At 46.3% G+C, this 140,003-nt stretch overlaps 5 protein-coding genes, 1 long non-coding RNA gene and 9 other non-coding genes across 26 annotated transcripts; 11 read left to right on the forward strand and 4 right to left on the reverse strand.

Moving 5' to 3' along the window:
* The first annotated feature begins 4,462 nt into the window (after positions 1-4,462).
* On the forward strand, positions 4,463-20,488 carry LOC131832674 (H-2 class I histocompatibility antigen, Q10 alpha chain-like). 4 transcript variants are annotated; one of them, XM_059175985.1, is made up of 10 exons: positions 4,464-4,759; positions 5,312-5,432; positions 7,721-7,824; positions 13,841-14,101; positions 15,072-15,347; positions 16,298-16,489; positions 17,239-17,514; positions 17,635-17,739; positions 18,088-18,120; positions 18,362-20,488. In XM_059175985.1, exons 1-10 carry the CDS (start codon positions 4,711-4,713, stop codon positions 18,418-18,420), a joined length of 1,476 nt encoding a protein of 491 aa, XP_059031968.1. In that variant the 5' UTR covers positions 4,464-4,710; the 3' UTR covers positions 18,421-20,488. The 4 variants fall into 4 exon arrangements, with proteins under 4 accessions (XP_059031969.1, XP_059031968.1, XP_059031971.1 ...); XM_059175986.1 differs by lacking the exon at positions 18,088-18,120 and having other exon boundaries at positions 4,463-4,759; XM_059175988.1 differs by lacking the exon at positions 16,298-16,489 and having other exon boundaries at positions 4,465-4,759.
* A 15,334-nt stretch (positions 20,489-35,822) lies between these two features.
* TRIM52 (tripartite motif containing 52) lies at positions 35,823-37,807 on the forward strand. Its single transcript, XM_059175992.1, has one exon. It carries the CDS (start codon positions 36,450-36,452, stop codon positions 37,254-37,256), a length of 807 nt encoding a protein of 268 aa, XP_059031975.1. The 5' UTR covers positions 35,823-36,449; the 3' UTR covers positions 37,257-37,807.
* Positions 37,808-50,412: 12,605 nt separating this feature from the next.
* RACK1 (receptor for activated C kinase 1) lies at positions 50,413-54,910 on the forward strand. Its single transcript, XM_059175994.1, has 8 exons — positions 50,413-50,643; positions 51,664-51,835; positions 52,349-52,496; positions 52,720-52,815; positions 53,220-53,330; positions 53,746-53,886; positions 54,283-54,393; positions 54,794-54,910. The coding sequence occupies exons 1-8, from the start codon at positions 50,535-50,537 to the stop codon at positions 54,857-54,859; spliced, it is 954 nt and encodes a 317-aa protein (XP_059031977.1). The 5' UTR covers positions 50,413-50,534; the 3' UTR covers positions 54,860-54,910.
* Positions 50,928-50,995, forward strand: LOC131832905 (small nucleolar RNA SNORD95). The gene has a single exon (XR_009354248.1). It is a non-coding gene; the product is annotated as a small nucleolar RNA SNORD95 (small nucleolar RNA).
* LOC131832897 (small nucleolar RNA SNORD96 family) lies at positions 52,134-52,211 on the forward strand. Its single transcript, XR_009354241.1, has one exon. It is a non-coding gene; the product is annotated as a small nucleolar RNA SNORD96 family (small nucleolar RNA).
* Positions 54,911-55,789: 879 nt separating the features above from the next.
* On the reverse strand, positions 55,790-69,485 carry TRIM41 (tripartite motif containing 41). Of its 8 annotated transcripts, none has more exons than XM_059175977.1 (8): positions 65,499-69,482; positions 60,904-60,999; positions 58,746-59,009; positions 58,159-58,181; positions 57,832-57,959; positions 57,199-57,380; positions 56,566-56,629; positions 55,790-56,119 (listed from the first exon to the last, which is right to left on the reverse strand). In XM_059175977.1, the coding sequence occupies exons 1-8, from the start codon at positions 66,306-66,308 to the stop codon at positions 55,998-56,000; spliced, it is 1,689 nt and encodes a 562-aa protein (XP_059031960.1). In that variant the 5' UTR covers positions 66,309-69,482; the 3' UTR covers positions 55,790-55,997. The 8 variants fall into 8 exon arrangements, 6 of the variants coding, with proteins under 6 accessions (XP_059031960.1, XP_059031961.1, XP_059031962.1 ...); XM_059175978.1 differs by having other exon boundaries at positions 57,205-57,380; positions 65,499-69,481; XM_059175979.1 differs by having other exon boundaries at positions 57,205-57,380; positions 58,746-58,976; positions 65,499-69,478.
* On the forward strand, positions 68,182-68,254 carry TRNAV-CAC (transfer RNA valine (anticodon CAC)). The gene has a single exon. It is a non-coding gene; the product is annotated as a tRNA-Val (tRNA).
* Positions 68,623-68,695, forward strand: TRNAK-CUU (transfer RNA lysine (anticodon CUU)). Its single transcript has one exon. It is a non-coding gene; the product is annotated as a tRNA-Lys (tRNA).
* Positions 69,486-70,053: 568 nt separating the features above from the next.
* LOC131832680 (uncharacterized) lies at positions 70,054-81,517 on the reverse strand. Its single transcript, XR_009354136.1, has 4 exons — positions 81,458-81,517; positions 75,898-76,048; positions 73,865-74,036; positions 70,054-73,541 (listed from the first exon to the last, which is right to left on the reverse strand). It is a non-coding gene; the product is annotated as an uncharacterized LOC131832680 (long non-coding RNA).
* TRNAK-CUU (transfer RNA lysine (anticodon CUU)) lies at positions 77,556-77,628 on the reverse strand. Its single transcript has one exon. It is a non-coding gene; the product is annotated as a tRNA-Lys (tRNA).
* TRNAA-UGC (transfer RNA alanine (anticodon UGC)) lies at positions 78,100-78,171 on the reverse strand. Its single transcript has one exon. It is a non-coding gene; the product is annotated as a tRNA-Ala (tRNA).
* Positions 80,512-91,148, forward strand: TRIM7 (tripartite motif containing 7). 2 transcript variants are annotated; one of them, XM_059175983.1, is made up of 8 exons: positions 80,512-81,203; positions 82,130-82,225; positions 83,353-83,583; positions 84,352-84,374; positions 84,671-84,786; positions 85,292-85,327; positions 86,780-87,318; positions 87,797-91,148. In XM_059175983.1, the coding sequence occupies exons 1-7, from the start codon at positions 80,697-80,699 to the stop codon at positions 87,289-87,291; spliced, it is 1,521 nt and encodes a 506-aa protein (XP_059031966.1). In that variant the 5' UTR covers positions 80,512-80,696; the 3' UTR covers positions 87,292-87,318; positions 87,797-91,148. The 2 variants fall into 2 exon arrangements, with proteins under 2 accessions (XP_059031966.1, XP_059031967.1); XM_059175984.1 differs by lacking the exon at positions 80,512-81,203 and adding an exon at positions 81,825-81,844 and having other exon boundaries at positions 87,797-91,145.
* Positions 91,149-91,315: 167 nt separating this feature from the next.
* On the forward strand, positions 91,316-91,388 carry TRNAT-UGU (transfer RNA threonine (anticodon UGU)). The gene has a single exon. It is a non-coding gene; the product is annotated as a tRNA-Thr (tRNA).
* A 2,449-nt stretch (positions 91,389-93,837) lies between these two features.
* TRNAP-UGG (transfer RNA proline (anticodon UGG)) lies at positions 93,838-93,909 on the forward strand. The gene has a single exon. It is a non-coding gene; the product is annotated as a tRNA-Pro (tRNA).
* Positions 93,910-94,205: 296 nt separating this feature from the next.
* Positions 94,206-94,278, forward strand: TRNAV-AAC (transfer RNA valine (anticodon AAC)). The gene has a single exon. It is a non-coding gene; the product is annotated as a tRNA-Val (tRNA).
* Positions 94,279-140,003: the final 45,725 nt, after the last annotated feature.

Consider the following 140,003-nt stretch of genomic DNA (forward strand, 5'->3'; position numbering starts at 1 on the left):
CTGTCTTTGTCTTGTCTTCTTGTTGCTTGTTGTGTTGTTTGTTGTGTTGCTTGTTGTGTTTAAAGAAATGGGGCAAGCAGAGAGTAAGGGAACTCTTTCATCTCTCCATTCCTCCTAATAGGTGTGGGGCTTCTCCCTTACTCATTTCTTGTGTTAATGGCTGGCTATAACTGGAGCCAACTGGGGTTGGTCTAACTCGAGACAGAGACTTTAAGGAATATTCCCAAGCAGCTGCTGAAACTTCCTTTGTTTCGGGGAAGTTCCTTGCCCTCTCTGGCCCGATGTGGACTGCCTAGCCCCCTCCCCCTTGCTGGCGGGAAAGCATGATGTCTGCTCCTCTGTTGGAGTTGATAAGCTATAAAACTGGGAATCTTTTCTTTGCCTCCTGGCAGCACTTTGTTTCCTCTGTTTCCCCCTTCTCCTGTTTCTGCACCAACGTGCGTCCAGCCTGCCTGACTAGCCTCTAGATCATGCACCACGGCTCCTTCTCTCTTCACTGTCAAGGAGCAAGAAGAGCAGCCCCTGGACCTAACACCCCCCACTCCAAATCCTCCCACCCATGTCTCGGGTAAATATTCAAAGTGGAGTGGGCCCAGGTGGAACGTAAATCAGTATTTGAACTAAGTTAAGTTTGTTGGTTTAACTAAGATATACATGTCTTTTAAGTTATCAGCAGTAAACGTAAAACTTCAGAGTTTACTTAAGATCAAATAAGCTCATTATTTCTGTTAAAATCAGTTGAAATCTATTAGCAAAGAAATGACTAAACTGATGGTTAATTGTCTCAAAGTTTAGTGGGTAATTGCTAAAGTAGCTTTCAAAGTTGTTGGTAACCTGAAACTTTAAAGTTTTGGTTGGATGACAAATGGTTTTAAGTTATGGACATCTAGGTCTTAACCAAACAGGATAAAATGCTAAGTCATTAATTACTGGATGTAGGTTTGTGCTTTTGAAATCTGTTGGTAAACATGTTTTGCACTTAACTGATTCATAAATTTACCATCTAAAGAATTCTGTTGTAACAGTTCACAATTGGTTAATAACTGACTAGAGGTTAAGGTGTTTCTTTTTTTTTTAAATTAAATTTATTTATTTTCAGCATAACAGTATTCATTATTTTTTCACCACACCCAGTGCTCCATGCAATCCATGCCCTCTGGTACCCCAACCTCCCACCCCACCCCCGCCACTTCAAACCCCTCAGATTGTTTTTCAGAGTCCATAGTCTCTCATGATTCACCTCCCCTTCCAATTTACCCCAACTCCCTTCTCCTCTCTAACTCCCCATGTCCTCCATGCTATTTGTTATGCTCCACAAATAAGTGAAACCATATGATAATTGACTCTCTCTGCTTGACTGATTTCACTCAGCATAATCTCTTCCAGTCCCGTCCATGTTGCTACAAAAGTTGGGTATTCATCCTTTCTGATGGAGTCATAATACTCCATAGTGTATATGGACCACATCTTCCTTATCCATTCGTCTGTTGAAGGACATCTTGGTTCCTTCCACAGTTTGGCGACCATGGCCATTGCTGCTATAAACATTGGGATACAGATGGCCCTTATTTTCACTACATCTGTATCTTTGGGGTAAATACCCAGTAGTGCAATTTCAGGGTCATAGGGAACTCTATTTTTAATTTCTTGAGGAATCTCCACACTGTTCTCCAAAGTGGCTGCACCAACTTACATTCCCACCAACAGTGTAAGAGGGTTCCCCTTTCTCCACATCCTCTCCAACACATGTTGTTTCCTGTCTTGCTAATTTTGGCCATTCTAACTGATGTAAGGTGATATCTCAATGTGGTTTTAATTTGACTCTCCCTGAGGGCTAGTGATGATGAACATTTTTTCATGTGTCTGAAAGCCATTTGTATGTCTTCATTGGAGAAGTGTCTGTTCATATCTTCTGCCCATTTTTAAGGTGTTTCTAAGAGTACAAAATACTTAGTGTAACTAAGACTGATGGAAATAAGGGAAACAACTTTGTGAAAAAGTAGAGGATATGTAAGAAATATTTAAGGAATGGAAATGCATTTTATTGAAGATAAAAGAAGGTAATTTTTTCCTAAATGAGATGGTTGTTTGGAAGGAAATGGCTTGGGATAAAACCTGAATGCAAAGGAAAGTTGTAAAAGATTTGTGAAGGGAAATCTTCAGAAAAGGAATTTTAGGTATGGTCAGGACAGACTAAGAAAAAAGGGAGAAAAAGACCAGATGCTTGGGCACCTGGGTGGCTCAGTGGGTTAAGCTGCTGCCTTCGGTTCAGGTCATGATCTCAGGGTCCTGGGATCGAGGCCCACATCGGGCTCTCTACTCAGCAGGGAGCCTGCTTCCTCCTCTCTCTCTGCCTGCCTCTCTGCCTGCTTGTGATCTCTCTCCGTCAAATAAATAAATAAAATCTTAAAAAAAAAAAAAAAACAGATGCCTGATACTGTTTAAATAAGAAAGAAAGAAAAACAGCCTCCAAGGAGATTTAGCACTATCCTGACCTGACTCCACATAGATTATACTTCCAAGTGAAAGGGCCATTTGGCCTTGAGAGATTAAGGAAGCAGCCCAACCTTGAGCCCAACCCTGCAAAAACACCCTGTTACCATCCTCCATTGCCTGTAACCATAGAAACTCACTCTAATCTGTAAAGAGTGAAAGGGGAGACTGATCACCTCCCATTAGCCAGGGATACCCAAAAAGGGAGGGTGTCCAACCTGTTTGAATCTGAAGAGTGCCTGACTGTATGAATGTGTCTATATGACTCCACCGCTTCGGCTACGGAGTCTGAGTGGGCTGCACCCTGAGTCTCGCGGGGTGTCATATGGCATAATGGTCATCTACTCCAGGGAGTAGCCTGGTCTGGGGTTTATATGGACAGACCTTAGCTAAGACGCTCCTAAGTTCCTGCAAGGGACGTGAGCAGGACAGCATTGGAAAGATCCTCCTTCCTTTGTCTGCGACATCATTCACAATGGGAGGGAAACCCAGAAAACTCATATTTTAAGACTGCATGCTTAAAAATAAAAAAGGAAAAGACACTGGTATAGAAAAGCTGGTTTTCTCTCTGTTTAAAAGGGCAAAGTTTTCTTCGGTTAATTGAAATGTAAAGGGTTTTCTCTTTGCCTGCCCAGAAAACCCAGTTTCTATGTTTTGTTTTATCAGGTGTTTAACATCCCTAATTATATTTAGGCATATGTTTTAAAAACTTTCTAAGGTTTTAGCAATTGTTGACAAGATTTAAACCAATAATAAACCTTGGGTTACATTTGGGTAAATGCTGTAACTATTCTAGAGATTCTATGCATTTCCTGAAGTTTTAATGTTTTGATAAGGTCATCACCTGGTAATTTAGCCATATCTATTCTGAGTTGTTGTCATTTGTAATTGTTTTAATTCTCTTGTAAGATGAATTCTGCCTTAAAGGAAATTCATATGGGAGACTTTCAGGACAAATACAGGTCTTTGATATATTAAAATCCTGGAATGGAAACGGATAAGAATTTCCAGAAGTAAAAGCTGCATTCGGACTAAACCAGAATTAGCAACATGGAAAGTAATATGGGACTAAATCAACTAAAAGATTATAGTGTTGTATTGGTTATTTTAAACATTGCTGGTTCTCTAATGTTTGTTCTTCCAGACCAAGAAAACTTTTTTCCTTAAGATATCTGTGACTTACAGAAATGGAAACTTTTCTCTCTATCTAAACCCTCTGAAACCAAAAGGGCTCAGTAAGTATTCTGTTCTTTTTGCAACAGGACACCATTGGAAACATGGGTTATTTTACCAAGGCTTTGACTGGGATGTCATATTTGAAAAGACTCAGATATGACCAGTTTAAAGGAACTAAGGTTGACTTTATGAAACCTGGAGCTGTAAAGCCCTTTGTAACCGTTGGCCTGATACCTTGCTTACAGAGTTCCCAGCAGCCTCACCAGGTGAGTAAAGAATGCCACTCCTTGGTAGGTGCAGAGCCTCAGAAGAATTCACCCAAGTCGACTGGTATTGGCGTGAAATAAAGCTTTGCTTGACCTTCGCTTTGTATCAGTCTTGTCCTTTTGTCTACGGACCCTTTCGGTAACAGAAACCCCCCAGGTGAAAACTATTATCCAAAACATGAGGGTTCCTGGTGAGAATTCAGGGGTCTGTAATCCTGGATGGAAAAATAACCTTTATTTTCTCCAACCTTTAGCCGAGATTGAGCCAGTTCTTCCCACCGGGAACGGGGGTAGCAAAGCTCGGCAGTATTAGCAAGACCTGCGCTTCCCTCCCCAGTGGAAACCACAGGTGTTTCCGAATCTCATGATGCTTGTTGCAGACGCCTTCGTGACAGAGCAGGCCAGAGCTGAGGGGAGCCTGAGCCAAGCCGAGTGGGGCGGGGCAGAGCGGAACCGGAGCCCGGCGGAGCTGAGAGGGGCGGGGCGGAGCAGCCCAATCGCCATCGGAGCTGAGCCTGGGCCGAGCAGAGCGGGGCGGGGCAGAGCGGAGCGAGGACCCAGCGGGTCGGCTGAGGTCGCGCCAGCGCCCCATTACTGACCCGCGCCCCATTACGGACCCGTGCGCTAGCTCTCCGGGTTTAGCGCCAGCACACCCCACCCAGCACAGCTGAGGACCGACTCCGGGGAAATCGACGCCCGGGGGCTGCTCGCTAGGCTGGCTGACCCGGGCTCGCGGGTCCTCGGGGGCGCGCGCGCCTGGACGCCGCCGCGGACGATGCTGCTGCTCCTGCAGCTGTGGCGTCTAATGCTGGAGAGCGCGGCAGGTGATGGGGCGGAGAGGCGGGGGCCCTGTGGCAGAACCCCAGGGGACGCCCGGCAGCGCGTGGTTGGGGCGATCGGAGGCCATTCCCGGTTTGGAGAGCGGGGCGGGTGAGAACCGACCCAGGCCCGCAGGTGGCGTGGAGCCCTGGGTTAGAGCCCCCGTTTGGGGCTTCCCGCTGTGGCCCCCGCGTCTGGCTTAGAGCCCTGCGGGAAGCCGGCGGGACGCGGAGGGCTGGCGGTGACGCCGGCCAGGACTCGGCCGGTGTCGTAGCTTCTTGGGGGTCCCCGTAGGAACCCCCGTTGGACGCCGCTCGGTTCCTGGGGCTGGGCCCTCCCGGGAGGCCCTGGGGATGGGGGCAGGAATCAGAGAAGCAGGCACGTCCCCTTGCCAGCTAGCTCGGGCAGGCCCCCCCGCCCTCCACGGTGGGTGTCCCTGGAGGCTTGACGAGGCGGTCTCGGGTTACCAGGGCGTCCCCTGAGGTGGGGGGAGGGGGGCGGGAACAGGTGCAACGAGGGTTTCTCTGACCTGGCCCGGAATTTCCATTCTTTCCCAGTTTTAATTCTTCTGACATTGCTACCCGAGCCTGACCTCATCCTGGATTTCCCCACCGCTGCCCTGGGGCCTCGCCCTCCTGCCACACAGATGTTGGAACGCTTATCAGCACAGAAGGGGAAGTGTCCACTATCACAGTAATACCAAGAGGGGGTCACCCTCAGGCCCAACTCTTTGAAGTGCTTCACATACAAGAAGCCATTTCAACTTACAAAGCAGTCCTTAATTTAATATTTACAAGTTTAAACTAGGGCCCAGGGAGGACGCTTCTGGCAGGATCTAAAGTCGGAGTTCTGAGCCTTTTTTATGGCTTTGACCCGGTCTCAGAATGTTTTTAATGCATAAAATGAAATACATGGTGGTGGGGGGGGGGGTGCCTGAGTTGTTAAGTCATTTAAGCTTGGGAATCTTGATGTCCATTCTTGATTTCCGCTCAGGTCATGATCTCAGGGTCCTGAGATGGAGCCCCCATAAGACTCCCCAGGAGTGTAAGGTGCAGCCTGCTTCGATTCTCACTCTCCGACTCTCTCTGCCCCTTCCCTGCTAGCGTGCTGTCTAAATAAACAAACATGAATAAGTAAATAGAAATATATAGGCTTACAAAGGAATCTAATTATGTTTCTATAAAGCTATTAAAAAATTTTAATATAGTAGTTAATAGAATTTAACTAGAAATAGAAATGTGTGAGGTGTAGTATGTGTGCTACTAAGTTAACACCTTAAGTTATAGCCCCAAATAGCAACAATTCCCAGAACTGGGAACCAGTGAGAGCAGAGCATATGTCCAGGTGTCTGCAACAACTGTCATGTGATTCAGAAGCACCTGTGGCTTCTGTCCAAATCCAAAGCACGGGTCCTGCTAATCCCGCACAGCTTCGTTGCCTTCACCATAGGAGAAAGGCTAAGTTTCAGCCAGAGGTTAGTGAAAATCAAGAGGTTCTTTATTCCTTCCAAGCTGAGGCTCCTGAAGTCAACAGGACGGACACACAGGAGGATTCAGCCCTCAGCGACCCATGGAAAACATTTGAAAGAGAATCACCTTGGATGTCTGGAAAGATTGAGGGAGAGTTCAGTCCTTGGAACAGGACCCCAGGGGCATGGGCCACTGTGTCTCTGGGCCAAGACTGTGTTGGTTTTCAGGTTCACACAGTCCCCCCAACTCTCCCTGGGTGTAATATAGGGGCATATAGGTGATTCCAATATTGTGTGGCAGAGATGGTCATGGGTGTTTGCACATAGGCCCTGTCATTTTATGGAGGGATTGACCAGGGCTGACCTAAGGAGTCGGGACCCCAAGCCGAGGAGGAGGAGGGAAGGAGGGAAGAGATAACCCCAGGGTATACTAAACCTTAGGAGAGAGATGGCACATGGAGGGGAGGTAGCCAAAAGAAGGCCCCCTCACAACATTCCTGGGTGCCCGGCTTTCACTTCCAAAGCTAGGGATGAGGAAGTGGCTTTCATGGAGCAGGTATCATGAGTGCTCCAGCAGGGAAGTTTGAAGTGGCTCAACCTTTAGAATCACCCAGAGGGCTTATTGAACTACAGAAAGCTGGACCCCCCCCCCTCACCCCCAGCCAGAGTTTCGGATTCAGTAGGGCTAGGTTGGGTCCTGCAAATTTGCATTTTTAGCAAGTTCCCACGTGGCACTGAGGCAGGTGGTCCTGTAACCACACTAGATTGATTAGCCTAGAATGTTCTTCCCTCCTTACCCAGCCCCACAGCTGTTGAGGTCCCCTCTAGGTTTCAGCTTAGAAGGCCCCTGACCCCAGCACCTTCCCACCCCAAGGTATTCTGGTGCCTGGGACTTCCTGTGCCATGGCACTTATCAGCTCTGCTCAGCTTATTGGACCTACTTGTTTGTTGTGTCCTCCCTGTCAGACCTGAGCTTTTTCAGGCCCATGATGGTCTTGGTTTATCTCTGTCCTCACATCCACCCTCCACCTAGCTCAGTGCCTGGCTTGTAATAGGTGCTCACCAGCTGTTTGCCACATGGGTAATGCTAGGACACAGCTGAGCAAGTGGACAGAGCTGGGCAGGACCAAGCAGAACGTCCAGGAGGGGCAGGAATAGCTGGGTGGGGAAACCTCTGGCAGGAGTAGGGGCAACTCAGCCCTGCCTTCCAGGTAGACGCCATCAGGGCCTACCTCACAGGAATACAGTAAAAAAATGCCACAAATCAATATTTCTAAAGCTCTGGCACCAAGACCCAGAACTCAGCCCTGTTGGTTTTACACCTCCATGCTGAAGAAGCTCCTAGTCAATCCTGAGACAAGGCTTCCCTGTCCCTCTTCCCTTCCAGCGTGCCTCTCTTCATCATTTCATACCATCTCTCTAAGCAGAGACAAGGATGTGTAACATATTTATGCCTTGAGAATCATACTTCCCTTTTCCATTTCCCCCTTGCAGAGAGCCCCTGGGGGTTGCCTGTGGTGGCCGATGGCCCAGCTTCCTTAGCGAAGATGGTGATGGCAGAACTAGCCAACCTGAAGTTAGAAAACAAACCATGGCCTGGAGGTAAGGGACTGCCCACCTGCTGACAAGGGGGCAAGATGGCAGAGGCCAGGGGCCCCCAGCGATGCAGGAGGGCACCTCCACATCTGGGAATCTGGTAGGCTGTCTTTGCCCTGGTGGGGGACAGAGAGGCCAGACCCTCTGGAGGGTGCCCCAGGGGGCTTCTTCACTCCAGCTCTCTTTTTCCCATCCCCACCTCTCCTTTCCAGATAGGAAAGGATGAAGGCTAAGCACATGATGTCTGCAGAGCCCTTTCTCCCTGCCTGTACTTCTTCTTCTTTTTTTTTTTTTTTTTTTTAAAGATTTTTATTTATTTGTCAGAGAGAGAGAGGGAGAGAGAGTGAGCACAGGCAGACAGAATAGCAGGGCAGGCAGAGGCAGAGGGAGAAGCAGGCTCCCTGCCAAGCAAGGAGCCCGATGTGGGACTCAATCCCAGGATGCCAGGATCATGACCTGAGCCGAAGGCAGCTGCTCAACCAACTGAGCCACCCAGGCATCCCCCTGCCTGTACTTCTTTATATTTATTAGCTCACTGAACACTCCAGCACTGTGGAACAGGTCAAGTAATTGCCCTCACCTACAGATGAGGAAATCAAAGCCTGGAGCTGTGGAACAGAACCACACAGCTAGAGAGTGGCAATGCCACGTGGGTTGTAGGAAAGGGGTGGGGCACCTCCCTCCCCCACCAGTCAGAGAAAGAGGGAAGCTGTGTGAAAGAGGGCAGCACTGCCCCTTTCTTGTGGGGCTGGCGAACTGTCTCAGTGACCAGGACTCAGCAGTGACGGAAGAAGTGGGGGAGGGCTGATGACATAGGGCCTGAGGCAGCGACGGGCATGTCACAGCATGTCACAGCATAAGCAGATTCCTCTGGACACCTGCCATGTGGCCCCCACTTCCTCCTGCTGTGGTCTTACTGTGGCCGGCACTAACCCCAGGCTAGTAGGGGTGCTCCCCCCGAAAACTACAGAGGTAGCCTAATGATTCCTCAACTGCTTTTGCCGCACTCAGGGCTGGAGCACCAGGCATGAGGGTCTGTCTTGGATCCAGTTAGCTAGGAGGAACCTAGTTCCAGCTCATACTGTCCTCCCGGGTCAAAAAGATAGGTATGGGCAGCCTGGGAGCACCTCCCACCCAGAGAGCAGGCCAGGCTCCCAGGACCATCTAGTAGGCAGAGTAGACAGCAGTGGGATTTTCAGGGAAGAAGGAATGGGTAGCCCCCGATAGGGTCTGTGGAAGGCAATAGCTGCAAGCCAGCTGAATGAGGGGCCACAATCATGAACTTGTCCTTGAATTGTCCCCTGACTCCTGGTATGGGCCCCAGATGCCAGGGTGTGGACCATGGGTGAAGTAGTCCAAGGCAGAGCAGATGCCAGAAACCAGAACCTCCCTGGCAGGGAGAGGTAGACCAGAGGCTGTATCCAGGCCATTCCAGGAACAATCTGGACAAGCCTAGGAAGGATTTGGGAGTCAACCCATTCTTTCCCTGCTGCTGCTAACATCTATAGCTCCTGAGTCACACCACCATTTAATTCTTCTCCCATGTTACTGCAAAAGCCTCGGAATATCAGAAGAATACTGCTGCCCCCAGGACCTTTCCACTAGCTTTCCCTTCTGCAGACCCAGAAAGCTCTCTTCTAGACCTTTACATGGCTCCTTCAGGTCTTTATTCAGGAGTCTCCTTGGGGGTGGAGGGGGGCTTCCCTGTCCATTCTATCTAAAATTTTAAACCCACCCCTAACACGCTGTATGTCTCTGCTTTATTTATTTATTTTTTTTCTTTTTGGTCTCCTCAGAGCTTACTGCTGGCCAGTCTGTCATACATTTTATTCATTTATCTTGCTTATCCTGCTTTCATGGGAGCTTCCTAAGAGCATGCACTTGGGGCCATTGTGCTTTCCCAGCATCCCCAGGGCTTCTGAGAGGGCCAGATAAACAGCAGGTGCTCAGAAGGTACTTGCTGAGTGGGGCAAAAGGGAGGGCCCTGCCTGGCCATATGGGCAAGGCTGGGCAGAGCTGAGCCCATTGAAACCATGTCCAGGGAGGTGTCTGTGGAGGGCAAAGAGTGGGGAGATGTCGTGGGGAGAGGGCTGCTTGTGTGTGCCCCTACACAGTGTCAGCCCTTCGTGGGTTCACTAAAGGGCAGATGCAGCCCAGGGGGCATTGTGAGAACCTGGGTATGCCGTCTGGCCCTGCTTTTTGCTACTTGGCAGGCGACTTTGCATCTTTGGGGCTCAGTTTCCCCATTAGTCATAGATTGGCACAGCAGTACCTGCCCGATAAAATCGTTATGAGGGTTAATGGAGCCAAAATTTTGTAAAGTGCTTGGGACAGGGACCAGTACCTACGTGCTTTAGAACTATTTTGTAACTTTACAAAATAATACATGGGTAGACATCTTCTCATTTTTAACCAGAAGTCACTGGCTGTTAAAGCAAGTTAACAGTCATAAATAGTCACATGATCTAGCAAGGAAATTGTGTATCTGTCCCAGAAGAACAACCAGATGTATGTTGCTCCCTTCCCTGCAGGCCTGAACTTGGCTCACTTGTCCTTTCCCACCTCCTCACACTGAGGGAAGAGCATATCAGCACCTCTGTGGCCTCTTTGCTTCAGTAGTGGGGACCCAGGGTCCCTGCACCCGCTCTCAGCATCCACCAGGTCCCCATCTTGGAGGCAGCTTGAAAACTGGCACAGCTCTCAGAGGACGTCCTTCTTCCCAGATTGTGCATCCTTCTCTCTGTTCCAGGGTAGCAGGACTTCCAGGGTGCCTAGGTTTGAACTGTCCACCAAACTCAAAAGACACATCAGACATTGGTCTCATATTATGTGTATTTGTTTTCTATAGCTGCTATAACAAGGGTACCACAACTTTGTAGCTTAAGGACGACACACATTTATTTTCATAGAGTTATGGAAATCAAAAGTCCAAAATGGGCTTCTCTGGGCTGAGACTAAGGTGCCATGGGACAGCTCCCTACAGAGGCTCTAGGAAAGAACCCATTTCTTTGCCTTTTCCAGCTTCTAGAGCTGCATTCCTTGGCTCACTGCACCTTCCTGCCTCTTTCTCTGTTCCGTTCTCACATCCCCTTCTGTGGTAGTCACAGAGTGTCCTTCTGTCCCCTTTCATAAGGAAACATTCAGGGCCAGCCTAGACAATCCAGGATAATCTCTGCATCTTAGGATCCTTAATTTAATCACATCTACAGAATCCCTGTTACCCTGTAAGGTAACATTCATAGGTTCCAGGGATGTCTTAGGGGTCCAGAATTCAGCCTACCACACCGTGTGGCCTTAGCTAAGGAGGAGAGAGGACAGAAAGTACAATGTGCATGCTTCCCCATCACCCAGAAGGCAACTACCCAAAGACACAGTCTCTTTGCCCCACACTCAGGACAGGCAGCTACTGCAGATTGGAGCCAAGGACCAGGTGGGTCACCTTAGCATAGAGAAGCCAGTCTCTGTTCCTAGCAAAGCCTGTGTCCCTGCTCATAGCTCCCAGCCCAGGAACCACCCCACTAATCTTAACTCGGTGGTTTGTAAAGAAACAGCACCCTGAGAGTCCGTCATTTCCCAGGAGGCCTACACCAGCCCAGGCCTAATGTCAGCCCTTCACTCCCTTTCAACGTTGATCCCTCTTGCCTCACATGAAAAGTTTCACCAGTGCAAGAAGAGAGCTCCTCATCCTCTTCCTAAGCTTAGGAAAAAATGGGCTCTGGGGAGAGAATCCAGGCTTCTCTTATCTAGTGCATGGCTTTGGTACTGTACTCACCCTCCCCTGGGTCTCAGTTCCTTCCTCTATGAAATGGGGCCAATCACACCAACGTCTTAGGTTCATAATAAGGATCAACTGCGATAGTGAATGAAAGAAAAGCAGTCAGACTGGTGCAGGACATAGAGCAGTCACTCTCCAAAAGTGACAGCTGTGATCATCATCATCCTTGCCTTTCATGCTCTTGGGTTTTTTTCCCTCTCAATAAAGGCAGGCAGTATCCACTGTGTGCCAAGCATGATGTTCTCCCCAAGACCCATGGAAATAGTGGTGACACAGTTAGATGTATTGCCTGCCCCCTTGGAACCCACAGTTTCACAGGGAATGCAGAGGCTGCACTGAGGGTTGGCAGGTGGAAGCAGGAGGGCTTCCTGGAGGAAGGGGCACCTGAACTGCAAGCTGAGGGATGAGAGGCATTGGCCAAGAGAAGAGAAGGAGCATGGCTGGGACAGAAGGAACAGCAGGTACAAAGGGCCAGGGCCGAGTTTGCTGTGGCTTCAGTGGAGCTTAAAGAGAGCTATGAGGGAGGAGATGTGCTTGACTCCTCCTTTCACATTTGAATGTTCAAATATTGAGCATCTTTTATGTGCCAGAAGCTGTTCTAGGCTGGGAAAGAAGGATCCTTAGAGGAATCTCTGCCCCTGGGCAACTGACATTACAGGGAAGAGACTATTAACAAGAGAAACAGGTAGGGATGCTGGGGTGGTTCAGCGTCTGTCTTCGGCTCAGGTCGTGATCCCAGGGTCCTGGGATTGAATCCTGTATCGGGCTCCATGCTCAGTGAGGAGTCTGCTTCTCCCTCTGCCTGCCGCTCCTCCTGCTTGTGCTCTGTTTCTCTCTCTGGCAAATAAATAAATAAAATCGGCAAAAAGAGAGAGAAAAACCAAGTCAAGTGTACATCCTCTATGTGGTGGTAATGCTCCACAGAAAGTGGAGTGGGCAAGGAAGGCTTCACTGAGAAAAGTAGCATTTGAGCAAAACCTTTTTATTTTATTTATTTATTTGAGAGTGAGTGAGCACAAGCAGAGTGAGGGGCAGAAGCACACTCCCCAATGAGCAGGGAACCGGACATGGGGCTCAATCCCAAGACTCCTGGACTCTGGAATCAATACCTGCACTGAAGCTAAGACAGTTAACCAACTGAGCCACCAAAGGGTCCTGAGCAAAACCTTCCTTAATGAAGTAAGGGAGGGGCGCCTGGGTGGCTCAGTTGGTTAAGCATCTGCCTTTGGCTTGGGTCATGATCCTGGGATCGAGCCTCATGGCAAGCTCCCTGCTCAGCAGAGGACCTGCTTCTCCCTCTTCTCTGCCTGCTGCTCTACCTGTGCTATCTCCCTGTCAAATAAGTAAATAAATAAAGTCTTAAAAAAAAAAAAAAAGTGAAGTAAGGGAGGGGCCCCTGGGTGGCTCAGTTGGTAAGCATCAGACTCTTGATCTCAGTCCAGGTCTTGATCTCAGGGTCATGAGTTCAAACTCAATATTGCGGTGCACAGTTTAAAAAAAAAAGAAAAAGAAGATGTGAGCTATGGGTGAGTCTCTGGGAGTGAGCCCCTGAGAAAGGTGGGGTAAGTTTTTTAAAGATACAGCACTTGTTTTTATAGCTTGAGTCAGGGTGAGCTGCTAAATCTCATCTCCAGCACTAAGGTGAATGGATAAGCTGGTGCTTCTAGAGATGGTGGAGAACAAACCTTGAGGTTGCATTTGGACTTAAAGAGATGACTGGCAGTGTCTCCTGTGGGAACAGGAGGGAGTGGGGAATGCAGTCAAGATGCCACCAACTTGGCAGCAGTGGTTCAAGCTAGGAATAGTGGTCTCACTTTATCAGGTAGCTCTGGAGAATGAATAAATCCACAGAAATTAAGTTGCCAGACAACCAGGTTTTTTTTTATCATACCTTTGAAACTGTGAGATGGGAAACCAGATAATCACACTTACAGAGAAGAGTGTGAAGTCAGTAAGTAAAGAGTAAGTAAACCCTGAGTGAAGGCGGAGGGGCAGAAAACTTCCACAAGCCTAAAGTCCGCAAGACTTACCACATGAACGCTGGCCTCGATGTTTGACTGAATGACTGATTCTTTATTTAAACTATTTGGCTACCCTTACTTTTTAACCGAAATCCCCAGTTCTTGCTCTTACTGATGGCAAATACCCTGGTTAGGTTTGCATGGCCACCCCCACCAGTCACATAGGCCTGCAGTGTGGCACACTCATGGCAGAGCACATGAGTCTGACTGTCTTATGTCTTCACAGGGACACACTCTCTCCACTACCACTACCTGGCCTTGTCAGAGCCAGGCCCGGACCTTCCCCAGTTTCTGGCTGTAGGCTACGTGGACGACCAGCCCTTCATCCATTATGACAGTCGTGTGGACAGGGCCAAGCCCCAGGCCCCGTGGATGGCAACTGTGGATGCCCAGTACTGGGAGACAGAGACTCAGAAGCAGAGGGCCTGGGCAAAGGTGCAGCAGGTGGAGACATGGACCGTGATGGGCTACCACAACCAGAGCACTGGTGCGTCAGAGGCTCCCGCTGCCCCACCCCTTTCCTGCACACTCTTCAAGCTGACCCTCTGGGCAGCTATGCCTTTCCATTAGTGGATAGAGGCCGCCCCCCTGAGCCCATAAGAGGATTCAAGGCATGGCCCTGATGCATAACTCTATCCCCACAGCGAAGCGGGGCCTCCCGGGGCTTCAGAATCTGTTGTGGCTCCAGCAGCCAGCCCATGTGGTCAGCACAGCAAGCTTGTGCCCCACAATGCCTCCCCTTCAGCTACCTGGGGTTCCAGACTCCTGCAGACTGACAGAGGTTTCCCTCCCTCACACCCACTGCCAGGCTCTCAGACACCACCTCTGCCATGCAGGGTGGGAAGCCACATGAACTTGAAGCAGGCAGACAGCTCAGGGTGGGAGAGAGAACCTAACTGAGGACCCTGCTCTACCCAGTGCACGGGAGGAATTTAGGAGCGGTTCCCTCGGGCCACCCCCTCCTCTCAGCAGGGACAAGCTCCCATCCCCTGCTGGCTGCTGCCAGTGCTGCCCTCCTCCCATGCCTGGAAACCCAGTCTTAGGTATAAAAACCAGAGACTGGGAAGAGCTACACAGTAGCCCAGGGGCCCGAGGATAAGCACCCCAGCCACTTTGCTAGCAGCTAGTCTCACATCTGAACATGTCTTTCACATATCTGAATTTGGGGTGTGACCCAGTCTTACCATGAGTATTTCTTGAGGACCTCTTCCAACCATAAAGAGCTGAGTTCTTCTGATGGCTCTAGCTATGAACCCAAGGATTCTCCTGTAAGAGGCCCAAGAGGCCGCTCAGCCCTGGCTGCTCATGACAGTTCCCAGGGGAGCCTTCTTTTTTAAACACCGCCACCCTGCCCCTCACCCTTCAGAGGCACCCTCAGGCGCTGGGCTTCTCTCTGGCTCTCACGGATCCAACCCCATATCGCAAGCAAATGGCAGCCTTCTCACCCACATATGCAGGCATGCACAGTACCCAGCGGATGTTCGGCTGTGAGATCCGGGAGGACGGCCACACCCACAGCTTCTGGCAGTTCGGCTTCGATGGGCAGGACCACCTGTCACTGGACCTGGAGACTCTGAACTGGGTGTCGGCCAAACCTGCAGCCATGCGGACCAAGAGCTGGTGGGAGACAGAGCGCTGCTACGCTGAGTACGACAAGGCCTACCTGGAAGGCCTCTGCCTTGTTTCCCTGCGCAGGTACCTGGAGCTGGGTGGCCAGAGCCTCACCCGGAAAGGTAAGGTGCAGCCTGTCGCTGCAGGGCCCACACTCCTGTGCTTGAGAGTCTGGGGGTGGAGGTGAGGAGGCAGATTGTGTTCCCCTGTCTCAGCTAACCCCACTGAGCCCCAGAAAGAAGGCTGACTAGCCGAGGGCTTCCTCATGTAGAGCAGAACTCGATCTCGGGCCCTCATTCCAGACGAGGTGAACCATACTGTGGTCTTGGTAAGTGAGGCCTTCACTCTAGGCCTCATGTTAATCACCCATAGAGTGAGTATGTTAAATTAGGCGATTCATAAAGCCCTCCAGGGGCTTAACGTCCTGCGGTTCTCCTTCAGAAATGGACCTCAGGTCCCAGGGGATAGCATTCCTCACTAGGCCAGTCCCTGGACTACTGGGGACTGCCAGGGAAGCTGAGGCCCTTTGCCCCTCTGCCCTCACACACCCTTCATGCTAAACATGCTCCTCAGATCCTAGGTGTGTCCTGTACTTCTCCTGACTCCATCCATCAGGGCTGGCGGGACGGACTGGGATGAACACTAGGGAAGGTGGGTGCTTGGGGGTGCTGTGGCAGAGGCCTCATCGGCTGCTGGTGGGTGGGGCTGGTCAGAGCATCCAGCACACCATGGATGTCTGGTGACTGAGCAGCACCATGTGAATCAGCTGAGGCAACAGGAAGGATGGTCCTTGAAGGGAAGGCAGGGCAAATAACATCAAGAGAAGATGTGATTATGAGAGCAGAGTGTGGTGGGTCCCAGCTCAGGCATTGGACCCTAGCATCCAGAGCCACATTGTGACCCTGGGCGAGTCACTTGCCCTTTCTGTGCCTCAGTGTCCTTGTCAGTATTACAGGGATGGTGACAATAGCTTTGTCTCCCGGAAGCACCATACTGGTGTCTTACATGACTGTTGAGCGCTCTTCCAGCGCTCAGGGGATATCATCTACCTGTCACCTGTTGGACCAGGCAGAAATCTCCACAGACACAGAACCAAACAGGATGTGGAGAGAGAGAGTTAAGGAATCGGCTCACATGACCATGGAGGACCGGGAGTTCCGAGATCTGCAGCTGGCAAGCCAGAGACCCAGGAGAGCCAGTGTTTCAGTTTCAGTCCATAGACAGGAAAAGACTGATGTCCCAGCTGCAGGAGATCAGGCAGGAGGTTAGACTTTCTGCCTTGTTTGGATCCTCATGTGATTGGAAGGGGCCTCACTCACACTGGGGAGAACAGTCTGCTTTACTGCATCTACCAATTCAAATGGGCATCTCACCCAGAATAAGGATTGACCAAATGCTGAGGCACTGTGTGGCCCAGTAAATTTGACACATAAAATGAACCATCACACCTGCACAGTGTCGTTTGGAACAACGCTGAGAGAAAAAAACAAAAATTCAGGAATCCCCTTCAGGCCCTGAGAGCATGGGGGAGTGTGGACAGGAGTCAGGCTGGGCTTTAATTCTGGGCTGACTCTGGAGCTATACTCACAACCACTTCCTTCCAAAGTGAGGGAAGGACCATCCTTGCCTTCATTCAGCCTCTTGTTAGGCACCTACCATGTGAAGGAGTAATGGGGATGCATGTAGTCTCTGAGAAAACCATAGGGTTTCTGTGAGAAGAAGGGGGTTATCAACATAGGACCCAACAGCCCCACCCAGAACCTTCCCGGAGGTTGGGGGCAGGAAGTCACGTCCTCACTAAGGAATTCCCAGAATTGTGCCCCTTTGGGATGGCTGGCAGTAGGTCATCCCTTCCTCCAATACTGGTTGAATGCCTCCCCTGGGGAGAGACCTGGTCTCCAACTCCTTCCTGTCCTCCACCCTGGATGATGCCAGAGGAGCCCAGGATCAAACATGAGGAGTGGGCAGAGAGCAGCCTCTCATCAGCCTTTCTCTCTCAACCTCTCTCTGCAGAGCCGCCCACGGTGCAGGTGACAAGACACACAGCTCAGGATGGCGGCATCACGCTGAAATGCTGGGCCCGGGGCTTCTACCCACGGGACATCTCATTGAGCTGGTGGCTGGGTGAGGAGGAGCTGGTGCTAGAAACTGAGTATGTGGAGACACGCCCCAGTGGAGATGGCACCTACCAGACGTGGGCAGCTGTGCAGGTGCCAGCCAGGATGGAGGACCGGTACACTTGCCATGTGCAACACTCTGGCCTGAACCACACATTCACTGTGACCTGGGGTGAGGAGCTGGACCTGGTGGAGGGGATGTGGAGGAGCAGGGAAGGGTGCCAAGGTCCCTAGAGATAGCCCCATGGTCTGAGGCTGTTGACCCCTCTTCCCTCTTCTCTGCCTTCCTCAGAAGCACCCCCTCATCAGTGGATAACCAGTGCTGTGGTTATCCCCATGTTGATCTTTCTCTTGCTGACGGCTGGAGTGCTGATCTTCATCAAGCAGTACTCTCAAGGTAGGTGGGAAGAAAAAAGGGTGGAAGAAAAAAAGGTACCCTCACAGCTGGCCAAGCCCTGTAGGAAGAAAGGCTCTTCACCCATCCTTTCAGCAGAACGATTCCCTCTTGGGGAGCAGCAACTACAATTGAGCTGTTGTCCCCCGTCTGTGGAAAAGCCCAAGTACTCCCACCCCATTGCCATCCATCATCCTTGAGGACCCTGCGGATCCTGCAGCCAGGGAAAACCACTAGGCCTGACCTTGGAAGGGCCCTAGAGGGGGAGAAGGAATGGAAGGCAGGGAATGAAGACCGCCTCTGCCTACCACACACCTGATCACTGGTTTTGTGTTCTTTTTCTCCCCACAGCCAGGAATCAGGAATCTTGCAAACGAGCCCCAGGTGATTGTGGGTTGGGGAGGGGGAGAGAGGAAGTCCCAGGTGCTCCCAAGCATGGCTACAATGCCTGAGAACCAAAGATGGAGGAAGGGTGGTGGGTGAGAGCTTTCTGTCTCCAGCACGGCCTCATCCCTTGCTCCCTCCCGCTGTCCAGGAGCCAGGTGGAGGGGACAGGGAACCACCGCTGGCTTTGGGGGAGGGCTGGGGAGCAAGCCAGGTCACCTCCCCACTTCCTCCCCTGCAGGTGGAGAGGACCCTCCAGTGAGCCCAGTGAGAATGGAGGCTGCTCAGCTACTCTGTTGACACATGTTTACCGTCAGGTCAAGGAGGTGTTTTGTGGGGTGTGTGGGGGCCTCTAGGGCACTAGCTGGCTGGCCGCAGTGACCCCACTGTGAAGGGCCCACCCCACCCCAAAATGGAGCCCTCCATGGCTCCGTCAGCCTCACTCCAAGCAGTTTGTGCCACTAAGATCACTTTCTTCATCTTCCTGAAGTCCTTTTCCAAGTCTGTCTCCTGTCTGAGGAGGGCAGGAGTAATTCCTTGGATGGGCTCTCACTGGACGGTTAGCAAGCAGAATGCTTTCCTTTATTTTTTTGTATTGTTTTGTTTTTAAAGATTTTATTTATTTGACAGACAGACATCACAAGTAGGCAGAGAGGAAGGCAGGGAGACGGGGAAGCAGGCTCCCCACGGAGCAGAGAGCCTGATGCGGGGCTTGATCTCAGGACCCCGAGATCACGACCCGAGCCCAAGGCAGAGGCTCAACCCACTGAGCCACCCAGGTGCCCTAGAATGCTTTCCTGTTAAGTGTAAATCCCGCTTGAGTCTCTCTGGCTCTCTCTGAGTTGGGCAATGTGATTCTCACCGCCACTCCCCAGCATGAAAACTGAGGCTCTGGGCGGTTAGGGAAGAAGCAGAACACTGGTCCAGGAGTTAAGGGAGCAGCATCTTGACCCCACCTGCGGGCATCTGGATGCAATGGCCAAATGCCTGCCTCTCTGTGAAGTGTGTTCTTGTGTGAATGTGTATTTTCTTTTGTAAAGGTGATTAAAGTGTTAGGGTCTGTAAGGATGTGTGGTTCTGGGAGTGTGAGGGGGAGGGGGTCCATGATGTACGTGCAGGTGTGTAGGGGTGAGGGTGTGTTGCGGGGGGTCTTTGTGTAGCTGAGGACAAGTGCAGAGGGACAGACAGCCCAGGGGCCTGTTAGCCGAGGGCAGCTGGAGGATCAGAAACAATATGGTTAGTATTTTCCATCCTGTCCTTTTGAATGGTTTGAAGTTTTACAATAAGGGACAGAGGAGCTCCACCTTGTCCCATGGAAATGCTTGTTGAGATTCTTGCTAAGGGTGTGGCTGGGGAAGGTCCAGCTTCACCTCTAATGTTCGGTGGAGCAGAAACCCCATGTCTTCTTTGTGAACAAGAATCTCCTGGGGAGCACACATTCTTGTTTATTCTATTCGGGAAGCAGTTCTGGTCTGGGCCACCTGATGTGCATGGGGAGGGGATTCTAGAGCCACAGCACTGGGACCACTGCACTGTCATAAAGGACACAAGGTTGGGCCCCCTCCACCTCTCTGGAGGACCCCAAGGTATGACAGAAACTCCTCTGGGACTTCTGAAACCTTCATGTCTGCTGCCCTGGGAGGCCCCAGGCCCAAGGATATTGAAGATCTGTGATACTCAGAAAAGATCCATCTGCCCTGGTGGCCTGAAGGGCCTCAGCAGGGAACTCTGAACCACCCGAATGTACAGAAATTGTTGTCTTACATGTCTGTCTGTCTGCCTGCCTGTCTCCGTGATGCCATCCATGTGTACAAAGCAGGGTTCTGAGCACTTCACAAGTGCTAACCTGTGCAATCCTCATGGCACGCCTGTGAGGGAGAATTAATAAATCCATGCTACAGGAGAGGAAAGGGAAGCTCAGGGTCCTATGGCTGGTTCGTGCCAGAGCCAGGAGGGAAGCCTAGGAACTCTGGCAAGTCTGGGCACCTCACCATGGCACCACCACAGTGCCATTCTGGAAATGGGCATGTTTAAGTCCAGCTCTGCAATCCCTTATCTGCAGTTCTGAAATCCAAAACCCAAAGAAGTTTCTTCCTCGGCATCCAGACCCAACATGCAGTGAAATGAGGCAATCTGTGGGCCAGTGTGGCCTTTTCATAGTTTTCTACGGATGTACTGATGTCTGATTACTGCGTGTCACGCCAGACAACCTCTGGAGATGTTATGTGAGGCTCAGCATCTGTGCCTTGGCACTTTCTAAAACCCAAGGAATTCTGAATTCTTAAATATATCTGGCCCGAGGGGTTTCAGATAAGGGCTTGTGGATCTGTATTAATAAGGTTTTGTGATAATAAAGGTTTTATTTTTACAGGTGTCTGTATGGAAAAAAAAATTGGGGTACAAAGTGGCCCCCCACCTGTGGAAGGGCACACATGGTCTTTCCTGAAGCAGGATAAGGGCCCAGGGTATTAGTGGAGAAGCAGATGATGGAGAGGCTGTTCCCCCCCTTTTCCTGAGTCCAACTAACCCTTCCTCTGCTAGAGTAGTTCACATCCCGGATAGAATCTGGTCTTCCTGCTGCCAAGGGCACCGCTTCAGGCAGTAACTGCTCTGAAACTGGATTATGAGATCTTGGAAACTGAGCTTCGCTTTGGCTTTACTTTGTTCCCTAATTCCCTTACAGCCTAGTTCAGTGTTTTGCCCATGGAACCATAAAATATATTCTAGAGGGGTGCCTGGATGGCTCAGTGGGTTAAAGCCTCTGCCTTCGGCTCAGGTCATGATCCCAGGGTTCTGGGATCAAGCCCCTCGTTGGGCTCTCTGCTCTGCTTCTCTGCCTACTTGTGATCTCTCTCTCTCTCTCTCTGTCAAATAAATAAATAAAAATCTTAAAAAAAAAAATACATTCTAGACCTAAAGGGACCCTTACACATCTCTACAAGCCCCTGATAATTTGACACTCTCCCTCCCACATGCTGCACACCATCATGCCCCCTCCCTCGGCCTCTCATGTTAGAGTTCCTCTGGTTCAGGATGTCTGCTCTCTCTAGCGCGCATCTCTCTCCCCCTCTCTCTCCTACCTTCTACCCATACCCCAAGCATATATACTGGTTTCAGTTTGGTGCACCTGCAAAAATTGAGGCAAAGGAACACGATTCAGCCAGCACCCTCTGGCCAGGTAGGAGGTAAACCTGGGCATCCTGAGTCTAATTTCAAAGAGGGATGAACAGGCCCAGGAAGTATGGCAGTCTGCCATAACCCAGGCCTTGCTCCCACCCCCATTTTTGCTTCTCTGCTTAGCAATGGCTGGTCAGTGATCTCAACCAAAGACGGGGCCCCTGGACCCAGCTGGATCAGCCCAGGTGCCTGCCTGCCTCCCTGGTTCTTTCCTCAACACTCCAAGGAGAGAAGCTTGTGAGAGGGCAGAAGGCAGGCACAGAGGAACTTCATCTTAGCCTTAAGTGTCTCCCTAGGTGCCCCCTCAATAGTGACCACAGTCTTAGCAGTGGACAGAGGCAGAAGAGCAAGGTAGGAGGGCTCTGAGTGCCCTTGGAAGCACTAAAGGGGCCTATAAACCTGGCAGGGGCAGGACAGCAGCTTTGCAATCAACCAACCAACCAATCAATACATACATACATACATAAATGCAGATCTGCAGGAAAAGCAGCCTTTCCATCCATCAGAACATTACCTCCACTTGCTGCTCCTGGGAACTGCTTCCCTCTCTCAGCCCACACTACGCTGATCTTGGCTCATGACATGGGATCTCCAGCTACAGACCATGCCCTTGCTCACAGAGGCCAGGACATCTCCCCTGTGGGAGGAATGCTACTAGCCTTCTAGTCCTCAGGCTACCCCAATGTACCCCTACACTCTACACAAACCTTACCTGCTAACCCTCTGGAGTCTGGTCCCAGACCACAACCTTTTTTAGGTCACCAGATCTAGGGTAGAGTTCAGTGTGGCCTGGCAAGAGCTTAGCTGTGATGATGTATCAAATGAAGGAAAGCACTGATTAATAAGTAACATTCAGTGAAGAATATTAGATTCTATGCCCCCCAAATACAAGGCTTTTTTTTCCCCAAAGATTATTTTATTGAGAGAATGAGCAGGAGGGCCAGAGGAAGAAAGTATTCAAAGCAGACCACACTGAGCATGGAGCCCAACACAACCTCTGCTAAAACCAAGAGTCAGAACTGTGCTACCCAGGTATCCCCAAATACAAGGCTTTCTTACAAGCCATCTCCAATGTAGTCTCAGTCCCCCCAAGTAACTGCACTGCTCCAACCCTAGAATGCCACACCTGTGCTCCCCACAGCCTCCAGGAGTTCTCTGAGACATGCTCAAGCCACCTCCTGGAAGCCCTCCTAACTACCCCTGCTTTGAGGTTCCACGATGCCCACAGCACATGTCTCTGGGCTATCCCCAGGGCATGTCCAGGCAGTCAGGGTCTGGCTGGCAACAGAGCCCAGCAGGAAGGCCCAGGCCCTGACTAGTTTTTTGGTTTTGTTTTTGTTTTTTCCCCCTCTAACTTCCTGAAGAAGCTCACAGACCAATAGACACAGGAGAGTACTGAAGACACAGGCTGTCTCATTGGTGTCTTTTTAGCCTCATCCCTCTACCGCTGCCACATAACTGAAGAGTAAGTTCCAGTATGGAGTCACACAGCAACACCTCAAGGCAAACAGCAGGAGAGAAGGGAGTCAGCCTGCCAGCTCCCCACATCAAGGGGCTGACCCTCAGCCCAGGCTTCTCCAGGCCTGCTTGCTGGCTGTGCTGATGGAACCACCTGCTAGAGCAAGTCCAGGACAGGGAGAGACACAGAGAGCCAAAGCATTGCAGCAAGGATGGAGAGAAGTTGCGCCTGAGTTAAGAAAAGGAAGGCTGTACAGTAATCCACTTCCCACTCAGGGCATCAACTCAGAGGGAAGGCAGGGTAGGTCTTTGCAACCACCTCCTTCCAGGCATTTGCCTGGAAGTAACACAGCAGCCAGTGGGAGGGAGCTGGGGTGGGTCTGGGAAGGTTGGGAGGGAGAAGAACCCTGCCAGTTCCAGGGTGGGTCTTTCACCCAGGTTAGGCCCTTGCCTGACCAGGAATCAGATGGGCGTGGCTGGCGGGAGCGGCAGGTCCTTCTCAGGAGCTCTCTAGTGGATTCTGAAGCACACAGCCCCCCTGCTCTTCCCTGCCTGAGCACCAGGTGAGAAGACACGGGGGAACCGTTGTGGGTCCCCTGTCCGGCATCCAGCCTCTGTACCCACCAGGAGATGAGGGGCCCAGCACTCATCACCTTCAGTTCTAAAGGCTAGCTGGACAGAAGGGAAGAAGTCCCCTTGAGAGAAATGAGCTTGGGGACAGGCTGAGCTTAAGGTCTCCCCTAAAATCTCTGATGATGAGAACATGCTGTTCTTGAAATCCCTAAATTCATGTGCTACCTGAGGACTGGTATCTCATGCCAGCTGGCCCGGCCTACTCTGGGGAGATGCCCAGCAAGGACAGGCCTGGGGTAGCCCTCCAGGGGCCTGGTTACAGCCTCTCAATCAGCATCAGTGTCCCGCTCTGGTCCAGCCCAACCCACCCGCATGAAATGACCAATGTACAGGGGGCTCTTAATTCCAAGGTTTAAAGAATAGCTAAGTGATGTACCAAAAAGTAAAGATATGTATCCCTCTGGTTCAGCAACTGCACTCCGAAATCTTGTGCCTAGAGAAGAAAATGCATACTTTCGTTCACCCAGTGATGGACAGATTCAGGTGTTCAAAGCACTGTTCATTAATAGACCCACAGCGGAAACAACCCAAATGCCCAGCAAGAGAAGAACAGATAAACACATCTGCCCTACTCACACACTGGAATGTTTATACCAAACTGGAATGAAGAATGTATTACTACAAACAATAGCATGGATGAATCTCCTGGACGTTGAGTAAAATGAAAGAAGCCGAGCATAAAAGCTCACGCCATATTGTTCCTTTTCTGTGGCGTTCACAAAAAGACAAAACTAATCCATGGCTAACGGAGTGAGGACAGCACTTGCCTGCACAGAAGTGGATCTGCGATTTCTGGGGGTGCTCCATTTCTTGTCCTGGGTGTACAGTTTGAAATTTCTTTTGGAGCTATGCCTTTATGATTTGTGCATTTCTGTATGGTGGTCACATTTCAAGTGGGGCCGAGAGAGAACCAACAGCATTTCTGGAGTCGATAATGGTGAAACCACCCACAAACCCACAACCAGCCTCAAGGCAGACTGGCTGGCTACACTCGCCCTGTCCGGCGAGGACTTCTGGAATCTGACTCTGAAGTGCTAGGAGTGGGCAAGGGCCTGACTCTTGAACCCAGGAGAGAGAAACGCCAGAATTCCGACATCAAAAGGCACTCTGGAGGTCCCCTCTTGTATGCATCCTAGCCCAGGCATCAGCTTTCTCTCTGAAGTATTATATAGTAAATATTTTAGATTTTTCTGGCCAGTCTCCAACCACATACATAGTCTTATTATTTTATTTATTTACATACATAGAGTGATTGATTGATTGGCTTATACATGCATACAACTCCTTTAACATTTAAAATTGGGACTCAAAAAAAAAACCGGGGGCCAGTTTGTCAAGCCCCGTGCAACCCGGCCAAAGCGCGAGCTCCTCTGGAGCGCCTCCCCCAGATGCCCGAGCCCCTCTCTAGCGCCTCCCACAGATGCCCAAGCCTCTCTGGAGCGTCTCCCACAGGCGGTCCCCAGTGGGTGTGTGTGAGGAGGGCTCGCCTCCTCACCGAGAACTGGAGCGGAGATACCGGCGACCGGGAGGAGAGACGTAAGATGGCGGCGGAGCAGGGACCCTCGCGGCCGTCACGGGACGGAGAGTTGAGCTGGAGCTCTCCAGGCCGTCAGGAACACCCCGAAGTCCGCGTGAGATCTAGGGATACGTGTCTGGATCTCTACATGCAGGAGAAACCACGCGGGTGCGGCAGGAGGGGCGGCGTCGCGGGTCTGCGGGCAGAGTCTGAAGGTAAGCTGATGCGGGGGAGCCGCGGTACGCGCGCCCCGGGAAAGGTAGGTGGAAGATTCTGGGGCGCGGAAGCGTCCTGTGGGGACGGCGCAGAAGCACCCAGCACCGTAGCCGCGGGAAGCACTGCAGGGCCGGGGGCCCCACCGGGATCCGAGAGCTGCGGCGGGGAGGGAGCGCGGGGGCGCGCAGACCCGGGGCCCCTGCCCCTTCTGAGGCGTGAGGGCAGGGACAGACCCGGAGCCCCTGGACCGACCGGGGTGGAGGTCGCCGGGGGCGCGCGCGCGGGGCGGTGGCGGTGTTCAGCGGCACCTGCGGAAACGGAGACTGTGTTCTGGAGGGTTCAGAGAGGAGCGGACTGTGGTCTCTCCGCTCTGGGACGGGGGTTTGGGGGTGGCCATGTTTGCTTGGCCCCTCCGTACAGGCGGGAAGGCGCCCTGAGAGCCGCCGGAGAACAAAAGCGCCAAAACTCCAAACACGGGTTTCGAAGGAGACCATCCCCCCACCTCAGCAGGGTGGCCTGAGCAGGGGCGATGCTGGCCCCTGCCCCCCAAGACGGGCTGGAAGAACCAGAGGGGGCAACCCTAGGGTCCCCATAAAACTGTAACACCCCCACACAGGGGCTAAATACTGTATTGAACTCCAGGAGTTGACTGAACGGCTTGTGTCTTTTTCAGATACGGTTCTCTTTTCTTTCTCTTATGCTTCCTCTCTCTCTCTTTTTTTTTAACCTTTTTCTCATTTCAACTAGATGTTCAGTATATCAACTTATATTTCATAGTAGCTTTTTAACTTGGACTTTTGCATACTTTTTTTTTTTTTTGCAAATATATGCTTTAGCGTAGTCCTTCTTTACCCATTCAGTATTACCTTTGCATATACACCAGTTTTACTTTACCGGTATTTCTGGGAAGTAGTATCCTCTAACAAACACAACAAAATACCCCCAGGAAGAACCGAAACACCCTACACTTTGCCCACACTGAGAGATTATAGCCCCCTTCCCTTCATCCCCCCCTTTTTAAAATTTTAAATTAAAAATTTTTTTTTAAACTTTTTATTATGTTAGCCACCATACAGGACATCATTAGTTTTTGCTGTAGTCTTTCATGATTTATTGTGAATATTACCCAGTGCTCCTTGCAGTCCGTGCCCTCCTTAATACCCATCACTGGGCTCTCCCATCCCCTCTAAAACCCTCAGTTTGTCTCTCAGAGTACAGAGTCTCTGATGTTTCATCTACCCTTCTGATTCTCCCCCTTCATTTTTCCATTCCTTGTCCTAATGCCCTCCATGCTGTTCCTTATATTCCAAAAATAAGTGAAATACATGATAGTTGACTTTCTGTGCTTGACTTACTTCACTTAGCATAATCGCCTCCAGTTCCATCCATGTCAATGCAAAAGTTGGGTATTCGTCCTTCATGATAGCTGAGTAATACTCCATGGTATATATGGACCACATCTTCTTTATTCATTCGTCTGTTGAAGGGCCTCTCAGCTCCTTCCACAATTTGCCTATTGTGGACATTGCTGCTATTAACATTGAAGTGCATATGGCCCTTTTCACTACATCTGTATCTTTGGGGTAAATACCCAGTAGTGCAACTGCTACGTCATGGGGTAGCTCTATTTTTAATTTCTTAAGGAATCTCCACACTGTTTTCCAAAGTGGCTGCACCAGCTTGCATTCCCACCAACAGTGTAAAAGGGCTCCCCTTTCTCCACATCCTCTCCAACACATGTGTCTTGCCTTGTCAATATTTGCCATTCTAACTGGTGTAAGGTAGTATCTCAGTGTGGTTTTGATTTTAATTTCCCTGATGACTAATGATATAGATCATTTTTTCGTGTCTGCTAGCCATTTGTACATCTTCTTTGGAGAAGTGTCTATTCATGTCTTCTGCCCAGTTTTTGACTTGATTATTTTTTGGGTGTTGAGTTTGAGTTCTTTATAGATCTTGAATATCAGCCCTTTATCTGTAGTGTGACTTGCAAGTATCTTTTCTCATTCCATGGGTTGCCTCTTTGTTTTGTTGACTCTTTCCTTTGCTGTGCAGATTTTTATCTTGATGAAGTCCCAAAAGTTCCTTTTCACTTTTGTTTCCCTTCCCTTTGGAGACTGGTCTTGAAAGAAGCTGCTGTGGCCCATGTTACTGCCTATGTTCTCCTCTAGGACTTTGGTGGATTCCTATTCTATACTATCACATTGAGGTCTTTCATCCATTTTGAGTTTATCTTTGTGTATGGTGTAAGTGAACGGTTGAGTTTCATTCTTCTGTATATAACTGTCCAATTATCCCAGTGCTATTTATTGAAGAGACTGTCCTTTTTCCATTGATATTTTTTTCCTGCTTTGTCAAAGATTATTTGACCATAGAGTTGAGGGCCCATATGTGGGCTTTCAGTTCTGTTCCATTGATCTGTGTATCTGTTTTTGTGCTGATACCATGCTGTCTTGGTGATCACAGCTTTGTAATGTAGCTCGAAGTCCGGCAACATGATGCCCCCAGCTTTTTCTTTTACAACATTTCCTTTGGCAATTCAGGGTCTTTCCTGGTTCCATACAAATTTTAGGATTGTTTGTTCCAGCATTTTGAAAAATGCCCATGAAATTTGGATCGGGATGGCATGAAACTATAGACTGCTCTGGGCAGTATAGACATTTTAACAATGTTTATTTTTCTGATTCATGAGCATGGAATGTTTTTCCATCTTTTTGGGTCTTAAATTTCTTTCATAAGTGTTCTGTAGTTTCTAGAATATAAGTCCTTCACCTGTTGTGTGGGTTTATTCCGAGATATCGCCTGATTTTGGTGCTACTGAAAATGGAATTGATTCCCTAATTTCTCTTTCTACAGTTACATTGTTAGTGTATAGGAAAGCAACTGATTTCTGTACATTGATTTTGTATCCTGCCACATTACTGAACTGTTGTGTGAGTTCCAGTAGTTTGAGGGTGGAGTCTTTTGGGTTTTCCACATAAAGCATCATGTTATCTGCGAAGAGAGTGAGTTTGACTTCTTCTTTGCCAATTTGAATACCTTTTATTTCTTTTTGTTGTCTGATGTTGCTATACTACGTTGACCAATAATGGCGAGAGTGGGCATCCTTGTCATGTTCCTGATCTGAAGGAAATGCTCTCAACTTTTCCCCATTGAGGATGACATTCATTGTGGGCTTTTCATAGATGGTTTTTATGAAATTGAGGACTGTTCCCTCTATCCCTATATTCTGAAGAGTTTGAATGCTTTTTCTGCATCAATTGAGAGGACCATGTGGTTCTTCTCCCCTCTTTTAATGTGTTTTATCACACTGATTGAATTGAGAATGTTGAACCACCCTTGTATCCAAGGGTAAAATCCCATCTGGTTATGATGAAAATCCTTTTAATGTCCTGTTGGGTCCTATTAACTAGGATGTTGTTGAAAATTTTGGCATCCATATTCATCAGGGATATTGGTTTGAAATTCTTTTTGATGGGATCTTTGCCTAGTTTGGGGATCTGGGTAATGCTGGCCTCAGAATGAGTCTGGAGGTTTTCCTTCTGTTTCTATTTTTTTAAAAACATCTTCAGGAGGATAGATATTATTTCTTCTTTGAATGTTTGGTAGAATTCCCCAGGAATCCATCAGGTCCTGGACTCTTGTTTTTTGGGAGGTTTTGATTGACTGCTTCAGTTTTGATACTGGTTATCAGTCTATTCAGGTTGACAGTTTCTTCCTGTTTCAGTCTTGGTAGTTTATAAGTTTCTAGGAAGGCATCCATTTCTTTCATGTTGCATAATTTATTGGCATATATAATTTCTGATAATTGTGTCTATTTTCTTGGTGTTAGTAATGATCTCTCCACTTTTATTCATAATTTTATTAATTTGGGTCCTTTCTCTTTTCTTTTGGATAAGTCTGGCGAGTGGTTTATTAATCTTTTCTTTCAAAGAACCAGCTTCTAATCTCATTGACCTGCTCTACTGTATCTCTGGTTTCTAACTCATTGATCTCTGCTCTGATCTTATTTTTCTTCTTGTACATGGCTTAGGCTTCATTTGTTGGTTTTGTTTGTTTGTTTGTTTTCCCAGTTCTTTAAGGGGTGAAGTTAGTGAATTCGTGGTTTTTCTATTTTTTTGACTGAGGCTTGGATGGCTGTGTATTTCCCCCTTAGGACTGCCTTTGCCGTATCCCATAGGTTTTTGACCAGGGTGTTTTCATTCTCACTGGTTTCCATGAACTGTTTGAGTTCTTCCTTTACCACCCCCTTTTAATAAAAATTATTTAATTTTTTTTTTTTTTTTCAGTGGCAGCTTCTGACACTACAGATTTTCCTCAGATTCATCTTGCCTGAGTCGTAGTTGATATTTTGGACCCTCTACATTCCCTCAACCATCCCTCAAGAGAATGACTAGGAGGAGGAACTCCCAACGAAGGAAAGAACCAGAGGCAATGGCCTCTGCCACAGACTTAATAAATACAGATCTAAGGCAGATGTCAGAAAAAGACTTCAGAGTAACACTTATAAAGTCGCTATTTAGTCTTGAGAAAATTGTTAGCAACGGTTTAGAATCTATAATGGCAGAATGTAGAGCTCTTGTTGCTGACATTAAAAATGCTATGAAGGAGATGCCATCTCAACTGGATGCTCTGAATGCCAGGGTAAATAAGAAAGAAGATTGAATTACTGATCTAAAAGATCTCTGTTAGAAAGGAAGGAAGTCAAGAATGATAGAGAAAAATAACTACAAGCTCATGAGATCAGAAGTAGAGAGACCAGTGACACCATGAAACATTCCAAAGTCTGAATTACTGGGATCCCTGAGGGGGTGGAGAGAGAGAGAGATAGGACAAGCATGTATACTTGAGCAAACCATAGCTGAAAACTTACCTAATCTGGGGAAGAAAAGAAGGATCTGTGTCCGAGAGGCAGAGAGGACCCCTCCCATGATCAATAAAAACAGACCAATGCCCCGCTATAGACTAGTAAAACTTGCTAATCTTAGAGCCAAGGCAGCTAGGGGGAAGAGATATCTTACCTGTAGAGGGAGGAACATCAGAATAACATTAGACCTGTCCACAGAGACCTGACAAGACATAATCAGGGTACTAAATGAGATGAACATGCAACCAAGAATACTTCATCGAGCAAGGCTGTCATTCAGAATGGATGGAGAGACAAAGAGCTTCCAGGACAGGCAGAAAGTGAAAGGATGTGTGACCACCAAGGCAGCCGGGGCGGGGGGGGGGTGTTCTATAAAAGAAAAAAGACCCCAAGAGTAATACAGACCAGAAAGTAACAAAGATAACCTACAGGAACAGGGAGTTCAGTGCCATATGATGGTACTAAATTCATATCTTTCAATAGTTACTCTCAAACAGCCTGAAAAATGAAATGGCACAGGGTTTCAGATTGGATAAAAAGATGGGACTCATCCATATGCTGCCTACAAGAGACTCATTCTGAACCTAACGACACCTCCAGATTGAAAGTAAGGGGATGGAGAACCATTTATCATGCAAATGGACCTCAAAAGAAAGCTGGGTAGCTACTCTCATACAAGACAAATTGGAGTTTTAAACCAAAGACTGTAGTAAGAGATATAAAGGAATACTATTATCATACCTAAAGGGTCTATCCCACAGAAAAATCCAACAATTTTAAGTATCTCTGTCCCCAAGATGAGAGCAGGCAACTGTTAACCAAAATAAAGAATCATACTGATAATAATATATTAATAGTAGTAGACCTCTCAGCAATAAACAGGTCATCTAAGCAGGAGATTAACAAAGAAACAAGAGCTTTGAATGGCACAGTGCACTAGATGGACTGTGTAGATACATACAGAACATTCCACCCTAAAATAACATAATACTCATTCTTGAATGCACATGGAACTTCCTCCAGAATAGATAACATATTGGTCACAAATCAGGTTTCAACCAATACCTAAAGATTGAGATTATTCCCTGCATGTTATCGACCACAGTGCCTTGGAACTGGAACTCAAGAAAAAATTTGGAAGGAATTGAAATGTGGAAGTTAAAGAACATCCTACTAAAGAATGACTGATCAACCAGGAAATTAAGGAAGAACTTAAGTCATGGAAACTAATGAGAATGAAAACACATCAGTCCAGAACCTATGGGATACTGCAGAGGCTATCCTTTCAACAATGTGGCAGGATACTGTTGGGAACTGTTTGCATTGTTATGACTCTGGAAGCCTGGATAAGAAGTGAACTTAGACACACTTGGGGACGCCCTTGTGTGCCAAGGGAACCTGGAGCAAGTCCAGCGGGGACGCTCGCATGGCTTGACTCTGAAAGGCTTTTCAGGGTGAAAATAACATCTGCATAGTTTTATGTGATTCACTTATGACTTATCTTAAGAAAAAACACATTCTTGGAACCTTAAGATTATTACAAAAGTCTGGAGGTTAATAGCCTGTTAACATCCTGCCTGACTCATTTTTCACTGACATATATGATTGAGTATTGATACCAGCATTGTGCTGAAGCTGTATGAAAGTGATTACATGAAGAAATAAAGTTGCTACTTGCCTGAGATGGAGTAGTCCTCCTGAGCCCGCTGTCTCTCTCTCTCTCTTTTCCTTAAATCTCCCAGCCCTACTTTCAGGTGTCTTTCTCCAGCTGGACCGGCAGGATACAAATCAAAACCACAATGAGATATCACCTTACACTAATTAAAATAGCAAAAATTAACAAGACAGGAAACAAGTGTTGGCAAGGATGTGGGGAAAGGGGAGCCCTCTTACACTGTTGGTGGGAATGCAAGCTGGTACAGCCACTCTGGAAAACAGGACGGAGGTTCCTCAAGACATTAAAAAGAGAGCTACCTTATGACCCAGCAATTGCAGCACTAGGTATTTACCCCAAAGATACAGGTGTAGTGAGAAGGGGCACATGCAGTGTTCATAGCAGCAGTGTCCACAATAGCCAAACTGCGGAAGGAGCTGAGAGGCCCTTCAACAGATGAATGAATTAAAAAAGATGTGATTCATGCATACAATGGAATATTACTCAGCCATTAGAAAGAATGAATATCTACCATTTAAATCAACATGGTTGGAACTGGAGAGGATTATGCTAAGTCAAGCAGAGAAACAATTATATGGTTTCACTCATGTGGACTAGAAGGAATAGTGCAAAGAACCATAGGGGAAGGGATGGAAAACTGAAGGAGGAGAAATTGGGGAGAGAGATGAACCATGAGAGACTATGGACTCTGGGAAACAAACTGAAGGTTTCAGAGGGGAGGTGGGTGCGGGGATAAGGTCACTGGGTGACAGGCACTAAGGAGGGCACATTTTGTGATGAACACTGGGTGTTACATGCAACTGGTGAATCATTGTACACTACATCAAAAACTAATGATGTACTACTATACAGTGGCTAACCGAATATAATGTAAAAAAGTGAAAAAAAATTATCTGCCACTGAACTCTTAAGTGGGCTTCTCCAGCCTAATAAAGCTGATGTGAGTGGCACCTGGCTGGCTTGGTGGGAAGAACATGCAACTCTTGATCTTGGGGTTATGAATTCAAGCCCCACCTTGAGTACAGAGATTGCTTAAAAATAAAATCTTAGGGGTGCCTGGGTGGCTCAGTGGGTTAAGCCGCTGCCTTCGGTTCAGGTCATGATGCCAGGGTCCTGGGATCGAGTCCCGCATCAGGCTCTCTGCTCAGTAGGGAGCCTGCTTCCCCCTCTCTCTCTCTGCCTGCCTCTCTGCCTGCTTGTGATCTCTCTCTCTCTGTCAAATAAATAAATAAAATTTTTAAAAATAAAATAAAATCTTAAAAAACCAAAGAAGCTGAGGTGAGTTTCCATGATACATTTTCTGAACATCCTGTGAAAAATACACCGGCAGCTACCACCATTGCTAAGCTCCAGCCCCCGAGTACCCCCACTGCTGCCATTTTGCCAATGCCCTGAGAAAATGGCCTGATGCCATGGGTGTGCCAGGTCACCTGCTCTGATAACCCACAGCTCCAGGTTGGGTTCAGGAGATGGCAAGCAGCCCTCCTGCAGATAGAAGTATGCCTTGTTGCAAGGATGCCAGGGTTGCAAAGGGGCTTAAAACCAAGCCTCACTTCTCTTCTGGTAAAGATCAGATAAGCTTTACAACAATCTGAGGGAATATGAAAGAAGCCCCTTCCAGCTGGCACTTGAACTTCAGGAAGGGTAATTTAGAGAAGATAAAAGAAATAGGTATTAAAGATGGGGAGGGCAGGTGACAACGGCATATACAATTTTTTTTAAAATTTTTACTAACATATAATGTATTATTAGCCCCAGGGGTACAGGTCTGTGAATCGCCAGGTTTACATTTCACAGCACTGACACACATACCTTCCCCAATGTCCATAACCCAACCACCCTCTCCCTACGCCCCCTCCCCCGGTATTAAAGATTCTTATACATCTAGGTATTCTTTAGAATGGGTATCTGCTATATGCCTTTTAAGTTTTACCAGTTCCTCCAAGATGCTCCCTCTAGCCTCCCACCATCTTTTCCCTGTACATGTTACCCCTTGCTCTTTTCCTTCAGCCCTCCTTCCTGCCTGGGTTCAGTGCACCCCACCCCCCTCCAGGGCAGGCAAGAATTTGCTTTTGAGAAGCCTCCTCTTACCTTGTTCTCCCCAGCTGTTTCTGCCATTTCATGTGTAAGGTAAAACCTGCATTCAGAGAAGGGTAAATATTCCAACCCTGAAACACAGTTCCAGTTCTTATTGCTCAAGATTCTCCCTCCTGGCTCCTCAGGCTCATTTAAGACCTCTGGGAAGTCTCCCAGACTACACACCGGGAATTTGTTAGTTTCATAACAAACACTCCCAATAGATGCCCCACTGTAGGCAGGTCAGGCCTAGGTTTCAAATCCCTCCCTCTCCAAACATACAGTTCTGAGAACCACTAAATGAGAGATGGGCTACTTTTCATCACAAGGTCCCAATCTCTTGATCCTATTCAAAGAGGAAGAGGACAGGAAATGGGGTGAGTTTCTTCTATGGCTCATCTACTATAGGAAAGGAATATAACTGTAGGTAATGGGGATACAAAGAGAACACCAGTGGGCGCTGATCTAATTACAGATGTCAATAATAATTGGAATACCAACTTCACAACAACGCTCTTTACTTCCATATGGGGATATGGCAGCACAGTTATTAAGAAAACCCAAGATCACACAAAGTGACAGGTGGAGTGCTAACACAGCCTGGGAGAAGCCTTGTGGAAGAATCTTCACATTGTGCCTGGACAGAGACCTGAAGGATAATTAGGGAGCTATATCTGGGGGGAGCAGTGAGACAAAAGCCTTCTAGGTGGGAGAATATGCCCAAAGACAGAGGCAACAGCCTGGGATGAGTGTGTCGGATTTCCATTTCAGGCAGATGGTTCTGCTGGCTGCAGGATGGACTGAAATGTTAAGAAATTCCATCCATCCAGCCGGAAGCTGATGCGGTCAGGTCTAGGATGGCAGGAACAGAGAGAGAGAGAAGGCTGCCTAGATTTGAGGAGATAAAAATCAGCAGGGCTTGATGGTTGCAATTTGTTGGATTGGTTCATTATTTACCCAGCAGCTATGTAAGTACTTGCTGTATGTTTGGCACAATGATCGAGGAGCTGCATGTACAATGTTAACAGCCCATTTACCATCCTTGCTCTCTAGAACCTACTGTTCAAGTCTGGGCCCAGAGGGAGAGGAGGGATTCCAGTAGTGCAGGTGGTGCTCCTCAAACCAAACAGTGATGAATTAATGAGGGGTCCAATCATACCAGTGGTCTTGAACAACATTTTACTTAAGCAAAATTGAACATATCAGGGTGCATTAAATGCCGTAAGGGAAAGGACAATATCCAGAAATTCTGTTTCTGTTATACATGTGCAAGTCTGTATTGGATTAACGTGTGCAGTGCATTTCTTAGTGAGGGTCAAGTAAAAACAGAAAAAACAGACCTTGTGAAACCTTGAGTTACAGATAACCACATGCTTATACCTGAACTCCTTGAAGGGATTGATCATGCCCTGCTCACATTTTTGTTCCTATAAAGTATATGGTAAATGGATGGGTTATGCGTGTGTATGATGAACAGAATTAAAATGAATGGGCAGGGGCGCTTGGGTGGCTCAGTGGGTTAAGCCTGTTCTCCGGTCTTGATCTCAGGGTCCTGGGATCCATTCCCCACATTAGACTCTCTGCTCAGCAGGGAGCCTGCTTTCCCCTCTCCCTCTGCCTGCCTCTCTGCCTTCTTGTGATCTCTGTCAAATAAATAAATAGAATCTTTTTAAAAAATGAAATAAATGGGCAGCCGAGCGGATGGATGAACGGATTCACGCAAGCGTGGGTAGATGGCGAGTGGACGGGGAAGAGAAGCATTATCGATGAAGGTGAAACCGTCTACAGAGTCACTGCAGGGCATGCGGAGTCTGAGGTAACTGAGTGGTCAGAGTAAAAGTCGCGGGAGAAAACCGGCTAGGAGGCCGAGGCTCCTCAGGCAGCAGTAAAAGGGTTAACTAGTTTTGAGAAAAGGGAGGCACTCGAGCCCCCACACGAGTCCACCTGACCTCAGAGTAACCGCAGGCGGCAGCAAGCCTCACCCCGCGGCGATTCCACAGGCCACGCCCCCGAGCGCGACCTCCGAGAGGAGGGCGTTCTCACTACCACCAAGATCTTTGGCTAGAAGGGCGGGAAGTGCACAAGAGCGCGAGCTTGGCCGCCGCACTCTCCTTTCGGTCGGTTCTCGGGTACTGGCTCCGCTGAAAGAGTCAGGCCTTCCCAATCCTACCAATCGTAGCGGCGCTAACGCGACTCGGGGGCGTAAACAGATTCTCTTCTCACCTGTGCCTATTCTCGCCAGTCTTTTCTTCTTCGGTCCGGCTACATGGCCGGCCGCGCTCCCAGCTGTGGCGTCCCCTGTGGCATCATAGAGAATGTGGTCCTCCGTAGGCTCAGTCTACCCCTTTCCAAGTGGGGGTTAGAGCGCCTACGTCATTCTCTGTCGCCTCGGGCTGGGTGAGGAGTGTCGACACTTGAGGAGGACGCCGCTGGGTCGGGCAAACCCGGAGGGAAGCGAGAAACGTCAGGATTTGGGCGTATATTCTGAGCCTCAGAGAAGTGGAGGCTGCATCCTGGACCGAGGGCTTTCGTCCCTTGAGCTGGGAAAAGCCTGCGGGAGGGGAGCCAGGCATCTTTTCGGGCCTGAGGAGGAAAAGCGGAGTTGGTAACAGCCTGGGGTCACAAGCATAGCTTGGGGGCAGGCCCGCAAGCAGTCCGCCAGCTCCTCAGCTCCGAGCCGAGGCATCCACACCCACAGGCTGCACACTAAAATGGCTGGCTATGCCACTACTCCTAACCCCGTGCAGGATCTTCAGGAGGAAGCGGTGTGTGCCATCTGCCTGGATTACTTCAAGGATCCTGTATCCATAGGCTGCGGGCACAACTTCTGCCGCGGGTGTGTGACCCAGCTGTGGGGCAAGGATGATGAGGAAGACAGGGAAGTGAAGGTAGATGAATGGGAGGAGGACGAGGACGACGACGTGGAGGGGGCCATCGGTGGATGGGAGACCTCCATTCAAGAGGTTTTGTACCAGGGCAATGCCGATGAGGAGTTGTTCCAAGACCAAGATGATGATGAACTCTGGGTTGGTGACGGCGGCGTCAGGGACAACATGGACTATGTGTGGGACCAGGAGGAAGAGGAGGAGGACCAGAACTATTACCTGGGAGGCATGAGACATGACCTGAGAATTGATGTCTACCCAGAAGAGGAGATACTGGAAGAATACGACAAGAACGACCAAGAGCTGCATCCTGACACCCACCTGCATCCTCTGGCCTCTCCACGTCAGTTCACCTGCCCCCAGTGCCGAAAGAGCTTTACCCGTCGCAGCTTTCGTCCCAACCTGCAGCTAGCCAACATGGTCCAGATAATTCAACAGATGTGCCCCACTCCTTATCGAGGAAGCTGGGGGAATGATCAGGGTATCTGCTCCAAACACCAGGAAGCCCTGAAGCTCTTTCGCGAGGTGGGCAAAGAGGCCATCTGTGTGGTGTGCGGAGAATCCAGGAGCCACAAACAGCACAGCGTGGTGCCACTGGAGGAGGTGAGAGGCACAAGGAGGGAAAAGGGGTGAGGGCTTGAAGGGAGTGGAGAAAACAAGGGGAACTGGGAGAGATGGGTACTTGCTAGTTGAACCTTTCTGTGAGAGATGAGGGCACAGTAGTGAAGATTGGCATAGGTAGGCAAATTGGTTGAGGCTGATTGGCTTCCCCTGAGGAAGCTGAGCAAAGACAACAGTCACCAGAAACTTACTACTGTTATTCCCTTTCAATCTCAGTATAGGCCACATAGCCCTAGTTCTTGATTTCCCTCTGTTGAGTCTTGAGTCTGTACCTAAGTCTACAGGACCCTTAACACATAGGAACAGAAAGCTTGTAGATAGACATTTGGGACCTCAGAGCACAATGTCAAAACAGATGACTGGAGAAGAAACACACATACAAAAAAAACCATAACTGGTATTGGTAGACTGAAATGCCAGGTTTGAGTCCTGGTCTAATTAAGTGGAACTGGCCATACCCCTTCCCAAAGTCTGAGGTTGCTTCCTCATCCTCTATAACAATGGATATAGGGAAAACAGTTTCCCTACAGAGGAAGGCAGAGGATATAAAAATGTTTTTACATCTTTTTAATGGATCAGAAGAAGCTTCATGCCCTGATCACTCTCCTTTCCTGGTATTTTATCACAGTAAAAGGAGTGAGGGATTTAGAATTAGATGACCTGGCTCTGCCACTTACTGTCTAATCTTGGGCAGGTCTCTACCTCTTAGTTTATTTTTCCCTAGGCTTAAGATTAAGAGAGCATGTATGTGAAAGTATTTTATAAACCATAAAGCACTGAACAAATGTCTGCTTTTTTTTTTAATTTTCCTCTAGCTTGTCTTCTTTTCTTCGGGTTCTGATTTGATTAATACATTGCTTTCCTGATCTGAGTATTACAGGGTTGTCTCAATGACAGCTGGAATATTGTCTTTCTTACCAAAAGCCTAGGTGAATGTGACTCGTAGCAGTACCGAAGGAAGGAGAGGATGTCTCAGGCCCATAAAAGTTTTGTCCTGAATATTAGCAGCTGCTCACATCTTGGTGTGCTTTATAGTTTATAAAATATCTCCTCATGTTATCCTAGAGTAGTGGTTTTCAAAATATGGGGACTGACCAATTAGTGGGTCTTAAAGTAAATGGGTCATGACCAGCATTACTTTTAATATTAAACAGAGAATATCAGAGTGCATGGAACACACTAAGGAAAACACTGTCTTTTGAAACTTTTATATGTACACGTGTGTATACTTAGTCTGAGAGTAAAATGTATTGCTTACTCTGGATTGCAGTCAAAACATAATCAGAACACTGTCCTAAGACATCATATATTTGCTATTATCATTACCCTTCAACTTACAGTTACTGGTAAATGGACACATAAGACAGAAATCTTAACTACAAATCACTGCTAATTTCCTCATACGAACTTGACTTTACGGATAATTTCCCCAGGGTAACAGAAGTTGCCGCCAGGAGAAACTATGTCCTATACTTCTGGGTTTTAGCACACTGCCACTTATGTAAGGAGGTAACCTTTCAGTCCTCTGTTAGAATTTTCTGTAAGGATTCTGAAACCAAAATTTTAACTGAAAGCCAATTTAAACAGGAGAGATGGTCTTTTCAACCTGGGAAGCCAGAGAATACTTATTTGAAACTTGAGGAGTTACTTATAAAGCATACCAGTAAATATAAACACCAAAACCAAGTAAAACAAATTGGAGATAATCCCGTTCAAAAATACAGAGTATTTAAAAGGAAATTTAACTTTTATTTTCAAACACATACCAGAATTTAGGTAGGTGGTATTGCCACACATAGAATTACACCAAAGAGGTAAAAATTTTTTTATGTATGTATAAACTTTTAGTAATTGATGACATTGTTTTGTTACTGCCTTTCATTGGTCAACATATACATTACAGGAGCATAACTTAGAATTTTACCGAATAAACTCTCATAATAATACTTAACATAATAAACTCTTTTTGTATATGGTTTATTTAATATTATGCATTACCCTGTTCAAAGTTCTGGTTAGAGTGTATTCTTGACAGCTACCAATTCAACACATTTTTTATCTACTTTGGAGGTAAGCAAGCTTTTTAGTTTTAGGAACTGAGTAGGGTGTTGTCACTCATAGACTCAAGGACTAGTCCGTGACTTTTAGGAATAGGAGAGAAAGGCATTCTCTCCCTCCACAAATTTTATTAGCACTGCAGATACAGTTTATAAAATTGTATAGTTTATAATATTAGTGTTGTAATGTTAAAAAGAAAAAATATTTCTTAAGAAATAAAGTTGGAAAGAACTCCTTGGCTGGTGGGAGTACAAAGACAGAACAAGAAGCGTTCAGAGTAAGGCCTATAATTAATGAAGTTGGACAGATTGGGTAACTACATATGTCCACTGTGGGGATGGTGCTATGTATACTGCTATTTTTATAACATAAAAAGACAGTTATATTGTTTTGAGGTCAGTGTTCTTTTAAAGTTTAATTTGTATAAAAAGAGGCTTTTTAGCTCTGAACGCTTACTTATTTACATCTTCCATTTTGTCCATCCCTTAAGTTAGAGTTCATCTTGACTCTTCAAGCTAGAATCAGAGGATTATGAAAAGTAAGATCATTTAGATTTGACCAAGGGCACCATTAAATGGTGTCAGGTTTTAGGCGGCAGATGGGTGTATAAAAAGGAAATGAACAAAGATTTCACTTTTTGGGGTTTAGGCATAACTGGATGCCTATATTGCTCTGCCACCAAAGCTGCCGCCAATAAAATCACTCATGTTTCTCCAAGAGGGACCAGATGCTTTCATCATCAGTACTCCTTTTTCTGTTTTCTCCTTTGAGGTAGCTAAAGATGGCAGCCAAAAATGTTTTTGAGGCTTTTTTTTTTTTAATATTTTATTTATTTATTCGACAGAGAGATCACAAGTAGGCAGAGAGGCAGGCAGAGAGAGAGGAAGAGAAGCAGGCCCCCTGCCAAGCAGAGAGCCCGATTCGGGGCTTGATCTCAAGACCCTGGGATCATGACCTGAGCTGAAGGCAGAGGCTTTAACCCACTGAGCCACCCAGGCGCCCCTTTTTTGAGGCTTTTATGAAGTATATATTCACATTATGACACAGAAGATAGGGTCAACTTCTTCAGTTGAGTTACCTGAAAATGTTGGCCAGTGACACCATGCCAAACACTGTTAAATTTATGCTATAAAAACACTGGAGTATTCTGCAAAGCACAATTCTCTGCAGCTTTAAGATTGGACAGTATTGGAATATTAACATCAATCTTCAAAGGCTATGAAAGCATAATATTAAATAGCCCTTTTAATTGCAAAGGAGAAAAAAATGGAGAAACTCTTGAAGCCTTGCATTCCAAGTGCTGCCGCAACTTTAAGAGGAAATTGAGGAATTCCAGACTTTCTTCATCTATCTCCTGCAGGCTTAACTCTGGATTGATGACTGAATATATCAAACTTCAAGTTTTAAAAACTTCAGCTCATCCTTCTTCGCTTAGTTGAGAAGAATCTACTGATGAAAATGTGCTTTGCTTATGTTTAAAATAGGCTTTAAAAACTGTGAGTGTGCTGGTTTCACAAGCCTAATACTTGACCACTGAAGACAGTATTTTTGAAGCTGTACAAAATGAACTGAGTTGGAAGAAAATCTTAATATTATAAGGGTATATATTACAGTAGTGTTTTAGATCTGGGTTTTTGGCAAAACTGAAGAAAACCGTGTTTAGGATGTATTATAGCAATCACCACCAAGCATCAACTTCCATCAGCTGGCACATAATCTACTGGAAATCTTCACCTTGCTGTCAGTGTAACCTTTGTGAAAAATAGTAGATTTGGTCCCAGTTTGCCTTGATTTTTGAAGATCTGTTGAGAATCCTGTTGAAGAGTATTTTCTGTTACATACTGAGGTTCCTTGGTTGTCAAAGAACTGTATTCAGCTGAATTTTTGGACAGAATGATTTTGGAACACCAATGCAAAACACCACCTCTGATTTTGGAATACCACCTTAAGAGAATCTGTACTTTTAAAATTTCAAAAATTAAAACTTTCAGCAGAATTTAATGCACTGAAGCCTAAAATACACTGACTGTGAAATGTCGAAGGCGAGCACCAACAATCCCTGCTTGTTTTGAAATACCTGAAGCAAAACTTACCAAAAACTCAGCTACACATAGCAAACTCGTACTAAAAATGTCTAATTTGCTTGGCCATTTGAAGGACTAGATTCATGTTATTTCAAGAAAAAAGCATGAAATGTCCAGAACTATTTTGGGTGATTGTTCTTGACGTTTTTCTTAAAACCTACCTGTTGGACTTTTGGAAAGAATGTTTTCACTGATATTTGGTCCTCACTGACAGCACTGCAAGAGGATTATGTGGAACTCAAAGACTGATTGCTTTGACTAGAAACTTCCAGATAAATACTCTAGAGAAACTGAGATGTAAAATGTCTAAACAGATTAAAAGAATTTATTCCATTTTCTCTTTACATCTTAAAAGCTTTCTGGGGGGAGAGGGTATATCTAGCTCTGGAGAAAAAACAGCACCAGAGTACTGTTAAAACAGCCTGTGTTTTGTTACATCTTCTACACCACCCAGGAAAGAAAAGTTAAGGCTTAACAATGACAACGTTATCTCATCATCTGAATAAATCCTGGCTTCCAAAATTACCGTTGCTTTGATTTTTAGTCACGATACTTAATTGTGAAATTTTAAACAACACGGAAAGAGGGGGAGTATGAGATTTTTAGGTATATGAAAAGTAGAGCTATGGGTTACAAAAACGTTGAGAAAAACGGGTATATCCATATTTACCAAATACCCATCTGTTTATTGAATGTTTTCCCTACTAGGTTAGCTGTTGACTGCTGTATCACAAGTCAGACTGTTTAAACTTGCTCCTCGCTACTCCTGTGGCTGTACCTGGGACCTCATCTTTATACAGACTTGCTACACATCTGAAATCCTCATCTCCAGTTGCACTATGACCTTAGCTCTTAGCCTTCTAGTGCAGTCAAACACACTCCAGTTATACCTGCCCTTCAGTTTCATGGAGACCACAGTTCCACTGACTCCTTATTTTTTTCCTTCCCAATTTAATAGACACTTGCCAGCCTTAATTATTACCCACTGAGTCTGGACCTCATGAATAGTCATGACTTTAAGAACTGATCCACACTATAGTCTAGACCAGTGTTTCTCAACTTCAGCACTACTAACATTTTGAGTAAGATAATTATTTTGCGGGGAGAGAGGCTGTCCTGGGCACTGCAGGATGGCTGGCAGCATCCCTGGACTCTATCCACCAGATGTAAGTAGCACCCCTCCACCAGTTGTGAAAACCACAAATGTCTCCCAACATTTCCAAATGTCTTACGGAGAGGGGAGAGAAGCAGAATCATCCGTGGTTGAGAACTAATAGTCTCTACTCAGAGAAAGTGGTCAAATCACAGATGTGCCATTACCAGATTTACTTATGCCCTATAGCCTGTGACTGACCCAGGTGTTTAAGTGTTCAGTGGAAGAACAGCTCCACCTAGCTAGAACATTACTAAACATAGTCTTAGCAGATTAACTGCTATGACTCCTACTTCTTCCAGCTCTTGGCAAGCAGATGGCAGAGTCAGCAAACCTTTTTTTAAACCAGAGCTGCCTCTGTCACTGCCATTTGGGAGAACAAGGGCTATGACAGATAAAGCAGTATATGAAATGAAGATCTAGAAATGATTAATAAGGCAGTCACTTCAGCAAACATCAGTTGCAGCATGGCCATAGGACAGATTGTTGGTTTGGGGGGTTTTTGCCTTTTTTTTTTTTTTTTTAATTTATTTGACAGAGATCACAAGTAGGCAAGGAGGCAGGTAGAAAAAGAGAGGGGAAAGCAGGCTCCCCACTGAGTAGAGAGCCCGATGTGGGGCTCGATCCCAGGACTCTGAGATGACCTGAGCACAAGGCAGAGACTTAACCCACTGAGCAACCCAGGCGCCCCATTTTTGCGTTGGTTTTTAAGTACTATGCAGAACTTATAAAACCAGAACCTGTCTGCTCCTATTGGCTGTGTGTGGCCCTGGAGTAATACAATATAACATCAGCTCCTAAAGCACTTCCTTAAAACCTAGTCTCTTCTCTGCCACTGGCCATCAACCTCTGGCCCCTATGCCATGCCTCCAGAAATCTTTATAGGACCTGAAGATTCTATGCTATTCCCCAACCTCAATCCCTGACCCCCCAACCCAGAAAATTATCCTGTAACAATGAAGTTATTACAAATATTTATCAACTGATAAAACAGGGTAACAAAAAGGGGGACACGAGACCGCCTACTATATCAGGTCTAAAAGGACTTTGCAACAGTGGAAGTGTTCTGAATCTGTGCTGTTTGACCTAGTAGGTATCGACAGCTACCTTGAGCTTAAGCTCTTGAAATGTGTCTAGTCCAACTAAGGAACTGAATTTTTTTTTTAAAGATTTTTTTTTTTATTTATTTATTTGACAGAGAGAAATCACAAGTAGATGGAGAGGCAGCCAGAGAGAGAGAGATAGGGAAGCAGGCTCCCTGCTGAGCAGAGAGCCCGATGCGGGACTCGATCCCAGGACCCCGAGATCATGACCTGAACCGAAGGCAGCGGCTTAACCCACTGAGCCACCCAGGTGCCCCTGAATTTTTTTTTTTTTAAATTTTATTTATTTATTTGACAGAGAGAGATCACAAGTAGGCAGAGAGGCAGGCAGAGAGAGAGAGGAGAGGAGGAAGCAGGCTCCCTGCCAAACAGAGAGCCCGATGCGGGACTCGATCCCAGGACCCCGAGATCATGACCTGAACCGAAGGCAGCGGCTTAACCCACTGAGCCACCCAGGCGCTCCCTAAGGAACTGAATTTTTAATTCCATTTAGTTTTAATTAATTTGAAATAGCCATACATGGCTAGCAGCTGTCAAATCACAATGAATTGTATAGTTCCACAGAAAGAAGGCAGGTTGAATTCTGATCCTTTTAGGACTCTCAGGAGTAGAAGCAAGTCCAAAGGGATGATGAAAAAGAAGTGAGACAACTCTTTTCCCAATCAAGAGATGTAGGCTCAAAGGTATTTTGGGGCATGGAAGAAAATATTTAAAAGGCCTTCTTGTATTTTCTAAAAATCTGACTAAAACAGTTTTTTTTTTTTTTAAGATTTTATTTAATCTCTGTCAAGTAAGATCTCTGACAGAGAGAGATCACAAGCAAGCAAAGAGGGAGAGAGGGAGGGAGAAACAGGCTTCCAGCTGAGCAGACAGCTTGAGGAGGGTCTCGATCCCAGGCCCCTGGGATCATGACCTGAGCCAAAAGCAGACACTTAACCCACTGAGCCACCCAGGCGCCCCTAACTAAAACAGTCTTGAACAGTTCCACTTGTGATTCATGTGGATCACATGTGAGAAATGTGATAGGGGAGAACTCTAATAGGAAGTAGGTAAAATACAAACTGCATTACCCTCTTCCCAAAAAAAAAGCCAGGACTGGGGCCTCAAAATAGGAGGAATATGAGAATAAATAAGGTTTTATTTGGTGCCTGACTTTCTGACAATGGGATGTGGGGCAAAACCTAGCATTAAAGGAGGTAAGTGGGTTCTTCCCTTTCTCCTCTCACACCCAGATCCTGACAGAGGGTGGTAAAGAGATCAAGGAGTCCTAGAAGGAAAAGTAGTGTACTGGCAGTGATAATGAGAAAAAAGGAAGTGAGAGGTTTTAGGAATAACAGGGCTGAAAAGGAGGAGACTGTGAGAGCCAAAAGTGGTGACAAATTTAACTTTTAATCATAGTCTTTGCCTACAAACCAGAGTCCTTAGCACAGTGTGAGTATCCTGGGCAGGGGGAAATAGCTTATCTTGGCACGTGAGAAGTTGAAGATGTGACAGCAGACCAGCAAAGAAGGAAGGAAATGGCCCTCTAAGTTACTACTCTTCTCCCCACCTCTATCCCTCCAAAAGGAGGAAAATGGCCTTAAGTAGATTTGAGTTAAAAACAGCCTTAAAAAAACAGGGAGGGGCTTTTTCTTATTCTTCCATAACTTAGACCTTCCTAATATTTTACCCCATCCTAAAGGACTCAGATGCAGAGTTCATCAGAGACTTGATTGACAATTCCACTTGGTACCAAAGCAGGGCTCCACAAAAATGAAAGACCAAGGCCACCTACAAGAGGATCCCTGGAGGTCACACCCCCTTTTTGTCTGCCATTCCCTAAGCACAAAGATTTCTCTCTACCCGCCCCACCCGCAAAGGATGGAATTTCTCAGCAAGCTCTGGCGTTTTAACCCAAGTATGAGCATGAAGGACTATTTTCTCTTCAGCCCTTTTGTGGTAAGCTAGCCAGCCTCAAAGTTCCATTTCAACATATTCTCCCAACCCTACTTCTTACCAAATTCTCTTCCAGGTAAAAATCTGAAAAAAGACACCTTGGGTCACCTTCTATTTCTCCCTACCACCTAATGGTGTTTTAAATCCTTTAACAAGCCAGAGGCCTGCCTTCTCCTAGCTTGTTTATAATTCTGCATATCTGCTGAAGCACCTAGGGCCTGGGGAATGCCACAGTCCCATCTCCCAGGGAAAATACCAACAGAATGCCTTAGATGCTTTCTAGGGGACTGTTAGACCTCAGATTCCTGCCTAAAGTGGACACTAAATATTTATCAAGACACATAAAGAAATTATATGTGATTTTTTTTAATATCCGTTCCTGGCAGTGATTTATTGTCACATCCCTACCTCTCACCAGGTATGGAATAGAACCTACAATAAGAACAGAACCTCCCATGTTGCCTTCCAACCTTTTTGAGCTTAATTCTTTAGGCCTCAATCATGAAACAGTTTCTATAATCACAGCCCAATTCTAAATATTGGAGTGAAAAAGGTAGGAGAGGGAGGAGAGAGATGGATTAGAGATGTTGACTTGATCACTCATATGGCCAATGGAAAGTCCTCAGTGCCTCCTTTTATAGGACTCTCATGACCCTCCTTACAGACCCTCCTGTCCAGCTTCTAAATTCTTGTTTCTTGTCTCACTCTTCCAACCTACCCTCCATTCTGACAACAAATAACTGGCAGCAAAATCAAGTCTAGGCAGGAGAGGGATTAGACAATCCTAAAGAGACAATTAGAGGCTTCAGGACAAAATTCCTTTCTAGTCAACTCCTTCCTGATAGGGGCTCCCCGACCACCTTGGGTTTCACTCTCTCCTACCTTTCCATTTGAAACCATCTCCCAAACCTCTGCATGCAAACCACTCTAACACCTCTTCTCCATGGTGATCCCTCTGCCTGGAACACCTTTTAACTATCTACCCTTAACTACATAGCCTATGAGGCTAGTCACCAAGATTAGAATCTTCCACAACCAAGAGGTTGTAACAGCCCAAACAGACCATCAGTCCCTGACCTCAGGGCACCGAGGAAAAGCCCTGAGGAATTCAATTAAGGGCAAACTGAGCTAAGAGCTAGGAAGGCCCCAAACACCATCACTATGAGGGCAGGAAACAAGGAGCCTAACCTAGACTTGAAGGTCACAAAGGGTTTCCTTAAGGCAGCGATTTCAAGGAAGCTTAGATTAAGGAAGAAAAGTAAGGGTAGGATATGGTGGGCTTCCAGGCAGAACAATGTGTGCGTTCTGAGAGAACTGACAGATGCAGAAGTGGAGGGCCAGTGTACCCACAAAAGGAATATGGTGCAAGCCAATGCCAACCACACAATCTGTGGAGGAACAGCAAAATGAAGGGAAGCCACTTGCTTTAGCTGACAGAAGCCCTCTGGTCTTGGCCACACCCCTTTCCCAAGCCCCTCAACTATCTCCCACAATAGTCCTCACCACCTCATTGAAGGGAAGACCTGTTTCACCTCCTGAACGCTGGCAGGAGGGAATAGAGGCTTCTGTTCCTAGAAGAGAGGTCATAGGCCTCTAGCAGGGAAACCAGAGGGACTTCTTCCAGCTGTGTGATCTTAGGGATTGCCACCAGAAAAGAAATAGTGAGACAGACATCCTTACAAATTTCTCCTTTGTTTACCTTGTCTGGCGAATGAAGGTGGTGCCAATCGGGGCATGGGAGAAAACAGGCAGCCCAGGAGACGGAACCAGAAGTGCTTGGGGAACTTACCAGAGGGGTGGCCTCAGAAGCAGAACTAGGCAGAGTAACTTTCCCGAATTTCTCCCAAGGTCAGGTGGGGCCCTCCAGCAGGTTTCTACCTTTGAGAGGCCAGATCAAAGACACCCGGAAAGAAAAGGCCCTGAGGCCCCCACCGATGCCTACAGAGGCAGCAGACTGTTGTGGGAAGTGTGAAGCTTATTCCTAAGATGCATCCAGCAGCTGAGATTAGTCCTCCCTCTGGAAGGGACCAGGCTTGAGGAGAGAGTAGTCCAGGTGGGCCCATATGCCTAGCAGGAAGTCAGCGGGCTGAGAGGGAAGCAGGCATGTGTGGGGCTCAACTCCAACTTGGGCTGAGAGGGGAAGGCTGCCGCTGCACCCCATCTCTACACCTAGCTACACCGAAGTGTCCTGAGAGTCAGGGCCAGGCCTCCCTCCATTCAGGAGTGCCCCTCAGTGGTTTTATGGCTTGCCAACATCCTCTCCAAGAGAAAAGAAGCCAGGCAGTGACTGGAGAGAAACTTCGAGGTAGAAAGCCCAATCCTGTGGCCTGGTTGTTCAGGGAGTCTACTACATTCCATTTCTCCCTCTCCTCCGCTGGCATTGCCAGATCGGTGCTGGTGGGCTCCAAGGCAAAACCCTAATTCCTCCCTTGGCCCAGCAGGAGGGGGAGCTGCCAGAACTGTCTCAAAGAGTAAGGGGCCAGTGTAGGGAGGGGCCCGCGGAATTGCTGGAGGCCAAAGACAGCTACAGAAATCTTGGTCTGGTGTTGGTAGCCTGAGGGAGGACTTGGGGAAGGGCCTCCCCGACCCCCCACACCCGCAGAAGGGGCCTGGAGAGGGCAGGGCTAGCCTGGGAACCGACCAGTGCCGAGATGTGGTGTTTTTAAGCAAGCCTGAGAAACCTGGAAGCTCATGTTAAACCTGTACTCCAGCGGATGCCTGGGTGGCTCAGTTGGTTAAGCACTGGCTCAGGTCATGATCCCACATGAGCTCTTTCTCAGCACAGAGCCTGCTTCTCTCTCTGCCTGCCATCCCCCCTGCTTGTGCTCTCTCTGTGATAGGTAGACAGACAGACATACAAAAACAAAATAAACCTGTACTAGTGACCCTACCTCAGGGACGTTGACTCCACAGGGGCTCCCTCGCAAAATTCAAGAAAACAGAGAGCCAAAAAGATTTCTCCGGGGGGGGGGGGGGGGAGATATGATATGACTAAGCAATGATCTCTTTAGAGTGTGGGTAGGAGATGAACATGTATGTGTTCTTGAACTGAGAGCCAATCCTCTGCATATATAGGCCAACAGCCAGGGGAGTGTTTGCACTGTGCATCTGCACTGGAAGATGCATGAAATCTCTCACCCCTCCATTTGTCCCAACCGTCCAGAGTACTTGGCATGACCTGAGCTATGAACAGCAAGCTGGATATCGGTGTGGGTCTCCCATGACCACAGGACAAACAAATCATGGGTATGAGTTGGGGTCCAGTTCGAGTTCAGTGTTGGAAAAGAGAAAAGGTAGCTAACTGGGGGTGTTATGGAGACAGGTAACAGGGATCCCTGAAACATAGGACCCCACCCTGAGAAGCCATGGCCCTTTGCCAAGCCTGCTGGCCCCCTCTGTCAACTGCTCCTCACCTCCATCTCACTGTTTGGTTTTCCGAAGCCCCCACACTCCAGCTCAGGACTTTTGGCACTGAATCCTTCTCCCCTCCCCCGCCCCTGCCATACGAGTTCTCTTATGAAATCTTATCTTCCCAATATCCCCAGGGCTGTCTCCTACTTCTCCTTTCTCTCAGTCTCCTATCCGATCACCCCAGCAAATGTAAACTCCAAGAAAACCAGCTCTTCACCATCTTTATCACAGCTGTATCCCACAAAACTTAAAACAAAACCTGGTATCCAAAAGGTGTTAGGGAGTTTAAGTTTGCCTGCATTCATTCTGCCAGGCATTGTTCTGGGCACTTTACCTATCTGAACTCATTTACTCTCCTCAACACCATTTTTGGTGGGTAATATTATTTCCAACCTCTTTCACAAATGTGAAACTTAACACGTGTTACAAACAGAAAATAAACACTTACGTATAATCCCCCCCCTTATTTTGCATAGATGACAGCGACTGCTATCATTCTGGTTATGCATCTTCCCCTTAAAGAAAATTTGTGACAACGGCGCCGTCTGCCAGCATCGTCTCTTAACAGCAAGGATGTGCGGTAGTGGGAGGCATCACATATTCACGTACCATGCGGTTGTACGGGAGGCCGTTAAGCAGCCTGGGAGCCATGTTCCACTGCTTCCCAGTCTGAGGGGATACGCCTAGCCCCCCAGACCCGCCGACCTTTCTGTGAGGTGGTGAGGCTCAAAGCCGGCTTTCCACCCGAGTCCCCAGAAGTCAGAGCCCGGAGGCCTTTCCTCTCCTTTTTGTTTTTGCGACGGCCCTCCGCACTCCTGCCCCGGCGAGAGCTGGGTGGCCGACAAGGAGCCCACAGGCCAGTTTTTCGTTCCTCCCCGGTTTTCAGCTCCGTAACTCATTCATGCTTGAACCTCCGCCTGCACTAACTCCTTCCGTACAGAGAGTGGCTTAGCCAATTTCCTCGGAGCAAAAACCTCCTGAGGGAGCAGCCGCCCTCTGCGATGGAAACCCGTCAGGGTTTAACAGTTCACCTGAGCAGTACACTTTAAAACCAAGCACCACATTTTTCATATTGCTTACCCTTGCTCGCAGTTCTCACCTCGAAACGAAGCCGAGCAGCAAGCGGAAAGGGCGGCGCTCGCGCTGCGCCACATGGGGGCAGTGAAGGCGCCGGGCGATCCTTCCGGAAACGTGCCGTGCACTTTTGCTCTTCCGCTTCTTACACACCATACCCCAGTGGCCGTTTTAGGACCTTTTCAAACACTTGGGGGAGTTGGTTTCAGCCAAACTATGTTGCGTCGGAGAGAGGACCATGAAGTTTTGTCATTTCAACTCGCCCTTTAACCTAGTGGCACCGCCATCTTAAGCAGAAGTGAACGACGGGGGCCGCCATTTTTGTTCCAACGGGAGGGTATTTCCGGTTCCGGCGGGGCCTTTTCTCTCTTTTCCTCTGCAGGGCCGCGGCGGGAGCGGCTGTGCTACTAGTCTCTCTGAATTATCCAGCTCCATCCTTGTCGCCTCGGTGACACCCGCACTCGCCGCCAACATGACTGAGCAGATGACACTTCGTGGCACCCTCAAGGGCCACAACGGCTGGGTGACTCAGATCGCCACGACTCCCCAGTTCCCGGACATGATACTGTCCGCCTCTCGAGGTACGAGCTAAGGTGCGGGGCAGAGGATTGAGGAATAGGGGGGTCGCCTGGCTTTGTCAGTGGAGCGCGAGTTGGCTGCTTGGAAAACTCGGTCCGGGTGTGGGTTGCGGTATGCGGCCCCGGCCCTAGGCCTCAGCCAGGACAAGCCCGTGAGACATCCCACTTGGCGGAGATGGAGATCTGTCAGCTCGTGGCTGGCAGGAGGATTGCAGGGTTGGGTTTTATTTCTTGCCCATCTTCTCGCAGGTGTGGCTGAGCGTGCCCAGGAGCCTACGGGGTCGGGCGGGGCTGTGATGACCCCAACATGCCATCTGAGTGCCTGTGCTGAGATCCAGAGGCTGTTTCTGAGCTTCCGCCCGGCCCTGTTCGTAGTGGGTAGTGCATGGACTCCAAGGGAACGTTGTGACTCCATCTCCTTGCTGGCCCGTGCCTTCCATCCCCCCCACCCCGCGCTCTCGGTTTTTTCATTCTCCAAATTTGGCAGCATTTGGAGGCTTCTCGTGTCTCCCTCCGCCCCCCCCCCCCCGCCGCCCACTATTAAAAGTAGTCTGGGGCCAGGATAATGTTTGGCGCTTAATTGGAAAGCTTGCTGAGCCTAACACGTTTCCGTGAAAGCAACCAGTCCCATAGCGTGTAAGGCAGCTTTCCAGCAGCAGTTGTAGGAATCCCATAGCTAGCTCGTCTTCCCATACCCAAGCGGCAGTGTTCATGGTTTAGACCTCAGAGTAGACATAAAAGAGATGGTGAGTTGATCCGAATATTAGAAGAGGACATACGTAGTCTAATCAAATTCTGCACCCCTGAGTTTAATTTTTGTGGCATTACTTAGTTCTACTTGACTCCTTTCTAAATAGCCAATCGCTTCCCTTGACTAATAACAGCTCTCAGCCTGTGGTTCTCCTCTGCCCTTGAGTGTCTTTAATTTGTTTTCTTGAATCCAGCAATGACCTTGAGGGATTCTGGATTATCAGCAAGTGGCTATGGGATTCCTCACTGGGTTTCTCTCTTAACTTTCCCTAGATAAGACCATCATCATGTGGAAGCTGACAAGGGATGAGACTAACTATGGCATCCCTCAGCGTGCTCTTCGGGGTCATTCCCACTTTGTCAGTGATGTGGTCATCTCCTCAGATGGCCAGTTTGCCCTCTCCGGCTCCTGGGATGGAACCCTTCGTCTCTGGGATCTCACAACGCAAGTAGCTGCTCATTTAACTCCGGGGCAATGGGGAAAAGCTGAGCAGAAATGAGGTAGATGCTGTTGGGACGTGGTTTCCAAGGGACAGTGAGGTTCACTGTGGGAACTGAGAGTACGTAGAGCAGCTGGTTGGGGTTGTTAGATTTCCATCCTTGCTACTTTTAATTAGTTAAGCAGAATTGTTAGGAGTGGGCTGGTTGAGCAGTTTTGCCACACACTGTGGTTGGGAGTAGGCGAGTGTTTGAAGCTGGTTAGCTTGGGAGCTCAGGCTTTGGATCCTCAGGCGTAATGGAGGATCCCAGTGATGACAGAACGACATTGTCAGCCAATCCCCACGTGGGAGTGAGGACATGTCCTGCAATTCTGAAGGGATGCCTGTTGTGATCAGACCCATTTCCAGGATCATGTGATTAATGGCAGCCGCAGTGAGACAGGAGCAAGGCCAGGGAAACAGTGTGACGTGGAAGGTGGTTTGTGGCATTTAGAGACTGACCAAGTCTTCCTTCTCAGGGGTACCACCACACGCAGATTTGTAGGACACACCAAGGACGTGCTGAGTGTGGCCTTCTCCTCTGACAACCGGCAGATTGTTTCTGGCTCCCGAGATAAAACTATCAAGCTGTGGAATACTCTGGGTGTATGCAAATATACTGTCCAGGTAACTGTGAAGGCACATGTTCAAGATTCTCTCCTCTTCTTAACCTTGGCAGTATGTGGTGATTTCAGGCCTGGCCTGGACTCTAAAGGGGTTTTGTTAATATTAAGGTTTGGGTTCTGGGGGTATGAATATTTTCCATGTAAGTGAGGGAAGGGGGTGTGGTGGGGTTCTGGTTTCATAGGGACAGGATAGTTTCTCCTGATTGCTTTTCTGTCCTTTGCAGGATGAAAGCCATTCGGAGTGGGTATCTTGTGTCCGATTCTCACCCAATAGCAGCAATCCCATTATTGTCTCCTGTGGCTGGGACAAGCTGGTCAAGGTGAGCGTGGAACCAGGTGTAGGGCCTTTACCAGCCACAGGGTGCTCCCACTGCCTCCCAGGTGGTTCTAACTTTGAAAGCTTTGTCCTTCAGTTGGCTTTTCCTATTGCTGTCTTCTAAGTACAGGTCATTAGTTTTTGAGAACTTGCTGAGGTAACTAATTAAGCCCAGTGTCCCTCATAAAGCAACACAGAACATTTGTTAATCCTTTTTAATCTTAATTGTCCTTGGGTGTCCCAGATTCTTTGAACCTTTTTGTTACTGATAGAATAAAAAATGGCCACCTGTCCTTTGAGCGCTTTTAAATAAGGTGCCGTGCCTTTTTGTCTGCCTTGAGCCCTCCTGACGCCAGTGGATTCAGAGCCAGTATTTTCACCTGTTACTCCCCAATGTCCCAAACCTAGGTATGGAACTTGGCAAACTGCAAGCTGAAAACCAATCACATCGGCCACACGGGCTACCTGAACACTGTAACTGTCTCTCCAGATGGATCCCTCTGCGCTTCTGGAGGGAAGGTATTCAGGAACTGGGAGTTCCTACTCTGTGGGGGACAGTGTTTTAGAAAGAATACTTAGAATAATGAGATAGTTATCCACGAATAAGTATTTCTTAAGATTGCTTTCTAGAAATGACATAAATAAGGCATACTCTTTGAAACAAAAAGATTGTTTTCAGTAAAGCTGATTTCTTGAAGCTATTGATTAGGAGGTTTCAGTTTTCAGAACTAATTGTAGCGATTTACTTAGAAGTTGTCAGGATGTTGCAGGGTTGGTGAGGTTTCCTGGATTAAAGGAAAGGCACTCAAGTAAATACTGGTATTTGAATCATTAGCTTTGGGGACATTTGTTGCGGGGGGGAGGGACGGAATTTTGAAACCATTAACATCTGAATAGGTTGCATACTGCTTTGGTCACTCCCTTCTCTTCCCAGGATGGCCAGGCCATGCTGTGGGATCTCAACGAAGGCAAACACCTCTATACACTCGATGGTGGGGACATCATCAATGCTCTGTGCTTCAGTCCTAACCGATACTGGCTCTGTGCTGCCACAGGCCCCAGCATCAAGATCTGGGTGAGTGTGGGCTATAGTTCAGGCTGAGGCACCTGGCTGTATTCTCTGAGCCCTAGCAGTGTTGTGAGTTCCTGATTTGTCACGGATGGGATTCAAGCTTCTTGAACCGTGGGGCTATCAGTGGAGATCCAGGAAGAGCAAGTTAACAGCTTCCCATGATTGGAATTTACCGTGGTGGCAGATACTTACCTGCTAAAGGGGATGGCAAATTACAGCGTACTCAGTCTCAGCATAAATGACATGTTGGTCTAGGTTGTTCTGGAGGGGAGGAAGAGAGGCAGTCCTGTGCATTTTTAGGCTGCTCAGCAACATCCTCAGCCTCTTTCCCCCTGCCCTGCACCCAGAGATGCCTGTAGTAGGGTCTATCCTTATCTGGATTATTTTCCTCTTCCTCAGGACTTGGAAGGCAAGATCATTGTAGATGAACTAAAGCAAGAAGTTATCAGTACGAGCAGCAAGGCAGAGCCACCTCAGTGTACCTCTCTGGCCTGGTCTGCTGATGGCCAGGTAAGTAGGTCTCTCCCTAAGTGACCTGGCTTCTACCCTTTCTCTCCCCCTTTATGTCCTTGGTGTATCTTTGACATGAAGTTAAAATGACGAAATTTGCCAGGGTGATTTGGGAGGACCAGATTAGCTGTGTCAGTGAATAGAGTACATGTTCCCACATCAGAAGGTAAATTGATATAGCAGTCAGTGATTACCTGCCTTCAGTTGACACCTTAGATGACTTAACCATTTTACAAAAGTATGACTCCTTAATATACCAGCCATTGTCTTCTCTGGAATACATACCACCTACAACCTGGTGGTTAGAAGACTAGGAATCTTAAAAGAAAGGCCATCCTTATTAGAAATGTAGAGTTCTGTGGCTCTGACATGACCTGTTGCTATCCTTTCTCCCTTGCAGACTCTGTTTGCTGGCTACACAGACAACCTGGTGCGTGTGTGGCAGGTGACCATCGGCACCCGTTAGAAATATGGCAGAGCTTTAGGAATAAAACATTGGTTTTCTGACTTGTAGAAATTGTCTTTCTCTGATAAGCAAAAAAAGCTACTTTGTAATGCTATGCTGTATCACAATATCCTGTGTCTTAGCTATATATCCTCTAGGCCTCCCTTAAGTCTGGAGAAAATGTTCTTCAGGATTAGTAAAACCTCAGTTCTAACTTCTAACACATAAGAAATAATTGAACAAATAGGTATTGTCATTGCTCAAAGCAGTATTATAAAGGAAGATATTCTGAAATGCCCCAGGTTTTAGGGTAGGCAGTGAGGTTGAGTCTTTTTGTTGGAGATTTTTTAATCCTTCATCTGTGATGAAACCACTCACGAGAAGAACTGCTGCTTAATCATTACTTTTTACTCCTTCCATTGTTGGACATTAAAAATTGTAGAGTGGTCTGCAGGTATTTGTAAATAAGAGTCACAGAAGGCTTTTTTCTCAAATGGTGGAGGAGTAACATGGAACATGTTGATGTAACCTGTACAGATTTTCCATTTCCTTTTCTATCAACTCATAATGGTAATGAGACCTCTCCCGCTTTTATGGTATTTCAACTAGATAAAATGACACAGAGATTATGAAAATGTGAAGATTCTTGGAAAAACCGTAGTCTTAAAGCCTCAAAGCAGTGATCTGCATAAAGCAGGAAACAATCTCAAGTATATTCTAAAAAGAGTTTCAATTTAAAAAAACCTATAGGTCATTCAAATGGGGCTGGGGGATGAGTACCACCATCTGGGAATAAGATCAAACCTGGGAAAGGGGTGACCAGTGCAAAAGGCAAGTTATCAGGGGAAGGTATAATCAGTCCTCAGTTGTTTGGCATTACAGAAGAACTGGCTTACTATGGAGATTGTTTCATCCCTGTTTTGCTCACCTAAAGGAAAGGACTCCACCAAAGAAGCAAATAAACTTTTTATTTCCACAACACAACCCATCTTCCCTTTTCCCCAGGAACATAAATTGACCTCTGTCAAAGTAGAGGACAAAAGCTGACAAGTGACAGAAGGCAAGGGGTTACTAGAAAAATAGATTATACCCAAGGCTCTTCCGGGGATCCAAACCCCTGTCCCCAGGCTCCTGGTCAGGGCTCACCAAATGGAGAGAACTAAAGACATGAAGAGGCTGGAAACTGACACAAGGAACTCCATTGAGCAAAGGGGAAAGGAGCCTGGCAGTGAAAAGACCTGGAGGGTTTGGGTGGGGTGAGCTTTACTCCTAGTTTGAGTGCTGGAAAAAAGGAAGGAGGAGAAAATAATTTATTGGGTGATAAAATGGTATATAGTTTCAATCATGTCAACCATTCCAGAGCTCTCAAGCTAAATTCTGGCCAGTCTATGGAGGTAGAAATTGGGGATGGAAGGAGTTCAGAATCCCTCCTACTTCCCCTGGAGAGTAGACATTTATTACCCAGCTCTACCCTTTCACCCAACCTGCCTCCCCCAAAAAAGCTTCCAAATCCCTTAGCTAAAATGTGCATCAGAAAATGGAATGGGAGCAGACCTGTGTCTTGCCCAAGTACCCCCAGCCTGAGAACTGACAAGGTAGAAGAGCAGGGAAAGGGAAGTTAAGTAATGGAGTTAAATCTCCCCTCATCCCCTACTCAAATGCAGACCCCTAGGTGGATAGAGGGAAGGAAAACCAGGCAGCTGTTCTCATCAGGGACCCATGCAGACCTGTTGGACAGACATTGCAGGTGAGAGAAGGCTGAGCTGCAGGCCAGGAGGGTTCTTTAGGCTCCTAGAGGGAGAAGCGGGCCTGGGTCAAAGGGGAGCAGGAAGCAACAAACAGTGGAAGGAGCCTTTGAGCCCCCAAACTTATGGGCCACCCTCCACCACCACCCGCCCCCCAAGTGCTAACCAGAGGGGCCCCTGCGGGTGGCAGGCTAATCAAGGGCAGAGCTTGATACGGGTGCCCTTGGAGAGCACCCGAAAGAAAGGGAAGACACGCTCGCCCAGGAAAGCAGCTGAGAAGGTATGCACGTGGGCTAGAGTCTCCGCATTGTAGAAGCCCAGGCGCCCAGCCTCATAGTCCAGGTACACGCCAAAGCGCCGTGGTTTCTCACTTGGGCTCAGCAGTGTCTGCTCCGTTGAGCTCTGTGCCTGGTAGCGTTTCCCGTTGGTGCCCACACACCACACTTCCCTCTGGAGCAGGGGCTGTTGGGGTAGGTGGAGCCGGCGGCGGCGATGGTGATGGCGTGAGGAGCTGGCATCCCCGCTGCCCACAGAGGACCCCCCAGAGCCCACCTTCTCCTTATGATGGGTCGATTCACGGGCAGCGCCCACCGCCCAGCCCCGCCGCCCGCCCACCTCTACCTCCCAGTAGTGCCGGCCAGAGCGGAAGCCTTGGGCCCCCAAAACGCAGCAGTCGGCTGAGAAGCGCTTGGAATGGTCAGCAACCTCCTGCCGCCGCTCTGCCAGGCGGACCCCCCGGCGGTCAGGGGACAGCATCAGAGCTGGGTGAGCCGTGTCAGGGTCCAGCGTCAGGTCCACTTGGGGCGGTGGGGGGGGGGGGGGGGGGACAAATACGCCAGAACAACTGAACAAAAGAACAACTTTTTCCCCATCAGTAGCCAACTCTTAAGATTCAGCCTCTCCTGCTGTCTACCCCTTGCCTCCCTCCCTCCCAGGCTTCCAGGTGTCCTCACCCCACCCCATCCTAAAAGCCAGACTTGAGTTTCTATGGCCTCCACTTCTTGTTTCCAGGACACTGGACAGGTCTAACCTCTGGCCCTGGCTCTTCTTGCTGCCCACCCCTACCCCCCCACCCCCACCCCCTACCTGGTCTAGATAAAAGCTACTCTTGGCTTGAGGCCCCTACCTGTATGCTGCTCCACTTCAGCCCCAACCCCCCCCCCCCACCCCGCTCAGAACCCAATCAGAACTCAATCTCAGGTTTGTAAAGGGAAAGGCAAAGGAAGGTCATAGAAGTGACCTCCCTACCTCGGGCAGCCTGACAGAACATCCGGCTCATTTTCCTCACGATGGCATCTGTCAAGAAGTCATGGCTATGGGGTTGACACGGGTCAGGGGACCAGACCTCTGGGGGCTGCAGCTGTACCTCTTCACACCTAGAGGAAGGGGACCGGGCAGGGGGTGGGACCATGATATTCCCAGAGGGAAGAGCAAAAGCTGAGGGGAAGGAGAGGAGGGTCCAGGAGGCAGAAACTCAGGTCCTGGGGAAGGAAGGAAAGGAGCGGGATATCCAAGAAAGGTAGGGATGGGGAACCAGATGCCACTGGGTCACAGAGGAAAAGGGTGGCAACACACCTATTGAAAGTCTCCTTGATGTCCTGGGAATAACAGAAACAAAAAGAGGGAGAGGGAAAAAGAGACAAAGAGAGAGTCAGCTGCACAGAGACAGCTCCTTTCTCCCAATCTGATTCCAGCCAGAGAAAGGACTGAACTTGAACAGGGAGTAAGAAAAAGCATCCTCAAGGCCCTCAATAAGCGTATGTCTATCTCAATCATCCCTATGCCTCAGCACACCTAATTCATCTCAATTTGTTACGAGACCAGTAACAGAATTTTCAACCCCAGTAAAAGAATTTTCACAACATGACTTGTGAATCTTTTTCAGGATATCTTGTCAAAAATTCTTTCCTCAACTCTCCTTTAAAACCCTCATTCTACAATTGAATCTTCTTTCTTTTCACTGGGTATAATCACATGCACACCACATTTGGCATTAACTCTGTCCCCAGCCTCAAAAAACCTTTTGGTCTTAGGTTAAATCATTGTGGGGTCCTCTCAACGAGGAGAGAGGCAGCTCTGAACAGACGTTTGGTAAGCACTGCCTGACAGAGCAAATAGGGGTTTGGGGGAGAAGGGGTGATAAAGAAGGGGACACTGCTCACCTGGAGCAGCCGCAGGCCCCCCTGCTGGCTCCGCTCCTGGGCCTCAGCCAGCAGGCGGCTCAGCTGGGCAGCCTGCTCTGCCAGGCGGCTGGCTGCTGCTCCTGCACGCCCTAGCTGGGCTTCATGCATCTCTCGGAGGCGCCGCTCCAACCCTGCCTGCTCTTCAGCCAGAAACCGTGTCAGCCGCCCGAACTCCGAGGCCACAGCTGCCAGCTCTGACTTCATCTGGCTCTGGGATGATGCAAAGGGGATGGTGGATACCACCTCAACACACAGAAACATAAACTTCCAATTTTGCAACTGCTGCCCCTCAACCAAGGTAACGGAGCCCTACATCCCAAATGGAAAGAGGCCCCTGTCCCCTTCCCCACCTCCCAGCCTTACCAGGCACCACTCCCACACCCCCAGCACACTGGTCTCAAACTCAGTAATTTCCGTCTGCAACTTATCTCCACCCTGGCTAACTAACTTCATTCATCTTTCTCGTCTAAGTTTAAAGATATTCCTAGAGAGAAGCCTTCCCTCCCCTCCAGATCTAAATCAGGACCACCCCCATAAGTATCCTTGTATATGATGGCATTAATCTTAATTTAAAATGTTATGTTTACATTGAAGTATCTTTTAACATCCTTTACCACCACTGCATAATCTCTGTTTACCACAAGGTCCTCAGACCCTGGAAGAGCACCAACCACAAAGTAGGTACTTAGTAAGAACTTTTTGAAATGAATGAATAAAAAATTCAGGAATCAGGGCGCCTGGGTGGCTCAGTGGGTTAAGCCGCTGCCTTCGGCTCAGGTCATGATCTCAGGGTCCTGGGATCGAGTCCCGCATCGGGCTCTCTGCTCAGCAGGGAGCCTGCTTCCCTCTCTCTCTCTCTGCCTGCCTCTCCATCTACTTGTGATTTCTCTCTGTCAAATAAATAAATAAAATCTTTAAAAAAAAAAAAAAATTCAGGAATCAAGATGTCAAGTTAAGATCTTGACTATACCACTAATGACCTGAGAAAAGTCACCTAATCCTTCTAAATCAGGAATCTAGTGAACTTTTCCTATAAACGGCCAAATAATATTTTACATTTTAACAGCCAAGAGGCAAAATCATGGGCATCATGGTGTAGGTACTTCTAAATGTAATGACAGAAAACTGCTCACTCTCATCCCATTTGCCTGGGCTGGCGACTCTTAGATAAGGGCATGCTTTCCACCCATCAGCTAGAGACATTCTTGGGACATAGTATAGCAAGCCAGAGAGGGGAAAGGAAGTTCTGACTGACCAAGGGAGTGAAGGAAGTCAGTTTCACCCTCTGTCCCAGAGACACTCAAATCCTGACATCATCTCTCTGTAACCCAGTACCCCAGAAATCACAATCTGAGTATCTGACTAGAGGAAAGAGGACTCCCAGACTGATTCCACCACTTGGTCCCTGGCAGTCACCAGCAGCACAGTTCCTAATATGTAGGTGCAAAAAATAAGCAAAAGCCCTAGAAAGCGGCAAGACCCCTCACTGGCCAGGGCAGTAGGCACGGGAGAGATGAGGGAAGAGGCCTGGTCTCCAAAGCTCAGTGCCAAGGCATTCTCAGTGCTTGCTGACCTTACAAAAACGGGTACAGAGTTGGGGGTGAGGGGTTGATATTAGGGGGAAAAATATCGAAAAATACTCTTTGGGGAGAGGTGCTCAAGAGAAACAGCTGAGAAACACTGAACTAGAAAAGACTCAGTCTCTGCCATACTAACAGTCACAAATTCCTATCCTCCATTAAACACCCTGGTCCCCCCTCTCTTGCTCAGAACTTCTCTGATGGCTGTTACATGGATTTTCCTTGCTCACTTCTGCCCTCTGTGCTATCTGGTGTGGTGGGGACTGGGCCTGGAGCAAGGTGTCTGGTTGGTAAGCCTGCTTTTTTGCAGCCCTGGGCCAGGGACCCAACCTCTCCTCACCAGGCCTGCTACCACTCTATTTTGGAACCTACGAACAAACACTCTACTATCCAAAGCCCCTATCTCTTCCAGATCCTAAGAATATGTCTACTTCTCTCCCAGGCCTCGACTGCCCCTCTTCAGGGAATCTAGCCACCACTCTTGAGCATAGGCAGCCTATAGGCATTCCCTGCCCTGATTACAGAGCCAGTCAGCCCTATCAAGGACATTCACCCACCTTCAGCTCTGTCACCCGTCTCTCCTCCTTGGCCTTCATCTTCTGCACAGCCTCTAGGTGCTTCCTCAGTGGTTCCACATGCCCCTGCAGTTTGGCCTGAGGGAATGGGAAAGGAAGGTTAGAGGCCTGGGATAGGAGAGGCACCTGCTTTCAGTGCCCATCTGCCCCATCCTCCCTGCAGTGCACTGGGGCCCAACGCCTGATCCCCAACACAGGTATCAAATAAGCATCATCCTCTCTTCCTCCCCTTTCTTCTCTTGATGACAAATGCCTCCAATACTCTGCCTGTACCCTGTAGAGAAGCCATGTACAGAACCCGATTCTCTAAAAGTAAGATCCTGAGGACTACAGAGCTCCATACTCAGAGTTGGGATGGACCTGGCTTGAAGCCCTCATCACATGAAGTCCTCCTGTATGATGTTCCTGCCTATGGTCCCTTCCCCCTCATTAGCAATCTTCCTTATAACTTTCATCTCTAAAAAACTTCTCTGACAATTTTGTTCTTGTCCTAAAGATCCTTCCATGGTTCTCCACCATCTGCAAAATATGAGGCCCTCATTGCCTCTACGTTTCTAGCCTCCTCTCCTACACTTCACCCTTTCTAATACAGACTCTTAGTTTTAGCCACATAAAACTGTCTTTTCCTGAATGTAATTCTGTATCTTTATCCATGCTGCTCCCTCTACCTGGGATTGCCTTTCTCCATTTGGCCCAAGGCATTCTTCCTTTAAAACCTAGCTACCCGGCCATGGTCCAGATCCTCCCTGCCCCCACTTCCTGTCACCCAAAGGAACATGAATATAACCTTTTTAATACTTCTGAGGCACTGTAATGATTTTTAAGTATGCTTCCCCCAAGACACAGGGACTCCTGGGGGCAGGGGACCCACATGATTTCTATGCCTCTCTGTCCATTTCTCTCCCACTCACTTACTAAATGAAAAACAAAAACCCTCTCTTCCTCTGGTTTTAATCTTCACAGCCAATATGCATTGAGCTCTATGTTCCAATCACTTGTAACAGAATCTTTTTTCTTTAAAAAACTGTTAGAGACCAGAGATGGGCCCAACCTGTTTTCTTCCCTTTTCAATGTCTCCTACTACTTCTGCCTTTCTCTCTCCTTTCCTTGAGAGGCAGTACAGGGCAGAAGAGCTTAAGTCTAGACTCCAATCTAAACCTGAATGTATCCAAGTGACCTGATGCAAGCTACACTTCAAGTTTCCTCACCTTACACGGGAATTGGTAATAACAGAATCTACCTAATGGACAGTATGCTTCACACAGTCTGGCATGTACCAAAGATCAGTAACTGTTATCTAGTATTCTCTACCTGTGTCTAAGCTGCCAATGACAACCTGATAATGACCCTTGAACTAAAGGGGTTACTGACCCACAGTACAACAGGCAGTTGTTGCACAGGATAAGTGGTTGTAGAAAAAACTACATTAAAAATATTACAAGCAGGGGCACCTGGGTGGCTCAGTGGGTTAAAGCCTCTGCCTTCGGCTCAGGTCATGATCCTAGGGTCCTGGGATCAAGCCCCACATCGGACTCTCTGCTCAGCAGGGAGCCTGCTTCCTCCTCTCTCTCTCTCTCTGCCTGCCTCTCAGCCTACTTGTGATCTCTGTCTGTCAAATAAATAAATAAAAATCTTAAAAAATATATATTACAAGCAATCACTAACATGAAAGTAGCATGAACTACAAAAAATTGTCTTTTCATACTGATGAGGGAGCAGGAGGCTGGCTGAGGACAAAGCAAGAGCTGGCGCCTTGCACCCCCCCCCCCCCTTCATCCGCTCCCCTCCATATGTGTGGCATTCCTCAGGCACCCCTGACTGCCATAAAATGATAAATAGTTAACTTGCTGAGATCACAATCCTGCAAGACAGTAGTCTCCCTTGGTTTGCAAATGTCCTTGAGATTACAACAAAGAAGTTACCTTATCAATAGCCCAATTTCCAGGGACACAGAACTCAGTTCCTCAAGCCCTAATGTCACCCTCCCCTCCATGAAAAACGGAAGGAGGTGGAGGTAGAAGGAAAAGTAAATAAAGTTAAATTTCTTCTAAACCTAAATCTCATTAACAAGGATGCTTGATAGCAGGAATGTAACATTCCACCAGACTTCCAATTGTCTTTACTTGATAGTAACCAGGCCTTCAATATCCTGATAGTATTCTTTGCCCCAATAGCCCTTCTGAACACCCCTTTGTCCTCACCTACCCAACTCCTGTGTATATAACCAGCCACTCCTCACAACCCGGGGCAGCAGCTCTTCCTGCCCACGGGTCCTGTCCCCGTGCTTTAATAAACCACCATTTTGCACCAAAGATGTCTTAAGAATTCTTTCTTTAGTCATCAGCTCCGAACCTCACCCCACCGAACCTGACTTAGGTTCTGGGACTTCATCAATACTACTTTCTACTTTTCTCCAAATCTACTCAGAATTTATGATGCTTAAATTTCTCATTTAATATTTTTCCTAAATACTGGAAAATTGACAAAAAATTGATAAGCACAAATCCAAACAGAGTACTATTTAAGAAAAATTATCATGGGCTTTCAACTTTTTAGGAGCTTTATTTAAACATCATTTGTATTATTACCTATTCAATAAAGAAATACTTCTACAAAACAACACTGTTTCAAGCTAGTGCTAGTTAATGTACATATTTGAAAAGGATTAACTATCTGCCCATAACATAGCCTGTAAATTAGAAAAGGAATCACTCGATTTAGTTCTATATAGTAAAACTTATGTATTTACATTTGCTGATCAGTTAATGGCAGATTATTTGCATCTCTATGGCCTCCTCAAACTGCAGAGCCCTACTGGGCTGGCATACAACAGATGTGGCTAACACAAATTAAAATCCAGTTTCAGAAGCTCTTCAGAAGAGTCCTGTAGGAGGAGGGTGGAGAAGGGGTGGAACACCCATGAATAGTCCACCCCAAGATTCAGTTAACAAACTGACGGTCCATTGATGTGTATGGTTAACTAGGAGCCAAAAAAAAAAAAGAGGTAAAAAAGGACAAAAGGAGATCACAACCTTCCCCAATAATGCAGGGTTTAAAAAACAGGTGATGTTACCAATGCAGTGATTCCCATGCTACACTGGGCTTTCTTAAAGATATTCTGATATTCTCCCTGTCTCTGTCTCAGAATCTCGAGGGGTAGGGCCCACTGTACTTTTGAAAACTCCCCCAGTAACTGGGACAATCACTGCGTGGAAGAAACAGTTACTTGTCATGAAAGGATTTTAGGTTTGTCTTAGCTGTACTACTCATAGCTGAGAAGTTCTAGACTGGTTACTCTAAAATGAGGGTAATGATAAGATTACCTAAATGAGGTTACTGTGTGAGATGATACAAAAACATGGGTCATAACACAAAAAAGTTCTGCACATGGGAGCTACGCTCTCTTTCTCCTGGACTCACTATTTCAAACCCATCCCAGCTTTCACTAAGTATTACTGTTTGTGCTGGCTGTCTTATAGGTAGATCTTCACTTATATCCCCAAAGACTGAAGGCCAGAAGTATGGTGCAAAGTATTAACCAAACTAGAATCAGACTCTAAGAAGTCACATGTCAGGAAAGTCAAACAAGACATCTAAATGGTGGTGACACTGTTAACAGTATGCAGGGGCACAGGCACAGGGGAGGGGGATCATAACCAAGTCCATCACTTACTAATAACTGTGTGGCCCTGTGTATATTACTTAAATCTGTTTCCTAATCTGTAAAACAGGGATAGAAACTATATCAACTTACACGATTGTTTTGAGTTTTAAATGAGACAGTCCATAAAAAGTGCTTAGTACAGTTCCTGGTGTACATCATAAGTTAACTGTTCAGTAAAAATTAACTTTTAATCCTGGAGAAATTAGAGTTCCAAAACTTTCAGAGATGCCTGAGTGAATATTCGCAAGTGCAGAGCCCAGTCTTCTGACTTAAGAAGCATCTCCCTTTTCCCTGCGTTCTCAGGAAAGGTAAGTTCTAGTCAGTACATTAGACTGATGCAGATCCAGCAAAAGTCCGTGAGGAGAAACAAGCCCTATCAGGGGTTAGGTGAGAAGCCCATCAAACGGCAAGTGCAGAGTATCTGGGGTATGACACTAGTAATCATTTCTACATTCCTGCTCCTTAAGGCACTTTCTTTTTCCTTGAGGTCCCAAGTCCTTCCCAACTCTAGGGGTCTGAGTCAAGGACAGAGTGAAGACTCATCCAGAGGAAAATCAGACTGGTGGTAAAGCCTGAGGAGCCTGTCACCTGCACTCCTATACTTAAGAGACACTGGAAATGGGAAACAGGAGTGCTTTCCCTAAGAGATGCAACCCAATGATATGCTATCACCTGGGCTTTGCCCAATTTCTTTTGAGGAAGCCAATCTTCCTGGTCTTCTTCACTGTTCTGCTGTCTGTGAGCAGGATCCTTCTCAGTCTAACCCACCTTGAGGCCAGTGAAGTGCTAAGAAAAGGAGAATCAGAGCACCAGGGCTTGAAGTTCTGGGGTTAGGAGGGGACATGTTTCCTTTTCCCAGCTCCTCTTTCTTCCTCTCCACCCCCACTCAGCTCCCATCCTCTACTTCTCTCACCTTATACTCCTGCACCACCTCCTCCAACGGCACCACGCTGTGCTGTTTGTGGCTCCTGGATTCTCGGCACACCACACAGATGGCCTCTTCATCCACCTCGCAGAAGAGCTTCAGGGCTTCCTGGTGTTTGGGACAAATGCCCTGCTCGCTCCCACGGCTCCCTCGACCAGGAGTTGGGTGCATCTGCCGAATCACCTGGACCATGTTGGCCAGCTGCAGGTTGGGGCGGAAACTCCGCCGGGGAAAGCTCTTTCGGCACTGGGGGCAGGTGAAGCACCTCCGAGGGGCTGGAGGTGGGGGCAGTGGGGTGACGGGGTCTAGCTCTTCTTCCTCGTCCTCCTCCAGCACTTCCTCCTCGTCCTCCTCATCCTCCCCTCTCAGATCCTCCTCCATGTCCCCCAAGTAGTAGTCCAAATCTTCCTCCTCGTCCTCCTCCTCCCACACGTAGTCCATGTTGTCCCAGTTGGACCCTCCCATGCCACTGGTCCAGAACACACCCTCCTCTTCCTCCTCGACCTCCTCCTCCATGTCGCCCTCATAGTCTTCATCCCGCATGGGGGTGTCCCACCCCCCACCGGCCCCCACAGCCTCCACTTCCTCCTCCTCTCCGTCCTCCTCTTCCTCCTCCCGGTCCAACTCCTCTCTGTCCTCCTCATCCTCCCCTCCCCACAACTGGGTTACACACACTCGGCAGAAGTTGTGCCCGCAGCCGATGGACACGGGGTCCGTGAAGTAATCGAGGCAGATGGCGCACACCGCCTCCTCCTGAAGGGTCTGCACAGGGTTGGGTGCCATGGCAACGGCAGCCATCTTAGTGTCCAGTCAGCCAGTGTAGATGGGCGGTGGGGGGGGCGGGGGGCGGGGGGTCTTCCCTCTCAGACGCCCTGACGACCCGGCCCCACCCCCACCCCGCCTCTCCACACCTTGCCTCAAGCGCGGACAGAGGAAGGTCCTCCCGACAACCCACCCCTCCACACAGAGTTCCCTACTCCTAGACGACAACCGTGTCTCTGCGAGTAGAGGGGACAGAGCTCAGCGTTAAAGCCAAGTCCCTCAGGTGGCCCTGAGTGCAAATCTGTCCCAACGTTCCCTTGGCCTCCTCATAAACCCCCGCCCCTCCTCACTTCCTGGCTCCGCCCCCTCACTTCCGGTTCTCCTTCCAACACTTCCGGTGTCTGCGAGTCTCCTAAGCTCGCGAGTTCCCTCCGCGGTAGCGCTACGCCCCCTTCTTTCCTCCCGGGCCCCCGGGCGACAGGAAACGGCGAGGAGACGCTCTAGCAGGCACACGGGAACAGGGCGGGAGGGCTAGAACGATGGAGGCCCACGTCTCTGTAATATGAAGGAGCAGGGAACGCGGACGACCTGGAAGAACCGGCCTCCCCCATCCCCCGCCACTGGAGGCAAACTTCGGGGAACGGCGGAAGCGCTTAGCGGCCGTCCGCTCTCGGTGCCGTGACCGCGTCGGCCGGGCGCCATTCTACTAACCGAACACAGAGGACTGCACCAGGGACTCCCCACAAACGATTCCGGAAGCGGAGGGGCGGGTCCTGTTGAGCATCCTCAAGTACTTCCGGCCCTTCTAGGCCGGGGACTTTGTTGTTTAGGAACTCAGTTCCTCAGAGACGGCTTGGGGCGGGGATCGGAGTCCTTGCCCATCTTCCCTCAGCCAGTGGGCGTTTCCACACGCGGTTGAGGAACTGCCCTGCGCTCGCTGCCCTATCGTTCAGACGAGTCGTCCAACTGCTCCTCCGTAAAGGAGGAGCGAAATCATGACCTGAACATTCACACAGTGGAACACTCTTTAGCTGTAGAAAGGGAATCCTCTTCAGGATATGTCGTGAGGTGAGGAAAGCGAGGTGCTGAGAAGTGTCATGCTGCCGTGTGCAACACGGGACAGGGTGTAGGGTGTATCTGGTAACTTTGTCGTCCTGCGTTTGCTCATGTAAAGGGCACGCTTTCCTGTTACAGGGTTTTGTGAAATTAGAGTCACCGTCATTTCAAAGTGGTTAGCAGGTTGCTGAGCGCACGGTGGGTGAGTTCGGGGCCGTCGGTTCATTCGATGAAGCTCGGCGCTGGGCGCCACGCACGCCCGGTGCCCACACCGCCTCGAGGTGTGCGTGCGCGCGGCCCAGCCTGAGGGCAGGGCGTCAAACCGGGTTTGCGGTGCTCACTTTATCCGAGAGGCTCCCGTCCAGGCTGCGGGACTGTGTGACTAAAAGTGCCGCTTTGGGACTCAGGGCGTCTCTTTGGGGCGACCGAAACAATGCCCGAGGCTTCTGAAGAATTTCTCCTTTAATGAAACAAGACAGGGAAGCCTGCAGGGGCAGTGACAGGAGCGTCCTTCGCGGGCCGACTTCCCGGGGAGCGCCGGCCGCCGCCGCGGGATGCCCGGACTGGGCGCGCGCGCTACTCACCCGGTCCTGGAGGCGCTTTGCCGCCCGTGTTGATGCGCCCGGAGGACGTCCGCTTCCTCAGAAGGGTGGCCGAACACGCCCGAACCAGCAGTGCTCGTGGGTGAGCAATCAGACGAGGCCGTACCAGAAGTGTGGCCGCGAGCCCCGAACACAGCTCGGCCGCCGGCGCAGGGAACCCCTGCTGCTCGGAAATCCAGGCTTCGCTCAATCGGGTCTCTCCCGACCCTGTGTAGCTTCAGGGTGGTGTTTGCTAGAGTGCCTTGCTATCGGTTTCCGTAGTGTAGTGGTTATCACGTTCGCCTCACACGCGAAAGGTCCCCGGTTCGAAACCGGGCGGAAACAACTTTTAGTCTGCAGTCACTTCGCGCCCTTCATGCACCCCAAGGAGGGGAGGGCTGGGATCACGCAGAGGAGAGGACGTGTGTACGTCTCCCTCTTTTTCTTGTTGGGAGACAGGCAGTAAAACGGGACAGTGCGGAGCGCGTCCTCCATAAATGCTCCCATGTAAACTGAGGCTCCCTCCTCAGCTGATCTCGCTCTTCCCCCGCAAGCGTGCGCAGAGCCTCCTCTCCGGGGTTGGGGCAGCCTTATCGTCGGCTTCTCTAGTCCTAGTCACGAGGACGGTCGGGCACACAGTAGGTGCTCCATATTTGCCTCCTCCCTGGTGAGCATTTTAGTCTTCTGGGATAGAGCAGGAAACACTCGCGTGTGCCCGGCTAGCTCAGTCGGTAGAGCATGAGACTCTTAATCTCAGGGTCGTGGGTTCGAGCCCCACGTTGGGCGCAGATTTTTTGAAAAGGGAAAATAGAACTTTTGAAGCAAAGTCTAGAAATGAGAGTCTCTCCAGACCGGCAGCGAGTGGAACTCGGCCTCCCTGGCCGGGCGCGCGGGAGCTAGGCAGGTGGCTCCCCGTGGCCCAACAATAGACTGCTCCCAGCGCACGGCCCGCTGGCTGAGGCCGCAAGGACGGGGTCGGTGCTGCCCGCGGATAAGTTAACGCCCGAGGGCCTGCTCCTTGGGCCACCATTCCGCTCACTGAAATCCGCCCGCCTACGATCAACGCGGATGGGGCCACTTCTGTGGACCGGACTGGCAGTCCGGTGTCTGCGGCGCGCAGGAGCACAGGGTGCGGTGGGGCTCCTGGAAGCCGCGGGGGACCCAACGGCCGCCCGATTCGCGACCACTTTACTGGGTGACTGAAAGGCTGAGCATTCTCCCGCTCTCGCCGCGCCCCGGGTCTTGTTCCGGGGACACAAGAGTGCTCTTACCGATGGGAGGCCCTCCTCTTCAGTACATTCCGCTTTTTAAGGGTCCATCTGTTGGGAAATGTTGCCACTACGCAGAGAGGCATGTAAAAATATCCTTTATTTTGGAAACCCTAGCATGAACATCGTCAGTTTACTGGTCTCTTCGGAAAATTCTTCGTTAACTTCAGTTGAGCTGCTTTTCCAGTCCTGCAAATTCAGTCCGTTTTCTGGTTTCTGTATGGACCAGTCTCCGTGGATACCCGTCAGACCGCAGGAGAAGTCTATCAGGCACGCAAAGCTGGTTTGCTGGACTTGCTAAGCAGAGGGCTGAATCGCCCTCAGTCTTGAGAATCCTGTGTCCAATACGGGAATTGGGGGAAGTTTAGCCTGACACCTTATAAGGGCAGTCTGGACAGGAATTGCTCAAAGTTTGTAAAATAGGCGGATTTGCCTATTTGTACAGTCCTACCTGGCTCATGGGAAACTTACTGTTACTGTATGGTCTTAGCTTGGAATTAATGGGTCTAAATAAGCTTGTGTCCCAGGACTTTCAACTTTGACATTTTTTCTTGGACAAATATTTGTGGATTCATTTGCAAATTGTAGTTTCAGGATTTTAATTTTTTTTTTTTAACCTTCTTCCTTGGAAATGGAAAACATCCTAAAAGATCCTGGCTTTCATTAAGGGGAAGCCAGAGGGGACAGGCATCCCATTGCCATCTCCCAGCAAGCTAGGGGCATCCTTTTGCTACAATTCCTGCGTCTCTTTCCCCTCCACTGCTTCCACGGTTGCCCCTCCAGCGAGGCGCAAATGGGAATCCATCTGGTTGTTATGCCCGAGTTTTCGCTTCCGAGAGACCACCAAGGAGCCAAGCACCGATGCAATCACACGAGGGTTTATTTGACAAGTTTAAGCTTGGGCCCAAGTATACCTGACACAGCAGAGTAGGGACTTGGATCCTGAGCCAGATTACAGTCAGAGTTTTTAAAAAGCAGAGTAGGGGTGGACTCGGCAGTGGGTGAGGAAAAAGGGGGTTATGATGATGTAAGTCTCTAAGGAATTTTGGAAGCGAGGTCTCCAGGACCTTGAGGGGCCAGCTTTTGTCTGGGGAAAAGGTTATTCATTATCAGTAATAAAAAATCTCCTCATGAGACCCTTTAGATGTATATCACTGGGTCATATGTTTGGGAATGATTGCTGACACTATTTTGGAGGTTTAGAGATAAAGTTTCACATTTCTCCTATCAAGTGTCCTTGTTAGTGAGATTTAGGTTTAGAAGAAATTTAACTTTATTTACATTTCCTTCTGCATCAGTCTCCTTTAGTTTTATGGTGGGGAGGGCAACATTATTGTTAAGATAGCTTCTTTGTTGTAAATCTCTAGGACATTTGTAAACCAAGGGAGACTCCTGTCTTGCAGGATTGTGATCTCTGCAAGTTAACTATTTGTTTTTCTTTTAGGGCAGCCAGGGGTGCCTGAGGAATGTCACACATACTACAGAGGGGAGGGGAGTGGGTGGAGAGGAGGCACAAGGTGCCAGCTTTTGCTTTGTCAAGATGGCTGTGCTTATGTCAGGGCTAGACTCGAGGTGGGTACAGCCTTGTTTTTCTTGGCCTCCACATGGTAAGTGATCGCTGCTCTTAGCACAAAAGAGGCAAGCGCTGATCAGTTCAGACATTCAGTAAACACAAGGAAAGGAGGAGTTTGGGTCTTTATCCTCCTTGGCGAAAGTGGCCATATGGAGGCAGAAAGACTCTCTCTGATTTACCTTTCAGAAGGTAAATCCTTCAGGAACGGTGACCAGAAGGTGTGATGGGAGTGAGACTGAGTCAGAGAGAGGAACTGGAGATACACAGTCCTGTTCTAGACAGGAAACAGCACAGCAGTGGGAGGCAGTAGTCAGATGGGAGAAGTGGGTGAAGGAACTAGGTGCATGGTTTATACCTGGGCAGGAGAGGGGGCTCCTTGGGTTCTGCTTTAGATGGTTTAGTAACAGAAATCAAAGTCTGAGGGCAGGAGTACGGCCAACACTGACTCCACTTTTGGCCCTCCATCCTCTTCAAGCCAGGGCAATGACCTCCCTCCCACTACATGTTCCAGGCCCGTGGAGGTTAATTAATGTTATGACACAGAATTTGGGAAGGCTTGTTCTGATCTTCCCTAAAGTGGCACACAGGAGGCACCACTCTAGGTAACTAGTAGAGATCCTTTGATGTACAGATGGCGCCACTTTAGATAACTACCCTCTGACCTCACCACCGTATTCCTCATTCCATAAAATCTAGGGATTAAGGTCTGGACTGCACAAAGAATAGCTGTGGAGAATGGCCCAGCACCGCCTGGATGGTCTGTCCCCACCCATAGTCCCTCAGTAAGTTATCCTGAATGAAACTCACCATAAGCGATATGGAGTGGCTTGCTTTATTTTTCCTCTCTTAATGTGCCTTCTCACTCTAGAGGATACATTACTGGCTCTCCACCTTCTAACACTAAGGAGTGGGGGGGGGGGTGAGAGAGAAGTAAGGAGTTCAGTCTTGAACAGGTTGGACATGTCGAAACGTCCAAGACACATGTATCTGAAGCTTGGGGAGAGCTGTCTTTGCTGGAGCCACAGATGGGTGGGGTAGAGGTTGGGTCAAGCTGTCAATCGCAGTGTGATTCTCCAGGGAGATAGTCCTGAGTAGACAGATGGAGGAGTCAGAATAGGAGTAAAGCTAGCAATGAAGCTTCCACTGAGGCCAAGGGAGTCAAGATGTACAAAAAAAAAGAGGAACAGATCTATAGAGTCAAATTCCATACATGGTCTAGTAAAGGAATGTGATAAGGCCTCTATGGATTGGGCCACCTGCAGGCCCCTGGTGATCTTGATGAGAGAACTAGACTCATAAAAGAGGACCTCCTGCCCAGTGGTTTGGTGGATAGGGGCTTACAAATTGAAAACGCTCAAGGATCCCGACTCAGCAGAACTCCACCTCTATTCCAATTCCTGTCTCCACAGAATCAGCATAGGTGACCAAAAAAACCCATTTTGCAATATTAAACCATCAATAATAATCTTACATTTGCAGATATAGAGATCTACATATACCATGTGTTAAGCCTCATCCCAAATATGGACATTCAATGCTAGAATTGATTAGTTTTATTTTTAGAAAATACTGGAAAGATTTAATTACATTTCCAAATTTTAAATTTTCAGCTTTATTTAAATAACATTGACTTAGAATTTGGTATTTCAATATCCTTTTTATTTTTAATAGATAATTCCACCTAATTTAGAAGAAACAATCATTTCTGAAGCATATGTAAAACTAATTTTATTTTTGGCTAATTTATATCTACATTTTGATGAAATATATTCAAAGCTCATATTCTTTGAATATGTTTACCATTTCCTTAATCCTTTAGGTTGTTAGTGTCAATCCAGCTCAAAATGGGTGAAAACTTAAACCCTCGAGCTGTTTTGCTAGAGGAAAGAGACAAAATAGAGAGAATTATCTAGTCTCAAACCTCCAAAGCCGCATTTACCTTCCTTGCTGCAATGCCTGCTTTCTTTCATTCCCTGTTTTGTTTTGAGTTGCTGAATGTGACCGGCTTCCGGATCTACTAATTGGTGGAGCTGGGCAGTTAGACAATATTACCCGGGGCCACGAGGAATGGTTCTAAGAGCTCTGCCTCCCTGGTTGGGTAGAGACCCTGGCAGGGTCCATGACTATAAGTCTTATTAGACTCATGAAACAATCACACAATTATCTGTTTCTGTGGTGTAGTGGTTATCCCGTTCACTTAACATGTGGAAAGTCCCTGGTTCAAAACTGGATGGAAACAATAAGAAGTCATTAGTGTTTTTCTCTTTATCTAGAACAGTTTCAGTGAATTTGTTTACTTCAGTCATCTGTCTTTGGAACCTACGTGCATATATGTTTGAATACTTTTTATATTTTTACACGTACTCTTGTCTTTTCTCATTCTTGACCTGTTCACTTCAACCAATACAGTCCAGGCCTCAAGGTCTGTGGTATTAGAAGGTGGTGGATGTCTTTGGAGCACTCCTTCAAAGAACTTACGAGCATGACGGGTTAAAAGGCAACAAAAGGCAAGAAGGCCACGCAACCACACATGAAATATTAAAAAGTGCAAGCAGGCATGAGCTGGAAATATATGGTGGAAGTTAGGCAGGCCAGGGAAAAGTACTCTCAGGGAAGACCTAGCAGTGGTAATTACCGCACCAGGCACACACTCTGTGCTGATGGTGTCCGGTCCTGTTTTAGGGGTCAGCCTCAAAGGAGCCTAACCACCCCGGGAGGTAGGTAACATTGTTGTCCCCGGTTTCCAGGTGACGCCACTGACGCACAGACACTTCACAGAGGGTGAGGGAACCTGGGGGTACAGGAAACAGAAGTGGGAGCTAAAGGATGGAGGAGAGGAAAAGCCGCAGGGCACCGAGAGAAATTCAAGCAAGCCCCGCGGGGAAAGCAGCTTTGGTTCTGCCCATGGACTGTCAGTGATTGGCTGGGTGAGGCCAACGGCGATGGCGGCCAGTCCACACCACTGCCACTCCCACGTGCAAGTTTAAATTCTTCTACCCCCCTGGTTTCACTCTCAGCTTGGGGCCTCCATCCACCTGTCCTCAGGGGGCCCACCCCTGCTCCTCCAAGTGGTACCCTACTGCCGCTCCCGCCTGCCCCCTAAGGCAAACCCACCTGGCGTCTATCCTGCATTCCTCCCACTGTGTCCTCCTCAGTGGTGGTGAACCGTCAAAAGGACCATCAGTCCCTCCAGAGGTGTCTCACCCAGCCGCCCTCTTCACTCAGCCTCACTGGCAGCTCATTGGTCTGGAGCCTGTGGGATGCTGCAGGTGTGTAGAAGCAGGCTCTAGAGTTCAAGAGGGGAAAGAAAGTGAAGGCTTCAGGGAAGCAGCCCAGCGACTTTTGGGGGAGCCCCCCAAGCCCAATATCATTACTGTACAAAATTACTTACCTAATTTTTTAAATCTCTCACTCATAAGGATATAAACTTTTGCTTTATTTTAAAAATATTTTTATTAGGAAATTTAAAGTAGAGACAATGGTATTATGAAATGCCAAGTGCCCATCATCCAGCTTCAGTTTTCTCTCTTCTACAATTCCAATTTTATCTCTTCCCACCCCACTGGCTCTATCTCAGAGGGTGAAAAGAACTGTTAGAAAATTAATGAGGGAGATCTGACAGAGTGGCAAGCAAACAGAGGACAGCATTAGAGAAGGGCTAAAAAAGATGTATCAGAAGAGGTGACTGAGCTTAGTCAGGAAAAAAGGAGCCAGCCTTTCAAAGATCTTGGGAAGAGGCCTTTGGGAGAGGGAGCTGAGTGTTGGAAGGCTCCAAAGTAGGAGTGTGCTTGGTGGATTCAAGACGAAAAGAAAGACCAGGAACTTGGAGGATAAGGATTCACAGCCATACCTCCCTGGCTCTGACTTCTGGTGAATCGTTCCACACCAGCTGCTGATTTTGTTTACAAGTGGTTAGAAAAATGTGTGAAGGACACCGGATCTATACTCTTAAGAGGACTTCCAGGCTAATGAGAAATACAGTAGGACTTCGATATGGAGTTTTTAAGGACAGATAATGAACACATAGGCTCATTCAGAAGATTGCAAGTAGACAATACACATGGTGTTTCTAACTGCTATGAGTTGGTGGTTAGGGAGACAACAGCAGTAACTGAGGTTCAGGTCCTGGCTCTGCACTCTAGCTGTGACCTAATCAGTGCCCCCTTCTCCTCCATACTCAGTGGGGGTTCAGTCCATAATTGTCACCTGGAATGTCTAAAAGAAAATATCACCAGTGGCTCAGTTGTTCAGAATGACGCCTTTTGATAATCACAATTCATGAAGGAACTAGGGAAGGAACTAGTTAAAGGAACTAGTAACTTTTCCTGTTCCAGAAACTGCTGGTTTGATTTAAAAAACAACAGTATTAGTAAATTGAACTTCAAACCTTGAGAAAAACTAGGCTTTAACATTTACAACTAGATAAATTGAATATTAATCACACAACAAGTTAGTGTTTTTTTCTATATTAAAATACCTTCCTTAGTCCTTGGACATTAAACATCTCAAATGACAGCAGAGAGAGTTTCCCAAAATATCCAGTGATTTTAATCCAGTTGGTCCTGACACATAATGGAAGAGCAGGTCATTCTGGGTCATCTATTTGGCCACTCTTCCTTTAGCATGCAGTCCTCCAGAATTAGGTTGCTCTGGCTGACATTTTGTCTTCCTATTTGCCCCAAATTTACATTCCCCAGGACAACACCCATGTGACCGAGACCTGCCTTTTATTTAGGGGATTTTGCACCCACAAACAAATGTGATATACTATAAACAGGGCAGCATTTGATGGTAGTTGAACCATTTCTCCTGATGCTACACAGACCCTAAGAGAAAGGCTTTGCCAACTCTAGTAAAGGGAAACCACTGACTGTTAAATAGCTGATATTGGAGTATTTTTAGACTAGCTAGAAAATAGCCGTAAATAGCTTAAACGAGGAGATAATTATCGGTCTCAAATGAGGTTTTAAATGAAAATATTCAAGAGGATGGTTGATTTATTTATTTATATGTAGATCATATATTTATATAATTATATAAGTAAATTATAAATTATATATAATTATCATAAACTACAAGTCACATGCATGACCTAATAATTGAAATATGCCCCATATGACACCAAGACCAAGTGGAAAATCACATACAAATTTAATTTCTTGTATTTACTTGGATTCTTTCTGTCCAAGGGAGAAAATTCTCAGAATAAGAAATAATTGAGGCCTTTCCAGTGGTGTCGTGGCTTTGCAGTGATGTCATGGTTTTGAAGAAAACATGATAGCCTTCACAGAAACAAGCCTGAAAAAAGAAAAATGGTGTTGTCCTATAGAAGCCATAAATAAGAGTGACGCTGATCTTCAGAATCTTTTGCCTGAGTATGTTCCTGTGAGCTGCAAAAGGAAGGCCCCTCTTCCCGTCAGACAGTGCCCTGCAATGGATATCATCTTATCTTGTAGGACAAGCAGTGAGGGGATTTTGGGGGGATAGAGTCATGTCAGATTTGTTAAAGCTGCCCGTTGTCACCAAAGCAGTGGAGAAATAGGCAACATGGTTCATGGCTGACAGGAAGGATTATCAATCACCCCGTAGGATCTATAGTCCAGTGATTTATTTCCATAAAGTTACAATCACATATAAACCTTGACCCAGCAATCTCACTCCCAGGAATTTGGCCCACAGATATGAGTGCAAAAGTGCAAAATAACAACACTACATACTTATTTACTGCAGAATTTATTATAATAACAAGAGATTGGAAACAATACAAATGTCCTTCGGTAGGTGATCTGTTAAATAAACTATGAGTCATCTACAGGTGAACATTATGCATCTGCAAAAAAAAAGATTTAGAAAATTTTCTACATCTTGAGATGGAAAGATCTTCAAATATGAGTTATAATTATCTTTTTGTATAAAATAGAGGAAAATAGAAATATATTTGCATCAAAAGATATATGACTGTGCAAGACTATATACACAAGTACAAAAATTGTTACCTAATGAGGGAAGATGATAGACCCTTTTTGCTGAATATTTTTATGTATGGTTCAATTTTTTAACAGTACAGTGTACAAGCTACTCAAAAAAATGTTTTAAAAATTCATTTTGTGGAACTCTGTATTAAATGCTATGGTTGATTCTTCAAAAAATTAAACATAGAACTACCATATGTCACACTGGAATAAAAATTAGAAAGAAAAATAAGAAAAAAAAAAAAGAAATACGTATATTCTGCAATTCCACTTCTAGGTATATCCTCAACAGAAGTGAAAACAGGAACTTGAACAGATATTTGCACACCATGCTAATAGCCACATTTTTCACAAAAGCCAAAAGGGCAGAAGGAACCCAACCAAGTGTTTATAGACAGATGAAGGGTTAAAAAAAAGTGTAGCATGTGGATATATATAAAATGAAGAGTAGTCATAGTGATAGTAGAATGGTGGTTGCCAGAGGCTGGAGGAAGGACAGAACTGGGAGTTAGTATTGCCTGATGAAAAAGTTGTGGAAATGGATGGTGGTAATGGCTGCACAACTGTGTGAATGTGTGTAAAGCTACAGAACTGTACATGTAACAATTAGTGAAACAGGAAGTTTTATTACGCATATTTGAACAATTTTAAAAACTAATAATTCACATACACTTCTATAAAATTCATTTTGTTAGCAGTAAATCATAAATTAGTGAACAAAGCTATATCCACCAAAAAAACCTATATCCACAGGATCGCACACAAGAAATTTCCAGAATAGAATTTCTCCGTTCGTCCCGGAGGGAGTCAAGTGAACAAAAAAGGATACATAGCGCCCAACGTGGGACTCGAACCCACGACCCTGAGATTAAGAGTCTCATGCTCTACCGACTGAGCTAGCCGGGCGCCCGAGAACCTATATTTCAACAATTCTTAATTCAAGGTAGGATTCGGGTTATAAGCCGCTTCAGACATAAAAGGGGGTTTATTTGAAAACTCCAGCCGCTAGGAAAACCTGAAAACTCAACCTCCGCAGATCCTGCCCGACCGCCCCTCCCACCTGGGTCTGTTTTTTGCTTGCTCTGCTCTGCCAGCCACCCAGCCTTTTCCCTCTCCCGGAAAGCGCAGGGCGCAAAGGAGGGGGAAACGTGGGCCTCCTAATGTCATTCGCACGCTCACCTTGTGATATTTTAATCAGGAGGTTAGAGGTAGGGTCTGGGGATTGGAGTGGGTGGGTCCCGCCACTGCGGCCGCCGCCGAGGTTTCCATTCTGGGCGAACTCCAAGATGCCCAGAATTTCCCCTTAGGGCTCTGCGAACATTCGCCGTTTGGAAACTTGGCACGGAAGGAAAAAAAAAGGGAACCGCAACACCGCGTTGGAGATGCCGGGGATCGAACCCGGGGCCTCATACATGCAAAGCATGCGCTCTACCACTGAGCTACATCCCCACTTTCCTCGAACCTTCTCTGTACCTTCCCTTGGCTGCTTATTAGTATGGACAGTGGGTGTGCGACGAGCCTAGTAAGACAGCCCAGATGCTTGCAAAGCCGGTCGGGCAGGGCCGGAGGTGTGTTCTAGCCCTTCACTGACTCCAGGGCAGCGGGTATCCATTGAGGGACACTGGCGGGGAGAACAGGGCCGGAATAAACACCCGAAGGCAGCAGTGGAAAACAGGGGAAACCATCAGGCACGATGCCCCAAATGAACTGTGAGCCAAAAAGGGAAAGTAAGGAAGTCTGTGTACAGGCTGCTACGTTTATTAACCAGGAAGAACGGGAGTGTAGTAAACGACATAATATTTGTGTAAAAATAATTCACAATCGGAAAGTTGATCGTTTGGGATGGAAGGAGACTGGAGCATAGACCCTGGGCACATTTTTCGCTGTGAACCACATCTGTAAATCTGAATTTGGAACCACGTTTTAATCAGTTCAACCCAAGACAAGTTTACTTTTCTTACTGTGCAACAAGAATTGCTCTAGAACCCTGGGGGTCCAGCCACGAACAAAACTGACACCGTCATCTCCTCTAACAGCTCAAATTCCAGAGTGTTAGAGAGAAAACAGAGCCAGGTTGAAGGACAAGAGTGTGGTAAGAGGTGATTTTAAACAGTGTTGTCCCGGCTGGCTTTGCTGAGAGATGACATTTGGAACAAGAACTGGAAGGAGGTGGGAAGTATGGGAAAGCCATGCAAGTATGGGAAAAGAGAGGTCCCAGTAAAGGTAAAAGCCAGTTCAAAGGTGCTGAAATAGGATCTTGCTGGCATTTTGCAGGAATAGCAAGGCAGTCCCTGTGAGAAGAGAGGAGTCAACAGGGAAGAGTGATAGGAGATGCAGGTAGAGAGGCTGGGTGCAGGGGGTGGGGTCAAAGAACAGGTAGGGCGTTTGGAGGATTATAAAAGACTTCAACTTTTACTTTGAGCAGTGGGAGCCAATGGAGGGTCTGAGCAGAGGAGAACTTAAAATTGATCTGACTTAACATTTCAACAGGACTGTTCTCAGAGCTGGGTGGAGAAGCTGGGGTAGGGCAGTGTGACCAAAGGGGAGAGAACTGTTGTGATCATGAGGTCATTGGAGATGGTGCAGTGGAGGGTGTGAGTGAGGACACACAGGGGACTGAGGGTGGAGCATGTGCATTTTTTCCTCTTGGGAGTCACAGGGAGGACTCCCAGTTTGGCCTGAGCACCTGGAGGGATGGAGTTGATGTTACATGGGGTGGTGTGGGGAAGGCTCTGGAAGGAACAGGTGGAGGGGCAGATGAGAAGTACAGTTGTGGATATGGTGAGTGTGTGATACCCCTTAGAACATGCTACTGGGAGTGGGATGTGAGAACCAGGAACAGCAGGGGATGCTGGGTGGGGATGTGTACTGTGGCATCTGCAAGAGGGTCTTTCAAGCCGAGGAAGTGGAAGAGATCAGGAGTGAGTATAGACAGAGGTCCAAGAACTGAGCAAGTGCAGGAAGAGGAGGAAGAACCCACGAGGGAGGCCAAGAAAAAAGTAGGAGAGCCAGGGACTACAGCATCCGCAAAGATGCCTGGGAAGAGTGTCAGCAAGGAGGAAGCATCAGAGGAAAGGGCAGGTGAGGTAGGCCCGAGGAGGAGCCTTTGCCTTTAGGTTACTGAGGTCACTGGTAACTTTGACAAGAGTGGTTTCTGAGGAGGGTGGTGTCTAATGCCCGCCCCGAGTGCCCTTTGGGAATGAGGAATGGTGGTGGAACCAAATATTCCTGGCAGTTCTGGAGGGACAGTAGAGGACTGGGTTCATTTGGTGGAGATTCAAATGGGAAAATGTATTGTAAATGTATTATTTGTTCAAAGCCAAGAATTAAAGAAAGAATAAACAAGGGGGAGAACAACGGTGGGAGAAGAAGCCACAGAAGTGGATACAAGGCACGCTTGGAGGTGGGGGCAAGAGCCACGTTCCAGACCCTAAATTTAGCTCAGCCCCGGTCCAGGACAAACCTGCACTCCGGGAACCTGACACTGCGGCCCGGGCGCTAGGCCCTTGGCCCGGCCGTGCTAGGTGGGGCTCGGGAGTGGCGCCCAGCTGTGCGCCCACCAGTCCAGGCCCGTTTCCCAAGGCTGCCTGGGTCAGGTTGGGGGTGCCTAGAGAGGCTAGCGGAGGGTCTGGGCGAGGTGGGGGGGGGGCGACGGAGAGGGGACGCCAGGGGACGGAAGAGGCTACAGATCAAAGCCAGTGTTTGAGGGGCCCCGAGTGGGGCCCACGGCGCCCGCCCGCACTTGGATCCGATCCATAAATATGGTCTGGCCCGCCCACCGCGCGCTCGCTCCGGTCTCGCTTCCCGGCCGGGCAAGCTCTCAGCTCCGGTCTCCACCAGTCCGGCTCCTGCCCCGCCCTTCCTCTCCCAGTGGGTGCTCGGAGGCCGGACCTGGCCAACCCACTCGGAACCGCGTACTGTCGGGCCCCTCTACTTCCCCAGCACCGCCCGGCTCAGGCACGCCGAGGGAGCGCATGGCAGCGGTGGGGCCGCGGACGGACCCCGGCGCCGGTGCCGAGGCGCTGGCACTGGCCGCGGAGCTGCAGGGGGAGACCACCTGCTCCATATGCCTGGAGATGTTCCGCGAGCCGGTGTCCGTCGAGTGCGGTCACAGTTTCTGCCGCTCCTGCATTGCGCGCTGCTGGGAGCGCCCCGCCGTGGGAGCCCCCGCGGCGTCCCGCCCGCTGCCCGGCCCGCTGCCCTGCCCGCAGTGCCGAGAGCCCGTGCGACCCGGCCAGCTGCGGCCCAACCGGCAGCTGGCCTCGGTGACCACGCTGCTGCGGCGCTTCAGTCTGCCGGCGGCCGCGCCGGGGGAGCGCGGGCCCGCGCAGGCGGCAGCGGCCGGGTGCGTCCAGCACGGCGAACCGCTCAAGCTCTACTGCCAGGACGACGGGCGCGCCATATGCGTGGTGTGTGACCGCGCCCGTGAACACCGCGCGCACGCAGTGCTGCCGCTGGACGAGGCTGTGCAGGAAGCGAAGGTGAGCGCCGCGCCCTGCCCCCACCCCCGCGCAGACAGCCAAGACCCAGCTCTCGCGGCGTTCCAGCGCGCGCGGCGCAGACGGCCGGCGGGCAGGCGGGGGGGCCCGGGGGAGACCCTGCCTCTTTCCTCCTTTGCCGATCTACCTACCCAGCGCTGGGTGCTGAGTGCGGCTCTCGCTGTGTCGCCGCTGCTCCGCCAACACCACCCTCCCACCCATCCTCGAGTTTCCCTCTGGGCTCCCTACTGGCCCACCTTCGCGATACCTCCACAGACTTGGCGATTCTCTCCACGGCTTCCAGCAGTGTCTCAGCCACACCCACACTTCCCTGCCCCCTCTCTCCGCCCTTTCCCTGGGCGTGGCGGTGTGCTGCGCCCTCGCGTCCTGGGCCCCAGTGGGAGGCCTTCTGAGGGGTTGGGGCCAGGCAGTGGGGGACTCCTGGGTTGAGTAGAGAACCAAAGGCAGTCTTGGGCTGTGTCAAAGATACGGATCTGGGGCAGTCTCTTCCCTGCCTCCTTTCTGGGGTGTCCACAGAGGCTATGGGCACACAGCCCCAGTCTTTCTTTAGTCCTTACCCCACTCCAGCCCTCCCATCCAGGAGGCTTTCTGATGGTGAGGAGGAAAGCAGCGGGGAAGACTAGGTAGGCTGGGCTTGTACATAGCCTGCAGTTCAGCTTGTATTGTGTACAGATGGTCTTTAGGAAATAAGACCTTGGGGCTTAGGAGTTACCCTTCAGTTGCCCTCTTCCCTTATGTGAGCCTGTGCAGGTGGTAGCCATCCCTATGTCCAGATATGGCTTCAACCCTGCCTCCTCTATTCAATGAAGAGGTTCTCTTTCTCCTGGATAGCTCCAGAAAGGCACAAGTTGGGGTTTCCAGAGTCCTCCCCCATAATGTCTCCTTTCTCACCGCCCCCCCCCCCACAGGAACTCCTAGAGTCCAGGCTGAAGGTCTTGAAGAAGGATCTGGAGGACTATGAGGTGTTCCGTTCCACGGAAGAGAAGGAGAGCAAGGAGCTTCTGGTGAGCTGAACACCCCCCTGGTGCTCCCCCAGGTGGGCCCTCTTTCAGTGACAACAGAGGACCGCCCACCATCCTGGCCCTGTGGGGGCATTCTTTAAAAAGAAGTAAAGTCAAGAGTGAAAATTGGAGGGATGACAAATGTTAAAGGAGAACATTTAGCTGAGTAAAATTTTTTAGATATTATTGTCTTTATTCAGCAATTCATGAATGGGGCAGCAGCCCATCTAGCAGATAGGAAAGAACTCTGAAAGGGCGCCTGGGTGGCTTGGTTGGCTAAGCGTCTACCTTTGGCTCAGGTTTTGATCCCAGGTCCTGGGATTGAGCCCATGTCGGGCAGCCTGCCTCTCTGCCTGCTGCTCCCCTTTTTTGTGCTCTCTCTTTCTCTCTCTCTCACACAAAAAACAAGAACAACAAAAACAAGCAAGCAAACAAACAAACAAACAAAAAACCCCAAACTCTGAAAAGCTATACAAGGCAAAAGATTTTATAGGCAGAAAGAAGCAGGAACAAGGAATTTATACTACGCCAAAAAGCAGATTGGTTATTACAAAGTTACTATCCCTCTTGGGGAGAGTAGGGGTTTATCAGGTAGTTACTTAACTAATGCTGATCAGGGGATTCTTGCTTGTCTTTTTTAAAATTCTATTTCTGGGAAAATTGAATCTGTAATTACATCTCTGTTTCCTGGTATGGGACTTAGCATGGGTGACTCCATTTTGGGCCCCCAGTCTTGTTTTTAACTCAAAATACATGTGTTTGGGCATGAGGAGGAAGTGACCTCAGTTTAATCCATACAGTGGCTCTGAGAGACCCTATTTTATTCTTCCTCCTTTCCAAATGAGACAGCTATAGCCCAGGGTGGTTCTGTGGCAAGTTTGCTGCTGCTCTAGGTTGGTGAGAAAGCACATTTGTGACAGGGGATATGGGAGCATGTGTTGAAGCCACTGTGTGCTCAGAGTTGGGATATTTAAACTAGAAGATGTGGGTGGTGGGTATGTATAGGTGAGCCTCTGACCGCTGAACAGTGAGGTGGGTGGAATTCTGTCCAGTGGGATGACTGAGGCTACTCTCCAAATGCTACATCTTGATGTGCCATTGCCTGTCCAACTTCTACTTTCCTGACACAGAAGCAGATGGCAGCTGAGAGAGAGAAGGTGAGTGCAGAGTTCCAGGCACTGCGGGCCTTCCTGGTGGAGCAGGAGGGCAGGCTCTTGGGCCTTCTGGAGGAGCTGTCCCGGGAGGTGACACAGAAGCAGAATGAGAACATAGCTCAGCTTGGGGGTGAGATCACCCATCTCTCCAAGCTCAGCAGCCAGATCCAGGAGACATCTCGAAAGCCTGACCTTGACTTTCTCCAGGTGAGTCTGGATTGGCCAGAGGTATGAATCATTTATCCTAAGGCATCACAAATGGCAAGTGAGAACAGAGTCAGATTCTGTGAGTTTAGTAGAATCACATACTTGAGCAGAAGAGGACTGGAGAAGACTGCCCCGATTCTCCCAGGGTTAAAGGTATAAAAAGATTCAAAACTTTCTTGACCTTGAGCCACAATAAAGATCTTTCTGGTTTTACTCAGCGATTCATGAATTCATAACAGACAGAAAGGAGATCCAAAGAGCTATATACAAGGCATAGAGAAGCCTTGTGACAAAAGTCTCAGAAAAGAATGCTTCTCTTTAATACATGCATTTGATATTTTGACATTTTCTACTCTACTTTCTTTGAAAGTAAATAGTCACAATCCACAAATAAACATCACAGGTCACAAATGGGTCAAGCATGGTCATTTAAAAGATGCTGATCTGAGTGACCAGTCATTGCCAAAGGACTGTTCTTATCTGGGGTGGTGTCGAGAGCGCAGGAAACACTAGATCCCAGCACATGGCTCCAGTGATGAATCTGTAATGAAGGGAGCCTTTGCAAGGCTGTGGGAAGGGAGGTGATGAGACACCCAGTCATCAGCCACCAGCAGAAAGCCATTGCCATCTAGACCCATGCAGATGGTGGGGGCTGGTACACGGTACTGCTTATTCCTCTAGAAGCAGGACAAGAGACCAGTTTATTTTATCAAGGGTGACTGGAGGTTACCTGATGCTGAGTTGGTTTTCTTTTATCCTTCTTTCCAGGAATTCCGAAACACACTAAGGAGGTGAGTGGACCTAAGAGTTACTTAGGCCTCTCCAAGCTGGCTCTTCTCTTTTTCCACTGAGCTGTCTCTCTTTACTCCCTCACCCCTGACCTCTCACCTCCCAGCTCCTACACTATCTTATCTGTGTACCTCCCCAAGGCAAATGTCCACCTGCCTGGCTGTGGATATTTTGGTGTAAGATCAGCCTCTCCTTTCTTCAACTCTCCCCAGCAGGAGGACCTTGCCATCCTAATTGTCTTAGCCCAGTGGGAATAGGACAGTGTTTGGGGGCCTTCCTCAGGGTCTTTGTCCTGCAGATGCAACAATGTGCCTGGCCCCAAGCCAACCACGGTCTCTTCTGAGATGAAGAATAAAGTCTGGAATGTTTCCCTCAAGACCTTTGTCTTAAAGGGGTTGCTCAAGAAGTTCAAAGGTAAGAGGCCTGTGCTTGGGCCTGGGCCATGCAGTGCTGGTGGCCATGTTGTGTTTTGGTAGTTTAGGCACCAAGGATGTGCCTTTCCAAAAGCTATGTGAGAAAATAGGAGCTAGGGTGTGTCGAGGCCAGACTGGTGCAGGGAAATGGTGGTAGCAAATCCATTCAGCAGCAGCCCCCCATCTCCCTAGCACAAAGATTCCCCCAGGGACAGTCAGGGTAGAGGGGGATATAGGTGCAAAAAGAGGGATGAGGAAGAAGAGCTCAGCTCAGACCAGCTCAGGCAAAAGAGGCGGAAGCTGGAGAGGTAGAGCTAGGATACTGCCCTTCCCCATCCCTGACACTTGACCCAGTGCCTGCACATCAACTCTCAGCCTTTGGGGTATCTGGGGAGTGGGTGAGCCGGTAGGGCTATAAATGTCAGAGGAGGTGGTATTGCTATCATTGTCAAATAGACAATCTCCCCAGTCAGTTACACATACACTGCTTTGTTTTTCCTCCTCAGAGGATCTTCGGGGAGAGCTGGAGAAAGAGGAGAAAGGTATGATGGTTGTTGTGAAAGGGAGTTCCCCTTATCTGGCCATGCAGAGAATCCAGTCCTTGCCCATGAAGTTTCTCTGGGCTTTGTGCATGTTTGTTCCGTCTGCTTGCCTGCCTCTGCTTTCTGCTGTCTGCTTCCTCATCCTTGCCTCCCAATTCTGGCTCCCTCAGGCTGCAGTGGGACTTGTAGGCCTATAAATTGTGGGTCACTCCCTTGGACCAGGCGCTCTCCCCTCTCCCATACAGACAGAGACCTCTCCTGGGGACACAGGTTGTATGTGTGTTGGGGGGTGGCGCATTGGGGGTGGTCAGGGAAAGCAGGAGGAGACTGAAGAGAGGAAGGGAGTTTACTCCCTCTGATTACTGCAGAACTCTGGGGTGAATGGGAGCCAAACCCACAGGAGGGCAGGCGAGGGGAGGGCACGTACTCCTGATGCTGATGACTGAACAAGCTAAGTCAGAATTTACCTTGGAACAATCTAAACCAGCTGAGTCAGACCATGCCCCTCCTTTGTGCGGAACCCTGGGACAGCCCGTCTCCCTCACCACAGTCCTCACTGTGGTCTTCTAGGCTGAGGGATCAGGCCTCAGTGCACACTCTTCCCCTGGTTTCCTCTGTGTAGACATGACAAGCCCTCCTACCTGCTCTTGAAGTACACCAAGCACACACCCACCTCAGGGCATTTGCACTGCATTGGCTGGGGCTCAGCCTGGTGTATGCTTCCTCTAGACCTCAGTATAAGTGGCTTCCTCACTTCCTTTATGTCATTGCTGAATTGCAATGAGGCTGAATTGCAGTGAGGCTTTTTCGCTTTCCCTCGCCACTCTGAAATTACATCTTTCTCTCCTGATTCTTCTTATCATCCATATTTATGTTTTATTGTCTCTTCTCCCCTCCCCCCAGAAAGGAAGCTGCAGGAGGGCAGGGATACTGAACTGTGGGATTCCCCTGGGCAACAGCAGTCCTGGAAGATAGTAATTAGGACAAGTGTGCACATTTTAAGTTTTTATTATGAAAATTTTAAACATACACAAAAGTAGGAGATCTCAATGAATATTACATTCTCATCACACAACTTCAACTAATATTTTTCTTAAACACCCTTACCCACTTCTTCCCACTAGAAGCAAATCACAAATAAGTTCTTTCCATAAATATTTCCATAAATGTTATCTCTAAAGATATACTTTAAAAAATTAGAAAACCATGAAACCATAGTCACCATTAGAAAAGGGAACAGTTCCTTCCAGTATCTAGTGTTCAAAATCCCCGCCCCCCATTGTCTTTTAAATGGGATTTGTGGATCTCTTTGAACTGGCATCCCAGTCAGGTTCCTACCCTCCACCTGTCTGACTTCCCCGAGTGCTTGTGGGGGGATGGCGGTGGAGAGGTAGCCGCGGAGGGCTGAGCGAGGGGCTTGCACGGGACGTCCCTCCCTGTGTCTGCCTTCAGTGGAGCTGACCCTGGACCCGGACACGGCCAACCCGCGCCTCATTCTCTCTCTGGATCTGAAGAGCGTGCGCCTCGGACAGCGGGCGCAGGACGTGCCCTGCCACCCATGCCGCTTTGACACCAACACGCGAGTGCTGGCGTCCTGTGGATTCTCCTCTGGCCGGCACCACTGGGAGGTGGAAGTGGGCTCCAAGGATGGCTGGGCCTTCGGTGTGGCGCGGGAGAGCGTGCGTCGCAAGGGCCTCACGCCCTTCACCCCAGAGGAGGGCGTCTGGGCGCTGCAGCTCAACAGTGGCAAGTACTGGGCGGTGACTAGCCCCGAGCGGACGCCCCTCAGCTGTGGCCAGCTGTCCCGCGTGCGGGTGGCCCTGGATCTGGAGGTGGGGGCCGTGTCCTTCTACGCCGCGGAGGACATGCGCCACCTGTACACTTTCCGCGTCAATTTCCACGAGCGCGTGTTCCCCCTTTTCTCCGTCTGCTCCACCGGCACCTACCTGCGAATCTGGCCTTGAGAGGGCTTCGTCCGCCTGCCCCAGAGGGTGAGTCAGGCAAGGGTGCCTTCCTCCTTGTCCCGGCTGCCCAGGGGAGGCAGTTAAAGTTACCAGTGTCGGAGCCTCCTGGTAACCTCGGGCCTGCCCCACTCGCCGCTCCTCGGACTTGGCCTGGGCGGCCTTGGAGGGGCTCCTGCAGACCCACAACACTGGAGCCAGCGGAACAGGCGATGTGGAAAAGGGTTCCGCCGGCACCTGAGCGGGGGAAGAGAGTCCTTGGCCCCTAGGGCCTGTCCTCTGCCTGCTGGCAGCAAGTGGATCTGGCCTGAGTTATGGGGAAGTGGAGGGGGATGAGGAGGGAGCCCACGTGCTGACAGAGGTACTTCCCATCTCTGGGGCTTCCTGCCTGGGCTTGGCATGGCCTCTGGTTCTGTCCAGCAGCACCAAACCCAGTGCTGTCAGTGCGCAGGATCAGGCCCAGACAGCCCAGTTCACCATCCCTTCTGGTTTCCCTTCTTGTCTGCAGTCAGCTCTGCCTCCAGACACCTGGATCCAGCCGGCCTGGGGTCTCTACTCAGAAAGGAGTGCTGTACTCCCTCCCAGCTCAGAGAACAGCCTGGGCCAGAACTGGAAGGAGATTCTTGACCTGTACACGAGAGGAAAGCCCAGGACCTGGCTACCTACCAGTACTCCTCAAGCTGATGATACAGAAAGAGTGATATGTACATTCTCAGCCACAATGACAGCCCTGTGTTCTCACAGATGCCTGAACCCCTTTCAGATGCAAAGGTATAGTCTCCCTTGAGTAAGGAGACCACAGGTTATGGAATTTTGAAACACAGAACAGCACTTACGATTTTACAGACACAGCTGCCATCAGGAGGGGACTGCACATAGCACAGACATGCCTCTGACATACCCTTTCTAGAACTTGGCAAATGTATGCCAGCAGCAGTCTAGTGCCAAGGTCTATTCAGCCTGTGCCCTGGTGGGGTATTAATCCCTTGGCTGATTGTTCCCTAGCTTCTGTTTGGGTGGGCTTTGGGGAGGGGGTGTTGGGCTGTTCCCCACTTATTGCTCCCCAGGGAAAAGGGAAGAGGAGATGGAAATATAGACTGAGCTCATTTCTAGGGTAGCTGAGCTCATTCTTGACTCCCCCAGTCTGAGTGCAAGAGCACGGCAGGAGCAAAGGTTTCTGCTAGACTGGGTGAGCAGGTGTGTTTAAGTGTGTGAGCAATGTGTGCACATGTGTTAATATCTTGGATGGAGGGGGCAGGGGTGTATGTGTGTGGATTACAAAGAGGGCATTTATCAGCACATGAATAAGGTTTAGGTATTGCAAACAGACCTATGTCAGTTTGATAAGACCCTATTTTTCATTTGTTGTTAAATATTAGCCACCCCATATTTAGGTCAGGGGCCTAGATCTCATCCCCCACTACCTGGTTACCTGGCTAGATGAAAGCCAATTTCAGCCTATTCTGTCCCGCACAGGTTTAGACAGGTGTGTGGGCACGTAGGGACAGTGACAACTGGATAGTCTGGTCTGCAAGTGTCATGGAGTTCCTGAGAGGTTTCAAGCACACTTTGCATACAACGGTCTTACAGGGCAGGCATGATACTGTTCTAGAGGCAGACCCAGTGGACAAAGCACCAGGTAATCAGAATCTAGTGATTTATGGGCTGGGAACAGGATCATATAAGAGTCCAGCCTACAGGGGTGGCTGAGTCAGCTAAGTGCCTGGCTCCTGACTTCCGCTCAGGTCATGATCTCCAATGGTGAGATAGAGCCCCTTGTGGGTCTCTGTGCTGGGCGTGGAGCCTGCTTAAGATTACTCTTTCCCGCTCCATCTGCACAACTCCCCCCGCCCCCACACCAGCTCATGCTCTCTCTCTCCAATAAATAAATAAATCTTAAAAAAAAAGAGAGTCCAGGCTACAGTATTATTGTCTCATTCCAGAGGGTGAGTCCTATGTGGAGAGTAGCTTTAGAACACTATAGCCAATGCATGTATTTGAATACCACTAGTTTCTACAAGCAAAACCCATTTTTAACATTCACTTGCTAATTAAATTGGCTGATGTTATCATCAAGCCCTAATGGTATCTGGGCTTGTATGGGTTTTGCATTGAGTAGCACAGTTAAAGTCACATAACAACTGTGCTGCAGGATATATTACAGGTCACAGAAGGGGGTTATCTGGAGAGATGCCTATAGGGCCAGGTCTGGGGACTGCAGGGCTGGCTGGCTGTGTGTGTATTTCCAGCTTTTGTGTTTGCAAATGGGATTGTGTGCCTACTGGAATATGTGTATTTGCAGAGTAACTACACAGACATCTATATATCTGAAGAAATATAACAACAGTTACAATAACAATCACAGATTGGGGATAAGAGACGCTCTCTTTTGGTCACCAGGGCAGTGTAGTGACTTCGGATATCACTCTGCGGGTGTGAGGGTTTGTGTGATTGTGTGCATTTTTCTCTCCCATCCTTTGGGCATCCCAAGATCTGGGAGATGTTTGGGTCTCTGAAAGCAATGACTGGCTTAACTTGGTTCATTCAGATCCCACCTATGAATCCCAGATCCTTGAGTTGCATGAGCCATTTCCCTGAAAACACAAAAACAAAAACACAAAAACAAAACAAACAAACAAAAAAAACCAACAACAACAGCAGACCATTACATGGCTCAGCCTGCAGACTGTAGGGCACCCACAGACCCAAGTCACCTGGCCTTGCAGGGATCATGGGGCAGGTTGGGCCACCAGGTTAAGGTCTACCACTTGTAGCCATCATGCTGTTCTTTTATTTTATTTGTTTATTTATTTTTTGTTCTTTTAAGTTTTATCTCAAGTCTTTAATTCCAGTGAGTTAGCGTACAGTGTTTTATTAGCTTCAGGTGTACATTATAGTGATTCAACACGTCCCTACATCACCCCGTGCTCCTCATGACAGGTGTACTCCTTAATCCCCATCCCCTATTTAACCCCTCTTCCCACCCCATCCCCTTGAATAACCATCAGTTTGTTCTCTACAGTTAAGAGTCTATTCCTTGATTTGTCTCTTTCATTTTCCCCCCTTTGCTCATTTGTTTCCTAAATTACACACACGAGTGAAATCATATTTATCTTTCTCACTTACATCCTTTAGCATTAGGCTCTCTAGCTCCATCCATGTCCTCGCAAATGGCAAGATTTCAGGTTTTTTGTTGTTGTTGTTGTTGTTTGGTTTTTTTGTACAGCTGAATAGCATTGCATTGTGTAAATATACCCCTTCTTTATCCATTCATCAGTGATGGACACTGGGCTGCTTCCATATCTCGGACACCCGCCACTTTCTCATCTCCTGTCCCTCACTTGGGCTCTCATACTCTCCATGCCCCGTATCCCTTGGGCCTTTAGGGGCTCTTAGGAAACTGGTTCCGCAAGAGTTAAGGCGGTCCCAATGGGTTGCCTTTTCCTAATTTGTCTAATTTTCCTAATCCTTCACGCCCGGACCTTCTGATTTCTCCGACACCTCTCGGGCTCTCCCTCCAGATCTCTCGCTGCCCAACTGAATCCCACCCTCCAAGCCCGCACCTGGATTCCTTCAGGACAGGCCTGTTCACACTCTCCCCCTAACACCTCCATCGCAGCCCTGACCTCGTGCCCTCAAGCTCATACACAGCCAGTCTAGGCCCTCTCCAACCAACGGGTCTTTTCCCCTGACCCCTAAAACCCCGGAAGACCTCGGGCCCTCCTAAGCCCCGCCCGCTGGAGGTCCCACCCCTGCCCGCGTAGCTTCTTGTCTTCCTACTCACAGCCCGGCGGGGCGCTCCGTCTGCCCTCTTTCTGCGGGTAGTTCTCTCAGGGTCTGCGGCTTGACCTGCCTCCTTTGACACTGGCAGATATCGCTGCTGAGACGACGGCGGCGACATTAGGCTCTCTTCGGTTGAAAGGCGGCGGCTCGCCTCTCAGCACTTGGCTCCTCCCTGTGGCACTTTGAGGCTGCGCGGTGGATGGTGGCAGTCAACTGCCCTTGCGCAGAAAGCTTACTTGCAGCTGGCTCCATAGCTCAGGGGTTAGAGCACTGGTCTTGTAAACCAGGGGTCGCGAGTTCAAATCTCGCTGGGGCCTTTACACCGCTTTTTTTTCACTCCTTTGGAAGAGTTGTGAACCAACACGAATTTCCGTCCTCCTGGGAGCCAGGCCCTAGGTGGAACTGACTAGTCTTGGCTCCTCGGATGCGGGGTGACGAGAAGTGGCCGCATTTCCCGAGAAGCCAGACCCCCTGCACCCGTGGCGTTGCGGCCACAGGCTCCGCGGGCTCCGCGCAACCTCTCCGAAGCGGTCCCTCGCGCGTTTCGCTCGCTCTCGGGAAGTCCGCGGTGGATCCTTCCGTTCTCCTCTCACCCTACTCAGCCCAGGGCAGAGTCCTCGTCTCCTCTATCTTGGTTTAGTGGAGACGAGCTGTCTACGCCCACCTTCCCACAACACACCCTGGGAACCTGTTTCAGTCGGGAGGGGGGCTAGGTTTAAGCCCTCGCTTGGCTTGCCCGTGGGTCCCCACAATCTAGGCTCTGTAGTGAGGTAGTCGCTCCCGAGGCCAGGTCGCTCCCGAGGTGCCCTGCTCCTGAGGGTGGGCTCATTGGGGTGGATGAATCCTGGGAGTCCGGTACGCGCAGGTGCCGGCAGGTGCAGGTGCGCTCCCGGCCCATGCCGGGCGCATCTGTCCGGACCTTGATGCAGTCTTGGCTCTTTGGATGCGAGCGGGCTGATGGCAAGGCCTGCGCGCCCATTCAACAGTCCACTCATCCCTTCTCCCGCGTCTCCCCAGGGTTCCGCGAGTGGTTTTCTCCACTTTGGGGCACCGGGTCGGGTTGTTTCCGAAACCCACACGGCGCTGGAGTGCGGCTTGGAGTTACCGCGGTGACCTTTTTGAAGGTCCCATTTGACCGGACAGAGGGCTCCTGCGGGCTGGGATGGCGCGGCGGGTCAGGGTCGCCGCCTGGTCGTGTGCAGGCAAAGGCCGTGACAGGCGGGTCCCCAGCACTCCCGCGAGCCTGGCTCCCTGCCTATGTGGCAGCGCCCCCAATGCTCTCTGGGGATATAATTGCATTTCGTACGCTTGACTTCCTTGAACAACATAAATGAATGAAAGTCAGTTTAGTATATATTAATTCTGCGTTTAAAAGGAAACCGAAATGGTTTTTAAAAATGGTTAAAAAAAAACAAAAGCAAATGTCGCACTGAAAAACTTTAGGGCAGGTGTTCCCAGTTTAGGACGTCTGCTCGCACTTTTCTGATATAATCCCATAGAGAAGGGAAGCCAATGCTTGCAACTCGGAGGCGGTCGTGACCAAGAGCGCGAGGACACACGGTGGCCCAGGACAGAGCCCATCCAACACTTTGCGCGCACGAAAGGAGGCGAGGACGGTGCCAGTTAAGGAAGAGGCCTGTTAGCATCTTGTGCTCCGAGGAAGAGGCCGAGGGGAGCATCCAATGGAGCGGTCAACGCAGAGGCTGGCAAGATCCTGGAGTGGCAGTGGGGACAGGAGCACTGTGTTTCCTGGAAGAGGGTTAGCCCCATTCATCTCCCACTCTGTTTTGCAACAATCTTCGTAGGGAATTTTTCTGGGAATTTTTTGGCCAGCTCTGAGTGGAGTTTCGTGAATTTTACATAAGGGAACCAAAATCAGTTTTTTTAAAAAATGGGTTTGTTTTTTGTTTTTTAATTTGTTTATTATTTATTATTATTATTATTATTTTACTTCCGAATAGCCCAGTGCAGTTAAAGCCTTTTGGGGAAAGCAGGTCCAAGACGAAGGAGGAGAGCGCTCTCACAGCCTTGGACTCTGGTTCGCCGCGAGCGAGGGCTACTCCCGTGCAACCGCTTCCACGCCGAGAGGCGGGGCGGCGCCCAGCCTGCGCGGCGAGTGCGCGCGCGCTCTGGTGCAAGCCTCCCGAGCTGGGCACCCAGGCACCGCCGCCGGTTATCTGGTTTCTGCCCTACACTTCTCTACATTTGCAAATAGCTTTGCAAAGCGTTACGTTGCTTTTCACATTTGCATTAAAACAAACAAACAAACAGACAAACAAACACGAACGCCCTCGTCCTTTTACCAGGCGCCCCACCTGAAGGGACCACTCGGGCTTCATTTCGCCTGTCGCGGCGCAAGACCCCGTCTGTCCCGCCTCCCCTCCAAACCCCGCTCCTTTTCCTCTCCCGGAGCACTCCGGCTGGTCCCCGACTCGGCGCCCAGGCCCGCGGCCTCCAGACTTGGGCCTCGCTTGGGCTCCCTTGGGCGGGGGGCTCTCGGTCCCCAAAGCGGAGGAGTGCCCCTGCCTGCTGTCCTAGGCGCGCTCGCCGGGAGGCTCTCCCAGCGCACGGAGAGGGTTCGAGGGATCTGGGTACTTTCGCGGGGCGAGCTGCCCGCAGGTGATGTTAACGGCGCATGCGGGGGCTGCGACCCCGAGGTCTAGGAGATAATTCCAAAACGTTAAAAATAAAAGTTGCCATTGGTGACCAAAACCTAGTCCAATTAGATCCAGATTATGGACTGAACCAAAGACTTGGGAGCGGGATGGCTCGTTGGTCTAGGGGTATGATTCTCGCTTTGGGTGCGAGAGGTCCCGGGTTCAAATCCCGGACGAGCCCGCTTTTTCATTTTACGTGGTTTTAAACTCCATTTCTTCTCGGGCGGACGGTTGGGGTCTTAGGCAGGCAGATGGCGGACCCGAAAGTTCCGAGGGGCTGGGGGGTCGGGCAGAAGGGCAGGTGGAAGAGCGAGTGCGTCGCTCCGGAACCGACGGTTGCTCGCACAGCGGCTCGCGGTTGTTTTCCGCCGATTGGGGAAGCGGTGCCTTCTCTCTTCAGCCACAGAACACTGTGGTCGCCACCACGGAAGGCTTTCGCGACGATTAAGGATATTACAGAGAAAGCACTGCCAATAGGTTTCCGTAGTGTAGTGGTTATCACATTCGCCTAACACGCGAAAGGTCCCCGGTTCGAAACCGGGCGGAAACAATTCGTACGATTTTTTTTTTTTTTTTTTCTTCCTGCTGGTTAAAATCTGGGGAGACCACGAGCCAAACTCGGCCCCGGCTTAGAACATCCACCGTCAACTACTATTCGGGATTTATTACCCTGGGGTGTATTTGGAGACTGTACCGGACAAACCTGGCTTCGGTTCAGGACGTCCACCATCCTCTCCCCCTAGTTGGAGACGTCGGCGCCTTTTGTGCGCTCCTTCAGGATGGAGGCAAGGGTGCCCGCCCCGCGCGCCTGTAACCACCTGCCCCAGCCCAACCTGCTGTCCGGAACACGCGCGCACAGAAGGCGCAGAGCGCGGCGTCTGGCCGCCCGCTGGGTGGGTGACACTGAAAGCGGACAGTGCCCGATTCCGCTTCGTCCCAGTCTGCGATCGATAGCAGACCCGGCTGGCAGCGGTGGAATTCGAACACACGTCCCCGAAGAGACTGGAGTTTTAATCCAGCGCTTTAGACTGCTCCGCCACACTACCCCGCCGGAGTCGGGCTTGGGGTGTCACCTTTCCCTGCTGATAACTTTGCAAGGGTCTTCAGGGAAAGAAAGCGCTGGGAAGAATTTAGGGTTAGGGCAGACCCCATCCCGACCGCGGGGGTTAATCTGACCAGAACCCCCGGGCTCCACCCGCGCGCAGAGGAGAGGGACTCGCGGAGAGCACGCCCTCGGCCCTGGTTTGGGGAAGGGCTCTAACGCCCACCGTTCACTTTGGAGAATGGGTGGGAACCCCGCGGAAGGGAAGCCTGTATCACCTGCAGAGTTTTTTGTTTTTTTGTTTTGTTTTCCCAAATTGATCCGTGAGTGTGCATTATTTTTAGAAATTAAATAAAGGAGAGGGGAACCCTGCATGCACCTCCTTAATTTTTTTTTTTTTAACCCATAACCTTTTTTTTTTTCTGGCAATAGAACCAGCGCTTTTAGAAGTGGCCATGATCTCAGAGGTCACAGTTCTGCTGCCTGAGGTATCCACCCTTTTAAACAGGTGTTCCAGCTGGAGATATCGAACCTTCACGCTGGATGGATACCCTACGAGGAATCCTCCCTACCCTCCCCGTTATAAAGATCCATTAAAAAAGAAAAGAAGAAAAAGAAAGGAAAGAAAAGAAAAGAAAAGAAAAGAAAAGAAAAGAAAAGAAACAGCACATTCAGGGAAAAAAACATAGAAAAATATTAACCGGAAAACCCACAACTTAGAACTATCAGTATTTGGTGAATTAACCTCCAGTTTCTTATTCCGTTAATTACCCCCTGCACCATGTCTATCTGCTGTAGAAACAGATTTGAAACATGCTTTTTAGACTTAGATTATGTCGCTAAATCTTCCCAAACCTCATTTGAAAAGCTGGGTCTAAATTCTTGCTGATGAGAGAAGCTTGAATTCTGTCCCTAGGGTTTTGACTTTTAATGAGAGATTGAGGAGGGGTGGGTAGCCAGTGCTGGAGTGGAGTACACTATGGTTACTGTACCATCCTAGTAGATTTATTTTTCTCTTGCTTAGTTTCTTAATGTAAAGATTGTCATGAGATTCTTAGAACTGTATGCAGCTGTGTGTTTTCAAGCCAAAGTGTGCATCTTTCGGGCTTATGGGCATTCAGAGGCGGTCTCAGCTGAGTATCTCCTGTTTTAATAACAGGACCTTCTACTCAGTGAGAACCATCTCTGTCCCACACTGAGATTCTCAGCGCAGATTAGAAAATGTGTCGTCGCAACCACAAGGAACTGTGAATTGACCACAGCCTCTGCCATTAGCAGGGCTCTCATGGTCTACACATTTCCCCAAGTTAGAGTATCAAGTTCTTATAAGAGAGTGCCAACCAGTTCGGAATCTGAGATCTTCAAAACAAAAAGCAACCCTCCCCCTGGCCAACATTTTGAAATATAGATTTCACATAGAATTGCAAAGAAATGCAGGGAGATCTCATGCCCTCTTCACCTGCCCTTCCCAAAGCTGACATCTTGCATTACTACAGTATGGTCACAAAACTGGACATTGGCTTTGGTACAGGTCACAGGGTTTATTCAGATTTCTCTATATAGTAGTTTTATCACATGTGTAGCTTCCTCTGACTGTCACCACAATCAAAATACGGAACAGTTCCATCACTAAAAGGCTCCTTTGGGCTACCCATTTCATAACCACACACAACCCCTTCTAATCTCCCTTGCTCCCCATCCCTAGCATCTGGTAAGCACTAATCTATTCTCCATCTCTGTAATTTTGTTATGCCAAGAATTCCATGTGAATGGAATGAATAGTAGTCTCTAGAGATTGGTTTCTTTACTCAGCGTCATTCCTTTGGGATTCATTCCAGGTGTCAACAGTTCATTTCTTTTTACTGTTCAGTAATGCTCCCTGGTATAGATGTACCAAACCTTGTATAACCATTCAATTGTTTCCCTTTATTCCTAGTTAGTCAGGGGTTTTTTATCATGAAAGGGTATTGAGTTTTGTCAAACAACTTTTCTGCATCAATTGAGGTACTCATGTGGGTTTTTTTTAATCCCTTTATTCTGTTAATATTGAAGACTTTTTCAATGTTGAGTTTTGATATTTCTTTATATACTTCAGCTGCAAGTCCTTTCTCATATTTAGGTGGTTTGCAAATATTTTATCGCCAATTAATTTTTGACAAAGATGTAAAAGCAATTCAGATCCATAGGCAAGAGAATATATGTCCCTAAGCAAAAGGATGGATTTCAACCCAAACCTCCCAGTTTACACAAAAATTAATTCAAAAGAAAGGATGAATACCCAACTTTTGTAGCAACATGGACGGGAGTGGAAGAGATTATGCTGAGTGAAATAAGTCAAGCAGAGAGAGTCAATTATCATATGGTTTCACTTATTTGTGGAGCATAACAAATATCATGGAGGACAAGGGGTGTTAGAGAGGAAAAGGGAGTTGGGGTAAATTGGAAGGAACAGTGAATCATGAGAGACTATGGACTCTGAAAAACAATCTGAGGGGTTTGAAGTGGCGGGGGTGTGGGAGGTTGGGGTACCAGGTGGTGGGTATTATAGAGGGCATGGATTGCATGGAGCACTGGGTGTGGTGAGAAAATAATGAATACTGTTTTTCTGAAAATAAATAAATTTAAAAAAAATTAAAAATTAAAAAATTAATTCAAAAGAGATCACAGTCTTAAATGTAAAATGTAAAACTATAAATTTTTTAGAATAAAAATAGAAATCTTCAGGACTTAGAGCTAGGTGAAGAGTTCATAAATTTGATACCGAAGAGGAAAAATGTATAATTTGGACCTCATATAAATTAAAAACCTTCCCTCTGTGAAAAACTGTGTTAAGAGGATAAAAAGGTTTTAAAGTAAAAACAAAAGGCCTACATAATCATGGGTCGTTTTGCAAAAACAGCAATCTTCAACCTGTCCAGATTTCTTCCAGAACCACCTCTCTATTTATGAGTCAGAAGTTAGAATCTACTAAATACCTCAAAATGCCTCTATCCTCCCGACTAATTTCCACCTTCCACGCTCATGGTTTTTAAAAAGACTATTTATTTTAGAGAGAGAGAGAATGAGTACACGCAGAGGGGGAAGGGCAACGGGAGAGGAAGAGAGAGAATCTCACGCAGACTACTTGCTGAGTTGAGATCACAACCTGAGCCTGAATCAAGAGTCCAACATGTAGCCGACTAAGCCACCCAGGTGCCCCGCACACTTGTGTTTATATAAGGTCAAGACAAAGGTTGTGTGTGCCAAATCTTAGAATTACTGCAAGTATATCCCGCACGATGAAAGAGCAATTCCACAGACATGAGTGCAGAGATAACGAGAATTATGTGCAAAAATGTTCCCGGCAGTTTTGCTTATAACTCAGACCTGGAGAAAGTCCAAAGATCCACCATATTTACACTGAATCAATAAAATCTTACAGAGTTGTATGTGGAATAATTACAACAACAATAACAAAGTAGTCTGAATGTTTGTGTCCCCCCACAAACATTGCAATCCTAGCGCCCAGCTCCCTGGTCCCTTCTGCCATATAAAGACACAGTGAGGAGGCGACAGTCTGCAGCTTGAAAGAGAGCCCTCATCAGAACTCCATCATATTGATCTCGAACTTCCAGCCTCCAGAACCGTGAGAAATAAATTTCTGTAGTTTATAAGCCTCTCAGTCTGTGGAATTTTGTTACAGCAGCTCAAGCACACTCAAACTAGCTTACTGTTAGAAACAACAACATGGGAGGTTCCTGGGTGGCTTGGTTGGTTAAGTGTCTCCCTTCCTGTCAGGTCATGGGATCGAGCCCAACATCAGGCTCCCTGCTCATCAGGGAGCCTGCTTCTGCCGCTCCCCCCCTTCATGCTCTCTCTCTCTCTCTTTCTTAAGATCTTTGTACATATAAAACTATTTATATAACAAAGATATCTTTGCACAACAGTTTTATTTTTCTAAAAAAAATATGAATTCCTTAATTGGAAAGACCATTCCAATTCCTTAATTGGAAAGCAATTATTCGTTGCTTATTGCTGAATAACAAATTAACACAAATTTAGTGGCTTAAAACAACACAAATTGTTTTAGTGTTTTTTTAATTTAAATTCAGTTAGCCAATGTATAGTACATCAATAGTTTCAGATGTTGTGTCCAATGATTTATCAGTTTCATATAATACCGAGTGCTCATCGCATAATGTGCCCTCCTTAATACCCATCGCTCAGTTACCCCATCCCCTTACTTCCTCCCTTTTGTAACCCTCAGTTGGTTTCCCAGAGTCCATAGTCTCTCATGGTTTGTCTCCCTCTCTGATTTCTTCCATTCAGGTTTCCCTCCCTTCACCATGATCCTCTGCAGTATTTCTTATATTTCACACATGAGTGAAACCCTATGATAATTGTCTTTCTCTGATTGACTTCTTTCACGTAGCAAAATACCCTTCAGTTCCAACCACATCAATGTAAATGGTAGGTATTCACCCTTTATGATGGCTGAGTAATATTCCATTTAATATAGGAACCATATCTTCTTTGTCCATTTATCTGTTAAAGGACACCTTGGTTCCATCTACAGTTTGGCTATTATGGCCATTGCTGTTATGAACACTGTGGTGCAGGTTCCTTCTCTTTTCACTACATCTGTATCTTCGGGTTAAATGCCTGGTAGTGCAATGCTGGGTCATAGGGTAGCTCTATTTTTAATGACTTTAGGGACCTCCATTCTGTTTTCCAGAGTGGCTCTACAAGCTTGCATTCCCACCTACAGTGTAAGGGGATTCCCCTTTCTCCAAATCCTCGCCAACATTTGTTGTCCTCTGTCTTGTTAATTTTAGCCATTCTAGCTGGTGTAAGGTGGTATCTCATTGTAGTTTTGATTTGTATTTCCCTAATGACTAGTGATGTTGAACATTTTTCATGTGTTTGTTGTTCATTTGTATGTCTTCTTAGGAGAAGTGTCTGTTTGTGTCTTCTGTCCATTTTTTGACTTGACTCTTTGTGTTTTGGGTGTTGAGTTTGATGAGGGAGCAGGAGGCTGGCTGAGGACAGAGCAAAAGCTGGCGCCTTGCACCCCCTCTTCACCCGCTCCCCTCCATATGTGTAGCATTCCTCAGGCACCCCTGACTGCCATAAAATGATAAATAGTTAACTTTCAGGGATCACAATCCTGCAGAACAGGAATCTCCCTTGCCCTACAAGATGTCCTAGAGACCTAAACAGGGAGGTTACCTTATCAATAGCACAAATTTCCAGAGGCAAATAACTCTTGGTTCCTGAAGCCGTAATGTCCCCCTCCCACCATAAACTGGAGGAGACTGGGGTAGAAGGGAATGTAAATGATAGCTGGATCATAATGCCCCACCAAGAATCTCCCAATTATCTTGATGTTAATGCCTGACCTAAAGACGACATTGATCAGGCCATAAGGGCAAAGACTCCCCCCTGGCACCTTGTAGGCCCTCCCTAACATGTGAGAACTCTGTTGAAATCTCCCGTTCCTTCACCACCTCCCCCCAACTGTGGGGTATATAACATGCCCACCCTCACAACCCGGGGCAGCAGCTCTTCCTGCCCACGGGTCCTGTCCCCGTGCTTTAATAAACCACCATTTTGCACCAATGACGTCTTAAGAATTCTTTCTTTAGTCGTCGGCTCCGAACCTCCTCACCCCACCGAACCTGACTTAGGTTCTGGGACTTCATCAAGTTCAAGAACCTCTTTATAGATCTTGGATATCAGCCCTTTATTGATATGTCCTTTGCAAATATCTTCTCCTGTTCCATAGGTTGTCTTTTAGTTTTGTTCACTATTTCTTTTGTTATGCAGAAGTTTTGTTTTGTTTTTTTTTTTTATCTCTATAAAGTCCCAAAAGATCATTTTTGTTTTTGTTTCCTTTGCCTTTTCAGATGTGTCTTGAAAGAGGTTGCTGCAGCTGAGGTCACAGGAGTTGCTTCTTGTGTTTTGCTCTAGGATTTTCCTGTCTCACATTGAGGTCTTTTATCTATTTTGAGTTTATCTTTGTGTATAGTGTAAAAGAATGGTCCAGCTTCATTCATCTGCATGTGGCTGTCCAGTTTTCTCAGCACCATTTATGGAAGAGACTGTCCTTTTTCCACTGTATATTCTTTCCTGCTCTGTCAAAGATTGGTTGACCATTTTTTTTCTTTTCTATTTTGTTTTCTATTTTTATTTCTTTTCTATTTTTTAATTTTATCTCTTCTATTCTGTTCCATTGATCTATGTGTCTGTTTTTGTGCCAGTACCATACTATCTTGATGATGACAGCTTTATAAAAGAGCTTGAAGTCTGCAATGATGATGCCCCCAGCTTTGGTTTCCTTTTTTAACATTTCTCTCGCTATTTGGGGACTTTTCTGGTTCCATACAAATTTTAGGACTGTTTGTTCCAGCTCTGTAAAAAATGTAAATAGTAGGGATTGCACTGAAAGTGTAGATTGCCCTGAGAAGCACGGAAATCTTAAAATGTTTGTTCTTCCAATCCATGAGCATGGAATATTTTTCCATCTCTTTGTGTCTTCCTCCATTTCTTTCATAAGTGTTCCGTAGCTTTTAGAATACAGATCCTTTACCTATGTGGTTAGGTTTATTCCTAGTTATCTTACTGTTTTTGGTGCAATTATAAATGGAATTGAGTCCTTAGTTTCTTTTTCTTCGCACACACTGTTAGTGTATAGAAATAGAACTGATTTCTGTGCATTGATTTTGTATCCTGCCACGTTGTTGAATTGCTGCATGAGGTCTAGCAATTTGAGGGATATTTTGGGTTCTCCACATGAAGTATCATGTTATCTGCAAAGAGTGAGGGTTTGACTTCTTCTTTGTTGATTCCAATACTTTTTATTTCTTTTTGTTGTCTGATTGCTGTTGCTAGGATTTCTAGTACTATGTTGAACAACAGTGGTGAGAGTGGACAACCTTGTCTTGTTCCTGACCTTAGGGGAAAAGCTCTCAGTTTTTCCCAATTGCGTTTGATACTCTCTGTGGACTTTTCATAAATGGCTTTTATGATATTGAGGTATGTTCCCGCTACTCTATACTTTGAAGAGTTAATCGAGAAGGGATGCTGTATTTTGCCAAATGCTTTTTCTGCATTAATTGAGAGGACCATGTGGTTCTTGTCTTTTCTTGTGATGTATTATGTTGATTGATTTGCAAATGTTGAAACACTCTTGCATCCCAGGAATAAATCCCACTTGGTCGAGGCAAATAATCCTTTTAATGTACTAACAACACAAATTTATTATCATACAGATTTGTGGGTCAGGAGTCTGGGAACAGGTTAACAAGGTACTGTCTCATGTTTCACCAGGTAAAATGATGGTGTTAACCATTGCTGCCATATTCTCTGAGGCTTAGGATTCTCTCCCAACCTTATTAGCTGTTGGCAGAATCAAGTTCCTTGTAGTTGTAGGACTGAAATCCCCATTGGTTTGCTGTTTGCTGGTTGCATGCTGCTCTCAGAGCCCCCTTGCTGGTTCATTGGCCCTTGCACGATAGGCATTTTACTTCTCCCTTGAGACCAACAAGGCAGCCTCTCTCCAGCACTTCACCTTTGTCTGAGAATTCACCTTATTAATTCAGGTCTACTCAGCATAATATGACTTTTGATTCATTCAAAGCCAACTGACCAGTGGCCTTAATTACATCTGCAAAATCGCTTCTTCCATAAAATGTATCATGACCACAGGCATGATATCTCTTCATACTCACTCAAGGGAAGAGGAGTATACTGGCGTGGACACCAGGATGGGACACTTGGGGCCCATCTTTGAATTCTGCCTGCTACAGTTACAGACACAAGAACCAGATATGGGACCATCTCCTGGCAGAAGAGCCTTTCCAAGTTCCTTCAGTCTTTTTGTTTTAGTATTTGTTGAAAACATGAGCGAGTTCTGGCTTTCCCTCCTTCCCGTGTTTTCCCTTGGCTACATGAGACTCTAACTTTCTGTTTTCCCTTGGTCACATTAGACTAAGTGGGCTCACTGTTAGATTACAACAGAGTGGGCAGAAACAGAGGCACCCTTGGGTGCTGGGGTGCGTCTTGGGGCTCTCCCTGCTGCATGTATTATGTGGGTGGTCAACTTACTCTAGTTCCTTAGGACTTCCCATTTGTATTTTTAGGCACTTAAAAATTATTCCATTAATATATGCACACTGTAGAAAAAATAGACAGGTATGAGAAGAAGTAATTAGCATAAAGAAGCATGAAGAAAATGAAAATCACCATGCCATCCAATTCTTCATATTTTGCCTTAGAGCTTTTTGGATTCTTTTCATACATATTTTAACATATGCACTTTTTAAAAACAAAAATGCTTCTCACTGTTTTATAACTTGCTTTGCAAAGATACTTACAAAGTATAATTATTGTACTTTCATGCTATAAATTCCTTCTACATCATTTTCGCCTACTTTTATGAAAATTTAAACAAAGAGCAATAGGCCAGGGGGGTGGGGCAGGAGCAGACCTTAATGGACTCTTGGTTTCAGCTCAGGTCCTGATCTCTCCGGGTGTTAGTATCGAGCTCCCCGCTGGGCTCCATGCTTAGCACTGAGTCTGCTCAAGACTGTTTTTCCCTCTCCCTCTGCCCTTTCCCTACTGGATGTGCTCTCTCTCTTTCTCAAACAAATAAATAAGTTCTTAAAAAGAACTAAACCAAAGAAACCCATTTAAATATGATTTTTTGGTAAGACAGAGAGATGGATACCATATGACTTCACTCATATGTGGAATTCTTTCTTTAAAGATTTTATTTATTTATTTATTTGTCAGAGAGAGAGAGAGAGAGAGCGCACAAAAGTAACCCAAAGTGGGACCCTAACCCAGGACAGGCCAAAGACAGGCGCCCAGCTGACTGAGCCACCCAGGCATCTCTTGTATGTGGAATTTAAGAAACAAAACATAAACAAAGACCTGCATTTTCATGGTCATGGCTTTTTCCTTAAAAGCAAAATATTTGAATTTCTTTCAGTTAGTGTAAACAGATATTAATTATCAACTATACAAATAACAAATCATTATGTCATGCACCTGAAATATGTTATATATCAATTATGCCTCAATAAAAAAGTTACGAATCCAGAAAATGTTTTGTGTTATCTTTATATCTCGCTGTATAACTATAAACATTATGTAAGTTTCTATTGGAGAGTAAGTAAAGCCTGTTACTAAATGTTCCTAAAAAAAGGATATTGGATTTTATCAAATGCTTCTTCTACATTTACTGGGGTAATCAGATTTTTTTTTTTTTTTTTTTAGTTTGTTAATATGTTGAATTACATTGATCGAGTTTTCAAACATTGACCCAGGCCTCGATCAAGAGCTAAAATCATGTGTCACTTGCTGGTTTTCTTTTTTATTGTCTGGCTCTTGCCTGTGTGTAAGCTCCTGTATCCCCAGACAAGAGTGCTGTTCCATAATCTAGATTTTCACCCAGCTTTATCAAGGTAGGATTGACAATTAAAAATTGTACATATTTAAGGTGTACAATGTGTTGTTTGATGTACATATACATTGTGAAATAATCATCATAATTAACTAATTAACTTAATTAAGCTAATTAACACCTCCACCATCTCACATAATTAATTTTTTATGTGTGCGGTAAGAATACATAAGATCTACTCTCAGCAAGTTTTAAGTGTACAATATATTATTATTAATTATAGTCATTATGCTGTACATTAGGTCTCAAGAACTTATTCATCTTATAACTGAAAGTTTGTACCCTTCAACAACATTTCCCATTTCCCTGCTTCTCAGTCCCTGATGATCACCATTCTACTGTCTGTTTCTTTGAGTTTGACATTTTTAGATTCCACATATATGTGAGCTCATGCGGTCCTTGTGTTTTGGTGTCCGGCTTATTTTCCTTAGTACAATGTCCTCCTGGTTCACCCATGTTGTCACAAATGGCAGGATTTCCTTATATTTTAAGGCTAAATAATATTCCATTATAAATAGATCACATTTTCTTTATTCATTGGTCTATCAGTGGACACTTAGGTCGTTTACACATTAGGTATTGTGAATAATGCTACAATGAACTTGGGTGTGCAGACATCTCCCAAAATACTGATTATATTTCCTTTGGATACATATCTAGGAGTGGGACCTCTGGATCATCTTGTAAACCCAAGTTCAGGCAGGGTGGAAGCAGTAGTATCCGTGCTGGATGGTGAGCGAATGACCCAACGCAGTTTTCACAACGGTGGTGGGTGACCTCGAAGCATGTAAAAGTCACCAGCACTCTACAGTCACCATCGTTTTCAGTTTTCTGGAACATCAACACACTGAGCTTGTAATATGATACCACATCTGGTTTCATCCCAGCTCCTGGGACTCAGGGTCTGACTCTCCTCCTCCATCTGCCCTCAGTGTTGGGATTCTGCAGGACACGGGCCTGGGCCTCTGCTCTTCTCATGCCCACTGCCACGGTTGCCAGCAGGATCAAGTCCTCCTGATTTTGTACCTCCAGCCCAGCTCTGTCACCTGGCTTCCTCTTTCATTTCTACTCCAAGTCTCTGCAGGCCAGAAGCTCTAGCTCCACACCAGAACAAATGTATGCCCTCTCTATGGTCCAATCACCTCTTCCTTCCCACCCCCATCCTCTCTGGAAATGCTTCTCGCTGTCCAACTCATATGCCCACCAAGCAACTCCATTGCTGCCATCCTCTCTCTCCAGGATCATGGGCACACCCTCGAGTTAGGACTCTCACACGCCTTTACCACCAGAGCATCAGAAAAGGATCATTTCTTCTGTGTTCACTGCATTAACCAAGCTCAAAGGGATGCATGAACAAAGCCCAGAATTTGCAGTGAGAAACAAAACAGAAGAGACACTCGTGATGAGGGGGAGACCAGACTTACTACCTCTAGTAATGAGTGAGCAAAGACCAGGCACTGCTCACCCTCTTGCCTGGACAGAGCAGGGGGCAGGTGTGTGGACAGACTTAATTCCTACCAAACTTGTGAATCATTTCCTACCTCAAGGCACATATTTCGTGAAACACAACCAGTCTTCCAGAGAAAACCTTCTTTGTTATGCTCATAATGACATTCCCAATCACACAAGCTGCTCAAACACAGTTTGCAGCCTCTCATTTTGCAGGTCTTTTGGACTCTAGCCCCACACGGGGCCAGAGTGCCTTGCTGTGGGCGCCCTTTACTGTGGACAGGCGGTAGTTGGAACTTTGGAAGTGAGGGACTCAACCTAAGTCACAGAAAAGAGGTTTGCTGACTCTGGGGGTAGCCACTAACAGTAAGGGCCTGTGAACCTGGATGGGAACACATCTGATGTAGGAAAGACGTTAGGGCTCAAAGCTGACAGCGAAAAGAGAATTCTTGAGACGTCTTCAGTGAAAAGTGTGGTTTTAAAAAGGGGTAGGACCGGTGGACAGAAAGAGCTGCCCCCTGGTCCCGAGAAATGGTCCATTATACACGGTCAGGCTGGGAGGAGGTTAGGGATAGTGTAGGTCTCCAAGGAATTTGGAAGCAAGGTTTCCAGGACCTGGAGGGGTCTTGGAAAAGGCCATTTATTACTGTCTCGTAAAACCGGAGTCATGAGACCCTACATCGGTGGGTCCTATGCTTGGGGGATGATTGCCAACATGTATCTTGAGGAGTGGAGATAAAGGGAGTTTCCAAAAGAATTTTTATATGTTAAAGTAGGCTTACAGGATCCTGGGGATTGGATTAAGGTTGCCTTTTGCCCTTAGCAAAATATTAGCATTGAGTCTGTTGGGTCCCTAGAGGAATGTCACTCTGCCTATTTTAAGGGCTTGTTTGTGGGCTGGCTGTAGGTAGTAAGGACGTTTAATAGTTTTTCTTCTACCTTTGTTTCTCACATCAGTGCTCATATTTTTCTTAATCACTAACTGAAATCAAGTCTTTCCTTTTATTATGAATGCAGACTACAGACACCAGTAAGATTTTTTAAAAAGATTTTATCCATTTATTTGTCAGAGAGAGAGAGAGAGAGAGAGAGAGAGAGAGAAACAGAGAGTGAGCACAAACTGGGGGCCAGGGGGGAAGGCGGGGCAGAGGGAGAAGCAGACTGCCTGCTGAGTAGGGAGCCTGATGTGGGACTTGATCCTGATGTGGGACTTGATCGTGGGACTGCGACCCTGAGATCATGACCTGAGCTGAAGGCAGACACTTAACCCATCAAGCCACCCAGGTGTCCCTGGATCCCAGTAAGATTAACGAGACTTTTTTGTTTTTTGTTTTCTAAGATTTTATTTATTTATTTGACACAGAGAGAGAGAGTACAAGCAGGTGGAGCAGCAGGCAAAGAGAGAAGCAGGCTCCCCGCTGAGCAGAGAGCCCTGAGATGGGGCTCGATCCCAGGAACCCCCAGGATCATGACCTGAGCCCAAGGCAGATGCTTAACCAACTGAACCACCCAGGCACCCCAAGATTAATAGGGTTTGTAACTTCATTGCCAGTAGAAACCTCAGATGTTTTCATATTACATCGTAGTTGAGACAGATACCTTGAGTTACCATTTATGCTCTTTGGGATTTAGAAAATTACTGTAATTATTAGATAAGCTTCTATATCTTATTTTTAGGTCAATAAAACAGCACATTTCTTTCTTTCTTTTTAAAAAGGTTTTGTTTATTTGAGGGGGAGAGACAGAGTGTGTGCCAGTGGGCATGCACCAGGGGAGGAGCATAGGTGGAGGGAGAGGGACAAGCAGACTCTGCCTTGAGCACAGAGCCTAACATGGGGGCTCCAACCCAGGACCCCGGGATTAGGACCTAAGCCAAACCAAGGATTGGATGCTCAAATGACTAAGCCACCCATGCATCCTGCAGCACATTTATTTCTATATTATAGATTTTAAAAAAAGATTTCATTTACTTATTTGAGAGAGAGAAAGTGAGAGACAGAGCATGCGCAGAGGTGGAGGGGCAAAGAGAGAGGGAGAAGCGGACTCCCCACTGAGCTGAGCAGGGAGCCCCACGAGTGAGACCTGAGGAGGCAGGGCTCAGTCCCAGGACCCTGGGATCATGACCTGAGCAAAGACAGATGCTTAATTGACTGAGCCACCCAGGCGCCCCTCTATATTGCAAATTGATTCCTTTTTTTTTTTTTTTTAAGGTTTTATTTACTTATTTGACAGACAGAGATCACAAGAGGGCAGAGAGGCAGGCAGAGAGAGGGGGAAAGCAGGCTCCCTGCTGAGCAGAAAGCCAGATGCGGGTCTTGATCCCAGGACCCTGAGATCATGACCTGAGCTGAAGGCAGAGGCTTAACCCACTGAGCCACCCAGGCGCCCCTGATTCCTTTTTTTTAAATGATTTTTATTTATTTGACAGAGAGAGATAGAGCAAGCACAAGCAGGGGGAGTGGGAGAGGGAGAAGTAGGCTCTCCACTGAGCAGAGAGCCCCATGTGGGGCTCAACACCAGGACCCTGGGAGCAGGACCTGAGCTGAAGACAGACACTTAATATACTGAGCCACCCAGGTGCCCCCAAAACCACCTTTTTGTATCTCAGATATCTCAAGAATTCTTTCTTGGCCATCAGCTCTGGACCACACCAACATTCCAAAAACTACATCATTCTGACTGCAAAACTAAACAAGTTTTCACCATTAGCTCTTCTAAGAATCTGAGACCCAAAGACCTAGTTTACCCTGACATACCAGAAATTTTTCTCAACTGCCAGATGGGGTCCTACCAACCCCTGTCACCTGTGTCCTTGTAGATCTAGGGTGAATATGAATCTCCAGAGTCAGCCTGATTTAAGTGAGTGGCCTGCCCTTCTGAGGCCCTCCCAATCTTGGGAGACACCCTTGCCCTTGTTGCCAAGATAAGGGGCCCCAAAAAGAGTCACTTATGCTAAGCCACATCACTGGTCTGAGAATTATAGCTTTGGCTCTCCCAGAAATGGGATCTTTTCCTTTTTTTTTTTTTTTTAAAGAATTTATTTATTGGACACTGAGAGAGACAGTGAGAGAGGGAGCAAAAGTAGGAGTGGGAGAGGGAGAAGCAGGCTTCCCGCTGAGCAGGGGGCCTGATGTGGGGCTTGATCCCAGGACCCTGGGATCATGACCTGAACCGAAGGCAATGATTAAGGACCGAGCCACCCAGGCGCCCCCCAGAAATGGAATCTTAAACCAGCCAGCCAGGAACAGCCTGATTAGCTCTCGTTAGGTAATCTGCCTGATAGACCCCTGGCCTTCTAAAGAAACATGACCTTGCCATAACCAATTCACTTTTTTTTTTTTTTTTTTTTTAAAGATTTTATTTATTTATTTGACAGAGAGAAATCACAAGTAGATGGAGAGGCAGGCAGAGAGAGAGGAAGGGAAGCAGGCTCCCTGCTGAGCAGAGAGCCCGATGCGGGACTCGATCCCAGGACCCTGAGATCATGACCTGAGCCGAAGGCAGCGGCTTAACCCACTGAGCCACCCAGGCGCCCCCAATTCACTTTTTTGCTTAGTGGAACTCCCTTGCTTCCGCTCCTTTGCTTACAAATGTTTTCCATTTTATAGGGCACCTCAGAGCTCCTGCTATCCACTAGGTTGAATGCTACCTAATTCATGAATTTTTGAATAAAGCCAGTGAAATTTTTAAGATTTATTCAGTTGAATTCTGTTTTGTCTTTTTTTTTTTTTTTAATCACCCTTGATAAAGGCCACCCTTTACTAAGCACTAGATAGCTCATCTGTTTTCTTCTCACCCATTGACTTGGATCAACCTGAGACAAGGAAACTGAAGGGACCCCATGAAAAAGAAAAAGCCGTTTTCTCCCTTTGCTCTTTTCCCTGCTTTTCTTCTTGCCAGGACCTGTATCCCCACCACGCTCTACACATGCCTTGTAAGGAGCAAATGTATGTGTCCTCCTGGTAAGGGAGGAAGAGTTTATGTTGTCTTCAGAGTCTTCCAGCACAACAGATAACATCCAAGCAGTGAGGGGGCGGGGTCACCATAAATGAAGGTTCTCCGAGACCCCTGACTCCAAATGCCTTGACGCCGAGACCCCCAGCTTCAGGAAATGAGTGGTTTTTGAAGACACCTGGACGCTGTCCTTTTCTGACCAGTTCCCAGATGCCTAAAAGGACATATGCACCAGAACATAATTGCCAATAAAAACCCCAGCCCTGAAGCAAATGAGACCCATGCTCTTTTCCTTTCTGAGTCTCCTGGATGCTCTATCCATAACTCTCTCTATATATATGTATCGTCAGTAAACTGTTTTCACCTCCTCCTGGCTCATGTTCAATTTTCATCCTACGGGAAACCAAGGACCCGCTTGGCTAGTCCTGTGGGACTTCCTCTCTCTTGGTCCCTGAACCTGGCCTGCAGGCATCAAACCCACTTAAATATTGTCACAGCCCTAGAAAGTAAATTTATAGATAAGGAAACTGTGCCAGCAAGAGGTTAGGGTCACATAGCAAGTGGTCAGAGGATCCGACCAGCAGATGCCAGGCCCCAGAGCCTCTCACCAGCACGCACTCTGGACAGCTGTGTTAACTGTTTTAACAACACCGTCCACAGTAGGACTTCTCAGGTGTCAGTAGTGCAATCATCAGTCATGACCCAGGAGGTTCTCCTCTGTTTTACCGGGAAGATGCCCAGGTTCAGAGCAGGTGTGTGATTCTGCTCAGGCTGCTCCTGATGTCAGGCTGACACCTGAATGTCACACCTGGCGTACGCCCATGGAAGCTCACTTGGCTCATAGGTTGCATCCCAAGCACACAGATCACAAGGCAAAAATTTGCATGCAGGAGATTTGTTGGCAAGTGCTCCTGGGATCAAGACCTGGAAAGACAGCTGGCAGAAATGGGCAGCGGGAGAACCTGAGCTGCAAGGCAGTCATGACTGAGGCCTCAGCTGTTCCAAGCGAAGCTGTGGAACTGGAAGGAGCGTGCAGAAAAGTCCCATTTGAGGGGCCGCTGAGGTGGGTGGGCCAGGCATCAGTCACTCTTTGTGGGTGAGGCAGCTCCCTTTCCCTCAGGCAAGTCCTGCCAAGGGCCTCCACTGCGGGCAATGGCTGACCAACAAAGAATTGACAAGGCAAGAAACAACAAATGGAAAGGATGTGGAGAAAGGGGAACCTTCTTCCACTCTTGGTGGGAATGCAAGTTGGTGCAGCCACTTTGGAAAACAGAGTGGAGGTTCCTCAAAAAATTAAAAATAGAGCTTCCCTATAACCCTGCAATTGCACTACTGGGTATTTACCCCAAAGATACAGATGTATGAAAAGAAGAGCCACATGGACCTCAATGTTCATAGCAGCAATGACCCCAATAGTCAAACTGTGGAAAGAACCAAGATACCCTTCAACGGACAAATGGATAAAAAAATGTGGCCCATATAGACAATGGAATATTATTCAGCCATCAGAAAGGATGAATGCCCAACTTTTGCATCAACGTGGATGGAACTGGAGGAGATTATGTTGAGTGAAATAAGTCAAGCAGAGAGAGTCAATTATCATATGGTTTCACTTATTTGTGGAGCATAAGGAATAACACAGAGGACATTAGGAGAAGGAAGCGGGAACTGATGGGGAGGTACTTGGAGGGGGAGACAAACCATGAGAGAGTATGGAATCTGGGATACAAATTGAAGGTTGTAGAGGGGAGGTGAGTGAGGGGATGGGGGTAGCCCGGTAGTGGGTATTAAGGAGGGCATGTATTGCATGGAGCACTGGTATTCTACGCAAACAAGGAATCATGGAACACCGCATCAAAAACTAATGATGGGGGCACCTGGGTGGCTCAGTGGGTTAATCCTCTGCCTTCGGCTCAGGTCATGATCTCAGGAGGGAGCCTACCTCCCCCCTCCCCCACTCTCTCTGCCTGCCTCTCTACCTACTTGTGATCTCTCACTTTGTCAAATAAATAAATAAAATCTAAAAACAAACAAACAAACAAAAAACTAATGATGGACTGCATGGTGACTGACATAACACAATAAAAACAAACAAAAACATGTTCTGTTCTGTGGCTTGATCACTCCAGCCTCTCACCCCACCCTCCCACAGGGAGCTCGTTTGAGCTTTCCTAATCACTTCCACCTAATCTTTGAGGTACTCTAAGATCTCACAGGTCTGAGCCTTCCCTCTTCTGCAATAGCTCCTCCCCTTGTTGCAATGGTCCTTTGGAAGAAAGCCTCTCCTTACCTAAATCAAGATGCTTTTTTATTCGGCAGAGTTTGTACAGAGTCGTATGACACAGCGCCAACAGTGAAAAACTCGTACAAACTGCACACAGTGACATGGACGGATCTCACAGGCACCATGTTGAAAGACCTCAGTGCCATGAAAATGCCACATACTACAGGAGTCCGTTCACCTAGCGCTAAGACAGGCAAAACTCAACAATGGCAAGGAAATTTGGAAATTCAGGCTGGGGTTATATTTGGGTGTAGCCCCGGGGGACTGGGCAAGCAAGAGGGATCTTCTGTGCTGTTGGTAATATGTTACTTCTCCAGGGTTTTGGTTACATGATATGTTCCCTTTGTGAAAATCCATTGAGCTGTATTCTTAGGATTTGTGTACTTTCCTTTGTGTTAGGTTTCAGTAAACAAGTTTGCAAACAACAGACGAAAAAGACAAATGACCTAATCCACCATGCTAAGCGCACTGATAGTCAGGCCTTGACCTTGCGTCGCAGAACTGGGAGAGAGAGAGCTGTTCTGTGCAACCGTCCTCTGGGAGAGGGTGAGAAGAAGTGCGTTTGGCCATGACTGGGGGAAGCTCATGTCATCTGAGAGACTCAAGTGCAAGAGGTGGGAGGGTGAAGAGACCCCTTCCTGTGGAAAAGGCTGGGTTTGCACCTTGTCACTGCAGGGTTCTGAATCCCTTTGGATTTATCGTTTCTCTTATGGAAGGAAGAGATTAAAGCTGGTGATCTCAGTTCCCAGAGGGACTGAACCATCCCCTGAGGTGGGACCAAGGAGGGCAGGATAGTAGGAAGCATTTCTGAAGAGAAAGTAGGGGAAAGCAGGACAGGTGGTAGCCCAGGGAGGTAGAAAAACCATCCTCGAATATGTTTTGGGTTGCAGGGAGACCTCCATAGGACTGCGGGCCTGGCTGGTGGCAGGGGGCCCAAAAAGAGTGTGTCTCTGTTTTTGTTCTGTGTCTCTGACACTGAACTTTACCTGATGGAGTGGTCCTGGAAAACAGGAGTCTCCTACCCTCCCCTGTTCTAGGAAGTGGCTTGCTTCAAGTGTTACAGGCATTTTTTTCTTCAAGGGTGCCTGCAGTTCTTGGTCACACGACTTTGGAGAATGAAGAGGTAGAATAGACAGAGTGATGGGCAGCAAAGCGAGGTTTATCGAGCATTAGAAAAGTTCCTGAGGAGGGAGGGGACCCGAGAGGGTTGCCACGGGAATTTCTCCCTTTTTTTAAGAAAAAGATATTTATTTATTTATTTGACAGAGAGAGATACAGCAAGAGAGGGAACACAAGCAGGAGGAGTGGGAGAGGGAGAAGCAGGCTTCTAGCCCTGCAGGGAGCCCGATGCGGGGCTGATCCCAGGACCCCAGGATCATGACCCAGGCGTGTAACCAACTGAGCCACCCAGGTGCCCCACCATGGGAACTTCTAAGTCTAGGGGTTTTTATGGGTTTGTTGGCTGGCTGTTTTAATCTGATTAATCCTCCCTGTGCCTGTCATCCAGTCAGGTTTGGTCACATGGGAAATGGTGGAGGGCTCTTTCCAGGGTAGGTAAAATCCTTTTAAGGGTGTCTTCCTCTTGGTGGAGGGTGTGCTTGTCCCTGCCTGCCTGCCTTCCAACTATCCTTCATCACAAGGAACCAGCCTTTCCCATGTGACCTGAGATGACCTTCTTATGTATTTGTGAACAAGGCCCACTCAGAAAGACTAGATGAACTGACCAGTTGGACAAAATGCCTGTTAACATGAGATGACTAAACTTCAGTCAGCTTTGCCCCTCCCCACAGGCCCCCCAGACCCTGACCACTCTTAAGCAAACTTTGAAATTGCTCTTCCCCAGAACAAGCATCCCCTGACGAGCGGTCCTACTGCGTCTACTCATCCTTTCCCATCCCCTACCTCATTCCCAGTTCTATCTAGTTCTGCCTACCTCTACCTATGAAAGATGAGCCCTGGGGGTGCCTGGGAGGCTCATTCCGTTAAGTGTCGGCTCTTGATCTGAGTTCCCAGCTCCATCTCTGCCCTGATCTCCATTTCAGTGTTGTGAGTTCAAGCCCCATTCTGGGCAAGAGGGGTGTGCAGCTCACATTAAAAAAAAAAAAAAAAAAAAAAAAGAAAAGAAAAGAAAAAAAGAGGCCCCTCAACAAAGTAGAAATAGAAGGGAAATTCCTCAGGCTGATGAAATGAGTGTACAAAAGACTACAGCAAACTTCATGCATACAGTGAAAGACTGAATGTTTTGGAATAAGACTATGGTATCTTCAACATTTCATTTCAACACAGTACTGGAAGTGAGAAAAATGGTTAAAGGCATCAGACTGGAATGGAAGAAGTAAAACAGTCTTTTTTTTTTTTTTAAAGACTTTATTTATATTTCAGTTAACATAGAGAATAACATTAGTTTCAGGTGTAAAATCTAGTGATTTAACACTTTCCTACAACACCTGGTGTTCTTCACCAGGACCCTTTTTTAATCCCTATCACCTATCTAACCCATCCCTGACCAACCTCCCTTCTGATAGCCATCAGTTCGTTCTCTATAGTTAAGAGTCTCTTTCTTGGTTTGCCTCTCTCTCTCTCTCTCTCTTTCCCCCCCTTTGCTCATTTATTTTGTTTCTTAAATTCCAGTGAGTGAAATCATATGACTTTGTCTTTCTCTGACTTATTTTGCTTAACATAATACTCTCCAGCTCCATCTGTCTTTGCAAATGGAAAGATTTCATTCTTTTTTTATAGTTGAGTAATATATATATATATATATATATATATATTTACTCTTCTCTCTATATATATACTTCTCTCTCCATTTATATCCTTCTTCTTTATCCATTCATCAGTCATGGGCACTTGGGCTGTTTCCATAACTTGGCTACTGTTGATAATGTTGCTATCAACTACTCTATGATCAGCAATTGTAGGTATTTACCCAAAGAATACAAAAATACTAATTCAAAGGGATGCATGCAACTGGATGTTTATAAAACAGTCTTTATTAACTGAATACATGCTCTTTTTAAAAAGATGCACACACAGGGCGCCTGGGTGGCTCAGTGGATTAAGCCACTGCCTTCGGCTCAGGTCATGATCTCAGTGTCCTGGGATCGAGCCCCGCATCGGGCTCTTTGCTCAGCGGGAGCCTGCTTCTCTCTCTCTCTCTCTCTCTCTGCCTGACTCTCTGCCTACTTGTGATTTCTCTCTCTCTGTCAAATAAATAATAAATAAAATCTTTAAAAAAAAAATAAAAAGATGCACACACAAACCTGTATTAGAACTAATAAATGAGTTTGGCAAGATTGCAGAATATAAGATGAAAACACAAAATCAATTGTATTTCTTTATACTAACAATAAGCAATTCAAGAATGAAGTTGGGGGATCAATCCAGCTCATAACAGCATCAAGAAGAAGAAATTACTTAATAAATACAATAAAAGAAGCGCAATCCTGTGCTCTGAAAACTGCAAAGCATTATTGAGATAAAGTTCTATAACACAGAGAGACAGTCCATGTTCATAGAGTGGAAGAGTCTATTTTTTATAAAGGCAGTTCTGCCCAAATTGTCCTAGAGATTCATCACAACTGCTATCATATTCCAGCAGACTTTTTTTTGTGTAGAAATTGATCAGCTCATCTGAAAAATGGTATAGAAATGCAATAGACCTAGATTAGCCAGAACAATTTTGAAAAAGAAGAAAGTTAAAGAACTACTTGATTTTAACATTTTTGAAAAAGACTTTATTTACTTATTTGACAGAGAGAGACAGATCATAAGTAGGCAGAGAGAGAGAGGGGAAGCATGATCTCCACTGAGCAGAGAGCCTGATGGAGGGCTCCATTCCAGGATCCTGGGCTCATGAGCCCACTAAGCAACCCAGGTGCCCCTCAATACTTCTCATAAAGCAATAGGAATCAAGATGGGCGGTATAAAGACCGACATATAATACTGCAGAAACAGATCTTACATTAGGGTTAATTGACTTTTTTTCTCTTCATATTTTCATATACTTTTTAATTCATGAAATCACCTTCCAGATCAACAAATAGAACATTACCAGCAGCCCAGTGGCGCCCCCTTGTGTTCCCTCCCAGTCAATACCCACGGTCCTCAAATGTCACAATCCTGGTTTCTAACAGCTAGAATAGTTTTTGAGCTTTACTGACATAGAATCACCTAGTATATATTCTTTGGTGTCTGAATTACTTTCCTTAATATTATATTTTTGATATTTATTCATGTTGTCACATGCAGGAGTGTGTTTTCTTTGCTGCATTTTGAAAATTGAGATAAAATTAATGAATCATAAAATTCACCTTTTAAAAGTGTACAGTTCAGTTGTTTTTAGTATATTTGATGTATAGTATGTTTTTTAGTATATTCATAAAATTGTGCAGCCGTCACCACTATTAAATTCCAGGACATTTTCATCACTCCAAAAAGATAGTTGCTTTCTCCATTAGCAGTCATTCCCCACTCCCTTCATCTCCAATTCCTGGCAACCACTGATCTATTTCTGTTTGTGTGTATTTGCCTTTTTTGGATATTTCATATAAATAGAATCATATAATTCTTTGTGTCTGGCTTGTTTCACTTCGTGTAATGTTTTTGAGGATTATTCTTACTATACTATATATCAGTTCAGTCCTTTTCATGGCTGAACAATAATGGTTCATTGTAGGATATAGCACATTTCGTTCACCCATTCACTTTTTACTATTACGAATAACATTACTATAAACCTTTGTGTACAAGTTTTTAGGTGAACATATGTTTTCTATTTTGGGGGGTATATACCTGGGAATTGCTGGTTATAGTATAGTATAGTATAGTAAAATATAAACTCTATGTTTGACAATTTGGTATAACAAAGTTAAACTTACCACCTAGCAATTCCACTCCTACCATTTATTTATGTGGAATTTCCAGAAAAGTCACATATGTAAAGACAGTAGATAAGCAGTGTCTGGGCCTGAGGAAGAAAGCCAGGATTGACTGCAAATGGGCATGCAGGGAATGTTTATTTGCGGTAATGGAACTGTTCTGAAAGTGGATTCAAGTAATGGTTGCCTAACTCTAAACATTAACTAAAAAAATCATTGAACTGTATGCTTAATAATGAGTGAAATTTACAGTATATAAATTATACCTCAATAAAACTGTTATGAGGGGCACCTGGGTGGCTCAGTGGGTTAAAGCCTCTGCCTTTGGCTCAGGTCATGATCCCAACGTCCTGGAATCGGAGCCCCGCATTGGGCTCTCTGCTCAGCAGGGAGCCTGCTTCTCTCTCTCTGCCTGCCTCTGCCTACTTATGATCTCTGTCTGTCAAAGAAATAAATAAAATCTTAAAACAAACAAACAAACAACTGTTATGAAGCACTAAGAAAGAACAAAACAGAAAAACCCAAATACAAGGAAGCAGTTGCTTCCTAGGGAATGGTACAGGGTCAGCTCTGGTATGCAAAATAATTTCAGCGACCCAGAGACATCTTTACTGTTTACATAATGCTTTAATGGAGCTTTGGACACACGTACCCTGCATTTGAAAATTGAACTTCTTGGTTGTATTAGTTGTATAGGAAATAGAGATCTGAGTAAATTTAGAGAAATCACGTGGCAATTGCAAGATTGGAGAAGTTGGATGTGGGGATGGAAGCCATCCAGTCCAAAGTTGCCCAAATAGAAAACTTGCCATGGGATAAATTTCAGAAGTGAAAGGTGCATGTCACGGAAATGAAATATAGAGGCATAAAATGATCGAATTTATGGTGAAGATAAGTATGTCCACCCCATGGTGTGTCTGCATGAGGTGCGGGTTGGGAGGGTAGAGTGGGGAGGGCATGATATCACCTTTTACTTCCTGTATCTGTCTTTTTAAATCAGAGAGAAAAAAACTTTTCTTTGTGAGTGCTCAGAGTTGCAGAAGAGCTATGGTGCTGAGAGTGTGTGGCCTGTCATTGTCAAGGTGGTCCAGCGCAAGTAAGGCTTCTTCTGGAGGTTCTGGGCTCCTTATCCAAAGAAAAGATGATAGTAGTAGTGTCTTCCTTATAGGGTGGTGGGGAGCGTTAAAGGAACAGTATGGGCAAAGCTCCAGTCAGGACTGAGAACTGCTTACTGAATCAGCAGGAGTGTCAGGGAAGGAGGCTCTATTTTAGGCTCAGGGGATACAGCAGGGAACAAAGGAGACAGAAGGACCCTGCTCTCCCGCACTTATAGGGTGGGAGGAGGAACATTAGAAGGCAAAATATGCAGCCCCAAAACAATAATGAGTGCTCAGTGATGGAGCAGGGGTGGGAGCAGACATCTGGGGTCTGACCCTATCAGAAGGGTAGTAGAAGACAAAAGGTGAAGAGGCTGGAGATGCTGGGTTGAAGTCCGTGTGATTATCAACAACAATAAAGATACTAAGAAAACAAAAAGTGTTAGGAGTTGGCCCATTTCTTGCAGCCTAAAATTCTATTTTTCTCTTAACTGATAGAGCGATGTTAAGCCAGTGGACCAGAGCCTGGCACTCTTGAAGCTCTTTTAGGAGCTTCCCAGGTGGGATGTGATGCCCAGGGAAGTTTTAAGTTACCCTACGTTCCCTCTGAAACCTGTTCTTCAGGCCTCAGACCCCGTATACCCCCTCCTCTGGCCCCAGCCCATTCTGCACCCTGCCTCCCTCCAGGGCTCATTAATGCCAAAGTTTCTAACAAGTGCCCTGCCAGGGAAGCAAACATCCCTCAGGAACCATAACAAGGCCCTTGGTCGCACCAAAAAGCTTACTGAGCCTGCAAGTCTGCTGGAAGGAGCAGCTGTAAGCTGAGCTTGTTGGGTGCTCCCAGTGGGTGAGGTCCCTGAGCCTCCAGCTGGCCTGAAGCCAGATGTTCTTGGCAACAGCTGCAGGGAGACCTACCAGGGCTCTAGGGCAAGCACAGCATTGTTGTTCCCATTGCAGGAGCAGGAACTTCCCTTTTCCGCTGGACCCTTCCTCTGCGGGCCCGAAAGATCCTCCAGCATTCCTTCAATGGCCCATACCCCACAGCCCTACTTCTCTCCTGGATGGGTAGTTTGATGGGGACATGACCTTGGCCTTCCAATCCCAGGGTTGGTCTAGGAATGGAAGAGAGCTTGGTGTGTTCGTTGGTTCCCAATGAATGTTTAAGCACTCTGTCCCAGAAAGGATAGAATGAAGCAGATGCCAAAAGAGGGACAGAGAAGATATTGAAGGAGTGTGTATTTGGGGGTGGGGGGTGGGGAATGGCGTCTTCCACCTGGGGACTCCAGGCAGCTTTCTGGCGAAGGTCTCAGACCAGCTCCCCACTTCATCTGACCTGGAGGTTGGTGCTGGGTTCAGATCCCACAAGGTTTCTCTTGACCTTGGGCTACTCTAAGAATGGACCTGGGAGTGCCACGGTCTCTTGAGAAAGTGATTTTGGTTCACCAGTGCTCTAGCTCAGCACAGAGGCAGAGCCCAAACTTGGAGAGGCCCATCATAAGTCAAGCATCCTAAGGGAAGCCAGATAAGATTGGTCACTGAGCATTAGGAAATTCATGAGGATTCAGTTCTAGGGCTGCATGGTTCTAAGAGACCACAGGCAAAGCCCTGAGCAGAGTGGGGACCTGCTCTGTGACTTGAGCTAGTCACACCCATCTGAGACAGTTTTTTACATCCTAAGATGAGAAGGTAGAATGGGGTGATCTCAAGTGGTCTCTTCTGACTTTGATATAAGCTGCTTTCATGACATTCAGATTTGTTTGTTTCTAACGTCTTTATTGAATATCCTGCCCATCATCAGGGAGAGTTAAGGTCACGATAGAGTGTATTTTCTGGACTGCTTTTAGTACAGTTGGAGAAGGTGGCCCATGTGACATGTGAAGAGTCACCCACCCCCAAATGCTTCCCATGTACCCCTTCCTGGCATTGTTCTTCCTACCTAGTTGATCTCTGAAGCCCTTGGTCTGGGCCTGGGACATAGCCAGAGTTCAGAGATGGAGCTGTTTGTCATCAGAGCTCTCTATTGGCACCCTTGCCCTGGGTTGGGACTAAGCTGGCCATTGTCTCAGAAGGACCCATGGGGCATCTTTAAAGATGGGGAGAACATGAGGAGATTCCCTCTAGCAGTCTGTGCCTACTCCCATTATGATAGAGTCGGGGTGAGTTTGCCCAAAAAGTCCTCATCAGCCAGTCCTCAAAGACAAGAATTCAAGGAAGCAAAATGAATGGTATAAAGTAGGATGGTTAACAGGGAGGTACTGTAGAGGTTATTTATTCAAGTGTCCTGCTTCCAGTTTTCAATAGTGAAGAGACCAGGAGTAGAATGAATGCTAGGCTGACCACAGACCATTTCTCTCTTCCAGCCTCTGTGAGGACAAAGTGGTGGGAATGTTCCTTATCTTGTCATAACTGACTTATTTCCTTCCTGATAACCTGCCTTCATGCCTGTTTCTACCTCTCCCATTGCCCGTGCTTGTGTTCCTTCCCTCACTGTGCCTCTCTCTGTCAGATAAATAAATAAAATATTTTTTAAAAAATAAAAATAGGGGCACCTGGGTGGCTCAGTGGGTTAAGCCTCTGCCTTCGGCTCAGGTCATGATCCCAGGGGCCTGGGATTGAGCCCTACATCGGGCTCTCTGCTCAGCGGGGAGCCTGCTTCCTCCTCTCTCTGCCTGCCTCTCCTGCCTACTTGTGATCTCTGTCTGTCAAGTAAACAAATAAAATCTTAAAAAAAAAATATCAGTTTGGGATTTCATGCCTAGAGCTGATCAGACTTCATAGTTCATTTCTGTTCATGATTGGTCTGTGTGACTCCCTCCTCCAGCTTTAAAATTTATTCATTTCATCAAATTCAATTGTTTATTCTCTGTTTTACCCTTGGCCTACTCACTTCCCTACCATGACATTTCTGAAGTGTTAGGAGGTTTGTATGCTAGTCCGGGATGCCTGGATTTGTAACATGTGCAAATGGCATGTGCCTTCCATCTTTTTCCATTTCTTCCCTTTTCCTGGTCTGTGTCTTTCAGCTCAGCCACACAAAAAGAACCAAATAAACTGGACTTTTCTGGATGGCCCTGGATGTGGGGACTGTTGGGAGGATCTGTGCCTGCTCCATAAAGGGGCCCAGAATTGTCCCACCAGATTGCAATTGTAAGTCTCCAGTCCTGTGGACCTTTTGACAGTGACCACAGTAGGCCTTTAGAAAGTACATGGACATACGCCAGTTCCAGGAAACTCAGAAATAGTGGTGGCTGTTGAGTGGAGAGAGGAGAAGCTCATTCCATCAGGAACTCTCAGCAGCATTTGGCAGTTTCTCCATCCCCTGCTTCCTCTCCAACTTACCCTGTCCACGCTCCTTGGTTTGGCTTTTGAAATTCCAACAATCATGACTCATCCTCTCTGCCTGCATGTTTCCTACTACCCTCCAAAGGGCCCATTCCACCAAGTCCCATCACACCCATCTTCATCAGCATGCCTTTGCTAAGATGAATAATAACAGGCAAGAACTAGCATCTGTTCTTGCTACATACTGGGCCCTGTGCTTACTTTCATAGACTTCACTCAGTTTACTGCTATAGCAACCTTCAGAAATAGGTGCTACTATCCCCATTTTACAGATCGTATTACTGATTCATAGACATGCTAGGAAGCTTGTTAAGGTCAGAAGACAGGAAAGATGGAATAGTCTAGACTCCCCAGTAGATTTATTTTTCTAGGCCCAGCTCAAATCACTATGAAATCTTTCCTTGCTGGTTCAGACCAGTGTGAGAACATAATGTTGCATTTTAATAATAACTCTTTTAAGGAAAACCCCAAACCCTATTTCTAGGATCTATGTTCACCTTTACTTTTTGATGAAATGGCTCAGGACTTGAATTTCTTCAAGAAAAAAACAACAAAATCCACAAACAAGCAACCACTCTTTACTGCCTGGCCTCCGTTGGGTTCTCTGCTCTCTGCTGCGCTCTGTTGGCTACTTGCTTTCCTGGGTTGGGAGGGGCAGTCTATCCCAACTATAATGCACAAGGGCAGATGTGGGTTTTGAAGGGTCAGGCTACTGGATGGAGTGTGAATATGATAGATACAATCCATGTTTTCTAATAAACTAATTGAAAAAACTAAAATAAACACAGTCTTTGCAACTGCATGTGTAAAGCAAGTTCATTAAAGAACCCAGCCAGTTCAGACAATAAAGGATGGGTGCTGATCTGTGGATTTTTTTTGTTGTTGTTTTTGCTTTTTTCTTGACCTAGCTGATTATTTATTATACATGCTCACAAAAGTCCCCCAGTGAACTGAACTGGAAACTGGAAACTGGAAAGGCATTGGTAAGGTAGAACCCAGTGGCCTATGAGCCTTTTAAACTGTTTATTTTTTATTTATTTTTTATCATGTTGTGTTAGTCACCATAAAATACATCATTAGTTTTTGATGCAGTGTTCCAAGATTCATTGTTTATATACATACCCAGTGCTCCATGCAATACATGCTCTCCTTAATACCAACAACTAAGGTCATCCATCCCCCCCATCCCCCTCCCTTCTAAAATACTCAGTTTGTTTCTCAGAGTCCACAGTGTCTCATGGTTCATCTCCCCCTCTGATTTTCACCAATTCACTTTTCAATTCCTTTTCCTAATGTCCTCCATGCTATTCCTTATGCTCCACAAGTAAGTGAAACCAAAGATAATTGAGTTTCTCTGCTTGACTTAGTTCACTCAGCATAATCTCCTTCAGTCCCATCCATGTTGATAGAAAAGTTGGGTATTCATCCTTTCTGTTGTCTGAGTAATATTTCATTGGACCACATCTTCTTTATTCTTTTGTCTCTTGAAGGGCGTCTCAGCTCTTTCCACAGTTTGGTTATTGTGGACATTGCTGTTATGAACATTGGGGTACAGATGCCCTTCTTTTCACTACATCTGTATCTTTGGGGTAAATACCCAGTAGTGCAATAGCAGGGTCATAGGGAAGCTCTATTTTTAATTTCTTGAGGAATCTCCACACTGTTTTCCAAAGTGGTTGCACCAACTTGCATTCCCACCTACAGTGTAAGGGGGTTCCCTTTTCTCCACATCCTTGTCAGCATTTGTTGTTTCCTGCCTTGTTAATTTTGGCCATTCTAACTGGTGTAAGATGGTATCTCAATGTATTTTTTATTTGAATATCCCTGATGGCTGGTGATGATGAACATTTTTTCATGTGGCTGTTAGCCATTTGTATGTCTTCTTTGGAGAAGTGTCTGTTCATGTCTTCTGCCTATTTTTTGACATGATTATCTGATTTGAGTGTGTTGAGTTTCAGGTGTTCTTTATAGATCTTGGATATCAACCCTTTGTCTGTACTGTCATTTGTGAATATCTTCTCCCATTCCGTGGGTTGCCTCTTTGTTTTGTTGACTGTTTCCTTTGCTATGCAGAAGTTTGAATCTTGATGAAGTCCCAAAAGTTCATTTTTGCTTTTGTTTCCTTTGCTTTTGGAGACATGTTTTGAAAGAATTTGCTGTGGTCAATGTCGAAGAGGTTACTGCTTATGTTCTTCTCTAGGATTTTGATAGATTCCTGTCTCATGTTGAGGTCTTTCATCCATTTTGAGTTTACCTTTGTGTATTGTATAAAAGAATGGTCAAATTTCTTTCTTCTACACATAGCTGTCTAATTTCCCCAGCACCGTTTATTGAAGAGACTGTCTTTTTCCCACTGGACATTTTTTCCTGCTTGAGAACAAATAGACTTTGCTGAAGAAGTACACCTCATGGACTGCCTAAACCCAAGTATGTATTTTGTGGACACCCAGAACTTTATTTTGTTGAGTCTCTCTTTTTCTTTTTCAGTGTTTTTCGTTTGTGCCCTTGTTTTTATTTCTGGTTATTGGTCAAGTTTGGTTCAGCCTCTGTGCAGACATAGCAGACATTTATTCCATTTCGGTGGAAAATTGAGAATTATTATTGAGAAACTGGTTTCAGGATCTGTTGGATGATGATATCTGTCAGATAGATGATGAGGAAAAAAAAGGTAGTCTTTTTAAAATTGAGTTTGCAATTTACTACCTGGTTTGAGCCCAAATACTGGGAAGTTCATTGTTAATTTGTGGATTTATATCCAGTAAAAAACACAATTGCAGACCATGGTTTTATTGTCTGATAGGACATTAAACACTTTTATACCTTAAAATCTTACCAAAACATGCTTTTGTTTTTATTTAATTTTATTTAATTCCACTATAGTTAATGTACAATGTTATATTAATTTCATGATACAATATAGTGATTCACGACTTCCATACAATACCCAGTGAATGATTTTTTTTTCATTTTTTAAGAATACTTTATTTGTTTGAGAGAGACAGAGAGAGAGAGACCATGCCAGAGAGAGAGAGAGCGCACAAGCAGAGGGGAGGGGTAAAGGGAGAAGCAGAATCTCCTCCGATCAGGGAGCCCAATGTGGGACTTGATCCCAGGACCATAGGATCATGACCTGAATGAGAGGCAGACTCTTAACTGAGCCACCCAGGCACCCACCCAATGAATGATTTCTTTATTGTTGAATTTGGTTTGCTAATATTTTCTTGAAGATTTTTTGCATCTATGTTCATTAAAGATATTGGCCTAAAGTTCTCTCTCTCTCTCTTTTGTTGAGTATCTGGTTCTGGAATTGGGATAATGTTGGTCTCATAGAATGAATTTAGAAGCTTTTCCTCCTCTTCTATTTCTTGAATAGTTTGAGAATAATAGGCATTAACTCTTCTTTAAATTTTGGTAGAATTTACCACTGAAGCCATTTTATTCTTGGCTTTTTTTTTTTTTTTTAAGTAGGTTTCATGGCCAGTGTGAAGCCTAATTCAGAGCTTCAATTCATGACCCTGAGATCAAGAGTTGGGAGCTTAATCAACTGAGCCACCCAGGTGCCCCCTGGACTTTTGTTTTGGGGAGTTTATTCCTGATTTTAGGATTACTATACTTCCCAGAGCAATCTACACTTCCAATGCAACCCTTATCAAAATACCAATGACATTTTTCACAGAGCAGGAACAAACAATCTTAAAATTTTCATAGAACCAGAAAAGACCCAAATTGTCAGGGAAATTTTGAAAAGCAAACCAAAACTGGGGCATCACAATGCCGGACTTCAAGTTATATTACAAAGCTGTGATCAAAAAGACAGCATGGTATTGGCACAAAAACAGACACATAGATCAATGGAACAGAATAGAAAAGCCAGAAATGAACCCTCAACTCTGTGGTCAATCAATCTTTGACAAAGCAGGAAAAAATATCCAATGGAAAAAGGACAGTCTCTTCCATAAATGGTGCTGAGAAAATTGGACAGCCACATGCAGAAGAATGAAGCTGGACCATTCTCTTACACCATACACAAAGATAAACTCAAAATAGATGTAAAACCTCAATGTGAGACAGGAACCCATCAAAAGCCTAGAGCAAAACACAAGAAGCAACTTCTGTGACCTCAGCTGCAGCAACTTCTTGTAAAACACATCTCAAAAGGCAAGGGAAACAAAAGCAAAAATGAACTTTTGGGACTTCATCACGATTAAAAACAAACAAACTTCTGCACAGAAAAGGAAATAGTGAACAAAACTAAAAGGCAACCTATGGAATGGAAGAAGATATTTGCAAAGGACATATCAATAAAGGGCTGATATCCATGATCTATAAAGAACTCAAACTCAACCTCCAAAAAACAAAGAATCAAGTAAAAAAATGGGCAGAATACAGAAACAGACACTTCTCCTAAGAAGACATACAAATGACCAACAAACACATGAAAAAATGTTCAATATCACTAGTAATCAGGGAAATACAAATCAAAACCACAACAAGATACCCCCTTACACCAGCTAGAATGGCTAAAATTAACAAGACAGAAAACAACAAATGTTGGTGAGGGTGTGGAGAAAGGGGAACCCTCTTACACTGTGGGTGGGAATATAAGCTGGTAGAGTCACTCTGGAAAACAGGATGGAGGTTCCTAAAGACATTAAAAATAGAGCTACTCTACAACTCAGTAATTGAACTACTGGGTATTTACCACAAAGGCACAGATGTAGTGAAAAGAAGGGGCAGATGCACCTCAGTGTTTGTAGTAGCAATGTTCATGATAGCCAAACTGTGGAAGGAGCTGAGAGGTCCTTCCTCTCATAAAGAAGATGTGGTTCATTTTTACAATGTAATATTACTCAGCCACCAGAAAAGATGAATACCTACCATTTGCATCAACATGGATAGAACTGGAAGGGATTATGCTAAGCGAAATAAGTAAAGCAAGAAAGACAACTATCATATGTTTCACTCATATGTGGAGTATAAAGAATAGCACTGAGAACCGTAGAGGAAGGGAGGGAAGACTGAATGGGAAGTCATCAGAGAGGGAGAAAAACCACGAGAGACTCTGGACTCTGGGAACAAAACTGAGAGTTACAGAAGGGAAGGGGGTCAGAGGTTGGGGTAACTGGGTGATGGGTATTAAGGAGGACATGTGTCCTGATGAGCATCAGGTGTTACAAGCAACTAATGAATCATTGAACACTAATGTTACAAGCAACTAATGAATAATTGAACACTAATCAAAAACTGATGATGATGATGATGATAATGAAAATAAAACTCTTAGAATTGAAAAAAATAAGATTATTTGTTCCATCTCTGAAAAATATTGATGGTATTTTGATAGGGATTGCATTGAATGTAAAGAGTGCTCAGGATAGCATAGATATTTTAACAATATTTGTTCTTCCAATCCATAAACTATGGAATGTTTATCCATTTCCTTGTGTTTTCCTCAACTTCTTTAGTAAGTGTTCTATGTTTTTATAAATACAGATCCTTTGCCTCTTTGGTTAGTTTCCTCCTAAGGATTGACTCCTTAATTCTCTTTCTTCTGTCTCATTGATAATGTATAGAAATGCAACTGGTTTCTGTGCATTGATTTTATATCCCGCTACTTTGCTGAGTTCCTGTATGAGTTTTAGCAATTTTGGGGTGAAGTCTTTTGGGTTTTCCACATAGAGTATCAAGGCATCTGGGAAGAGTGAGAGTTTGACTTCTTTGCTGATTCCAATGTCTTTTATTTCTTTTTGTTTTCTGATTGCTGAGGCTAAGACTTCTAATATAATGTTGAACAACAGTGGGGAGAGTGGACATCCCCGTCACATTCCTGACCTTAAGGGAAAAGCTCTCAGGTTTATCCCACTGATAATAATATTTACTGTGGGCTTTTCATATACAGCTTTTATAAGATTGATGTATGTTCCCTCTATCCCTACACTTTGTAGAGTTTTCATAAAATTGATGCTGTATTTTGTCAAATGCTTTTTCTGTAGCAATTGGGAGGATCAAATAGTTCTCATCCTTTCTTTTTTCAATGTGGTGCATCACATTGATTGATTTGCAGATGTTGAACCACCCTTGCATCCCAGGAATAAATCCAACTTGGTCCTGGTGAATAATCCTTTTAATGTATTGTTGGATCCTCTTGGCTAGGATCTTGGTGAGAATTTTGGCATCCATGTTCATGAGGGATATTGTTCCGTAATTCTCCTTTTTGGTGGGATCTTTGGTTTTGGTATCAAGTTAATTCTGGCTTCATAGAACAAGTTTGGAATTTTTCCTACATTTCTATTTTTTTGGAACAGTTTCAGGAGAATAGTTTTAAGTTCTTCTTTAAATGTTTGTTAAAACTCCCCTGGGAAGCTACTCAGCCCTGGACTCTTTGTTGGCAGGGTTTTGATTATTGCTTCAATTTCCTTGCTGGCATTGGGTCTGTTCAGGTTTTCTCTTTCTTCCTATTTCAGTTTTGGTAGTTTATATGTTTCTAGGAATGCATCCACTTCTTCCAGATTGCCTAATTTGTTGGCTCATAATATGTTCTGAAGATTGTATTTCCTTGGTGTTGGTCATGATATCTCCCCTTTCATTCATGATTTTATTAATTTGGGTCCTTTCTCTTTCATTTTTGATAAGTCTGGCCAGAACTTTGTCAATCTTATTAATTCTTTCCAAGAACCAACTTCTCATTTCATTGATCTGTTCTACTGTTATTTTGGTTTCTATTTCATTGATTTCTGCTCTAATTTTTATTAATTCTCTTCTCCTGCTGGGTTTAAGCTTTATTGCTGTTATTTCTCCAGCTTCATTTGGTGTAAGTTTAACTTGTGTATTTGAGACCTTTCTTGTTTCTTGAGAAAGGCTTGTATTCCTATATACATCCATCATAGGACCATGTGTGCTGCATCCCAACGGTTTTTGAACAGTTGTATTTACATTTTAATTTCCATGAAATTTTATTTATTTATTTTAAAGATTTTTTTCTTTATTTATCTGACAGAGATCACAAGTAGGCAGAGAGGCAGGCAGAGAGAGGAGGAAGCAGGCTCCCTGCAGAGCAGAGAGCCCGATGTGGGGCTCGATCCCAGGACCCTGCGATCATGACCTGAGCCGAAGGCAGAGGCTTAACCCACTGAGCCACCCAGGTGCCCCTATTTTTATTTTTTAAAAAATATTTTATTTATTTATCTGACAGAGAGAGGCACAGTGAGGGAAGGAACACAAGCACGGGCAATGGGAGAGGTAGAAACAGGCTTCCTGCTGAGCAGGGAGCCTGACGCAGGGCTCGATTCCAGGACCCTGAGATCATGACCTGAACTGAAGGCAGACGCTTAATGACTGAGCCACCCAGGTGTCCCCTACATGAAATTTTTAATATTTTATTTATTTTTTTCATAAATTGAAAAAAATTCTTCTTTAATTTCCTTAGTGACCCATTCATTCTTTAGTAGGGTGGTCTTTAACTTCCATGTATTTGAGTTATTTCCAAATTTTCTCTTGTGATTGAGTTCAAGTTTCAAAGCATTGTGGTCTGAAAATGTGCAGGGAATGATCCTGATCATTTGCTAACAGTTGAGACCTGATTTGTGACCTATTATGTGATCTGTTCTTGGGAATGTTCTATGTGTACTAGAGAAGAATGTGTATTCTGTTGCTTTAGGATGGAATGTTCTGAACATGTCTCTGAAGTCCATCTGCCCCAGTGTGTCATTCAAAGCCCTCGTTTCCTTGTTTATCTTCTGCTTAAATGATCTCACCTTTGCTGTGAGTGGTGTATTAACGTCCCTTAATATTATTGTATTATTATCAATGTGTTTATTTAATTTTATTATTTTAATTTGTTTATAAAATTGGCTACTCCTATGTTGGGAGCATAAATATTTACAATTGTTAAATCTAGTTGGATAGGCCCTTTAATTATGACACAGTATCCTTCCTCATCTCTTATTACAGTTCTTGGTTTATTTATTTATTTTATTTTTTTTTTAGATTTTATTTATTTATTTGACAGAGAGAAATCACAAGTAGATGGAGAGGCAGGCAGAGAGAGAGAGAGAGGGAAGCAGGCTCCCTGCTGAGCAGAGAGCCCGATGCGGGACTCGATCCCAGGACCCTGAGATCATGACCTGAGCCGAAGGCAGCGGCTTAACCCACTGAGCCACCCAGGCGCCCCCAGTTCTTGGTTTAAATCTAATTTGTCTGATAATGAGAATTGCTATCCAGCTTTCTTTTTATGTCCATTAGCATGATAAATGGATGTCCACCTCCTCACTTTCAATCAATCTGGAGATGTCTTTGGATCTAAAGTGAGTTTCTTGAAGACATCATATTAATGGGTCTTGCTTTATTATCTGATACCTGTGTCTTTTGATGGGACTTTAGCCCATTTACACTCAGAATAACTATTGAAAGATATGAATTTATACCAATAAAGTCACTGTTTCTGTGTATTGTCTCTGTTCCTTTCTAGTCTATGTTACTTTTGGGCTCTTGCCCAAAAACATTATTTTGAACTTCATAATTATTATTTTGATTGTACTTATATCCATGCTGATTAGGTCTCTGGCAGTCAGTATTGCCTCTTGTTATCTTTTTTGAGGTGCGTTTTTCCGTCTTGTCATTCTGTCCAGAAAGGAAATAATGAATGAGAGAACAAAATACTAAAATGGCAATAATGACCCCGATCGGAAACCAATCGAAAAAGACCCAAAACTGGGGTGCCTGGGTGGCTCAGTGGGTTAAAGCCTCTGCTTTCGGCTCAGGTCATGATCCCAGGCTCCTGGGATTGAGCCCTGCATCGGGCTCCCTGCTCAGCAGAGGAGCCTGCTTTCCTTCCTCTCTCTCTGCCTGCCTCTCTGCCTACTTGTGATCTCTGTCTCTGTCAAATAAATTAAAAAAAAATTAAAAAAAGAAAAAGACCCAAAACTGAAGAAATAAAATTTTTAAAAAAAGGGAATATAATCAGACTGATGAACAGAACAGAGCAATACATTATATTCTAGGTGTATTTTGGTCTGCTTGTTAGAAAAAGCTACATCCCAAAATAGTAAAGAAAGAAAAACATATCCATATAAAATATTAAATACAATGAAAGGATAGACTGTAACTATGAAAATTGAAAGGAAAAAGACTTATAAAAGGGTTGATAAAATAAGAAATTGGTTGAAAAGGAAAGAGAAAAAAATTAAAATTGAGGCTAAAGAATCATGAGGACAAAAATAAATTCTATATACTATTTTCTCCTAGCAGTGGAGTTTTGCAGTTCTGTGTGATTGGCAAACTTGGTCTTAGCTGGATATTCCAGCCAATCTTCTGGGGGAAGGGCCTCTTGCACCGATTGTCAGGTGTCTTTGTCCTGGGTGGAACTGCACTGTCCTTGCCAGTGGGGCAGGCTAGGTAAATGGCTCCATATTGTTCTATGTGGCCTTTTTTCCTTGAAGGCTCTCTGAGCCACTTTAGAGAATAGGAACAAAAATGGCCTCCCAGTCTCCAGACTTGGAGTTGAAAGCTCATATCCCACACTCCTCAGTGAGCCCTTAATGAAAAGCAGTCAATCACACCTGTCTCCCTGAATCCCTTCCACACTCCATGCTCACCTAGCCTGTGATGGAGATTTTTTTTTTTTTTTAATCTCAGGAGCATGACCATGGTTTGAGTCTCTCAACCCTGCAGACTCTTGTAGTGAGCATCCCTGCCACTCCTTCAGGGAGAAGGTGGGGGAGGTCTCACCACAGTTCCACCACTTTCTGGACCCCTGCTTGGAGAGCCGTCACCTAACTGTGCCGTGGTTTGTGGTTTATGGCAACACCAATCTGAAAGCCCACTCATGGGCTCTCTGATTGCAGCTGGTTTTCTTGCTGCAAAGCCTGGGAACTCTGTTGCACTCAAGTATCCCTGTTCTTTCTTTGACCCTGGGGATCTTGAGGCCACACTGTCCTACCTAGGATTCTGCCCCACTTTACCACCTGAGTGCCCTTCGGGCAGGGCTGTCCCTCACCAGAGCAGACTTCTAAAAGTTCCACATTTTGCACTCTGTTGCTGTATCATTTTCTGGTAGCTGGCTGATGGAAGCTCCCTTCCCCCATGGTTTATTTTTTGATGTATTGCCTTGGATTCACTTATTTGCACCTTCTACCTCAAAGAAAGTGGTTGCTTTTCTATTTGTAGAATTGCAGCAATTCTTTTCTTAGATCTCTGGTTGAATTCACGGGTTTCAGAATGATTTGATAACTATTTGGTTAAATTCCTAGGACCAGACAAAAGTAAGGTGTCCCACTCCTCCACCATCTTGGAAAAGTCTCCCATAATATATATCACCTGTTGTGGTGAGCAGGTGTGCTCCTTAGTCCCTGACACCAATGTAACTCATTCCCCCACCGATCTCCCATCTCCCACCAGTTAGTTCTCTATAGTTGAGACTGTATCTTGGTTTTCCACTCTTTTTTCTTAAATTCCACATATGAGTAAAATCATATATTTGTCTTTCTCTTAATGATTTGTTTTGTTTAGCATAATACTCTCCAGCTCCAGCCATGTCATTGCAAATGACAAGACTTTATTCTTCTTTTTAAAGATTTTATTTATTAGAGAGAGAGAGAGAGAGACTGGGAACACAAGCAGGGGTGTGGGAGAGGGAGAACCAGGCACCCTGATGAGCAGGCAGCTTGATTTGGGACTTGATCCTAGGACCCCAGGATCATGACCTGAGCTGAAAGCAGATGCTTAATGACTGAGCCATCCAGGTGCCCAAGACTTTATTCTTTTATGACTGGTAATATTCAATTGTATATACATTTGACTGTATCTTTATTTATTCATCAGTCAATAAAAACTGGGCTGTTTCCATAATTTGGCTGTTGTAAATACTGCTGCTATAAACATTGGTGTGCATGTGTCATTTTGAGTTAATATTTTTGTATTCTCTAGGTGAATGCCTAATAGTACAATTGGTGGATCATAGGGTAGTTCTACTTTTAACTTTTTGAGGAATCTCCATACACTTTTCCAGAGTGACTATACCAGTTTGCATTCCTGCCAACATTGTAAAAGGGTTCCTCCTTCTCCACATCCTTGTCAAAATCTGTTGTTTCCTGTGTTGTTGATTTTAGTAATTCTGACAGATGTGAGGTGATATTTCAATGTAGTTTTGTTTTCTATTTCCTTAATGATGAATGATGTTGAACATATTTTCTGATATCTGTTGCCATCTGTATGTCTTCTTTGGAAAAATATCTCTTCATGTCTTTTGCCCATTTCTTAAATGGATTATTTGGGCTTTTTTGGGTGTTGAGTTTGATAAGTTCTTTCTGGATTTTGGATACTAGCCCTTTATCATATAAGTCATTTGCAAGTATCTTCTACCATTCTGTAGTTTAGTTTTAGTTGCCTTTTAGTTTTGTTGATTGTTTCCTTCACTATGCAGAAGAGTTTATCTTGATGAAGTCCCAATAGTTTCATTTTGCTTTTTCCCCCTTGGTTCAAGAGACATATCTAGAGTAAGAACTTGTTATGGCCAATGTCAAGAGGTAACTGCCTGTGTTCTCCTCTAGGATTTTGATGGATTCCTGTCTCACATTAGCCTTTAATCCATTTTGAATTTATTTTTGTATATGGTGTAAGAAAGTGGCCCAGTTTCATTCTTTTGCATGTTGATGTCCAGTTTTCCCAACACTGTTTGTTCAAGAGACTGCCTCTTTTCCATTGGATATTGTTTTGAGAAAGATTAGTTGACCACACAGTTGTGGGCTAATTTTTGGGTTTTCTATTCTGCTCCATTGATCTATGTGTCTGTTTTTATGCCAGTATCATTCTGTCTTGAACACTACAGCTTTGTAATATAACTTGAAGTCTGAAATTGTGATGCCTTAAGCTTTGCTTTTCTTTTTCAAGATTGTTTTTGGATATTTAGGGTCTTTTGTGGTTCCATATATATTTTAAGATTGTTTTTCTAGCTCTTTGAAAAACTCTATTGAGAGTTTGATAGGGATTGTCTTAAATGTGTAAATTGCTTGGGTAATATAGACAAAATATATTCATTCTTCCAATCCATGAACATGGAATGTTTTTCCATTTCTTTGTATCATCTTCAATTTCTTTAATCAGAGTTTTATAGTTTTCAGAGGGAAGGTCTTTCACCTCTTTGGTTAAGTTTATTCCCAGGTATTTCATGTTTTTTGCTGCAAGTATGAATGGGATGGGTTCCTTGAATTCTCTTTCTGCTGCTTCATTATTGGTTTATAAAAAAGCAACAGCTTTCTGTATGTTGATTTTGTATCCTGTGACTTTACTGAATTTGTTTATCAGTTCTAGCAATTTTTGGTGGATTCTTTATCATGTTGTCTGCAAATAGTGAAAATTTGACTTCTTTCTTGCTACACTGGATGCTTTTTATTTCTTTGTGTTGTCTGATTGTTGTGTCAATAGACTTCCAGTACTATGTTAAATAGCAATGGTGAGAGTGGACTTTCCTGTCTTGTTCCTGACCATAGAGGAAAATCTGTCAATTTTTTCCCATTGAGGATGATATTAGCTGTGGTCTTTTCATATCTGGCTTTTATGATGTTGATATATGTTCCCTAAGCCTACTTTGTTGAGGACTTTTAAAAATGAAGGGATCTTGCACTTTTTCAAATGCTTTTTCTGCATCTCTTAAAAGGATCACATGTTTCTTTCTTTCTCTCTTTCTTTCTTTTTTAAAAGATTTTATTTATTTATTTGAGAGAGAGAGAGAGTGAGCGAGAGAGAGAGCATGAGTGGGGTGGAGGGGTGGAGTAGATGGAGAGACTTCCTGCTGAACAGGGAGTCCAATGCAGGGCTAGATCCCAGGACCTTGGGATCATGACCTGAACTGAGGCCAACCCCTAACCAGCTGTGCCACCCAGGTATCCCAGATAGTATGTTTCTTATACATTCTTTTATTAGAGTGGTGTATCATGTTGATTGATTTGGAAATATCAAACTGCCCTTGCAGCCCATGAATAAATCCACTTTATTGTCTTAAATGATTTTTAAAAATTTTTTGAATTTAAGTTTAATTAACCGACATATAGTACATCATTAGTTTCAGATGTAGAGTTCAAGAATTCATCAGTTGCATATAAAACCCTGTGCTCATCACATCACATGGCCTCTTTAATGCCCATCACCCAATTACCCCATCCCCCCACCCACTTAGCTTCCAATAACCCTCAGTTTGTTTCCTACAGTTAAGAGTCTTGGTTTTTCTCTTTCAGTGATGACTTCCAATTTAGTTTCCCCTCCCTTCCCCTGTGATCCTCTGTGATGTTTCTTACATTCCACATATGAATGATTGTTTCAGTGTATGTTGGACTTTGTATGCTGGCATTTTGTTGAGAATTTTTGCATCAATGCTCATTAGGGATATTGGCCTGTAGTTCTCTTGCATAGTTGTGTTTTTATCTGGTTTTGGTATCAGGGTAACGCTGACCTCATACAATGAGTATGGAAGTTTTCCTTCCACTTCTATTTTTTGAAACAGCTTCAGAAGAATAGGTATTAACTCTTCCTTAAATGTTTAGTAGAATTACCTTGGGAAGCCATCTGGCCCTGGACTTTTGTTTGTTGGGAGATTTTTGATTACTGATTCAATTTCTTTGCTTATTCTTTGTTCAAATTTTCTATTTCTTTGTGTTTCAGTGGTGTTAATTTATATGTTTCAGGGATTTATCAATTTCTTTCAGGTTGTCCAATTTGTTGGCATATAGTTTTTCATAATCTTCTCTTTTAATTGTTTGCATTTCTTTGGTAATGGATGTTATTTCTCTTCTCTCTTCTCTTCTCTCATTTGGTTCCTTTCTCTTTTCTTTCTGATAAGTCTGGCTAGAGGTTTATAAATTTTATTAATTTTTTCAAATATCCAGCTTCTGGTTTCATTGATCCATTCTTTTTATTCTTTAAGATTTTATTTATTTATTTGATAGACAGAGACCACAAGTAGGCAGAGAGGCAGGCAGAGAGAGAGGGAAGCAGGCTCCCTGCTGAGCAGAGAGCCAGATGTTGATCCCAGGACCTTGGGACCATGACCTGAGCCAAATCAGAGGCTTTAACCCACTGAGCCACCCAGGCGCCCTCATTGATCCATTCTACTTTTTTGTTTTGTATTGTATCATTTATTTTTCTGTTGTAATCTTTATTATTTCAGTCCTTCTGTTGGTTTTAGGCTTTGTTGTTCTTTTCTTAGCTCCTTTACGTTTAAGTTTGGGTTTTTATTTGAGAGTTTTCTTGCTTTTTGAAATATGCCTGTATTGCTATATACTTCTCTGTTATGACCACTTTTGCTGCATCTCAAAGGACATGGACTGTTGTATTTTCTTTTTTCTTTTTTTTTTTTTTAAAGATTTTATTTATTTATTTTACAGAGAGAGATCACAAGTAGGCAGATGAAGGCAGAGAGAGAGAGGAGAAAGCAGGCTCCCTGCTGAGCAGAGAGCCTGATGCGGGACTCAATCCCAGGACCCTGAGATCATGACCTGAGCCGAAGGCAGCGGCTTAACCCACTGAGCCACCCAGGTGCCCTGTATTTTCTATTTTTTTTTAAATTAAATTTTATTTTTTCATTTTTCCCAGATTCATAATTTATGTACCACACCCAGTGCTCCATGCAATATGTGCCCTCCTTAATACGCACCACTAGACTCACCCAACCCCCCATCCTTTCCCCTCCAAAACCCTCAGTTTGTTTCTCAGAGTCCACAGTCTCTCATGGGTCATCTCCCCCTCTGATTTCTCCCAATTCACTTTTCATTTCCTTCTCCTAATGTCCTCCATGTTATTCCTTATGCTCCACAAGTAAGTGAAACCATATGATACTTGACTCTCTCTGCTTGACTTATTTCACTTAGCATAATCTCCAGTCCCATCCATGCTGATACAAAATTTGGGTATTCAACCTTTCTAATAGAGGCATAATATTCCATTGTATATATGGACTGTATCTTCATCTGTTCATCTGTTGAAAGACATCTTGGTTATTTCCACAGTTTGGTGATTGTGGTCATTGCTGCTATAAACATTGGGGTACAGATGGCCCTTCTTTTCACTACATCTGTATCTTTGGGGTAAATACCCAGTAGTGCAATTGCTGGGTCATAGGGAAGCTCTATTTTTAATTTCTTAAGGAATCTCCAAACTGTTTTCCAAAGTGGCTGCACCAACTTGCATTCCCACCAACAGTGTAAGAGGGTTTCCTTTTCTCCACATCCTCTCCAACACTTGTTGTTTATTGTCTTGTTAATTTTGGCTACTCTAACTGGTGTAAGGTGGTATCTCAATGCCGTTTTGATTTGAATTTCCCTGATGGCTAATGATGATGAACATTTTTTCATGGGCCTGCTAGCCATTTGTATGTCTTCATTGGAGAAGAGTTTGTTCATGTCTTCTGCCCATTTTTTGACTTATCTGTTTTTTTTCAGTGTTGAGTTTGAGAAGTTCTTTATAGATCTTGGATATCAGCCCTTTGTCTGTAGTGTCATTTGAGAATATCTTTTCCATTCCGTGGATTGCCTCTTTGTTTTGTTGACTGTTTCCTTTGCTGTGCAGAAGCTTTTTTTTTTTTTTAATTTTTAATTTTTTATAAACATATATTTTTATTCCCAGGGGTGCAGGTCTGTGAATCACCAGGTTTACACACTTCACACCACTCACCAAAGCACATACCCTCCCCAATTTCCATAATCCCACCCCCTTCTCCCAAACCCCCTCCCCCCAGCAACCCTCAGTTTGTTTTGTGAGATTAAGAGTCACTTATGGTTTATCTCCCTCCCAATCCCATCTTGTTTCATTTATTCTTCTCCTACCCACTTAAGCCCCCATGTTGCATCACCACTTCCTCATATCAGGGAGATCATATGATAGTTGTCTTTCTCTGCTTGACTTATTTCGCTAAGCATGATACGCTCTAGTTCCATCCATGTTGTCGCAAATGGCAAGATTTCATTTCTTTTGATGGCTGCATAGTATTCCTTGTGTATATATACCACATCTTCTTGATCCATTCATCTGTTGATGGACATCTAGGTTCTTTCCATAGTTTGGCTATTGTGGACATTGCTGCTATAAACATTCAGGTGCACGTGCCCCTTTGGATCACTACGTTTGTATCTTTAGGGTAAATACCCAATAGTGCAATTGCTGGGTCATAGGGCAGTTCTATTTTCAACATTTTGAGGAACCTCCATGCTGTTTTCCAGAGTGGCTGCACCAGCTTGCATTCCCACCAACAGTGTAGGAGGGTTCCCCTTTCTCCGCATCCTCGCCAGCATCTGTCATTTCCTGACTTGTTGATTTTAGCCATTCTGACTGGTGTGAGGTGATATCTCATTGTGGTTTTGATTTGTATTTCCCTGATGCCGAGTGATATGGAGCACTTTTTCATGTGTCTGTTGGCCATCTGGATGTCTTCTTTGCAGAAATGTCTGTTCATGTCCTCTGCCCATTTCTTGATTGGATTATTTGTTCTTTGGGTGTTGAGTTTGCTAAGTTCTTTATAGATTCTGGACACTAGTCCTTTATCTGATATGTCGTTTGCAAATATCTTCTCCCATTCTGTCAGTTGTCTTTTGATTTTGTTAACTGTTTCCTTTGCTGTGCAAAAGCTTTTGATCTTGATGAAATCCCAATAGTTCATTTTTTCCCTTGCTTCCCTTGCCTTTTGCGTTGTTCCTAGGAAGATGTTGCTGTGGCAGAGGTCGAAGAGGTTGCTGCCTGTGTTCTCCTCAAGGATTTTGATGGATTCCTTTCGCACATTGAGGTCCTTCATCCATTTTGAGTCTATTTTCATGTGTGGTGTAAGGAAATGGCCCAATTTTATTTTTCTGCATGTGGCTGTCCAATTTTCCCAGCACCATTTATTGAAGAGGCTGTCTTTTTTCCATTGGACATTCTTTCCTGCTTTGTCGAAGATTAGTTGACCATAGAGTTGAGGGTCTATTTCTGGGCTCTCTATTCTGTTCCATTGATCTATGTGTCTGTTTTTGTGCCAGTACCATGCTGTTTTGATGATGACAGCTTTGTAATAGAGCTTGAAGTCCGGAATTGTGATGCCACCAACGTTGGCTTTCTTTTTCAATATCCCTTTGGCTATTCGAGGTCTTTTCTGGTTCCATATAAATTTTAGCATTATTTGTTCCATTTCTTTGAAAAAGATGGATGGTACTTTGATAGGAATTGCATTAAATGTGTAGATTGCTTTAGGTAGCATAGACATTTTCACAATATTTATTCTTCCAATCCAGGAGCATGGAACATTTTTCCATTTCTTTGTGTCTTCCTCAATTTCTTTCATGAGTACTTTATAGTTTTCTGAGTATAGATTCTGTGCCTCGTTGGTTAGGTTTATTCCTAGGTATCTTATGGTTTTGGATGCAATTGTAAATGGGATTGACTCCTTAATTTATTTCTTCTGTCTTGCTGTTGGTGTAAAGAAATGCAACTGATTTCTGTGCATTTATTTTATATCCTGACACTTTACTGAATTCCTGTATAAGTTCTAGCAGTTTTGGAGTGGAGTCTTTTGGGTTTTCCACATATAGTATCATATCATCTGCGAAGAGTGATAATTTGACTTCTTCTTTGCTGATTTGGATGCCTTTAATTTCCTTTTGTTGTCTGATTGCTGAGGCTAGGACCTCTAGTACTATGTTGAATAGCAGTGGTGATAATGGACCTCCCTGCCGTGTTCCTGACCTTAGCGGAAAAGCTTTCAGTTTTTCTCCATTGAGAATGATATTTGCGGTGGGTTTTTCATAGATGGCTTTGATGATATTGAGGTATGTGCCCTCTATCCTTACACTTTGAAGAGTTTTGATCCGGAAGGGATGCTGTACTTTGTCAAATGCTTTTTCAGCATCTATTGAGAGTATCCTATGGTTCTTGTTCTTTCTTTTATTGATGTGTTGTATCACATTGACTGATTTGCGGATTTTGAACCAACCTTGCAGCCCTGGAATAAATCCCACTTGGTCGTGGTGAATAATCTTTTTAATGTACTGTTGAATCCTATTGGCTAGTATTTTGTTGAGTATTTTCGCATCTGTGTCCATCAAGGATATTGGTCTATAGCTCTCTTTTTTGGTGGGATCCTTGTCTGGTTTTGGGATCAAGGTGATGCTGGCCTCATAAAATGAGTTTGGAAGTTTTCCTTCCATTTCTATTTTTTGGAACAGTTTCAGGAGAATAGGAATTAGTTCTTCTTTAAATGTTTGGTAGAATTCCCCCGGGAAGCCGTCTGGCCCTGCGCTTTTGTTTGTTTGGAGATTTTTAATGACTGTTTCAGTCTCCTTACTGGTTATGGGTCTGTTCAGGCTTTCTATTTCTTCCTGGTTCAGTTGTGGTAGTTTATATGTTTCTAGGAATGCATCCATTTCTTCCAGATTGTCAAATTTATTGGCGTAGAGTTGCTCATAGTATGTTCTTATAATAGTTTGTATTTCTTTGGTGTTAGTTGTGATCTCTCCTCTTTCATTCATGATTTTATTTATTTGGGTCCTTTCTCTTTTCTTTTTGATAAGTCGGGCCAGGGGTTTATCAATTTTATTAATTCTTTCAAAGAACCAGCTCCTAGTTTCATTGATTTGTTCTATTGGTTTTTTGGTTTCTATTTCTTTGATTTCTGCTCTGATCTTTATGATTTCTCTTCTCCTGCTGGGTTTAGGGTTTCTTTCTTGTTCTTTCTCCAGCTCCTTAGGTGTAGGGTTAGGTTGTGTACCTGAGACCTTTCTTGTTTCTTGAGAAAGGCCTGTACCACTATATATTTTCCTCTCAGGACT

The sequence above is a fragment of the Mustela lutreola genome, chromosome 5, assembly GCF_030435805.1.
Source record: "Mustela lutreola isolate mMusLut2 chromosome 5, mMusLut2.pri, whole genome shotgun sequence".
NCBI classification, from domain to species: domain Eukaryota; kingdom Metazoa; phylum Chordata; class Mammalia; order Carnivora; family Mustelidae; genus Mustela; species Mustela lutreola.

Excerpts from the sequence above, each read along its gene's own strand:
- LOC131832674 (XM_059175985.1), top strand. The coding sequence starts at position 4,711 with ATGCTGCTGCTCCTGCAGCTGTGGCGTCTAATGCTGGAGAGCGCGGCA. Across the intron at positions 5,433-7,720 it reads TTATCAGCACAGAAGGGGAA|CCCCTGGGGGTTGCCTGTGG; the intron begins GTGTCCACTATC and ends CCTTGCAGAGAG. Across the intron at positions 15,348-16,297 it reads CCAGAGCCTCACCCGGAAAG|AAATCTCCACAGACACAGAA; the intron begins GTAAGGTGCAGC and ends TGGACCAGGCAG.
- TRIM52 (XM_059175992.1), top strand. The coding sequence starts at position 36,450 with ATGGCTGGCTATGCCACTACTCCTAACCCCGTGCAGGATCTTCAGGAG.
- RACK1 (XM_059175994.1), top strand. The coding sequence starts at position 50,535 with ATGACTGAGCAGATGACACTTCGTGGCACCCTCAAGGGCCACAACGGC. Across the intron at positions 51,836-52,348 it reads CGTCTCTGGGATCTCACAAC|GGGTACCACCACACGCAGAT; the intron begins GCAAGTAGCTGC and ends CTTCCTTCTCAG. Across the intron at positions 52,816-53,219 it reads GCTGGGACAAGCTGGTCAAG|GTATGGAACTTGGCAAACTG; the intron begins GTGAGCGTGGAA and ends TCCCAAACCTAG.
- TRIM41 (XM_059175975.1), bottom strand. The coding sequence starts at position 66,308 with ATGGCTGCCGTTGCCATGGCACCCAACCCTGTGCAGACCCTTCAGGAG. Across the intron at positions 61,000-65,498 it reads AGGTGGTGCAGGAGTATAAG|GCCAAACTGCAGGGGCATGT; the intron begins GTGAGAGAAGTA and ends CCATTCCCTCAG. Across the intron at positions 59,010-60,903 it reads GACGGGTGACAGAGCTGAAG|GTGGTATCCACCATCCCCTT; the intron begins GTGGGTGAATGT and ends CTGTGTGTTGAG.
- TRIM7 (XM_059175983.1), top strand. The coding sequence starts at position 80,697 with ATGGCAGCGGTGGGGCCGCGGACGGACCCCGGCGCCGGTGCCGAGGCG. Across the intron at positions 82,226-83,352 it reads AGGAGAGCAAGGAGCTTCTG|AAGCAGATGGCAGCTGAGAG; the intron begins GTGAGCTGAACA and ends TTCCTGACACAG. Across the intron at positions 84,375-84,670 it reads TTCCGAAACACACTAAGGAG|ATGCAACAATGTGCCTGGCC; the intron begins GTGAGTGGACCT and ends TTTGTCCTGCAG.